Here is a 134,839-nt window from a genome sequence, read left to right as displayed (position 1 = left end):
ATGTGATTTGAATTTTTTACTACTTCATCTGCCATGAAGTAGTGTCAAAGTGTGCTTGAATCTTAATAATAACCATGTTAATGAGTTCCTTGGGTGCAAATGATGTGGGAAAATGTGTTGATTTGTCTCTGTATGTTGTTTCCTTCAAGGGTTATGGTATTTTCTATTATCTCCATCTCATGTTTTGTTTTGGCGATAGGTGTAAGAAAGGGTTAAAATGAACCCCAAGCGACATTGATTGACCACGGCAACAAGAAGAAATATTGACTAGACACCATTAAGGTTCAAAAAACATGTGGTATAAAAAGAATACACCTTAGTTTATTTGTACAAAGAGAAATATAGAGGTGTGTGTTTGAACATTTTCTGGTAGTTTTTCGCCGTTTCTGTACTGAAATAGGGTCAAGATGTGCTTGAATGTTAAACATTATGACGGAAATGAATTCCTTGTATCAAAATCATATAGAAAAATGTGTTCATTTGTCCCTGTAGGTTGTTTACTTCAAGAGTTATGGCATTTTATGTTATGTCCATTGTATGGTCCAGATTGGGGATAGATCTAAAAAGGTTAAAAATGAACCCCATGGGACATTAGTTGACCACGGCAACAAGAAGAAATCATAACTAGAAAAATATTGTTCCTTCGAAACAATTGTGGGCTCGCTTCAAGCCAGAAAACAATGGCTATAAAAGCACAAAATGTCAAGATCGCAGGCAGTGCTCTCTTTGACGTTACTGACGTCAAAGATTGGTCCATTTTGTTCCAAAAATGTGTTGTGCAAAAGTTGACCCGCTGGTGGCGCTATAACAGGCCAATGTGAGAAGGTTGGTATCTGTTCCTTGACCTATTGGGAATGTGCTTGCAAGATTTCACGCACATCCCAGGCTGTGTTCATGATTTGAGGTGTTTTTGGCTTTGGACACTTTATCGCTGCTTGCAGCTATATTTATTATTATTATTTTATTATTTTTTTGTGTGCACTTCATAGGCATGTTAGATAAAGGTCCTTAGATTGCGTGTAGAATTGCAAAAAAAATCCTAGAATAAAAACGGGTTTAAGCGTTTTACAAACTGCTCAAAATTATATAGAGCCCCCCTTTGGCCATTTGGGGTAAGATTGGTTTCAGTGATATTTGAACTAACCCTCTACACTATTTTGTCATGAAAATGTGACTTTGCATGTATGTTTTAGAGGCAGAAGAATAATTTGCATAAAAATGCAATATTGTTTGAATTATTTAAAAAAGCATGTTTCAATGTTAAAGCTATACTGTGTAAGATGCCCAACTAGTGGTCATTAGCCCTATAGCAAACCGCGGTCGCGTCCGCGTCTTTCGGCCGTTTTTCGTACCTTCAGACCCCCGCGTCTGCCTCCACCTCGCTGAGATCTATCTTTAGAGGGGTCCCTTGTTCCTGTGCGTTCAGTAATTCCAGAGATACGGACTCCTTCACCCTGCCTGGTAGGCGAAATTACCTAGAGACGGGATGGTACAAACGGGTGACAACAAATATGGCAGCCATAGCGACCCCACTTCAAGATGCGCTGTGATTGGCCGGCAGTTGTATAACCCTCGCTGTGATTGGCCGGTAGTGTGATGACGCAATTTTGGCGCGAGATCCGGTCCCCGGCAAGGATCACAGTTTACATATATAGAGAAGGCTTTACAGGCTGAAATTCACGGCGCGGATCTTCTAAAACTTTTGTGATTTAATAGTTAGGAGAATTTTAAGATTTGTTTTATAAAAAAAGTTACATAGTACAACTTTAAAGAAATCCGATCTGACAGATCTTTAGATATCGGTCCAAAGTTCACGTAAAAAAAGTTTTGTGCACGTGACGCGAAAATTCCAGAATAAAAGCGGGTTTACACGTTTTACAAACTGCTCAAAATGGCGGAAAATCGAAGGGCGGAGCTTACTTAACAACGACACAGATGTCTTCCGCTTGAGTCAAAGCACGCGTGTAACAAGTTGCATGTCTTCAAACAAAACGAGTCATGACTTATGCCCGTTTGAAGTTTGAATTATCAGACGCTTCGTATAGCGCCCCCCTTTGGCCGATTGGAATAAAATTGGTTTCAGTGATACTTTGACTAACCCTCCACATCTTTGCCAAATGCCATGAACGTGTAACTTTGCATGTATGATTTAGAGGCCGAAGAATAATTTGCATAAAACCGCAATATTTATTGAATTATTAAAAAATCATTATTTAACGTACAAACTTCTCACCACATAGCCTGTGTAGATATAGGTTCAAAGTTCATGTGAAAAAGGTTTTGTGCACTTGACGGAGATAGATTTTTACTGTTTTTCATATAATTCCGAATTGTGGGAGACCTAAAGGTCAGAGGTCAAAAGTTAGAGGGTAAAAGTTGTTCGGCATGAGGAGACGCATAAGTGTATACAGGTTTCATGGCTGTATGTATAACACAGCATGAGCTATACCTGTTCAAAGATCGCACTTTCGAAGGCTTCCTACAGCGCCACCATTTGGCCGATTGCTATAAAAATAATAGCACACTTCGCCACTGTAAACTGAACACATTGATGTTTTTATTTTCATTTTCTCACTAAGTATGTAGGAGTAGAAAGGAACCGAAGTTCCCGTCTACTGATTGCCTGCCTGCCTGCCTGATAGATAAATAATGACAATATCTAAAGTGTGCTCGCCTTATAGGCGAGCCCACAACTAGACACCATAAGCCATAAGGGTCCTAAAAACATGTGGTATAAAAAGAATACACGTTAATGTATTTGTACAAAGAGAAATATAGATGTGTTTTGAACATTTCTGGTAGTTTTTCGCTGTTTCTGTCCTGAAATAGGGTCAAGATGTGCTTTAATGTTACAAATGATGCCGGAAATGAATTCCTTGTGTCAAAATCATATAGAAAAATGTGTTTATTTGTCCCTTTAGGTTGTTTACTTCAAGAGGTATGGTATTTTCTGTTATGACCATTGTATGGTTCAGATTGGGAATAGATGTAAGAAAAGGTTAAAAATGAACCCCATGGGACATTAGTTGACCACGGCAACAAGAAGAGATCATAACTAGACATCATAAGTGAAATGTTGGTGAAATATTAACATGTACAATGGTTCAATAATAATTAGCATGGACTATTATAAACAAAAACAAAAAAAAATCTACTATTTTAGATTGATTGCGACCGTCAGGTCGCAGTTACTGTCAAAACCTCGACCAGCTGTTCGTCAGTCTGTCAGTCTGTCAGTCTGTCACACGTCACGCGTCACACTTTTGCCCTGCTCATATCTCCGCAAACGTTGCCCCGATCCATGCCAAATCTCAATTCTCACATGCCCAATCACACAAATCGGTACACAGTATGTCTAGTCTACACTCATCTCTTCAACATGGATCTGTCCCATTTAGCGCCACCTTCAGGCTGATTTTTTAAAACACATTTTTGGACACTGCTCCTACAGATTTGTCCCTAAAATCACGCAAATTGCTACACAGTATGTCTACACTCATGTCATCAACATGGATCTGTCCCATATAGCGCCACCATCAGGCAGATTTTTTAAAACACATTTTTGGACACTGCTCCTACACATTTTGCCCTAAAATCAGAAATATTGACTAGACACCATTAAGGTTCAAAAAACATGTGGTATAAAAAGAATACACCTTAGTTTATTTGTACAAAGAGAAATATAGAGGTGTGTGTTTGAACATTTTCTGGTAGTTTTTCGCCGTTTCTGTACTGAAATAGGGTCAAGATGTGCTTGAATGTTAAACATTATGACGGAAATGAATTCCTTGTATCAAAATCATATAGAAAAATGTGTTCATTTGTCCCTGTAGGTTGTTTACTTCAAGAGTTATGGCATTTTATGTTATGTCCATTGTATGGTCCAGATTGGGGATAGATCTAAAAAGGTTAAAAATGAACCCCATGGGACATTAGTTGACCACGGCAACAAGAAGAAATCATAACTAGAAAAATATTGTTCCTTCGAAACAATTGTGGGCTCGCTTCAAGCCAGAAAACAATGGCTATAAAAGCACAAAATGTCAAGATCGCAGGCAGTGCTCTCTTTGACGTTACTGACGTCAAAGATTGGTCCATTTTGTTCCAAAAATGTGTTGTGCAAAAGTTGACCCGCTGGTGGCGCTATAACAGGCCAATGTGAGAAGGTTGGTATCTGTTCCTTGACCTATTGGGAATGTGCTTGCAAGATTTCACGCACATCCCAGGCTGTGTTCATGATTTGAGGTGTTTTTGGCTTTGGACACTTTATCGCTGCTTGCAGCTATATTTATTATTATTATTTTATTATTTTTTTGTGTGCACTTCATAGGCATGTTAGATAAAGGTCCTTAGATTGCGTGTAGAATTGCAAAAAAAATCCTAGAATAAAAACGGGTTTAAGCGTTTTACAAACTGCTCAAAATTATATAGAGCCCCCCTTTGGCCATTTGGGGTAAGATTGGTTTCAGTGATATTTGAACTAACCCTCTACACTATTTTGTCATGAAAATGTGACTTTGCATGTATGTTTTAGAGGCAGAAGAATAATTTGCATAAAAATGCAATATTGTTTGAATTATTTAAAAAAGCATGTTTCAATGTTAAAGCTATACTGTGTAAGAGTATAGCTTTCTAACCCTAACCCTAACCCTAACCCTAACCCTAACCCTAACCCTAACCCTCGAAAATCGAAGGGCGGAGCTTACTTAACAACGACACAGATGTCTTCCGCTTGAGTCAAAGCACGCGTGTAACAAGTTGCATGTCTTCAAACAAAACGAGTCATGACTTATGCCCGTTTGAAGTTTGAATTATCAGACGCTTCGTATAGCGCCCCCCTTTGGCCGATTGGAATAAAATTGGTTTCAGTGATACTTTGACTAACCCTCCACATCTTTGCCAAATGCCATGAACGTGTAACTTTGCATGTATGATTTAGAGGCCGAAGAATAATTTGCATAAAACCGCAATATTTATTGAATTATTAAAAAATCATTATTTAACGTACAAACTTCTCACCACATAGCCTGTGTAGATATAGGTTCAAAGTTCATGTGAAAAAGGTTTTGTGCACTTGACGGAGATAGATTTTTACTGTTTTTCATATAATTCCGAATTGTGGGAGACCTAAAGGTCAGAGGTCAAAAGTTAGAGGGTAAAAGTTGTTCGGCATGAGGAGACGCATAAGTGTATACAGGTTTCATGGCTGTATGTATAACACAGCATGAGCTATACCTGTTCAAAGATCGCACTTTCGAAGGCTTCCTACAGCGCCACCATTTGGCCGATTGCTATAAAAATAATAGCACACTTCGCCACTGTAAACTGAACACATTGATGTTTTTATTTTCATTTTCTCACTAAGTATGTAGGAGTAGAAAGGAACCGAAGTTCCCGTCTACTGATTGCCTGCCTGCCTGCCTGATAGATAAATAATGACAATATCTAAAGTGTGCTCGCCTTATAGGCGAGCCCACAACTAGACACCATAAGCCATAAGGGTCCTAAAAACATGTGGTATAAAAAGAATACACGTTAATGTATTTGTACAAAGAGAAATATAGATGTGTTTTGAACATTTCTGGTAGTTTTTCGCTGTTTCTGTCCTGAAATAGGGTCAAGATGTGCTTTAATGTTACAAATGATGCCGGAAATGAATTCCTTGTGTCAAAATCATATAGAAAAATGTGTTTATTTGTCCCTTTAGGTTGTTTACTTCAAGAGGTATGGTATTTTCTGTTATGACCATTGTATGGTTCAGATTGGGAATAGATGTAAGAAAAGGTTAAAAATGAACCCCATGGGACATTAGTTGACCACGGCAACAAGAAGAGATCATAACTAGACATCATAAGTGAAATGTTGGTGAAATATTAACATGTACAATGGTTCAATAATAATTAGCATGGACTATTATAAACAAAAACAAAAAAAAATCTACTATTTTAGATTGATTGCGACCGTCAGGTCGCAGTTACTGTCAAAACCTCGACCAGCTGTTCGTCAGTCTGTCAGTCTGTCAGTCTGTCACACGTCACGCGTCACACTTTTGCCCTGCTCATATCTCCGCAAACGTTGCCCCGATCCATGCCAAATCTCAATTCTCACATGCCCAATCACACAAATCGGTACACAGTATGTCTAGTCTACACTCATCTCTTCAACATGGATCTGTCCCATTTAGCGCCACCTTCAGGCTGATTTTTTAAAACACATTTTTGGACACTGCTCCTACAGATTTGTCCCTAAAATCACGCAAATTGCTACACAGTATGTCTACACTCATGTCATCAACATGGATCTGTCCCATATAGCGCCACCATCAGGCAGATTTTTTAAAACACATTTTTGGACACTGCTCCTACACATTTTGCCCTAAAATCACGCTGCGACCTGACGGTCGCTTATCTCCCGATTAGGGAGTCTTACTGGTCTAATTAGGATGCAGTCATGCAAAAGCTTGACAATGCAACCGTGTAGAGCTATTTACCAACCAGAATTTTATATATCACATATAAATATTGTATTTAGTTTTCAGAGGGGCAGCTGTCCCCAGGCCAGAATGACATTGTATTGTTCTATATATATTTAGAACACTATTATTACTGTTGTTTTTTTTAATCAGTAAAACTGTATGGCCAAGAATAATGTGAAGTGTCTTCATTCAGTGGGCGTGGTTTTGACATAGGGCCGTTGAGGACCTCAAATGCCTGGGCTGTTCTTTTCCCCCAGTCCGGGGCTGTGACTAGAAAGATGGATGCAAGTCTACTCTAGCAAAGGGCAACCACACTAATTTGCCACTTACTTTTGCTAAGAGATCTTACATATAGTATTGGTGAAGGGGTCCATGGAGTGCCAACATGGTATTTTTCTTATTCCCATCAAACCAGTAATCCTAGAGGCTCCACACTTGGTTTCAGATTCAGATTCAGATTTCTTTATTAACCATTGTGTAATACACATAGGAATTTGCTTTGGCATACTACATTTTTGCATTCAAATACATTTTTTTCACATATAACATAAACAAAAACAAAAAACAGACAAACACAAAAACACCGACAGAACGCAACACGTAGTCACCACAGCAGCCATGGACGGCGCTATCTTGGAGAACCTGCGCAACAATTCAGGGCATATAACATAAACAAAAACAAAAAAACAAACAAACACAAAAGACATAAAAGAAAAGAGTTGAGGGGGTAGGGTGCCGCAGACACCCAAGGGAGGGGGGGGGGGGGGGGGGGGTGCAAGCTGTGCATGGGGTTGGGGGGGGGGGGGGGGGCGGGCTTGGGCAATAAAAAAAAACTGCTTCCATACAGCACTCCAAGTTGGGGAAGAACTGCATGGGAGAAGGAAAAAAAGGCCAAATGGGGGGGGGGGGGGGGGAGGCGGGTGTGTGTTTGTGTGTGTGCGTGCGTGTACGTCTGGGAGTCATGTTTGTGTTAGCATCAGTCTGTGTAGAGGCTTCCAGATAACAGCCTAGGTCAGAATGTCTTTTTCGCAGGTGACAGTGCGATAAACAGAATTGTCTCTCCCGCGGTGTTAGGGCTATGAGACGTCCTTGGCTCACAGTCCAGAAGACACAACAACAGGTGTTTGAGGGTGGGAGGGTGGGAAGCATGAGGGGGTGTGGGGGGGGGATAGGCTTTCTTCACAGTGTCTTCTTGGGGGAATGGGGGGGGGGGTCCAATCCGTTGAATTCAGCTTGTTTTAGAGCGAGTGAAATACAATAAAGAGTATTCACTCTAATGTCCATTTCCTGGTCCTCCGTATAGGGCAGTGAATCTCTCCATCAAAGTTTACGATCAATCTCCATGTTGTTATCTCCGTAATGCCTCAGCTCAGCGATCAGTGTTCGCATCAGTCCGGGCACTCACGGCCCTCTCGTATCAGTTCATTGATCGCCCCGTTCAGAGTACCCACAGCCCTACCAATTTCAATTAGCATGGCAGGCAGCCTGTTGGCTCCTTGGATTGCTGCCATCTTGCAAATCTTCCGATAATCCAGGGCAATGCTCGTGCCAATCAGCAGAAAACCTGTTATCATCGTTCCGAAAAGATACGTTCCGAAAAGATACTTGACTCCCCCGAGCCAGTTTTCTTGATGAGAAGTAATCAAAAGCAGGAACCAGGTAACAATATCCATTGTTAGTAGTTTGGTAATTCCGAAGACAGTGTAGAGAAAAAACTCTCCTTAAAGCAGCGGGAAGACACACGAGGGAGGGAGAGGTAGGGAGAGAAGGAAAAAAGCAACCGCCTTCCTTGAGGAGCAGATTCAGTGATTTTGGTACACGTACTGCTGTGTACTCTGGCACATTTATACACATTGACATACACATGGTATTTGTACACATACGCAATGTAAGTACTTACATTGCGGACAGTAATATAAAACACAATTATTCAGGCACATTTTAGCCAGCTCTTTTGGCTGCTATAGGAATAGGACCCCACTCACTGTGCAGCCAGGGTCAGAGGCCAGGGGTTATTCAGGTCAACGAGCCAGAACATTCCTAACACACACACACACACACACACACACACACACACACACACACACACACACACACACACACACACACACACACACACACACACACACACACACACACACACACACACACACACACACACGGTGCAGGGCCCACACAGTGGTAGATGAGCTAGATGGATGTATCCATCCATTGGAGAGGTGGGCACCTGGACAACTGGGCAATAGGGGCATGTGGGCACTTGGAGTGGGCACTAAGGACACATGGACACTTGGAGTAGTGGGCACTTGGACAACTGGGCACTAGGGATACGTGGGCACTTGGGAGAGGTGGGCACCTGGACAACTGGGCACTAGGGATACGTGGGCACTTGGAGAGGTGGGCACCTGGACAACTGGGCACTAGGGATACGTGGACACTTGGAGAGGTGGACACCTGGACAACTGGGCACTAGGGATACGTGGGCACTTGGGGAGGTGGGCACCTGGACAACTGGGCACTAGGGATACGTGGGCACTTGGACAACTGGGCACTAGGGATACGTGGGCACTTGGACAACTGGGCACTAGGGATACGTGGGCACTTGAAGAGGTGGGCACCTGGACAACTGGGCACTAGGGATACGTGGGCACTTAGAGAGGTGGGCAACTGGACAACTGGGCACTAGGGACAAGTGGCCTCTTAGAGAGGTGGGCAACTGGACAACTGGGCACTAGGGAAAAGTGGCCTCTTAGAGAGGTGGGCACCTGGACAACTGGGCACTAGGGACATGTGGGAAAGTGTGCAAGGACTGACAGGATACAGTACAGATCTCCATATATGGCCATATCAGTTGGATCACTGATACAACACAGCTGTGAGCGCCCGCAGGGGGGGCGCGATCTCTAGATGTGAGCGGCCCGAAGGGCTGCGAACTTCTAGTATGATATATATAGTTATATATTTAATTTGTAAATTACATTTTTAACTTTTCCCAAATATGGCGATGACTGACATCATAGAAGTCTGTAGGTAGTATAGCATAGGTAGTATTTCCATAACACACGCACGCACGCACGCGCACACACGCACACGCACACACACACACACACACACACACACACACACACACACACACACACACACACACACACACACACACACACACACACACACACACACACACACACACACACACACACACACACACACACTTCCTCAATCCAAACTCTGCTTATTGGGCAAGTTGGAGCCCGCGTTGCAGACACAACCACATAGCAAACACACTATTACACAAACACACACACACACACACACACACACACACACACACACACACACACACACACACACACACACACACACACACACACACACACACACACACACACACACACACACACACACACACTCACACACACACACACACACACACACACACAATGGAGGGAGAAGTTTCTTTCTGCTCTGGACTCTTGTTGTCTTCTCATTCTTAATGAAAACTCTTTAAAACGGTTTTAAACACATGAAACCTACACTGATTATTTATTCATTTCCATTTCCTGTACAAGATTCTGCACTCTTAAATGACTCAAATGACATTTGTAATATGATTCACACTATAGATAGTATCAGTGTGAATTCACAGCAGATATAAAGTAGAAACATTAAAGGAGTAGTTCACCCCCAACATGACCTTTTTCTATTGATTACTCATGCCATGGAGACTAGAGTTCAATAATATTTTTTGGTTTTTGTCACATTCCTAAGACAAAAATGTGAAAACAATAAATTTTCCCCCATTGATTCCGGATGGTGACCCGTTTCGAAACGGGTCACCATCCGGAATCAATGGGGGAAAATTTACTCTAATCAAATTTTTGTCTTAGGAATGTGACAAAAACCAAAAAATATTATTGAACTCTAGTCTCCATCACCATGGCATGAGTAATCAATAGAAAAAAGTCATGTTGGGGGTGAACTACTCCTTTAAGATCAGTGAATTCACAACAGATATAAAGTAGAAACATTAAGATCAGTGAATAAAGTAGTTATTTTACCTTCATGTGCAGAAAAGACGCTGACAGAGAAGATGTCGCCTGTTGATGTGAGCTGAGTTCGTGTGAGGAAGTGGGTTTCACTTCCTTCAACTGTAACTCAGTGTTTCTCAACCCGTGTCCCGCGGTCCTTTGTAGTGCACTTTGAGATGCTTTGGTGTCCCTTTGATATTTGACTGTGAAGTCACGATTTAAGAACTTTTAAAACCTTTTTAATTCCTCCAAGAAAGAAGGGAAAAAAGGCCATTACTGCATCAATAGTAATCAACAAACTATATAAAAACTGGTAAAACATTGGCCAAATTGTAAAATAATGTAAGAGCGAGGCAACTATTTGGAAAATAGCCACACACACCAAATATCTATAGCATACATGGGCAACTGGCACCTTCAATTAATGCGGCCCTCAGGTTAATATCAGAATACTGATATATTATTGATTTCAGCTGTTAAAATTCCAAACGTTCAAACATGACCCACTTTAATTACTTCAGTCTATATTAGTAGGCTGGTATTGTAGTATTAAAATGTATTTTTTTATGCCCAACGTATTTGTATTTAAGTTCATAAAGTTAACATGAGTATAACTAAATGCATTTGACATTAATCAAAATGTTACATTTCAGGATTCCAATAAAAAAAAAAAAAGAAATAGCCGATCTACAAGCTCATTGTAGATCTGCTATGTGTGCTTCTTTTGTATGAAATATAGTAGAATGACAAAGTATGACATAGCAATATGCATTGTGGCCCTCTGGAGTGAGTGTGGAAATATAGTGGCCCTCACCATCATCAAAGTTGCCCACCACCCCTGATCTATAGGTGTGCTCTGGGATCTTATGGCTATGAATAGTGTACTTTGTTATCTTATGGCTATACCTGGCTGCTATATACCCTGGCAGAAAAAATGGTTGAGAAACACTGCTTCTAAACTACAGCTGTGAAACAATCTGACACTCTGATGTCACTCTGGTCATCACAGTGTCAGGTTACTGTGTGTCTCTGTGTTCAAGCATAAAGACATGGAGTCTCTGGAAATGAACAACTTTAATATGAAGTTATGGTTGTAAAAGTGATGGTCCCTGCCTGCATGTCAGAGCAGAACCTCTACCAGAAAATCTTTCATCCTACATCCATGTGATGTTTTTTTGTTAGTTATTCTATTTATATTGACTCATAGGAATAGACTATATGACAACCAGGAATAGTTTGGTGACCATCAGAGAGACGGGTGACAGCTGGAATGTAGACGGCACCCGGGAGCAGGTTGGGTCAGCGCCCCAGCCTGTGTCTTCCATGAGGAAGAAGTCCAACAAACTCACGGTCAGGCCTTTAGGAGGGCCATTCAGGCCGCAAGTGGAGCCTGCAGCACCGTGGGTGTAGTTTGGGATCACTTCACTTTTCGGGGTTGTAACCGGTCTGGAGCGGAAACCACAACACGTCATGTTGTAGTCCTTAAAGGAAACCACAACACGTCATGTTGTAGTCCTTAAAGGAAACCACAACACGTCATGTTGTAGTCCTCAAAGGACTACAATTTGCCAGAAAGATCAAACCGGACCGCAACAAATAGTGTAAAAGCGATAGGCTTATAGGCTCCACTCTATGCTATGAGAGCTGCTGGGTTCTGCAGGGGAAAATGGACAACAGGGGCATTTGTGCCTAATAGACCCCATGGACAGTCTTTTTGGATCAATATAAGTAGGAAAATGAGCCTAGAAGTGATTTAGGGCGGAGTTGTCCTTTAAGGCCACAGACCCGTTGGGATACGAGTCTGGGGCGACTTTGAAAGAGGGCGACTTTTCTGGTATTCCATATATACATTAGGAGGGGGTACAGCGTTGTGTAAACATAGCTATGTCGCATTGTGACATTTTATATATATATGCAGGGTATAAAGCTTTTGGAACAAATAGCAACATTGTTTTTTCTCAAAACAAATAGTAGTAAACAGTATATATATATATATATATATATATATATATATATATAGGACAGCTGTTTCATACTGTATGTACAGTAGGTCTAGATGTCAATCCATGGCTTGTAGTCCTTAGGGTGGTTGTATTCCATTCTCTAGCCTTGTTTTATTAGTTCACAAATGTGTGCACATGGTTGTATTTCTCCCAGTAGGTATGGGAGTTTTTTGTCATTGGTCATGTTTTCAAACTCACTTTGTATTTCACCATTTGCCAAAGTAGCATTTACACCCTCAGCCACTAGGTGGTGTCATGGTACCACCTACCTATCAACTACAAAATTACATCTCTTGCAACTTCTGAAAAGGATTACTCTTAATTTGAGTTCGGAAAGCTGCACGCACGTCAGAAAGTTGAAACCTTCCGACGAAAACTATGGTCGGAGGGGACGGACCGACGGAGACTGAGAGACGTAGTATGTACAGCCCTCTATAGCTGTGCTCGTCTTGCGCTCTGTTTAAAAGAAAGAAGTCAACACAACACAACAGTACAGCAAGTAATTACACACACATCACAACGCAATAAATCTTCCTATATTGATATTATTGTCGGCTTGCCGCCCGTGGGTTACAAGCCATCTTGTAAAATACGGAGTATCGTCCAGTACTAAAGAGTAAAGACGCACGCACGCATCCCGTAACTGATACGGGAGGTTGGGAATCATTACAGGGCGATTTATTTGAGAAATGGTGGTGAAATGGGTGAAACTATAGTAGTGCTCCTAATTTTCTAGTCGCAGAGTAGAGTAGCCACACAGAGTTTGTGTGACAGAAGAAAAGCCATCAAGCCCTCGGCTCGTTGCGGCTCTCCATTGGCTAATGTAGGCCTACTCATGTACACAACCAATCAGAGCAGTGTTGCTATAGATACGGTATACGGATAGAACCCATAGCCCAGAAGGCAGCACTCTCACACACACACACTCACACACACCACACTCCATTCTAGCTAAGCGCACACACAGAGACGTCATGTGTGAAATTCACAGCGCGAAATGTTCCGAGCATGGTTCTGAGCCCGGGCCCGGCCCTAGGCCCGTTGGTGAGTTTCTAAACGAGCCCAGGCCCGGCCCGTTTTGGTGGGCCGGGCCTGGCCGTGGTCGGGTCCCGTCGGGCCTGCAGGGCTCTAACACACACAGAGAGAGAGAGAGAGACAATAATCACAACTCCATTCCCTTTGTGTTTAATTATTTTTAATACAAAACAACATAAAAAAGCAAAGTAAAAAGGTACATTTCTGCGGAGGCCTACAGTATGTCTGGTGGGTTCACAGAGTTTACTCACTGCCCAGAACCAATACTTCAATCACAGTCTATACAGTCTATATTGGAGGACATTATATTTTCCAAAACGTTTCAAATAGCAAAAATACAAGATCTACAAGCTTGCAAAACGTCTTTTTGTGAGCTTGTAGCTTGTACTCATGGGTTTCATTTGTAGTCCTACACGGCCATGTTGAGGACCAACACAGGTGTTTCTATTGTCTGATTGGAACACAACTAATGTTCTATGGCTTAAAGGAATAGTTCAGCCAAGACATGACTTCCTTTCTATCAATTACTTGTTAATTAACCCTTAAGTTCTGTTCAGATTCACTACACCTTTGTTCTGTTCGGGTCATTTTGACCCGGTGGATATTTGGTTTAAAAAAACAACACTAATATAAATTTTAACTTAACAAATCATCATGATACATTGACTTTGACTCAATACCAAACAATTCATATGATATATTTGGTAAATGTTTGCATTTCTGCTTTGCTATATCACATTAAACACTGAAAGAGCTAGGCGTTTTTACTGATTTAGCTGAAATCCATGTAAAAAAAACTACTTCATTTAATACTGGGCAATATTGCTCATGCTTATAGGAAGGCGGGGAGGGTTCGGAATGGGGCTTCGGGAGGGGGGTGTTAGAAGTGGGGGTGACTGTGTGTCTGTGTTTTGGCATAATACTGTGTATTTCTGTGCTTCCGGGTCAAAATGACCCGAACAGCACTTAAGGTTCAAAAAATATGAGGGGGGTGTAGCATGGGTGTAGTGCAAAAATATTTTTTTTACATGTTCATCTCAGAAGAATCTTTAAGGCCAGTGAGTTTCAGGTGGAAACATTTTTAACTTCTACCTTTTTTTTCCAAATGAAAATGTAAAACGGGTCAAAATGACCCGAACAGCACTTAAGGGTTAATCAATTAACTATTGAAAATAGCAGATACACAAGCTCATAGTGCGGCACCGAGTGCTGCGCTGTAAGCTTGTAGATCTGCAAGCCTTTTCATTTTTTTGACCGGATTCTATAAATGACTTCTAAATCCTTCTTCTAAATCAGCTGTTCTCAAAATGTTTTCATGTCAAGGACCCCCAAAATTACATGTATTTGGCCACGGACCCCCATCTGAAAACATGTTGTTCCAGGGACCCCCACCTGAAAACATGTTGTTCCAGGGACCCCCCATCTCAAAACATGTTGTTCCAGGGACCCCCATCTCAAAACATGTTGTTCCAGGGACCCCCATCTCAAAATATGTTGGGGACCCCATCTGAAAATATGTTGTTCCAGGGACCCCCCATCTGAAAACATGTTGTTCCAGGGACCCCCATCTGAAAACATGTTGTTCCAGGGACCCCCCATCTTAAAATATGTTGGGGACCCCCATCTCAAAATGTGCTCCCTGTTGCTATTGGCCAGATATCAGTAACGGGGTGACTGATGTCCCGTTGCTATCAGACTTTTTATTTTTTCTTCCTATCGCCAAAATAAAAGTCTGGGTTTCCGAGGCTACTATCGGACAGATCGGCCAATATGTGCTGCTTTCGGTCGATATCGGAATAATCAGTAAATTATTAAACCAAATGACATCACCAACCTTGAACTGTTATTGAATAGAAAGCAATGTTTATTTGCCATTGTGCCGTATTATTTTGAACATATTGGCATTAGAAATGGACTTCTGACGTACATTTAACCCATTTAGGCCGGAGGCTGATTCTAAGGCCTGACCTAAGTTAAAAAAAAAAAAAAAACTTCAAACATTATTCAAAAATTACCAAAACGAATATGTTTCTACATACTGTACTGTACTGTACTACACAACAATGTGTTCCCGGACGTAATAAATGCTGTATTCAGGGGAATGGGGTCTTGGCTTCAGAGATCAGTAGGGATGGGTATCGTTCACCTTTGAATCGATACGATACCTTTTTCGATACCTGGGAATCGATACGATACCCTTTTCGATACCATTTTCGATACTTTTTATTTAAGTTTAGGTGATGATGATGATGATCACACAGTGCGACGGAGCGGAGAGTATAGACGACATTGTAGGCTATTGTTGGCTATTTTCACAGTAACGAGTGTAGCCTAGTAAAGCAGTCATTAAACTCTCAGTAGCCCAACTGTTACAGATGCGACCGGCCAGGGGTGCGTTCCAGAGTATCGAAACAAGGTATCGCTCGTTTTTACGTGAACCGATACCCGATAGTATCGATGTCATGCGATCGATGGCATTAAAAGTATCGCAGACGATACCCATCCCTAGGGATCAGTAAAGGAGTTCAGCAGACAAAACAGTTTGAGAACCACTGGACTAGCTGACCTCAGGGGGTTAGGTGACCTCTAGGAGAGGGGGGGGGGGGGGGGGTCTATGAGGGGGGGATCCTCCTCCACAGACCTCTAGGAGGGGTTAGGGTACTGGGGGGGGTCTATGAGGGGGGGATCCTCCTCCACAGACCTCTAGGGGGGGTAGGGGGGGGGGGGGGGGCCTGGGGGGGTCTATGAGGGAGGGATCCTCCTCCACAGACCTCCACACAGACAGTTCTTGATCCACCTTTGTTCCCACTGCTTCATGGCGTTGGAGTTGTTTGGAGATCTGAGCATGGTGACACACCCACACCTAGAACACACACACACACACACACACACACACACACACACACACACACACACACACACACACACACACACACACACACACACACACACACACAGTGGGAATCAATGGGAGTGCCTTTGTCTCCTCCAAGTTGGATTACTGTAATGCACTTGTCATCAGGAAAAGCTCCTGCTCGTCCTAATGACATTGATCACTGCGACCTCCACTCCCTGCACTGGCTGACAGCTGGTCCACACAAAGACCAATCACATACCAATTCCACCTCCCCGGGTGGACCGCTATGCCTCCACACGGCCCCACAAGAAAACGGCAAAACACTATACAACGCCTGTCAACGCCTGTCAAAAGCCTGCTGCGTCACCGAAGCGGGTGTTGCGTCCCCCAGCTCTCATTGCAGGCTCATCAGGCTATGCATTGTCTTGTCCAAGTTTCACAATCTTCAACACTTTAACATGCACTTTAACTGCTAATTAAACATTCATTTCATATACATTCGTGAACTATTTCTAGAGCAGGGGAGGGGAGAACCGAGGCAGTAGACTAATATATATGGGCGCATGGGACTGAGTTATTAGGGCCCAAGGTGGAAGGGCCTTAATGCTTTTATACTTTAGTGCTGCGCTGTGAGATTGTATATCAGCTATTTTTGAAATCCCCCTATGAAGAACATTCATGGGGGGGCCTGCAGTGAATCCTTGTACCCAGGGCCCAGAATGTGGTGTGACGCCCCTGCTCACACAGCACTTTGTCACAACATTGATAGTAACGGTCGCAAAAATCATGACTCATACAGCAAATTAACAGACTTCTCACACAGATTAGAGGTCTTGCTGGCTTATAATGCGATGCTGCTGTGCTGCTGTCACTTCTCTTTTCATGGCCAAGAGAAGAGACAGGCACTCGTCAGATATGCTCTGTTACTTAACAAGACTAGAGATGGAGCTCGTTCATTTTTATTGATAACGAGCACATTATGGATCCTGCTTATTGAGACAGGCTTTTATCCAGACCACTATTGAGACTTTTCTTATATTTCGTGGAAAGATATGAGACGACACATTCAGAACATAACTGGTATCTTTTTCGACTGTGAGTTTGTGGCTCTATGAAGTTGTTTAGGCGTCCATCCCTAAACAAGACAGCTCTCTAATGGTAACAGGCTCCTCATAATATAGATATTCTAAGGAGGAGGAGCACAAGGTGATGTAAGCAGGCAAATAACTTCACTGTTTATGCTGTCCACATGGCAAAATAAATACACCCGGGTAACAAAAGGTTTGGAAAACATTCGCTACGTCCTCCGTTTTCATGCGGTTGCATGTGGACACCCATGGGCAACCGTAAGTGTACCTCCCCGGTGCCATAGGCTCTGAATACAAAATCACCCCCCCCCCCCCCACCTCAAGGAACTGCTGCAGCCTTGTCTAAAAGCCTCGTCTAAAAGAACGGCACACCAAGCTCCGCAACAGTGTTGATTTTGTCGACTAAAGCCTCTATCATAGTCGGTACCGCGGTGATAAGCTATCCACCGCGGTGTAGTCTTTTCAAGTCATAAAACTACAACATTGCGTCATTACTCGCGGTGAAGAGCTTTCCACCGCGAACCCCGACACATCTCTCTGTTTTTACTATCAGACAGATCGGCCCATCACCCCGTTCACTGATTGGTCGATCTAGACCAGTCAGTCACAGTGATAGGACTTCACCGTGACTGACTATGATGACCTCCACTTGTTTTATCACTTCAGGTGGATAGCTGATCACCTAAAATTTGTGGTGAATAGCTCTTCACCTTGGACTATGATAGAGGCTTAAAACTGTGACGAAAAATGTTTGTCGACAGCGTTTTTTTTCACTGACGAAAACTAAATAAAGACTAAATAAAAACTAAGCTGTGATGACTAAAACTAAGACTAGATATATTGACAATTTCGTCAACAAAATAAAAAACTAGACTAAAATGTTAGGGAGGGACTGGTGGAGAAGAGAGTCATTTTATTTTTGGTTGCTCTCAGGTGTTGCATTTTGAAAATAGTCGATCTACAAGCTCACAACACGTCGCACTGCATGTTGAATATTGTTGATCTACAAGCTCACAACGCGTCGCAGATCGACTATTTTCAGCACGCAACCAAGTGTAAAATCAGTCATTACGATGCCATCAAGGCCTGCCAAAATACATTTTAGTTGACTAAATCAACTGTAGATTTGGTCGCCTAAAATCTTATGATATTTAGTCGACTAAAATTTGATTAAAATGAATACTTTTCAGGTGACTAAATTATGACTAAAACTAAATGACATTTTCTTCAGAGACAGAGCCTGCTGTGAACTCCCAGACCATCTAAGGCTAGGGCTCCACCAAAATGACGGCGTCGTGCCGGCGTCGGACGCCGTCAAAAAATGAACCGGGGCGAATTTGAGCGTCCGACGCTGACGTTGACGTCGGCAGTGGAGCACCCTTCATTGATTAAAACGGGAGCGTTCCCAGCGTTGACGCGACGCTCTACGCACCCGGTGGAGCTGGGGGGTTAGAGCTCCACAGTCTGTTGATGTTTTTAAAAGAGGACTAAAGACTTTCCTTTTTAACAAAGCTTTTGGTTAAAGACTTTCCTTTTTAACAAAGCTTTTGGTTAAAGACTTTCCTTTTTAACAAAGCTTTTGGTTAAAGACTTTCCTTTTTAACAAAGCTTTTGGTTAGTTTTTAGGTTTTTAAAACCCTGCCCTTTTTAACTTGTTTTAACTTGTCTGTTTTATGCAAATGTCTTATCTTATGTTTTTAATATCTCTCTGTACTGTAGCACTTTGAGGTCTGCTGTCAAATGAAAAGTGCATTACAAATAAAATGTATTATTGTGGGCTCGCCTATAAGGCGAGCACACTTTAGATATTGTCATTATTTATCTATCAGGCAGGCAGTCATATCAAGTTCTCCTCAAAACTTCGGTTCCTTTCTACTCCTACATACTTAGTGAGAAAATGAAAATAAAAACATCAATGTGTTCAGTTTACAGTGGCGAAGTGTGCTATTATTTTTTATAGCAATCGGCCAAATGGTGGCGCTGTAGGAAGCCTTCGAAAGTGCGATCTTTGAACAGGTATAGCTCATGCTGTGTTATACATACAGCCATGAAACCTGTATACACTTATGCGTCTCCTCATGCCGAACAACTTTTACCCTCTAACTTTTGACCTCTGACCTTTAGGTCTCCCACAATTCGGAATTATATGAAAAACAGTAAAAATCTATCTCCTCCTGGGTTTTCTTCGTTAAGCGCACAAAACTTTTTTCACATGAACTTTGGACCAATACGGTCAAACTGTCTGGTCGGATTTCTTTTAAAGTGAAATATATTTTTTTAATAATTCAATTAATATTGCGGTTTTATGCAAATTATTCTTCGGCCTCTAAATCATACATGCAAAGTTACACGTTCATGGCATTTGGCAAAGATGTGGAGGGTTAGTCAAAGTATCACTGAAACCAATTTTATTCCAATCGGCCAAAGGGGGGCGCTATACGAAGCGTTTGAAAATTCAAACTTCAAACGGGCATAAGTCATGACTCGTTTCGTTTGAAGACATGCAACTTGTTACACGCGTGCTTTGACTCGAGCGGAAGACATCTATGTCGTTGTTAAGTAAGCTCCGCCCTTAGATTTTCCGCCATTTTGAGCAGTTTGTAAAACGCGTAAACCCGCTTATATTCTGGAATTTTCGCTCCACGTGCACAAAACCTTTTTTACGTGAACTTTGGACCGATATCTAAAGATCTGTCAGATCCGATTTCTTTAAAATTGAAACATACTTTTTTAAATAAATTCAATGAATATTGCAGTTTTATGCAAATTATTCTTCTGCCTCTAAATCATACATGCAAAGTAACATGTTCATGGCATTTGGCAAAGATGTAGAGTGTTAGTCCAAATATCACTAAAACCAATCTTACCCCAATTGGCCAAAGGGGGGCGCTATATCATTTTGAGCAGTTTGTGAAACGCTTAAACCCGTTAGGATTTTTTTTTGCAATTTGAATGAAACATTCTACACACAATCTAAGGACCTTTATCTAATATGCCTATGAAGTGCACACACACGAAAAAAATAAAATAATAATGAATATAGCTGCAAGCAGCGATAAAGTGGCCAAAGCCAAAAACACCTCAAATCATGAACACAGCCTGCAATGTGCGTGAAATCTTGCAAGCACATTCCCAATAGGTCAAGGAACAGATACCACCCTTCTTACATTGGCCTGTTATAGCGCCACCAGCGGGTCAACTTTTGCACAACACCTTTTTGGAACAAAATGGACCAATCTTTGACGTCAGTAACGTCAAAGAGAGCACTGCCTGCGATCTTGACATTTTGTACTTTTATAGCCATTGTTTTCTGGCTTGAAGCGAGCCCACAATTGTTTCGAAGGAACAATATTTTTCTAGTTATTGTTATTATTATTATTATATGGAGACAGTATAACAGGCAGACAGGGCTCTCACAATTATTACATGATGATCCTCTAATCGCAATTATTTGACATAATCGCGATTATTTTTCATAATCGTCATAATTGTTTCCATGTTGAAAAATGTTCATATATCTTTTTTAAGGTAAAAAGAATAGTGGAAATAGCCAATCTACAAGCTCACTTGTAGATCGGCTATTTCCACTATCAATGTAGTTTTTAAAGTATAACGTTGTCAAATATGTCAGTCATTTCTTTGTATATTTGGGTTATGTGTCATATCTGCCTAAAAGCCAAACAGAAATGTAATTGTCAACGACAAAAACACAATGAAATCGTTAATCGCAGTTATTTGAGTGACAATTAAAGACAGTTTAAAGACAGACAGACAGACAGACAGACAGACAGTACCTGGTACATGACTTGCTCTCCTCAGTAGGACTGACGCCCATATGGAGACACCTGAGGTTGTCCATCCTCTGAGAACCTGGACTCCTGCACACACACACACACACACACACACACACACACACACACACACACACACACACACACACACACACACACACACACACACACACACACACACACACAGTGGTCAATCTTTTCCACTAACAGACCAATAACCTCGCATCACCAGGCTTTCTCAGGGGAAAGCCTGGTGTTCGTTTACAACGGGTCGTTTGATCCGGTCCAGGCAGAAACCACAAGCAGAAGAAGCAGCGTCGCTTTGATTTGGTTCCCCCCGTTTGTTTCTCCAATCCCTATTAAAATGCTCCAGTAGTCTAGTGTAGTCTTGTTTCTCCAATCCCTATTAAAATGCTCCAGTAGTCTAGTGTAGTCTTGTTTCTCCAATCCCTATTAAAATGCTCCAGTAGTCTAGTGTAGTCTTGTTTCTCCAATCCCTATTAAAATGCTCCAGTAGTCTAGTGTAGTCTTGTTTCTCCAATCCCTATTAAAATGCTCCAGTAGTCTAGTGTAGTCTTGTTTCTCCAATCCCTATTAAAATGCTCCAGTAGTCTAGTGTAGTCTTGTTTCTCCAATCCCTATTAAAATGCTCCAGTAGTCTAGTGTAGTCTTGTTTCTCCAATCCCTATTAAAATGCTCCAGTAGTCTAGTGTAGTCTTGTTTCTCCAATCCCTATTAAAATGCTCCAGTAGTCTAGTGTAGTCTTGTTTCTCCAATCCCTATTAAAATGCTCCAGTAGTCTAGTGTAGTCTTGTTTCTCCAATCCCTATTAAAATGCTCCAGTAGTCTAGTGTAGTCTTGTTTCTCCAATCCCTATTAAAATGCTCCAGTAGTCTAGTGTAGTCTTGTTTCTCCAATCCCTATTAAAATGCTCCAGTAGTCTAGTGTAGTCTTGTTTCTCCAATCCCTATTAAAATGCTCCAGTAGTCTAGTGTAGTCTTGTTTCTCCAATCCCTATTAAAATGCTCCAGTAGTCTAGTGTAGTCTTGTTTCTCCAATCCCTATTAAAATGCTCCAGTAGCCTAGTGTAGTCTTGTTTCTCCAATCCCTATTAAAATGCTCCAGTAGCCTAGTGTAGTCTTGCCAATCGCTAACAGTTGGACTAAAAGATGCACATACCAAACACATTTTTCAAAAGCAAAACTACTCCGCATCAAGGGCTTTATTAGGTAGGCCCTAAAAGTATGTCCTTGAGTGCTGGGGAATACTTTAGGGTAAAAATTGTAGGAGCTGCGTCCAAAAATGTGTTTTGCAAGAATCGGCCTCATGGTGGCACTAGAAGAGGGTCATGTGTGAATTGATGGGTTGTGGTTTGGCAGGCAAGGAGTGTGTGTACAAAATTTGGCATGGATCGGGGCAATCTATCTAGGTCGTCCTCAGACGAGCCCTCCATCGTTGTTTCCAGTCATCTCGGTTCTCCATACATCTGGCCAGCTCATTGGTGTTCTGTGTCCCTACGTCTTCCTTGAGTATGTCCACGTATGTTTTTGTGGGACGTCCTCGCGGCCGGTGCCCGTGTGTTGGCTCCCACAGTACCAATTTGCTGGCTGGAAGCTCCTGGTGTCTTTGGCAGTGTCCTGCTAGTCTCATTCTTCTGGTGGCAATTTTCTCGCTTACCTTTGGTATTCCCTCATACAGGCTCTCGTTTGTAACATGTGCACTCCTGTTGATGTTGAGTACTGCACGCAACATTCTAGTGTAGCACCCGTCTAGAGACTTCTGCAGGGTTGGCTTCAGGGTCCAGCATTCACTGCCATAGAGGAGAACAGACTCCACCGTTGCAAAGAAGAAGCTAAGTTTGATTTGGCGGGGGAGGTTAGAGTTCCATACACTGTTCATGCCGTTCAGGGCCTTCCAAGCGAGTGCCTTCCTTACTTTAAGGTCTTTCTCAGTTGAGTCGACCCATGCGCCCAGGTACTTGAAGTCCTTGACTTCCTTCAACACAGCTCCTTCTGTTGTTGTCAGAGGTGAGTGATCAGGTAGGTTATAGGTGATAACCTCAGTTTTCTTAGCGTTTAGCCTGAGACCAACTTTGGCACACTCTATCTCCACCCTGTTCAGGAGTTCTTGTGCTTGTTCCATGCTGTCGGAGAGCAGGCTGATGTCGTCCGCATAGTCCAGGTCTGTCAGAACTACTGCGGGATGCCGTCTTGACCTCCTTGGTGTTAGCGTGAAGCCAAGCTCTTGTTCCCGTCCCCCTATGGCTTTCCTGAGCGCGTAATCTAGAACTATGATGAAGAGGTAGGGGGCTAGGGTGTCTCCTTGCATTACCCCAGCTCGGATGTCAAACACCTCACTGCTGCCATCTGGGGTCACCACTTTGGCCCTTGTTTTTGCGTACATGGTCTCGATAGCCCGGAGAATGTTGGGAGGGACATTGTAGGCCTCAAGGATCTTCACCATCTTGCTTCTGTGGATAGAATCAAAAGCCTTTTTGAAGTCAATGAAGCACAGTACAGCTGCTAGGTTGTTCTTTTTCACCTCCTCTATTAATCTCCTTAATGCCAGGATCTGTGCTACGGTTGTTCTCTCCTCTCGAAAACCATTTTGGTTCTCTCTCAGGTGAGGGTCGATGGCATGCCGTATCCTGTTCAGTATCATTCGGTTGAAGACCTTAGCAGTGATACATGTCAGGCTGATGCCTCTGTAGTTGTCTGGCTTTGAGAGGTCTCCAGCTTTAGGCACCGGGATGATATTAGACAGAGACCATATTTCAGGTTGCTTGTTGTGCTGTAGAGCATTGTTGCAAAAGTCTAGGATGAGGTTGTCTAGGTCGCAGTTCTTCAAGACCTCTGGGGGTATGCCATCCGGCCCAGCACTCTTTCCCTCTCTTAGGGTGGATTTTGCCCTGGCGAGCTCGCTGATTGTGAATGGTCCATCGTCGATGTTCAGGCCCTGGAGGACTGTCGGTATATTTTCCTCCTCTCCCTCTTCCACTGATGTTCCCAGGAGCCTCTGGAAGTGGTCGAACCATGTTGCCACCCTCTCCTCTGGACTGTGTCCCTCCACCTGGCCCTCCTTGGCCCTCTTCCGCCCTGTCATCTCATTTATTACCTTCCAGGCCTCCCCGTATTGCCTTTCACCTTGCGCTGCCTGCACTCTTCGCACACTTTCCATCACTTCTTCCCCTTTGATGGCGTCGTAGGTGCTGAAGAGAGACTGTTTGGCCTCGTTCAGTGTCTCGCGACCCTCCTCTGTTGGTTCACGCTCAAAGTTGAGTCGTGCTTCCTCCATCCTGCCTCGTGCTGCTACAACCTTCGGGTGTCTGGACCGTGGTGGTGCTCTTACTCTGTTCAGCACTGGCACGCACAGTCTGGTCGCCTCCTCATTCGCTGTGATGAATCTCCCATATTCACGGCTGGGCTCCTCTCCCCTATCCAGCTGCCGAAAGCGCTTCCTGACTTCCTCCGAGTACCTGGTTTGGAGGCCCGGATTGGTCGTGAATGCCTTCCAGTCATGCCGAATCTTGGGGCTTGGCTTGGGGACCCTGAGGCTCAGTCGTACCCTCATGGAGACCACACGGTGGTCAGAGCCTACAGAGCTGAACGTGCTGTATGGCTCAGCGTTCAGGATGGAATTCCTCCACTTTTGCCTCACTAGGATGTAGTCCAACTGGTATAGCCTAGGTAGCTCCCCAGGCCTTGAGGCTCGGTCTCTGAAAGTCCATCTCTTCCCTGTTCTCTTTCGGAACATGGTTGCGGAGATATGAGCAGGGCAAAAATGTGACGTGTGACGGAGAGACAGACTGACAGACTGACAGACAGCTGGTCGAGGTTATGATAGTAACTGCAACCTGACGGTCGCAACAATACTGTAGTGATACTGACTCTATTACAGGTGCAGTAAAGGTTGCATCATTTTCAGTGCACTCTGGGCGGGTGGACAGAAGGACATACAGACAGACAGACCAAAGGGCACTCACTGTTCAGAACCTTCTAAAAGCATCTGCTATGTGGAAGCATTCTGATCAGACATTAAACTCATAGGGTTGCAACGGGTGTAACAACGCTGTGGCTTTTCTTTCAAAAACACCCAGAGCGAAAGCTATATTATTCAGCAGAAAAAAAAGAAGGAAAAAAAACACAGAGGTGTCCACCTCTGCTGTCATGTTCTTCTCCGGTTCAACGTGTTTTCACAAGTCTTCTCTTTATGTTTCTACACTCATTCCTGAGGGAGATCAACTGGTGAGATCTACACTCATTCCTGAGGGAGATCAACTGGTGAGACGTTTATGTTCTTAGAGATCTTCTGCTTCTCAGACATGCCTACTACAGCATGCATGTCCTGAAGCAACGCATGCTGTGTGTGTCCATGTATGCTATGTATGTTCTGATGCAGTTCAGTCCTAGAGTTCTGTATTCTCCTTCACAAGGCCTCGTTCACTGAGCACATTCCTGTGTTCTGCTGTCTTCTCTCCCTTCTGGACGAAGGGAGCCTTCCTAAGAGAGATCTGCTTCCCTCTGAAAAAGGGAGTCTTTCTAAAACACACACCAGACGCGGAGACGGCGATCATCAAAACAAAACACACGCCCCCGTTATTTCTCGATGAACTAACTAACCCACACCGGTGAGTCAGACGCGGGTCTGCCGCCTCGTCTGCCACTCCGATACGCCGCTGTTCTATTTCTAGGCGCTGCCGCGCGGTGAAAATGTTTTTTTCCCCACCGGGGAGAAAAGGATGTGTCGCACCACATCCAGTTGGTGTTACCGTGCGGCACTTCACACGCGTCAATACAACGACGCTGGCGTACGTGTCCGGTGTGTGTTCCCTTAAGAGAGCTCCCCTTTCCGCGGCAGGGCCCCTTGCCTCCTGCAGGTGTTCTCCGTGGCGGCGGGGGGCTCCGTGGAAGAGGGGGTCTCGGTAGATGCGGCGGGGGGCTCGGTGGCGAGGGGGGGCTCGGTAGAAGCGGCGGGGGGCTCCGTGGCCATGGCCCCCAGCTCCCAGCGGATGTCCCGGGGCAGGCCGTCCTGCTCCAGACCGTGGAGGAGCACGGCCATCTTGCAGAGCGTCTTCAGCGTGGGGCTGAGGTCCAGGATGTACAGGTCGTCGGGGGTGTGGCGGTGCTCTCCGAACAGCACCATGCGCTCGTTGACCACGCAGCAGCACATGCGCGACATGCTGCACGGCCCTTTGCCCCGCGGCTCCACCCGCCGCCAGCGGAAGGTGTCGGGGTTGAAGGCCCACAGGTCGTTGAAGCTGCGGTCCAGGTTGGGGTTGTAGCCGCCGAAGATGTACAGCTCGCCGTTGTGGGCGAAGGCCGAGTGTCCGCGGCGGCCCTCGGGGAGGAGGGGCCTCGAGGAGGAGGAGCCGACACCAGGCGGCGGCGTGCTCAGCCAGCAGCGGCTCTCCGTGTCGAACACCCGCACCACGTTGTAGATCACCTCGTCCTGGTCGCCGCGACCACCGAACACGAACATCCTGGTGCCGATGACGGTGGCCGAGTGGCAGGAGGAGACGGGCGTCTGGTGGGGGACCCCCGGGGACCCCCCGGTGTTGACCAGGGACCACACCATGGACACGGTGTCCAGCAGGTAGATGTCGTTGGTGCGCTTGGTGAGCTCGTATCCTCCGTAGATGTACATGGTGCTGCCCAGCACGCAGGCGGAGTGGATGCAGCGGGCCTCGGGTACGGTGCCCGAGCAGCGCGGGCGGAACCAGCGCTGCGTGTCCACGCGGAAGCCGTACAGCACGATGCACTTCTCGCCGCGGATGGTGATGCCGTTGTCCGCCTCCTCGATCTCGAAGTTCATGATGCCGCCCCAGACGTAGATGGCGTCGTCCACGAGCACCGCCGTGTGGCCCACGCGCATGGAGGGCACCTCGGGCGGGTCCTCCGCCGCCGCGCCCCCCTCAGCCACCGGGGGCAGCAGCGTGGCCCAGCGCAGCGACACCGTGTTGAAGACGTGCACGTCGATGTGGCCCAGCTGGTCGGCGGCGTCCTGCCGGTACCGCAGGCCTCCGAAGGAGAACACGCGGTGCCCCACGGCCACCGCCGCGTGGAACGACGTCTTGGGCCCGCCTTTCAGGTGGGCGGTCCAACGCAGCATGATGTCACTGTCTGTCCGTCTGTCTGTCTGCAGGTGATGTCACCGAGGAGGAGGAGCTCCAGCTCGGATCGACCAGTCAGACGGCGGTTCTGTTCTGTCGGTTAATGCAGACCTCGCTGCTGTGGGCGGAGTTTTATATCGCGCCGACGGCACAAGCGGCAAAAGAAGCTCGGCCGATTGGCAAAGCCGATGGTTTGGGTTGACCAATAAGCGAGGTTTATTACTTGGGCCAGAGAGTTGCGTATCTGTCTGTGTTTACGCCACCATCAACAGCCAATGAGGGACCAGCATTCTTTGTGACATCATCACCAATAACATGAAATATATATTTACTTCTTTTCAACCTTTGCTGTTGTTTGTACTTGCAAGTTGAGATGAAACAAACAAGCCAGCAAATGTGAACTCAAATGCTGTCATCCTGTCATCCTAGGATGACAGCATTTGAGTTCACATTTGCTGGCTTGTCCCTAGGGACATAACTGAACCAATCCCATATACCTGCACGCTCTGCTGGAGCACAAGTAGGCCATACATGGCCACGACTGCACATGGTGCAAGTTGGCACCTCAGGGTTTCGGGTCTCGCAACATCAAACCCTCACAGGGTTGATAAAGTCCTGACTTTAAGTCCCAGTAGCGACCCAGCGGGGAGGCCAGCGAGCTACATGTTTTAAGGGAGTGTGTGGCCCCTATGGCCTCATAGGAATGTGTGGGTGTGTGGCCCCTATGGCCTCATAGGAATGTGTGGGTGTGTGGCCCCTATGGCCTCATAGGAATGTGTGGGTGTGTGGCCCCTATGGCCTCATAGGAATGTGTGGGTGTGTGGCCCCTATGGTCTCATAGGAATGTGTGGGTGTGTGGCCCCTATGGTCTCATAGGAATGTGTGGGTGTGTGGCCCCTATGGCCTCATAGGAATGTGTGGGTGTGTGGCCCCTATGGCCTCATAGGAATGTGTGGGTGTGTGGCCCCTATGGCCTCATAGGAATGTGTGGGTGTGTGGCCCCTATGGTCTCATAGGAATGTGTGGGTGTGTGGCCCCTATGGCCTCATAGGAATGTGTGGGTGTGTGGCCCCTATGGCCTCATAGGAATGTGTGGGTGTGTGGCCCCTATGGCCTCATAGGAATGTGTGGGTGTGTGGCCCCTATGGCCTCATAGGAATGTGTGGGTGTGTGGCCCCTATGGCCTCATAGGAATGTGTGGGTGTGTGGCCCCTATGGTCTCATAGGAATGTGTGGGTGTGTGGCCCCTATGGCCTCATAGGAATGTGTGGGTGTGTGGCCCCTATGGCCTCATAGGAATGTGTGGGTGTGTGGCCCCTATGGCCTCATAGGAATGTGTGGGTGTGTGGCCCCTATGGTCTCATAGGAATGTCTGGGTGTGTGGAATGTGTGGAGGAATGTGTGGGTGTGTGCCTAACAATCCTGTTGCAGTGCTGGTTGGAGGGCGGAGCTGGAGATGATCAGGAGAAGAGGAACACCTTGGCTGTGTCCGAAATGCGGAACACGTTCCCTACTCCCTAACCCTAAATGAGGGATCCAGATGTAGTGTACTACAGTAGTGAACAAATCAGCGCATTTCGGACACTACCCCGTCGCCATCTGGTTGCGTCATCGCTGTCGCACAGTTAAAACACTCTAGCGCTGGCTTTTGGAGCAATAAATAATGCGTGATTCCTAAACCCACCTAATAGCCGATCTACAAGCTCTCAACAGGGGGCGAAGCGACACGTTGTGAGCTTGTACATCAACTCCCCAATGTGGATTGGAAATAACATACCAACATGTTGCGTTATTATGAGAAATAGGCCAAATATAATTATGTTTTTATTCATCACAATTCAATAAAATAATGTTAAAAAATGTATAGTCCTATATATATTTTTTAAATTGTATTCATTCATTGGTGAATCAATGAATGAATAATGTTTATGCCACATTCATTTGTCTCACATGCAGACATACACCCATGTTTGTGATAAAATAGGTTATTCTTGCTAATTTAAATAACATTATTTTATCATGATTATTATCAGCTGTGGAAGGTTGGGAAGAAAAGATCGAAAAACAAAAGCCTCCAGCGTCTATTCTCGTATGTTCTCTTCATAAACAACTTTAGAGCTGTTTTCATCATTAAATGATGAAAAGCAAATTGTGTTCTCTGGTGACAATGCTGTGGACAGTTGTTTTCTTTAGCCGGTGGTTCTGCTACGAGCGGTTCTGTTGCGTTTGCTCAGCAACAGGTGGCTACGCCTCCTGCCATGCAGAGACGCAGAGACGAACCTGCAGTGTGCGTGTGCGCGTGCACACCGCATGTGCGTGCTCAAAGCGCGAGACAGCGGCCGTAGCGCAGTGCATTGTGGGGCGGCAGGGCTTGAATAGCGCTTGAGTAGTGACCATCGAATCCTCACTACAAATCCAAATGCATTGTGGGATACTTCAGTGCACTATATTAGGGTACAAAAATGCTCACTATACATTCGGACACTAGTTCAAAATGGCGGAGCCCCATTTTAGTACACTACATTAGTGAATAGGGTGGATTTCGGACACAGCCCTGGCCAGTGTCTCCTCACACTATTCACGTTATTCCTGGCCCCGCCCCCGGCTTCCTGTTCATATCCTGAAAGAGGCGGAGGCTGAAAACGCTGGCCTGAAAAACATCATTTGTGACCCAGCATAGCAGAGGGGCAGTCATTTCGGAAAGCACAGCTTTAGACCAGCCCTGAAATTACTTTTTTTTTTTTTAAATGTGATAAAGCCACAAAAGCATTTCATAAATATCAGGCGACATTTCACTTAAACGCCAGAGCTTAACTCTGCATGTAAATACTTTTTTAAATGAATGTGAAGAGAAACCTCACATTTTGCAGGTTACATTTCATCTAAAAGGCTGAATTTCTCAGATCTAGTATTTCTGCATGGCATAACTCTATAAGCCATATCTACAAAACTGTTGGGTCAATCTTCACAACCAATATATAATTTTGTAGCTATGATTCCCAGCTTTCAAATGAAATGAGAAAATGAAAATGAAAAAAAATTCAATGACTAGCCCTCAGCTCTGTTCGGACACATTTGGTTTCCTGTTGTCCTTGCATTAAAGTGTCAGTAGTTGGCGTTCTGGGCTCTGAATGTACCTGGGTTGCCATGTCTGCTTATAATAAGCAATTTGTGTCTCTAAAAAAATAGTTGCTTATTGGGCTTACTTTCTAATATGTTTTAAACCAGTGGTTCCCAAATCTTTTCATATCAAGGACCCCAGATTACATTTTGTCCACAGTCGCAGACCCTCATCTGAAAATATGTGGTGCCAGGGACCTCCACACAGATTTGTTGTTAACTCATATGCTGCCATTTAACAATACCTTCGTATTCTTTAACTGCCATTCGTCTCCATAGACTTCCATGTAATTCATAGTGCACGGATCATGCACACCCATGCCTAGATAATGCACCACGTGTGTCCACATTGCTCACAGCTTTCAAACAAAAAAATCCGAATGGAAATCCGTTCAGGCATTCATGAGATAGCAGCCATTATGTTTTACACTGTTGTGATCTTGGAGGTCTGCTACCTGAGTTGTATGGGGGTTGTATGGGGGTTAAACAAGCAATTTCGCGATCGCTATCATGCCTACTAACGTTTTTGGGGTCCCAAAACATTTTTTGAAAAAAAAAAATTTTTGATTTTTTTTTTTTTTTTCTTTTTCAAAATGGCGGAAATTCTCGGGTTCCTCGGGCGTGGCAGGGAGGGACATCGCGAAATTCTCGGGTTCCTCGGGTTTGGCAGGGTATGAGTTAACTCATTCTGTGCCAGATGCCAAAATGGCTCCAAGGTAGCTGTGCCGAGATTTTGTATGTTTTTCTTTACTATGCAATGAAAAAAAAAAAAATTTTTTTATAATTTTTTTCCCCACAGAAACAGACACAGTTGTTGTGATTCAGTGGCAAAAATAATTTTGGCAATCGGACAAATGGTTCCAGAGATAGAGCTGTTTGAATGAAAAAAAGTGTCCATCCACTAGAATGGACACACATGAACACACATTTTCTCAATCAGCTAAACGAGGGAGCGAACACACAAACAGAGAAAAGCATCTCTCTGATCTCAGGTCATTTTGACATCTTTAGAACAAAAAAAAAAAAAATGATTTTTTCTTTTTTTTTTTTCTATGTAAAAAACACAAAAACCGTCATAAGCCGTCATTGGCACACAGGGCTATTGGAAAAAAACCGTCATAAGCAGTCATTGGCACAGAATGAGTTAAAATGTTTCAAAAATATTCAAATTTCTTTTTTATCCCCTCAATATTTTTTAAATAGCAAATATACAAGCTAACAATGTGTCGCAATGTGACACATTGTGAGCTTGCTGATCTGCTATTTTCAATTGTAAATGTATAGTAGTAAAGCCTAGTTGCTTCTGTTGGGCTTATTTCTTTGGCAAAATCTGGCAACAGACAAATCCGTGTCACTTCCTTACTTGGGAGGAAGTGAAAAGATGTTTTTGAAGCAGCAGACAGAGACAAACTCTCTAGCGCCCTCTGTAAAAGAAAATGGCAGCCTCCATAGAGAGGGCCAGGAATATGGTGAATAAAAGCCCTGCCTAACAATGTTCTTTCTCCTCAGTCCTCTCCAGGCCACCCCAGAAGAGCTCTTCAGTTTAGTTAAATGTTGATTTAGTTGGGTTCAGTTAAACGATGGGCAGTTAGTTTCCCTGCATGTTTATGTTGGAAACAGTTTTTGACTTAATTTCTTAACTTTTTGCATTTAACCCTTTTTGTTGTGCTCCTGGAGCCAGTCCATGACAGGAGGTAGTCAAAGAGTTCCACACTGGGTGTCAGTGTTGTAGAAGGAGAATTTACCCATATTTGCCTTAAGGGTTTGTGTTATCAGATCATTGTGTTGCTCCCTCTGGTGTTGTGGCTGTGTGTGGCGCTAACCTTTTGGAGATGTTTGGTCAGATATGCTGGTACTGAGGGGATGGAGGGCAGATTTACATCGACTATTTTGAAAGTCAATCCCATTTTTAGTTGTTTGACCCTGTCTTCAACGCTGAGCCAACTTAGGCTGGTAAAATGAGCGATGGTAGGACTGCAGTGTAACAACTAGCTCTGGTCCATCTCTGACAGACCCGTCGGCAAACGAATAGACCGCGATTTCTCAGCCCCTACCAGCGCTCAACTTGGGTCAAAATAAACTAAACTACTTCACTTCTCACCAAACCAAAGGTAGTTTTGCATTATTGAAAGTCTATTCTCCGCGGTGGTGAGCCCCTCAGCACCCCACCCAATCTGCAAAATACACTATTTTTGTCATGAAATAAAGTGCATCCAACTCGACCGCCGCTTATTTCCGGGTTGTGAACCATTGTGTCTGCGGTGGCCGCTGGGTGGCTCGAGGTGGGTGTGTTTTATTTCATGACAAAAATAGTGTATTTTACAGAGTGGGTGGGGTGCTGAGGGGTTCATCACCGCGGAGAACAGACTTTCAACAACGCAAAACTACCTTTGGTTTGGTGAGCAGTGAAGTAGTTTAGTTAATTTTGACTCAAGTTGAGCGCTCGTAGGGGCGATCTGTTCATTGCAGGTGACGCCATGGACCAGAGCTGTGCAACAACATGACGGTGGAGGAAGAAGAAATGAGTGATCGTGGGCAGGGACGTGCTGGGCCCCTGATTCACCCAGGAAAAAGAGTTGGAGAGGCCCTCATTGCGCGCTATAGAGAGATCTCTCTCTATAGCGCTGCTGCTGCTACTCAAAGATGCGTGACAAAGTGACAAGCCAGTGGGCCAATTACATGAGTTATATTTTGTCGTTGTCGGGTGGAAACCTTGTATGTCCAAAACCGTTTGTTTTGTATTTATCATTTTAAAAATGATTTAAACTAGTGAAAACAGCCGATCTACAAGCACACAACGCCTCGCATCGCGAGGCGTTGTGTGCTTGTAGATCTGCTGTTTTCACTACTTTTGTGCAACGGCCTTGTATGATGAAGCAGGGCTTTGCTTTGCGAAAAAATTAACAAATTCGGAACTTGGAGATACGAGGTTTCTGCCCGACAGTGACGATTTACTTTGTTGGCCGCCCGGCCCCCAAAATGGAACGAAGGCCGACACTTTATTTTAAATGTTTTCCTAATGGCCGGCCTGGACCGGCCGGGAATGAACCGGCCTTCGGGAGTTGTCCCGCTTTTCCCATTGGCCAGCACGTCCCTGATCGTAGGACTGCAGTGTAACAACATGAACGGTGGAGGGAGAAGCGTGTACCTTGAGAACACCTCCACCTGCTGGCTGTTGGCGGTACCACCGGGCAGGGAGTGTGCCTTTCCAAACTGCAGGCGTAGGGGGCAGTGTTTCCCCTGCAGCTTGACGATCACCCCATCGTTGACAGGCAGCCAATCCAGACTGGGGACCAGCAGCAGGCTGGGTAGCAGGCAGCACTCATCTATCAGAGACTCATCTGGTTCCTGAGGATGGCCCTCGTCACGAGCTGCACACACACACACACACACACACACACACACACACACGCACGCACGCACGCGCGCACGCGCGCGCGCACGCGCACGCGCACACGCACACACACACACACACGCGCACACGCACGCGCACACACACACGCACACACACACGCACGTACAGTAGATATATTACAATATGTATGTATCCACGGGTTTCCAGCGTCCCATAGTGCATTGCGCAGACGCTGTACCGAGCTTCTGGCGCCGCAGCCGAGTGTGATTTACAAGCTCACAACGGGCTGCATCTGCGACGCGACGTGAGCTTGTATGTCTGCTGTTAAACCGGAAGTGTGGTCCAAATAATCTCCAGTAAACTCCCGCGGAAAGAGGTGGATATATGTATATATACTTACAACAGATCCATAGTTTAGTCAGCAGTCTAAACAACAGACTCATGCTATCCTGACTATCAGAGGTAGCAGTGTACAGTAGATATATTACAGTATGTATGCATATATATATATATATATATATATATATATATATATATTATACTTACAGCAGATCCATAGTTTAGTCAGCAGTCTGAACAACAGACTCATGCTATCCTGACTATCAGACGTAGCAGTGTACAGTAGTATATATATATATATATATATATATATATATATATATATTATACTTACAACAGATCCATAGTTTGGTCAGTAGTCTAAACAACAGACTCATGCTATCCTGACTATCAGACGTAGCAGTGTACAGTAGTATATATATATATATATATATATATATATATATATATATATTATACTTACAACAGATCCATAGTTTGGTCAGTAGTCTAAACAACAGACTCATGCTATCCTGACTATCAGACGTAGCAGTGTACAGTAGTATATATATATATATATATATATATATATATATATATATATTATACTTACAACAGATCCATAGTTTGGTCAGTAGTCTAAACAACAGACTCATGCTATCCTGACTATCAGACGTAGCCGTATACAGCGGCAGGCAGCCAGGCTTCAGCAGACCCCAGATCCTGATCATCACCATCATCTCTCTGAGCATGCCCAGTGAGGAGCCGTCTCGCAGGAACCCGAAACCTGGACGCACGATGGAGCCCTACGCACACACATGCACACACACGCAGGCGCGCACGCACCCACGCGGGTGCGCGCACGCACACACACATGCACGGGTGCACACGCACGCGCGCACACACATGCACGGGTGCACACGCACGCGCACGCACACACACACACACACACACACACAAGCGCACACACACACACACACACACACACACACACACACACACACACACACACACACACACACACACACACATCTTTATTATCGTTCAGGTTTAACATTATTGAACACAAACAATGGCAGACGCACAGACTTTGTGGTCTAATGTGACACTTCTATACTGCCATCATCAACATCTGGTATTGGCTGTGACATCACACACACTCATTGTTGGCTCGCCTGAAAGGCGAGAACACAACGTTATCCTCATTATTTATAGAGTGAGTTCCGCCACAGACACTACGAAGGCAGGGCCCTTAGCCAATGAGGTGCAATTGGTGGAAAAACAAATGTGGGAGTGGTGTTAGCTGGAGTATTGGTTGAGCTTCACATGACAGTTAGCACGCTGCAGAGTATAGTCATGTTGGCAAACATAAGAAATGAAGGAAAAACTACTATTTATTTAATAATAATAATAATAATGCATTGTATAAATTTGATTAAGAGTTTGTATTTTTGTTATTTTTTAAATGTATTTCTTTACGAGCGTACCCACACTGTTTCTGTAGGACCAGTACTTCTAGTTCTGTGTATTGTTCTAGGAGGTTGAGAACGTTTATGCCAGATAAAGTGAAACAGTTTTTTTGTTCATCTTTGAACTGAAGTTATCAGGGTGGTAAGACTGGATATGTTGACAATATGACGTCCAATCAGACAGGACTGGTCATGCTTCATGACATCATAATATCTAATATTAATGATGAGACGTAATTCATTTCACAGCAGATTCCTCACGACTCGCGTCAGTGCAACCACACTTGCAATCTCCAAGAACTGAACCTGTTGGTAAAATTCTGCCATCAAAGTGAACCTGTTTTTTGTGAGCTTTAACCCATTTAGGCCTGAACACATTATGACACAATATTTTGTGCTTTAAATATAAAAAAACAGCAGATATACAAGCTCACAGCGCGGCACCGAGTGCCGCGCTGCAAGCTTGTAGATCTGCTATTTTTGAAAAATCGTGAAAATTTGAATATTTTGACCCGATTCTATAAGTTTCTTTTGAATCCTTCTAAGACTTTTGGAAAAAACCCTATGTTTCTATGTCAGCAATCTGGCCAGCCATCGTCAAAGAAAAGGTCCTTTTCACTTAACTGGAGCTCAGTTAGTCTGTTCTTGAGAGACTACTATGTCAGTGGTTCTCAAACCTTTTCATGTGAAGGACCCCCAAAATGATATTTATTTGGCCACGGACCAAATAATCTAGTTCCATGGACCACCCAGAAGCAAAATTTGAGTTACAAACGTTCGCTTTGAAAATACATATATTCAAAGATTTGCACACATTTTCACGACTTTTTCAAAAATAGCAGATCTACAAGCTCGCAGCACGGCACTCGGTGCCGCGCTGCGAGCTTGTATATCTGCTATTTTTCACTGGTTAAAGCGTTCAATAATTGTTCACAAGGTGCACAAGGTATTGCTGTTAATGTACTGACCTATTATCTTGTTTATTATTGCGATGTTGTATCTGCTTATTGTAAGTCGCTTTGGATTAAAAGCGTCTGCTAAATGCCTAAACTGTAAACTGTAAACTGAATACTGGTCTCTCATTGGCTGTTAATGATGATGTCAACAGAGACGCTGGTCCATGATTGGGCTACAGGCTTAAACAAGAGAGGACAGCGACATACACACCCAGCCAATCACAGTACTACTAATAATGAGCAAGTAATACAGTATTCAATCAAACAAACAGAGAAAGGGCAGACATGATTGGCTGTCAGACAGAGAGCGCTCACCCGATTGGCTAACGACAGATAGAGGACTCACCTGATTGGGCAGGTTGGCCAGCAGGTAGAGGACAAAGTCTCCCACCCATTGGATGAGCTGCTGGAGGGACTGCAGAGGTGGACCGTCCAATACGAACTCCTCTGTCTTCAGATTGATCATCACCTTATCAATATCTGAATAAATGATATCACCTTATCAATATCTGTTAAATGATATTACATTATCAATATATGATTAAATGATATCACCTTATCAATATCTGTTAAATGATATGACCTTATCAATAACTGTTAAATGATATCACCTTATCAATATCTGATGAAATGATATTACATTATCAATATCTGATTAAATAATGACATTATCAATATCTGATTAAATTATATGACCTTATCAATATCTGAATAAATGATATGACATTATCAATATCTGCAAAATGATATGACATTATCAATATCTGATGAAATAATGACATTATCAATATCTGATTAAATTATATCACCTTATCAATATCTGATTAAATAATATGACATTATCAATATCTGATTAAATAATATGACATTATCAATATCTGAATAAATTATATCACCTTATCAATATCTGATTAAATAATATGACATTATCAATATCTGTATAAACTAGACCAGGTCAACCTGGTTGTGCCAGACCCCCTGTCTGTCATCATCATTTATGACATCATGCCTTTTGTAGGCATGTCATCATCATGTCATCATCATATATACCCTTTATATAGAAAACCCGGACAGACCGACATTTGCTTATGTAGGCCTACCCATTTCATGGGTCTGGCAATAATATGACATTATCAATATCTGAATAAATGATATCACCTTATCAATATCTGTATAAATAATATGACATTATCAATATCTGATTAAATAATATGACATTATCAATATCTGATTAAATTATATGACATTATCAATATCACCTTATATATATATATATATATATATATATATATATATATATGTCACCGGATATAAGAGAACCAGCACATTCGAGACGCGGAGCACTCGTGATGCGGCACGGGGCGGAGCAAGCGGTCGCCACAACAACGTATTCCAGGCGGTGCGCCGCTCTATTGTCCACGACACTGCGAGCGGCTACCGAAGCCCCCCTGTATCCACGAAGCCCAAACGAGTTACGAGGCCCCCCTGGGTCCACGAAGCCCCAAGCGGCGCGAAGGCCAGCGGACCTTGGTCCTGCTCTTCGCCCCCGAGCGCCGCAGGCGCGAGTGGCCGCGAAGAGCGGGCCAGGGCCGCGCGGCCGCGGAGCGCCGCGCGAGTTACGAAGCCGTGGTGAATGCAATCGTTATATTTATGCCCAGGCCGTAAGGCCTGGGCAAGCGCACGTTAAACGCCCTGTCCAAGTGACTACAATGGAGCTAATGGCTAGGCTAGGCTAGGCTAGGCTAGGCTAGGCTAGGCTAGGCTAGGCTAGGCTAGTAAATAAAGAGTAAACACTTCCGGTCTGCGGCGAGTTCAAAGCGTGACGTAACTCTCTTATCCAGTGGCTGACGTCGCCATCTGGTGGTGATTAGTGTGTGGTGAACGTCAAAACGAGTGCTCCTTGACAACTTTTACTGGTTTCTTGAACATACTGTAACATATATATATATATATATATATATATATATATTAGGGTTGTACAGTAACCTGTATCAGAGTTCTTGGCACAGATCTCACTCAGCCGGTCTCCAGGGCTCTTGTCGGGGGTGTTGAGGACGTGGGGGCGGAGCAGAGACTTGAGGGTGGAGCTTATGGCGATGAGGAGGAGCTTAGCGTGGAAGTCACAGGCCCTGGCCGCCGTGGCGGGAGAGAGCTTACAGAGAGACGCCTTCACCGCTACGATGCGCGTAGAGAGGACCTGGTACACACACACACACACACACACACACACACACACACACACACACACACACACACACACACACACACACACACACACACACACACACACACACACACACACACACACACACACACACACACACACACACACACACCTTTAAAACATTGTTCCTTCCATCTTCAAACGCTTATCCGGAATCGGGTAGCGGGGGTAACAGTTCCAACTGAGACCTCCAGATTTCCTTATCCTGAGCAACTTCCTCCACTCCCTCAGGGAGTATACCGAGGCGTTCCCAGGCCAGTTTGGAGATTGATTGATTGATTGATTGAAGGCTTTATTAGAAGTTTGCATAGGAAAATGTACAGATTCATGACGGTACAGTTCACTGGTACAAGGTCTACTAAAAGGAGATCCATGAAAAGACTAAGCTTATTTCAACAGGAAACCATTTAAGTATCTCATATAACATTGAATGACAGACAAATAGAACACAGTACTATGCAGTAGATATGTAAAGAAAAAGGGGAAAAAAAAAGAAAAGAAAACAGTAAATCTAAACAAACAGTAAGTATATACAAGGAATATACAGTAAATCTAAACAAACAGTCAGTATATACAAGGAATATACAAGTATACAAGTATATACAAGGAAGGGGCAGGGAGGGTAGGGTTGGGCTAGGTTTTTTACCAGTTGCGAACGGCTGCTGCCTGCAAGTGGTTTTTCAGGGCATTTTTAAAGGATGCTAGTGATCCACACTCCTTTATGGCCTTCGGTAAGGCATTCCACATTTTTGTGGTATAGCAGAAGAACGAGTTCGACCCTTTCTTTGAGTTGACTCTGGGTTGAACGTGATCTGTGGCACTGCCTCTGGTGTTGTAATTATGGACATCCTTAACGTTTATAAAGTATTTTGACAGGTACTTGGGTATCATAGTGGTGTGGTGTATCTTGTACACCAGGCCCATTGCAAGTTGCTGTACTCTGTCATCTACTCTGAGCCACCCCACTCTTAACTGGTGAGTAGCGGTGAGGTGAGTCTGATAGGGAAGGTTAAGCAGGACCCTAATTAGTTTATTTTGGGCTGTTTGGAGTTTAGTTTTAAGGGCTTGTGGGGCGTCACGATACCATACGTGGACTCCGTAGTCAAAGAGGGGCTGGATTATTGCACCAGCTATGGTCTTCAGTGTGCTGAAGTTGACCATTGGGGCGATCCTCTGTAGGAAACGAGTTCGTTGGTTGATTTTTTTTATTACTTTTGAAGTCATCTTTTCGCTGGAAAGATTAGCTTCAAGGATACATCCTAAGTAAGAGATTTCGTTTTTTCGTGTTATGACCTTGTCACCCACTTTGATTGTGAAGTCATCTACCTTTTTGAGGTTATGATTTGATCCAAAGAGGATGGACTCTGTTTTTCCCAGGTGAATTGATAATTTGTTGTCGTTAAGCCATGTGCAGATCTTACTCAGTTCAGAGTTAAGTGTCTTTTCAACCTGCAAGTGGTCCTTGCCCGAGACTAGGAGAGCCGAGTCATCCGCGAACAGGAACAGGTTGCAGTCGCAAGCAGATGCCATGTCGTTCACGTATATTAGGAACAACAGAGGTCCCAGTATGCTACCTTGAGGAACACCACAGCTTACTGGGAGGGGGGGGGACAGGGTTCCGTTAATCTCCACCACCTGTTCCCTCCCCACCAGGTAAGATTGCATCCAGCTATAATCCTTCCATCTGGTCTTTGGTCTGCCACGGGGTCTCCTCCCAGTGGGACGTGCATCGAGGACCTTCCTAGGAAGGCGCTCGGGGGGCATCCGTACTAGATGCCCCAACCACCTAAGCTGACTCCTTTCCAAGTGTAGGAGCAGCGGTTCTACTCCAAGTCTCTCTCGGGTGACTGAACCTTATTGTGCATTATTATTTTATGCTTTAGCTATTGAAAAATAGCACATATATAAAGCTCACAGCGTGTCACCGAGTGCTGCGCTTGCGAGCTTGTAGATCTGCTATTTTTAAAAGAATCTTGAAAATGTTAATCTTTTTTACCCAATTCTATAAGTGTCTTCTAAATCCTTCTAAGGTTTTTAGAAACAAAAATATATGTTTCTATGTCAGTGGTGCTCAAACGTTTTCATCTGAAGGACCCCCAAAATGATATGTATTTGGCCACAGACACCCATCTCAACATATGTTGTTCCAGGGACCCCCCAGAAGCAACATTTGAGTTAGAAATGTTCACTTTAAAAAAACATATATTCAAAGATTTGAACACATTTTCATGACTTTTCAAAAATAGCAGATCTACAAGATCTATGGACCATGGCAGCATGTATAGAAGGTTCTATATGTGGATCTAGAAGGTTCTAGAAGGTATAGAAGGTCTATAGAAGGTTCTAGAAGGTATAGAAGGTCTATAGAAGGTTCTAGAAGGTTCTAGAAGGTATAATAACCTGTTGTAGAGCTTGGTTCTGTCTCATATACTCTTCATGGAGTTTCTCCACCAGGTTGTGGACCATGGCAGGGTCTATAGAAGGTTCTAGAAGGTATAGAAGGTCTATAGAAGGTATATAAGGTATAATAACCTGTTGTAGAGCCTGGTTCTGTCTCATATACTCTTCATGGAGTTTCTCCACCAGGTTGTGGACCATGGCAGGGTCTATAGAAGGTTCTAGAAGGTATAGAAGGTCTATAGAAGGTATATAAGGTATAATAACCTGTTGTAGAGCCTGGTTCTGTCTCATGTACTCTTCATGGAGCTTCTCTACCAGGTTGTGCACCATGGCAGGGTCTATAGAAGGTTCTAGAAGGTTCTAGAAGGTATAGATGGTCTATAGAAGGTCTATAGAAGGTATAGAAGGTCTATAGAAGGTATAGAAGGTATATTAACCTGTTGTAGAGCTTGGTTCTGTCTCATATACTCCTCATGGAGCTTCTCTACCAGGTTGTGCACCATGGCAGGGTCTATAGAAGGTTCTAGAAGGTTCTAGAAGGTATAGATGGTCTATAGAAGGTTCTAGAAGGTATAGAAGGTCTATAGAAGGTATATAAGGTATAATAACCTGTTGTAGAGCCTGGTTCTGTCTCATATACTCTTCATGGAGTTTCTCCACCAGGTTGTGGACCATGGCAGGGTCTATAGAAGGTTCTAGAAGGTATAGAAGGTCTATAGAAGGTATATAAGGTATAATAACCTGTTGTAGAGCCTGGTTCTGTCTCATGTACTCTTCATGGAGTTTCTCCACCAGGTTGTGCACCATGGCAGGGTCTATAGAAGGTTCTAGAAGGTATAGAAGGTATAATAACCTGTTGTAGAGCCTGGTTCTGTCTCATATACTCTTCATGGAGCTTCTCCACCAGGTTATGGACCATGGCAGGGTCTATAGAAGGTTCTAGAAGGTATAGAAGGTCTATAGAAGGTATAGAAGGTATAATAACCTGTTGTAGAGCCTGGTTCTGTCTCATATACTCTTCATGGAGTTTCTCCACCAGGTTGTGCACCATGGCAGGGTCTATAGAAGGTTCTAGAAGGTATAGAAGGTTCTAGAAGGTATAGAAGGTCTATAGAAGGTATATAAGGTATAATAACCTGTTGTAGAGCCTGGTTCTGTCTCATGTACTCTTCATGGAGTTTCTCCACCAGGTTATGGACCATGGCAGGGTCTATAGAAGGTTCTAGAAGGTATAGAAGGTCTATAGAAGGTCTATAGAAGGTTCTAGAAGGTTCTAGAAGGTATAATAACCTGTTGTAAGGCCTGGTTCTGTCTCATGTACTCTTCATGGAGTTTCTCCACCAGGTTATGGACCATGGCAGGCTGGACGTGCAGCAGGACATCCCACCAGTCGTAGCCGGTCACCATGCAGTACTCCAGCAGGAACAGCAGGTGGCGCAGCGTGGTGTTCATGTCCAGCATCTGACCCATGGAGGGAGACACACGGACCATGTGCAGCTGTGGAGGAGACAGGGAGAGGGCGCTAGTGAGTCATGTCCTCTACAGCATAGCTCAGGGGTAGAGAAACCGTTATTAGAGCACGAAGGGTTCCCAGTTCTAATCCGGGCTCCCCCTGAGTTAAAAGAGTCCTGGGGCAAGACTCTGAACCCCACATTGCTCCTGGTGAGCAGGTTGGTGCCTTGCATGGTTTCCTCCGCCATCGGTGTATGAATGTGTGTGTGAATGGGTGAATGTAATGCACAATCTATGTAAAGCGCCTTGGATAAAAGCGCTTTATAAATGCACCATTTACCATTTACCAGTGTTTTTGTCGCTGAACACAGGAGCATATGAATAAAAAATCAAATTCTATTTGGCTTTGAAGTTGCACAAGACGATAGATATGACAAAAGACATAACTATACAAAGGAATGACTGGCATATTTAATAACTTTATTCTTTCTACATTTATAGTGGAAAGTAGCCAATCTACAAGCTCACAACGCATTGCGAGTGTAGACATACTGTGTTGCGATTTGCGTGATTTTAGGGCAAAATCTGTAGGAGCAGTGTCCAAAAATGTGTTTAAAAAAATCGGCCTGAAGGTGGTGCTATATGGGACAGATCCATGTTGATGAGATGAGTGTAGACATACTGTGTACCGATTTGCGTGATTTTAGGGCAAAAATTGTAGGAGCAGTGTCCAAAAATGTGTTTTGCAAGAATCGGCCTCATGGTGGCGCTAGAAGAGGGCCATGTGAGGCAAGGAGTGTGTGTGCAAAATTTGGCATGGATCGGGGCAACGGTTGCGGAGATATGAGCAGTGCAAAAGTGTGACGTGTGACTGACAGACTGACTGACTGACTGACTGACTGACTGACTGACGGACTGACAGCCGGTGGAGGTTTGGATAGTATAGGAGTGCAAGTAACTGCGACCTGACGGTCGCAACAATTACAATTTACAATTTAGGCATTTAGCAGACGCTTTTAATCCAAAGCGACTTACAATAATGGTTTCTAAAACCCCAAAAAGCTATCTTCATGTACAGTATGAGGGAAGGGGAGTGTTACAGTAGTGCTATGGGTTGGTACAGTATGAGGGAAGGGGAGTGTTACAGTAGTGCTATGGGTACAGTATGAGGGAAGGGGAGTGTTACAGTAGTGCTATGGGTACAGTATGAGGGAAGGGGAGTGTTACAGTAGTGCTATGGGTACAGTATGAGGGAAGGGGAGTGTTGTAGTGCTATGGGTACAGTATGAGGGAAGGGGAGTGTTACAGTAGTGCTATGGGTACAGTATGAGGGAAGGGGAGTGTTACAGTAGTGCTATGGGTACAGTATGAGGGAAGGGGAGTGTTACAGTAGTGCTATGGGTACAGTATGAGGGAAGGGGAGTGTTACAGTAGTGCTATGGGTACAGTATGAGGGAAGGGGAGTGTTACAGTAGTGCTATGGGTACAGTATGAGGGAAGGGGAGTGTTACAGTAGTGCTATGGGTACAGTATGAGGGAAGGGGAGTGTTACAGTAGTGCTATGGGTACAGTATGAGGGAAGGGGAGTGTTACAGTAGTGCTATGGGTACAGTATGAGGGAAGGGGAGTGTTACAGTAGTGCTATGGGTACAGTATGAGGGAAGGGGAGTGTTACAGTAGTGCTATGGGTACAGTATGAGGGAAGGGGAGTGTTACAGTAGTGCTATGGGTACAGTATGAGGGAAGGGGAGTGTTACAGTAGTGCTATGGGTTGCTCATGAGTAGAGCTACTGTCATTAGAACAAAGAGGGTTCCCCAAGGGATCTGACCTATAGTATAGTGTGTATATATATATGTATATATTAGGGAGGTACCTTCACATGGCTGTCCACTCCAGCCAGGGCCAGTGAGGTCCAGCTGAACTGCAGTAGTATAGTGTATATATATATATATATATATTAGGGAGGTCCAGCTGAACTGCAGTAGTATAGTGTATATATATGTATATATTAGGGTGGTACAGACCTTCCCATGGCTGTCCACCCCAGCCAGGGCCAGTGACGTCCAGCTGTATAGTATGTATATGTATACAGTAGGTATATATGTATATATTAGGGAGGTTACCTTCCCGTGGCTGTCCACCCCAGCCAGAGCCAGTGAGGTCCAGCTGAACTGCAGTAGTATAGTGTATATATGTATATATTAGGGAGGTACCTTGCCGTGACTGTCCACTCCAGCCAGGGCCAGTGACGTCCAGCTGTATAGTATGTATATGTATACAGTAGGTATATATGTATATATTAGGGAGGTTACCTTCCCATGGCTGTCCACCCCAGCCAGGGCCAGGGACGTCCAGCTGAACTGCAGGGCTTTGAAGTGGACGGAGGGAGCGGACGTCCTCTGGCGTTTGATTGACGGCTCCTCCCCCGGGCGCTGGGCCCCGCCCACAGAGGAGGCGGAGCCGTAGAACACGCCCATGGTGTGGAGAGAGAGACGATGCAAGATCTGTATGCTGCCGTCATGGAACGCTAGGGCCAGACCTGAGAGAAGGACAGTTTGTAGATCTGATATTTACTAGAGCCAAACCTGAGAGACACACAGTTTGTAGATCTGTTATTTACTAGAGCCAGACCTGAGACAGACAGTTTGTAGATCTGTTATTTACTAGAGCCAGACCTGAGACAGACAGTTTGTAGATCTGTTATTTACTAGAGCCAGACCTGAGACAGACAGTTTGTAGATCTGTTATTTACTAGAGCCAGACCTGAGACAGACAGTTTGTAGATCTGTTATTTACTAGAGCCAGACCTGAGACAGACAGTTTGTAGATCTGTTATTTACTAGAGCCAGACCTGAGACAGACAGTTTGTAGATCTGTTATTTACTACAGCCAGGCCTGAGAGACAGGGAGCTTGTAGATCTGTTATTTTGAACAGCCAATATTTTCCAGGTCAAAGACATGGAATAATTTTATACTTTGGCTATTGAAAAATAGCAGATATACAAGCTCACAGCGCAACACGGAGCACATTGGACATGCAGCTCGTTTTGTGTTAGTAATGACAGCAGTGGCAGCTTGTAAAACTAACTTTTTAGGGCTCTCTAGCTCGGACACAGAACGGAGAGACATGTCCGTCCATGCAGTGATCTTGAGTAACAACTGAACTAGGAAATCTGACACCTCATTATCAAAACTAGCACAGGACACAGGAGCAGCCAATGACAGTGTGACATTAACTCACCCACCGCTATTTTTAAGACCCTTCTGAGGGTCCACACCGCCAGGATTTTGCCTACCTTTAACGTGGGCGCGCGCGCGAATCCATTGCGCGATGGTTCACCGATTGCATTCACAATACGATCCAGGCACGGTAAGCAACAAAGCACTACAGCCTTCCATCGCTCAAAGCGAAACCGACGGAGCGCCACGCTGGTGTTGCACAACATTAAACCGGATGACATTTCGGCAGACAGGATACAGGCGTCGTTGTCCCGCCCCCCCATTTCCGTTCTGGAACATCCAGATCCGTTTTTTGTGAATAGGGCGGGTCCACAGAGCGCTATGGACGGCGAATCGGCGATCATACTTTTTTGTTTTATAGTTATTAAAGCTAATTGATAGCTCGTCATATTCGTCATAAGCAGAGTGGACCCATAACTATAGCTCGTCAAACTCGTCCAATGTAGTGGATGAGTTAAAGGCCCACTTCACCTCTGGGACAACCAGATCTTATTTTATTATTGTTTGGGACACGATCAACGAGGGGTGGGCAATATGGAAAAATACAATATCATGATATTTTCCCAAGCTGTATCACGATACACGATTTTATCACGATTCTTTTTTCACGTTGGTTTTTATGGTTATTTTTCAAGTTACTTGACAAAACTAGACTCTCTTGGTTCCTTTTGGGAGGTCTAAATTGAACTTTAAAAGTATGTAACTCTGACAGTATAGAAATGGAATGGTTTCATTTGTATACTGTCAGAGTTAAGTGGAGCCCTTGACATTTTAAAGTTTGAGAACTGATGATTTAGACCAAAATGCAGGTTTAAACTCAATTCTGCAATGAATCTCTGTGTTAACGATTGAACAGGATTTTTTATAAGGCTCCCTCAATTGTATCACGATACATAGGATATATCTGAAAAGGCATATCGTATCACCATATCACCAACCCCTACGATCAACACAATCCTTTCTTTCTTTTTTGTGTTCAATCCGTGTTTTGAGATATTTTGGTATTTCAGCATTACTAGTGATGCATTTTGCATCACTAGTCATAGATTCCAAGGAATCGATCCTCAACGATTCTCAACATGAAACGGTTCTCGATTCCTCTCCCTACTACCTGATAACACTACCTCTACTGTTAATAATCATGCTAATCGATTATTCAGTCAATCAATCAATAAATCATCCTCTCCTCACCCAGGCCAGGGCAGAACTTGGTGTCTGACGCCACCTTCAGGTCAGTGTTGGAAATGGAGATGGGCAGTTTGGGCAGCGCCACGGCACTGACCCTCTCAAGGTCGTTAGTGGCTGACAGGATCCTCCACTTCAGGATGGTAGGCTGCTTTTCTCCTACTGGAGAGAGAGAGAGAGAGAGAGAGAGAGAGAGAGAGAGAGAGAGAGAGAGAGAGAGAGAGAGAGAGAGAGAGAGAGAGAGAAACACTTTAAATGTATATTCAGTGATTGTATTTCATTCAAATACAAATATAATTGGTACATTTTCCATTCATTCTCCTCACTAGAATGTGTGCTGACCATATAAGGACTTCCACCATGGCCCGTGTTACGAGCATAGCTAGATTCGGTTTTCAGAGGTGGCCAGCCAGTCCTCGACCAATCAGGGTAGAGTATGGCCATAGTTATGTTATGATGTTTAGTTATGATGGTCAAAATAAAAGTTTTGAGAACCACAGTTGCTCTGAATTAAGAACTTCTGCTAAATGCCTAGATTGTAAACTACTGAACTCATAAAATGCCACAGTCTGGTAGTAAATCAGTATCATACATATCCTGAAGCTGGAGACGTAGGACTAGCGATATTCAGTGATTGGGTCTAATGATCAAAACCAGAACATTATAATGGTGTAAAAAATCTATAAAAAACGAAACATTTCCATGCTGCCGTTTTGTACGTTTTTTTATAAAGGAAAAAAATCTGCTTTAAGTGGGATGTGAGGGGTCTAACTAAGGGTTTTTAATTATTCTGAATCAATTGCAACCATTTGTTTTGTATGAAAAACATTCCTTGGGCTAAAAACGGACCCCAAAAGACTGTGAAAACTGATGACTCATCAGTAAACCATAGTTTTTTTGGCCGTTTTGTTGTATCATGACATGATTCTTACCAACAGGGTATAGGTATATTAGGGCGTTAACGACTTGTGATTTTTGCAAGTCGACTCGACTCAGTAAAAAGTTGAGTTGAAGTCGACTTTATCGTTTGATGACGTCATCACATCGCACACGACCCCCCCAATTATTTGGGGGGTCCCCAGATGATTAACTTAATGTGCTACATTGTTTTCTCACTCAACAGTAAACAAACCAACATAAAGTTTAAGTGTATAGAGGGTATCTGCATATTTATAAAGTGACAATTTAAGGACTTTTTAACACCTCTAAAATGACAAATTAAACATTGCCCAAATTGTCAAATATTAGAGGCAGAAATTGTGAAAATAGCAGATCTACATGCTCACAACACCTCGTAACAATCTATTTTCACAATAGATTTTTTTCTTTTCTTTTTTCTTTTTTACTTCTCTGGTGGCAGTCGACTTGTGTAATGAAGTCGACTGAGTCGACTTTTTCGTTAATGCCCTGATAGGTATACAGTGGGTTAGGGGTAGGAGGGTTATAATGTGATTGACATGTGTTCTTACCAACAGGAGAGGTTATGGGTAGGGGGTCTGGGTATTGGTTATGGGGGTTAGGGGTAGGAGGGTTAGGGGTAGGGGGGTAGGAGGGTTATAATGTGATTGACAGGTGTTCTTACCAACAGGAGAGCGGTGTTGGAAGATGTTGTTAACAGGAAGTCCCTCCTTCCTCAGTGACCAGCATTCTACTATACTTCCTGTCTGACTGGAGGCGCACAGCAACACCTGGACAACAACACACACATATTAACACAACACATTAACACAGCAACACCTGGACAACAACACACACATATTAACACAACACATTAACACAGCAACACCTGGACAACAACACACACATATTAACACAACACATTAACACAGCAACACCTGGACAACAACACACACATATTAACACAACACATTAACACAGCAACACCTGGACAACAACACACACATATTAACACAACACATTAACACAGCAACACCTGGACAACAACACACACATATTAACACAACACATTAACACAGCAACACCTGGACAACAACACACACATATTAACACAACACATTAACACAGCAACACCTGGACAACAACACACACATATTAACACAACACAACACAGCAACACCTGGACAACAACAACACATACATGATCATGTGTTAATATTGATTGTAACTTTATAGATCAGGGGTTGACACTAAGGTCTCAGAGGGCAAGTACAGGTCATGTTCTACTTGCCCAAAGGTCATGCCCACTTGCCCGAAAAGTAAATCGAATCATCCATTATAAAATGATAGGTAAAATGTATTTTACCAATTTAATACTTATTTTGTTTTACTTTCTGGGGCTGTGCGATAAAATTAATTTTGAATCCAAATTCCTACATAGCTAGGATTAATTAATATGACTATGGGTTCACACCTATTTTATATATTTAAAGGGATATTCCACTTTCAACAGGGAGCAGTGGAAGGGCCTCTCTCCACATACAAACCCATTGTAACTTCAAACTTCATTTTAACCATGATAGATTCATTAAAAACACACATTATTTTTTCTGTTGACTCATACTACCCTCCTAATACGTGAGCAGGCCGTGTTTTTTAGATAACTTTTTTCATTCATTTTTTATATTATTTGGAAAAATGGAAAAAATGAAATACAACAAAATAATTATTAAAAATAAATGAAAAAGGTTATCGAAAAGACAGCCTGCTCACATATTAGGAGGGTAGTATGAGTCAACAGAAAAAATAATGGGTGTTTTTAATTAATCTATCATGGTTAAAATAAAGTTTGAAGTTACAATGGGTGTGTGTGGGGAGAGGCCCTGGGCCTGGAGGGCCTGGTAACATTTACATCAAATATCTAAATATTGAATCAAGCAACTTAAAAACTGTTCAGGGTGTTCATAAAAGCCTGATTAGACAATAAAATTACCAAAAGCACCCCTGGACTGCCGTGACGGCAGTCCAGGGGTGCCTCGAGATCATTTGATAATATTTGGAATTTATTTGGACACTTAAAAAATATTTAGTATCATTTTAAACTTGAAGTACAAAGTTATTTTCAGTCAGTTCTAACCAAAATGGCTGTTATCTCAACGTTTTCCTCGCAACATAATCACTAGAATATTGTCACTGTCGGGCAGAAACCTCGTATCTCCAAGTTTCAAATGTGTACGTCTTTTGGTAAAGCAAAGCCCTGCTTCATCATACAAGACTGTCGCACAAAACTAGTGAAAACAGCCGAGCTTGTAGATCTGCTGTTTTCACTAGTTTAGTACATTTTATAGATGATAAATACAAAAGGAACGGTTTTGGACATACAAGGTTTCCACCCGACAACGACGATATGCTATAAATATAAGGTGCTGGGAGTGAATATTATAATGTAGGGGTGCCTCGGATTTAAAAAAATATATATTTATGGGGTGACCTGAGATAAAAAAGGCTTGTGAACCCCTGCTATAGGTGTAGTGTTAGGATAGGGTTATAGATTAGGGGGTAACAGCAAATACCTGGTTAAGAAGTGTAGGTGTGTAACAGCATGGTACTTGTCTCTCCTCAGAGGGTCAGTGGTATAGGGGTAGTGTTAGGGTAGGGGTATAGATTAGGGGTAGGGTTAGGGTAGAGGTAGGTAGGGTAGTTACCTGTTCACTGTTCTCTCTGGTTAAGAAGTGTAGGTGTGTAACAGCATGGTACTTGTCTCTCCTCAGAGGATCAGGGTTATGTTAGGTTAGGTTAGGGGGTAGGGTAGAGGTAGGTATAGGGTAGTTACCTGCTCAGAGTTCTCTCTGGTTAAGAAGTGTAACAGCATGGTACTTGTCTCGTCTCAGAGGATCAGGGGTACAGGGTTAGTGTTAGGGTAGGGGTATAGATTAGAGGTTAGGGTTAACAGTACCTGTTCAGAGTTCTCTCTGGTCAGAAAGTGTAGATGGGTAACAGCATGGTACTTGTCTCTCCTCAGAGGATCAGTGGTACATCTCATGAACAGAGAGGGGAGGAGCTCTGTGTCGATGCGACACTTCTCATTCACCACACTGACGATCACCTACACACACACAGAGACACGCACACACACACACACACACACACACACACACACACACACACACACACACACACACACACACACACACACACACACACAGAGTGTAGTATTAGTGTCAAACATGTCTGATAACAACACACTAAAGATTAAAACGAGAACATATTTAAACATGGCTTAAACCTAAAATAGCAGATCTACAAGCTCACAGGTAGATCTGCTGTCTTTGAAAAATCATGGAAATGTGATGTACTGTGTACATCTGTGAATGCATACAGTATGTTAACTTAAGCCAACATTTGTAACGTAAATCTCTCTTTCTCTTGGTCCCTGCAACATGTTCTGAGATGGGGGTCCCTGCAACAACATGTTCTGAGATGGGGGTCCCTACAACAACATGTTCTGAGATGGGGGTCCCTGCAACATGTTCTGAGATGGGGGTCCCTACAACAACATGTTCTGAGATGGGGGTCCCTACAACAACATGTTCTGAGATGGGGGTCCCTGCAACAACATGTTCTGAGATGGGGGTCCCTACAACAACATGTTCTGAGATGGGGGTCCCTACAACATGTTCTGAGATGGGGGTCCCTACAACAACATGTTCTGAGATGGGGGTCCCTACAACAACATGTTCTGAGATGGGGGTCCCTACAACATGTTCTGAGATGGGGGTCCCTACAACAACATGTTCTGAGATGGGGGTCCCTACAACAACATGTTCTGAGATGGGGGTCCCTACAACAACATGTTCTGAGATGGGGGTCCCTACAACAACATGTTCTGAGATGGGGGTCCCTACAACAACATGTTCTGAGATGGGGGTCCCTACAACAACATGTTCTGAGATGGGGGTCCCTGCAACAACATGTTCTGAGATGGGGGTCCCTACAACAACATGTTCTGAGATGGGGGTCCCTGCAACAACATGTTCTGAGATGGGGGTCCCTGCAACAACATGTTCTGAGATGGGGGTCCCTACAACAACATGTTCTGAGATGGGGGTCCCTGCAACAACATGTTCTGAGATGGGGGTCCCTACAACAACATGTTCTGAGATGGGGGTCCCTACAACAACATGTTCTGAGATGGGGGTCCCTGCAACAACATGTTCTGAGATGGGGGTCCCTACAACAACATGTTCTGAGATGGGGGTCCCTGCAACACCATGTTCTGAGATGGGGGTCCCTACAACAACATGTTCTGAGATGGGGGTCCCTGCAACAACATGTTCTGAGATGGGGGTCCCTACAACAACATGTTCTGAGATGGGGGTCCCTACAACAACATGTTCTGAGATGGGGGTCCCTACAACAACATGTTCTGAGATGGGGGTCCCTACAACAACATGTTCTGAGATGGGGGTCCCTACAACAACATGTTCTGAGATGGGGGTCCCTGCAACAACATGTTCTGAGATGGGGGTCCCTGCAACAACATGTTCTGAGATGGGGGTCCCTACAACAACATGTTCTGAGATGGGGGTCCCTGCAACAACATGTTCTGAGATGGGGGTCCCTACAACAACATGTTCTGAGATGGGGGTCCCTACAACAACATGTTCTGAGATGGGGGTCCCTGCAACAACATGTTCTGAGATGGGGGTCCCTGCAACAACATGTTCTGAGATGGGGGTCCCTGCAACACCATGTTCTGAGATGGGGGTCCCTACAACAACATGTTCTGAGATGGGGGTCCCTGCAACAACATGTTCTGAGATGGGGGTCCCTACAACAACATGTTCTGAGATGGGGGTCCCTACAACAACATGTTCTGAGATGGGGGTCCCTACAACAACATGTTCTGAGATGGGGGTCCCTACAACAACATGTTCTGAGATGGGGGTCCCTACAACAACATGTTCTGAGATGGGGGTCCCTGCAACAACATGTTCTGAGATGGGGGTCCCTGCAACAACATGTTCTGAGATGGGGGTCCCTACAACAACATGTTCTGAGATGGGGGTCCCTGCAACAACATGTTCTGAGATGGGGGTCCCTACAACAACATGTTCTGAGATGGGGGTCCCTACAACAACATGTTCTGAGATGGGGGTCCCTGCAACAACATGTTCTGAGATGGGGGTCCCTGCAACAACATGTTCTGAGATGGGGGTCCCTGCAACACCATGTTCTGAGATGGGGGTCCCTACAACAACATGTTCTGAGATGGGGGTCCCTGCAACAACATGTTCTGAGATGGGGGTCCCTACAACAACATGTTCTGAGATGGGGGTCCCTGCAACAACATGTTCTGAGATGGGGGTCCCTGCAACACCATGTTCTGAGATGGGGGTCCCTACAACAACATGTTCTGAGATGGGGGTCCCTACAACAACATGTTCTGAGATGGGGGTCCCTGCAACAACATGTTCTGAGATGGGGGTCCCTGCAACAACATGTTCTGAGATGGGGGTCCCTGCAACACCATGTTCTGAGATGGGGGTCCCTACAACAACATGTTCTGAGATGGGGGTCCCTGCAACAACATGTTCTGAGATGGGGGTCCCTACAACAACATGTTCTGAGATGGGGGTCCCTACAACAACATGTTCTGAGATGGGGGTCCCTGCAACAACATGTTCTGAGATGGGGGTCCCTACAACAACATGTTCTGAGATGGGGGTCCCTACAACAACATGTTCTGAGATGGGGGTCCCTGCAACATGTTCTGAGATGGGGGTCCCTGCAACAACATGTTCTGAGATGGGGGTCCCTACAACAACATGTTCTGAGATGGGGGTCCCTGCAACATGTTCTGAGATGGGGGTCCCTGCAACATGTTCTGAGATGGGGGTCCCTACAACAACATGTTCTGAGATGGGGGTCCCTACAACATGTTCTGAGATGGGGGTCCCTACAACAACATGTTCTGAGATGGGGGTCCCTGCAACAACATGTTCTGAGATGGGGGTCCCTACAACAACATGTTCTGAGATGGGGGTCCCTGCAACATGTTCTGAGATGGGGGTCCCTACAACAACATGTTCTGAGATGGGGGTCCCTGCAACATGTTCTGAGATGGGGGTCCCTGCAACATGTTCTGAGATGGGGGTCCCTACAACAACATGTTCTGAGATGGGGGTCCCTACAACAACATGTTCTGAGATGGGGGTCCCTACAACATGTTCTGAGATGGGGGTCCCTGCAACATGTTCTGAGATGGGGGTCCCTGCAACATGTTCTGAGATGGGGGTCCCTGCAACAACATGTTCTGAGATGGGGGTCCCTACAACAACATGTTCTGAGATGGGGGTCCCTACAACATGTTCTGAGATGGGGGTCCCTACAACAACATGTTCTGAGATGGGGGTCCCTACAACAACATGTTCTGAGATGGGGGTCCCTACAACAACATGTTCTGAGATGGGGGTCCCTGCAACAACATGTTCTGAGATGGGGGTCCCTGGTCACATACATATGATTCTAGGGGGTCCGTGGTCACATACATATGATTCTAGGAGGGGTCCCTGGTCACATACATATGATTCTAGGGGGTCCGTGGTCACATACATATGATTCTGGGGGTCCCTGGTCACATACATATGATTCTAGGGGGTCAGTGGTCACATACATATGATTCTAGGGGGTCCATGGTCACATACATATGATTCTAGGAGGGGTCCCTGGTCACATACATATGATTCTGGGGGTCCTTGACATGAACAGATTAGAGAACCGCTGATGAGAGAAACCTAATGTTTTAAATGTATAGAATGGTGTCAGGTCTAACTGGGTTAATGAACTGAACTATTATAGTACAGTAATATTCATATAGAGGTCTAACTGGGTTAATGAACTGAACTATTATAGTACAGTAATATTCATATAGAGGTCTAACTGGGTTAATGAACTGAACTATTATAGTACAGTAATATTCATATAGAGGTCTAACTGGGTTAATGAACTGAACTATTATAGTACAGTAATATTCATATAGAGGTCTAACTGGGTTAATGAACTGAACTATTATAGTACAGTAATATTCATATAGAGGTCTAACTGGGTTAATGAACTGAACTATTATAGTACAGTAATATTCATATAGAGGTCTAACTGGGTTAATGAACTGAACTATTATAGTACAGTAATATTCATATAGAGGTCTAACTGGGTTAAAGGGATATTTCACTTTCAAAAAAACTATTGGTAATTTTATCATCTAATTTTATGAACACCCTGAACAGTTTTTAATTTGCTTGATTCAACTTTGATGATGGAGAGCGCCGCTATATTTTCACATGCAATCCAGAGGGCCACAATGAATATAATGTCAAAAATAGCTAAAATCTCAGATCTACAAGCTGTGCCGCGTGTCGCAGTGCGACACGTTTTGAGCTTGTAGATCTGCCATTTTTGCTATTTTTAAATTGAAATCCTTACTTGTATTTTTTTAGCTATTGGAAATGGCTGAAGTGGCTCTACATCATACATGGTTAACAGGGGGCCCGGGGGCCACTTAATGGTTAATATCAGAATACTGATATATTATTGATTTCAGCTGTTACATTTCCAAACATGCAAACATAACCCACTTTAATTACTTCAGTCTATATTAATAGCTTAATGACTGGTACTAGTCTTTTTTATGTCTAATGTATTTGTTTTGAAGTTCATAAGATCTTAAAAATGTTTCATTATTGATTTCAGCTGAAGATCTTATCTTAAAATATAAGTAAAGCTAGCCTTACACCTAACAACTTTGGTAAGATTGTGGACAGATTTGGAAAAGATTTCTTAAAGACTACCCCTCACACTATAAGATTTGAAAAAGACTCCCCAAAGACTGTAGGATGATTTTTCAAAGATTTCAGTTGTTAGATGTGTATGCCTCTAAAGATTCCCTTTTAATTGCTGAAATATGCCTATTATATGTTCCTAAATAAATTATAATATTATTATAAAGCATTAGGCTAACCATACATGAAAATAGCCGATCTACAAGCTCAGTCACAGCGCGTCGCATCACAGTATTGCAGCATTGATACTTTTACTTGATTACTTTTTACATCACTGCACAGTGCACACACACACACCGAGCTCCGCCTTCCTCCCCCAGCCCTCTCCTCTCTAGTTTTCTCCTCTCAGCCGGCGCAGATCAATCCTATCAACTTATTATCAACGTTGAATGTTTGGAATAATGGAAACGCGGAGAAATAAAGGGCTGTCGTAGTAGCCGCACCAACAACGACCAGGCTGGCAGCTCAGGCAGCGTCTTTTGGGGAATGAATGGCTTGGCTTTTGGCTTGTTCTGTTTTGGTTGTAGGCTAGGCTACGTCATTGTATTCATTCAGACTCAGCCCCGATTTGTGAAAATATTAAACCAGTTTGATATTCTCGTAACAGAATCTGGCTCTCAAGTTGGGGTAAAAATCGAGTCGGACCACTACCTCACATTTAACGACTGAGTCACGGGAGTGCGCCGCAAATAGCCCCGATTTTATTACGACTGAGAAATCTTTTCAAAGTTGTTAGATGTAAGAGGGCCTTAAGGATTTCAATTTAAAAATAGCAAAAATAGCAGATCTGACACCATTCAGAGGTGTCAGATCTAACTGGGTTAATGAAATCCTTTATTATTTTTTAGCTATTGGAATCCTGAAAAGAAACATTTTTGTTTAATTTCAAATGCATTTATATGTTCTTATGTTCATAAACTTCATAAACTTCAATACAAATACATTAGGCATAAAAAAGACTAGTACCAGCCATTAAGCTATTAATATAGACTGAAGTAATTAAAGTGGGACATGTTTGCATGTTTGAAAATGTAACAGCTGAAATCAATAATATATCAGTATTCTGATATTAACCTGTGGGCCGCATTAAGTGAAGGTGGGGGCCACATGTGGTCCCCGGGCCGCCAGTTGACCATGTATGATATAGAGGGTATGTGCGTGACATCATCATCATACCCAGAAGCAACGCAGGAACGCCTACTGAGTGGCAAACACTACTTTCCTAGCCTGAAACCAGACCAATCCACCTGGGCACAACAACCTGCCCTTGGTGAATATGGGTCTGGGGATGCTCAATGGTGAATCCATTTCCTCTCCCCCAAAGTTTGGGTCCAAAAAAAAAAAACAATCAGGGCCCAGCATTGGTCTGGTCTAAACAATCATGTCCAGAGACATTTTTTTAACCCAACATTTTTTTAACCCAACTCTTCTCACGAGTCCAGACTAATTCCGATACGCAGTGAGGAATTAGTATGAGCAACGCCAGGCTACTACTTTCTGGTCTTGACAGCCCATACATCCACACAGAAAACTACTTTCTGGCCTTGACAGCCCATACATCCACACAGAAAACTACTTTCTGGTCTTGACAGCCCATACATCCACACAGAAAACTACTTTCTGGTCTTGACAGCCCATACATCCAAACAGAAAACTACTTTCTGGTCTTGACAGCCCAAACATCCAAACAGAAAACTACTTTCTGGTCTTGACAGCCCATACATCCACACAGAAAACTACTTTCTGGTCTTGACAGCCCATACATCCACACAGAAAACTACTTTCTGGTCTTGACAGCCCATACATCCAAACAGAAAACTACTTTCTGGCCTTGACAGCCCATACATCCAAACAGAAAACTACTTTCTGGCCTTGACAGCCCATACATCCAAACAGAAAACTACTTTCTGGTCTTGACAGCCCATACATCCAAACAGAAAACTACTTTCTGGTCTTGACAGCCCATACATCCAAACAGAAAACTACTTTCTGGTCTTGACAGCCCAAACATCCACACAGAAAACTACTTTCTGGTCTTGACAGCCCATACATCCACACAGAAAACTACTTTCTGGTCTTGACAGCCCATACATCCACACAGAAAACTACTTTCTGGTCTTGACAGCCCATACATCCAAACAGAAAACTACTTTCTGGCCTTGACAGCCCATACATCCAAACAGAAAACTACTTTCTGGCCTTGACAGCCCATACATCCAAACAGAAAACTACTTTCTGGTCTTGACAGCCCATACATCCAAACAGAAAACTACTTTCTGGTCTTGACAGCCCATACATCCAAACAGAAAACTACTTTCTGGCCTTGACAGCCCATACATCCAAACAGAAAACTACTTTCTGGTCTTGACAGCCCAAACATCCAAACAGAAAACTACTTTCTGGTCTTGACAGCCCATACATCCACACAGAAAACTACTTTCTGGTCTTGACAGCCCATACATCCACACAGAAAACTACTTTCTGGCCTTGACAGCCCATACATCCACACAGAAAACTACTTTCTGGTCTTGACAGCCCATACATCCACACAGAAAACTACTTTCTGGTCTTGACAGCCCATACATCCACACAGAAAACTACTTTCTGGTCTTGACAGCCCAAACATCCAAACAGAAAACTACTTTCTGGTCTTGACAGCCCATACATCCACACAGAAAACTACTTTCTGGTCTTGACAGCCCATACATCCACACAGAAAACTACTTTCTGGTCTTGACAGCCCATACATCCACACAGAAAACTACTTTCTGGCCTTGACAGCCCATACATCCACACAGAAAACTACTTTCTGGTCTTGACAGCCCATACATCCAAACAGAAAACTACTTTCTGGTCTTGACAGCCCAAACATCCAAACAGAAAACTACTTTCTGGTCTTGACAGCCCATACATCCACACAGAAAACTACTTTCTGGTCTTGACAGCCCATACATCCACACAGAAAACTACTTTCTGGTCTTGACAGCCCATACATCCAAACAGAAAACTACTTTCTGGCCTTGACAGCCCATACATCCAAACAGAAAACTACTTTCTGGCCTTGACAGCCCATACATCCAAACAGAAAACTACTTTCTGGTCTTGACAGCCCATACATCCAAACAGAAAACTACTTTCTGGTCTTGACAGCCCATACATCCACACAGAAAACTACTTTCTGGCCTTGACAGCCCATACATCCAAACAGAAAACTACTTTCTGGTCTTGACAGCCCATACATCCAAACAGAAAACTACTTTCTGGTCTCGACAGCCCATACATCCACACAGAAAACTACTTTCTGGCCTTGACAGCCCATACATCCAAACAGAAAACTACTTTCTGGTCTTGACAGCCCATACATCCAAACAGAAAACTACTTTCTGGTCTTGACAGCCCATACATCCAAACAGAAAACTACTTTCTGGCCTTGACAGCCCATACATCCACACAGAAAACTACTTTCTGGTCTTGACAGCCCATACATCCAAACAGAAAACTACTTTCTGGCCTTGACAGCCCATACATCCACACAGAAAACTACTTTCTGGTCTTGACAGCCCATACATCCACACAGAACTGTCCTATCTGATTGCATTAAACGATGTTAAACAATGTTAAACTAATTTTGTCACTCGATTTGCCATTCACTTTCCTATATTCTATTGTATAAATAGTGTTACCTTATAAAACTGGTCATTACAGTAATATTGATATTATTAAATAGTGTTACCTTATAGACAGTGGTGTGATATGGATTTTTGAAGTGGTGGCCCTCTAAATTCATGACGTCACATGCACTCGCACGTGCACGCATGACTGCCGCTCGGTGCTAATACTGTATAACACAACATTTTTTATATAATTATATTTCTTATTATTTATTTACATTGTTAATTTGTTGTTTTTATTTTAGTTTCAATTAATGTATTTTCCTTTAGGTTTTATATAAAATAACTTTACATAGACTTTATAGACTCACCCACACACAGTAAAGTCTGCTAGCTCCTTTCAGAACCTCTACCGAGTCCCTCTGCTATGAAACTCATGACATGAAGAGTGAGGAGCTGCATAGCGGAGGGAGAGGTTCTGAAAGGAGCTACAGAACTGGACATTACAGTAACATTGATATTGTATATTCTATTGCCTTATAGAACAGGGTTAGGTTTAGGGTTAGGTTTAGGTTTAGGGTTAAGTTTAGGTTTAGGGTTAGGTTACCTTATAGAACTGTACAGGGGTAGGGTAGGGTTAGGGCTAGGTTTAGGTTTAGGTTTAGGTTTAGTGTACCTTATAGAACTGTACAGGGGAGGAGGAGCTTCCATCGGTGGCTGCTACAACGATGTTCCCTCCGCTAGTGAAGGCGATGTCGGCCATGGCAACACGACCTCTGAGACGACACAGACTCTCACTGGCTGAGAGGAGCTGACCGTTGGGTTTCAATAAGGATACAGTAACCAGACCACTGACTGTTACCCCGACCCAACCCTCCATGGGTTTACCTGGAATATAAACATATATATTATATTAATAATATACAGTAACCAGTCCACTTACTGTAACCCCTACCCAGCCTTCCATGGGTTTACCTGGAATATAAATATATATATTATATTATAATACAGTAACCAGACCGCTTAATGTTACTCCTACCCAGCCCTCCATGGGTTTACCTGGAATATACAATATATATATATATATATTAAACTATTATACGTTGGTCCCCAGGAATTCCCTGTGAACAGCCCCGTTGGGATGGCCATTTGGTCATTTTTGCACTTTTTGGCGGGGGCGTCAGGGGGTCCCTGGAGCTCCGGGGGGGTCCTGGAGGTTGTGGTTTGGCAGGCAAGGAGTGTGTGTGCAAAGTTTGGCATGGATAGGGGCAACGATGGCAGAGATATGAGCAGGGGAAAAGTGTGACGTGACGTGACAGAGAGACAGACGGACTGACTGACAGCTGGTGGAGGTTTTGATAGTAACTATCTTTTGATAGTAAAAGTCTCAAATTTGGTAAACAAGGCATCCATCTATATAATGCTGCGCTCATAAACCCAGCAGCATTTGGGAAGCATTTGGGAAGCCTTCATTACGCGCCGCCTATTTATTCAATCATAACTATGTTGTTACAGTATGTGGTTCACTTGAAGACAAAATCCATCCTCCACAAAAACAAACAAAAAAAAACAGTCGTCTTGAAAAGGGCACTGATAATAAATCTGCAACAATATCATCACTTGGGACGTTACAGTAACTCCAGCTTCTGCTGCACAAGATTCAAGTTTCTTGTTGCTTTAGCGTAGGTGAGTGTGATTGTAAACTCCATTGTTCCAAGTCCCGGAAAAGACGTGCTGTGATTGGCCAGTAGTTGAGGCACTTTGAGTGGTGGTTGAGCCGTGGGGCTTAAAGAGTACTCTAGTCTAGACCTCTGTAAGAATACGCAAATTGACACAGCTCGAAATATGATTGGTTGATCAAACTGACAATCCACACCAAGGCTGGTATTATGTGTAACGATCAGAGAATGATAGAATACAACTGATGATAATCTGCCCAGAGACTCAGTAGGAAAAAAACAATCTGATTGGCTGTAAATCTTTCCCAGCACAAAAACACTCCCAATGCACAGGGTGGAAACGTGCAGTTTAACAGATTAGCAATACAAACAATTTTAATTCATTTAATAAATAAATAAGGTCATCACGCCCCACCCACTCCTTCTTACCTCCAAATAAGGTCAGAGACGGAGAGAATTTCACCCTGGAAAACTTCTCCCCGAAGTTGGTGGAACCAGACTGGAAAAAACAGTTTACAACAGTTTACAACAGTTAGCAACAATTTACAACAGTTTACAGCAGTTAATCTAAATAACTGATATCATCCGTTAGACAACAGGTACTGACGAAGCAATCTGATTGGTGGAGGTAGCTATCGACCTGTGATGATAACAAGCATTGGTCTAATCAAATGTAAACACATTCTATTGAATATCTCAATGAAATGGAGTTTATGTGTGGTTATGTTTAAGGGTAACTTTTGTATAAATGCAATATTACACTGCAGAGGGTTGTGCTTTACAGTGATTATCGGCACGCCAGCCTATGGAAGCATAAACCTGACGTAATTAAAACGAAATGGCAAATGCGAAAATGAAATTGAAATAACAGAATTGCTTTTTAATTTTCAGGAAATGCACGCATTTTTTGAGACAAAAATGAATGTAAAATGCAATGGCGTTTACATTTTCCATGTACAGGTGCTCATTCTATGACTAAATTATAATTATAAATAAAAGATCATTTCAATTTTAATTTTAAAAAGATTACCGCTAATTTGTTGACAATATTAAAATGAAAATGCAATTTTGAAAATGAAAATGAAATAGAGAAATGCTTTTTAATCTTCAGACAATGAAAGCATTCTTTGAGACAAAAATGAATGTAAAATGCAATAGCATTTCCATTTAATAAAAGGTCATTTGATTTAACATTTTCAATAAAGGCCACGCTAAATAATTGACAATATTAAAATGAAAAAGCTACTTTGAAAATGTAATTTAAATAAGGGTAATGCTTTTTATTTTTAAGCTAATAGATGCATCTTTTGAGACACAAATGAATGTATAATTCAATAGCATTTACATTTCATATCCATGTGTGCTCATTCTATGACAGATTGTAAAAGCAAATGCAAATCCCATTTGCGATTTCATTTTCCAATTGTAGCTGCTGAAAACATGACAGAATTCAAATGGTTTGGCTAAAGTGATGGCGCAGGAAAGTGACGTCATAGGAGTAAACCTTCAACACAGTAGGTGGCAGACAGAGACAGTGTAAAAAAAAGAAAAAGGTGGCAGACAGTGTACACACGTGCAGGACTGGCCGAGCTTCACTCAAGCTCACAACGCTCCCCCCCCCCCCCCCCCCCCCCCCCCCGCGACAACGACGCCGCGACCCCCCCCCCCCCCCCCCTTAATGGGGTTAACTGCTCTGCCTCATTGGTGGAAAAAGTAGCCTACTCACATCTTGTAGCCTACTTAAGTAAAAGTATTAATACTGCAATGTAGATGTACTCCGTTATAAAAGTCTGGAATTCAATATGTACTTGAGTAAAAGTATGAAAGTATTTGATTATTTGGCATTAAAATGTACTTAAAGTAGCAAAAGTAAAAGTACAAAATGTTTTAAAAAAGCCGATCTACAAGCTCACAACGCGTCGCATCGCGACGCTTTGTGAGCTTGTAGATCATAGAATAGGGCTAAAGTGCATTTATGTAGGCTATGTTTTATGATATAATGATGTATATCTGCAAAGTAACTAACTAAAGTTTTCAAATAAATGTAGTGGAGTAAAAGTACAATATTTGGAACCGAGATGAAGTGGAGTAGAAGTAAAAGTATTGAAAACTGGAAATACTCAAGTTAAGTACAAATACCTCATAACTGTACTTAAGTACAGTACTTAAGTAAATGTACTTAGTTACTTTACACCACTGCTCTGCCAAGTTGATATTCCATAGTTGTTGAGCTGGGCAGGGATAAATTAAATCACATGATGTGGAAAAATGTTTGATTCTTACTTGCAATGTATCAGATCAGATCCTTCTACTATGACCATTGGATCTCCACTGGGTGAGTGTCTGTCTGTCAGTGAGTGAGTGCAGTCACGCGCGTCATGCGCCACCTACTGTACGGTTGGGTATGTCAAGGTTATAAGCAGGCAGCGTTGAAGGATTACTCCTGTGACGTCACTTTCCTGCGCCATCACTTTAGCCAAAGGACCATTTGAATTCTGTCAGGTTATGAGCGGCTACAATTTGAAAATGAAATAGCAATGTGGTTTGCGTTTGCTTTTACAATCTGTCATAGATTGAGCACACATGGAGATGAAATGTAAATGCTATTGAATTATACATTTGTTTGTGTCTCAAAAGATGCATCTATTAGCTTAAAAATAAAAAGCATTACCCTTATTTAAATTACATTTTCGAAACAGCCTTTTCATTTTAATATTGTCTATTATTTAGTGTGGCATTTTTTGAAAATGGTAAATCAAATGACCTTTTATATACATGTAATTCTGTCATAGAATAAGCACAACTGTACATTAATTGGAAATGCTATTGCATTATACATTCATTTTTGTCTAAAGAAATGCTTTCATTGTCTGAAGATTAAAAAGCATTTATGCATTTCATTTTCATTTTCAAAATTGCATTTTCATTTTAATATTGTCAGCAAATTAGCTGTCATTTTTTCAAAATTCAAATTCAAATGATCTTTTATTTATAATTTTAATTTAGTCATAGAATGAGCTCCTGTATATGGAAAATGTAAACACCATTGCATTTTACATTCATTTTTGTCTCCAAAAATGCGTCCATTTCCTGAACATTAAAAAGCAATTCTTTTATTTCAATTTCATTTTCGCATTTGCCATTTCATTTTAAATACGTCAGGTTTTTGCTTCCATACCAGCCTGGCTGCAGGAATGAGACAATTACAATGCAGGCATTTAGCAGACACAATAAGTAATGTAATAAATATATCAGCACAACCAGGCATCAAGGTAGGGTTTAATGGTTGTTCTAAATTCATCTAAACCACTTCTCACCATCTCCACATGCAGGGCTAGTTTAACTCTGTTGTGTAACCAGGACAGATTAACTAACTCAGTAACTAACTCAGTAACTAACTCACCATCTCCACATGTAGAGCCAGTTTAACTCTGTTGTGTAACCAGGACAGATTAACTAACTCAGTAAAGGTCTTTGCACACAGACGCGTTTTTCAACCATTGCATTTTTTCCCGTTTGCTGCATGAATAAAACACATTGGATTTGGTGTGCAATGCTGTGCGGAATCGGCGCTGCGGATCCCAAAAGGAGTCATAAAAGGAGTGATGAGTTTTTTACTGTTGGGGCGGCATGGCTCAGGGGTAGAGAAACCGTTATTAGAGCACGAAGGGTTCCCGAAGGGTTCCCAGTTCGAATCCGGGCTCTCCCTTAGTTAATATTGAAGAGTCTTTGAGCAAGACTCTGAACCCCTAGTTGCTCCTGGTGAGCAGGTTGGTGCCTTGCATGGTTTCCTCCGCCACCGGTGTATGAATGTGTGTGTGAATGGGTGAATGTAATGCACAATCTATGTAAAGCGCTTTGGATAAAAGCGCTATATAAATGCACCATTTAAAATTTACCACATGCAACAAGACGCACAAATCGAACTGGGCTCGATCGAGAAAAAAACGCACGGCCGCAGCCACTCGTCGCACGGCAAATTCGGAGCCGGTGTGCATGAGGTCATAGAGAATCATTGTTTTTTTTTTTAAAATGAAATTGTCCGTTTTATCCATGCGAACAAATGTGTGCAAAGCCCTTAACTAAGTCAGTAACTAACTCACCATCTCCACATGTAGAGCCAGTTTAACTCTGTTGTGCAGCCAGGACAGATTAACTAACTCAGTAACTAGCTCAGTAACTAACTCAGTAACTAACTCACCATCTCCACATGTAGAGCCAGTTTAACTCTGTTGTGCAGCCAGGACAGATTAACTAACTCAGTAACTAGCTCAGTAACTAACTCAGTAACTAACTCACCATCTCCACATGTAGAGCCAGTTTAACTCTGTTGTGCAGCCAGGACAGATTAACTAACTCAGTAACTAGCTCAGTAACTAACTCAGTAACTAACTCACCATCTCCACATGTAGAGCCAGTTTAACTCTGTTGTGCAGCCAGGACAGATTAACTAACTCAGTAACTAGCTCAGTAACTAACTCAGTAACTAACTCACCATCTCCACATGTAGAGCCAGTTTAACTCTGTTGTGCAGCCAGGACAGATTAACTAACTCAGTAACTAGCTCAGTAACTAACTCAGTAACTAACTCACCATCTCCACATGTAGAGCCAGTTTAACTCTGTTGTGCAGCCAGGACAGATTAACTAACTCAGTAACTAGCTCAGTAACTAACTCACCATCTCCACATGTAGAGCCAGTTTAACTCTGTTGTGCAGCCAGGACAGATTAACTAACTCAGTAACTAGCTCAGTAACTAACTCAGTAACTAACTCACCATCTCCACATGTAGAGCCAGTTTAACTCTGTTGTGCAGCCAGGACAGATTAACTAACTCAGTAACTAGCTCAGTAACTAACTCAGTAACTAACTCACCATCTCCACATGTAGAGCCAGTTTAACTCTGTTGTGCAGCCAGGACAGATTAACTAACTCAGTAACTAGCTCAGTAACTAACTCAGTAACTAACTCACCATCTCCACATGTAGAGCCAGTTTAACTCTGTTGTGCAGCCAGGACAGATTAACTAACTCAGTAACTAGCTCAGTAACTAACTCAGTAACTAACTCACCATCTCCACATGTAGAGCCAGTTTAACTCTGTTGTGCAGCCAGGACAGATTAACTAACTCAGTAACTAGCTCAGTAACTAACTCAGTAACTAACTCACCATCTCCACATGTAGAGCCAGTTTAACTCTGTTGTGCAGCCAGGACAGATTAACTAACTCAGTAACTAGCTCAGTAACTAACTCAGTAACTAACTCACCATCTCCACATGTAGAGCCAGTTTAACTCCGTTGTGCAGCCAGGACAGATTAACTAACTCAGTAACTAACTCAGTAAGGTAAGGTAACTCACCATCTCCACATGCAGAGCCAGTTTAACTCCATTGTGCAACCAGGAGAGGGCGATGATGGGGTCTCCGTCCACTGAGCTGCCCAGGTTGGACTCCCAGCTGTTCACCAGATGTTCTGACATCATCCAGCACTTGATCTGTCCGTCACCGTCTGCTGACAGCAGCCTGGAGCCTGGAGATGACAGCCATCAATCAATCAATCAATCAATACAACAGTCAATCTTTATTGAAAATAAATCTAACTTAGGCATTGCCACATGAGGCTGTTTTGAACAAGTTGAAGTGGCATTTCTTCCTCAGCCTAGTGGGAGCGTGCGTGGGGTGGGGGTGGGATGTGTTTGCACAATTTCACCAACATTGCACGCTGTGCTCATGATTTGAGGCATTTTGTTCAAAAATGACCAATCCTGAAGTGCAAACCCACTGGAAGACAATCTTAGCCAATCAGGATGGAATATGGAAATTCGGACAGATATATAGATATATAGAGATACTGTCCAAAAATGTGTTTTGCTCAAATGGACCTCATGGTGGCGCTAAAACAGGTCCATGTGAGAAATGTGGGCCACAGTTTAGCCGTAACAGACGGACGCACAGAGAAATGGATGGACAGAGGGCAAAACATAGGCTGCGTCCAAAATCCACCCTATTCCCTAATGTAGTATACTAAAAGGGGAATCCTCCATTTTGAACTAGTGTCCGAATGTATAGTGAGCATTTTTGTACCCTAATATAGTGCACTGAAGTATCCCACAATGCATTTGGATTTGTAGTGTGCATTCGATGGTCACTATTCAAGCGCTATTCAAGCCCTGCCGCCCCACAATGCACTGCGCTGCGGCCGCTGTCTCGCGCTTTGAGCACGCACATGCGGTGTGCACGCGCACACGCACACTGCAGGCTCGTCTCTCTGCGTCTCTGGGCAGGAGGAGTAGCCACCTGTTGCTGAGCAAACGCAACAGAGCCGTCCGTAGCAGAACCACCGGCTAAAGAAAACAACTCGTACAAATGTCCACACAGCATTGTCACCAGAGAACAACATTTGTTTTTCAACAGCTCTAAAGTTGAGTTGTTTATGAAGAGAAAATACGAGAATAGACGCTGGAGGCTTTTGTTTTTCGATCTTTTCTTCCCAACCTTCCACAGCTGATAATAATCATGATAAAATAATGTTATTTAAATTAGCAAGAATAACCTATTTTATCACAAACATGGGTGTAGGGCCTATATCTGCATGTGAGACAATTAAATGAATGTGGCATAAACATTATTCATTCATTGATTCACCAATGAATGAATACAATTTAAAAAAAATATATATGCCTATATATTTTTTTAACATTATTTTATTGAATTGTGATGAATAAAAACAATTATATTTGGCCTATTTCTCATAATAACACCGCAACATGTTGGTATGTTATTTACAATCCACAACACAAGCATTGGGGAGTTGATGTACAAGCTCACAACGCGTCGCTTCGCCCCCTGTTGAGAGCTTGTAGATCGGCTATTATTTATTGCTCGAAAAAGCCAGCGCTAGAGCGTTTTAACTGTGCGACAGCGATGACACAACCAGCTGGCGACGGAGTAGTGTCCGAAATGCGCTGATTTGATCACTACTGTAGTACACTACATCTGGATCCCTCATTTAGGGTTAGGGAGTAGGGAACGTGTTCCGCATTTCGGACACAGCCATAGTCTCTGCCTGCCTTTCGGCCTGGTGGAGACAATAAAACACACTGCAGGACAGGTGCCCACCAGGTAGGGTTATCAATATAACTTAACGAGCTTCATCCCTACTCAACACACAGCAACATGTTATGATGAACAACATGGAGGGTCTTGATGCCCTCTGGTGGACATATGTGGGAGGTGCAGAGACAGTAAACAACATGCAGGCTTCATGAATGGTAAATGGTAGCCTGATTTCAGACTCAGCTCACGCTTTAGTCTGAAACTGTGCTCCATTCTGAGCGATTTACGGGGGACTTTTTTGCGAGCGTGCACGCGCGTGTCCGCGCGCGAGTGATTGCGACGCACGGTGATCGAGACGCACGGTGGACGCGACGCACCGTCGGGGAGTGTGTGTGTGTGTGTGTCTCTGTCTGTGCCAGTGACTGCTTCCACACAGAACTGCGACCAGAAACTTGCAATCAACATTAAACAGCTTGGTGAAATCAGTGCGCTCGTGCGTGTGTGTGTGTGTGTGTGAACTTCGTTTGAATCGTTTCAACTGCTGCGCGGATTGGATATTCGTTAGACCCACCCCACCCCCACCCCCACCCCCACCCCGCGCGCTCATTGGACAGCCGAAAATAAAAACCGATTCATGTACTAAGCTCCAGACCAGAGAAAGAGTCCACTCTGAGAGTGGGCGGGGTCTATGGTCTGGAAGCAGGCTAGGTAAATGGTGCATTTATATAACGCTCTTATCCAAGGTGCTTTACAGAGATTATACATTACATTCTCTCTCTCACACACACACACACACACACACACACACACACACACACACACACACACACACACACACACACACACACACACACACACACACACACACACACACACACACACACACACACACACACACACACACCAACTGTGGAAGGAGCTTCTACCTCACGTTAGAGCATCTCAAACTCTGCTTGTGTTTACTTTAAAGAATGTTTGAAAACTCAAATTATTCTTATCACATTATTATCATATTATTATAATTATAATTATTATTATCTTACAGCTAAAAGCAGTCGACACGTCAACATTTAATGGAACAAAGTCCTGTTTTTTCCAGCTTGCAGCGCTGAAATCCCATATAATACTAGAAAAATATTGTTCCTTCGAAACAATTGTGGGCTCGCTTCAAGCCAGAAAACAATGGCTATAAAAGTACAAAATGTCAAGATCGCAGGCAGTGCTCTCTTTGACGTTACTGACGTCAAAGATTGGTCCATTTTGTTCCAAAAATGTGTTGTGCAAAAGTTGACCCGCTGGTGGCGCTATAACAGGCCAATGTAAGAAGGGTGGTATCTGTTCCTTGACCTATTGGGAATGTGCTTGCAAGATTTCACGCACATTGCAGGCTGTGTTCATGATTTGAGGTGTTTTTGGCTTTGGACACTTTATCGCTGCTTGCAGCTATATTCATTATTATTATTTTTTTTATGTGTGTGTGCACTTCATAGGCATATTAGATAAAGGTCCTTAGATTGTGTGTAGAATGTTTCATGCAAATTGCAAAAAAAAAAATCATAACGGGTTTAAGCGTTTCACAAACTGCTCAAAATGATATAGCGCCCCCCTTTGGCCAATTGGGGTAAGATTGGTTTTAGTGATATTTGGACTAACACTCTACATCTTTGCCAAATGCCATGAACATGTTACTTTGCATGTATGATTTAGAGGCAGAAGAATAATTTGCATAAAACTGCAATATTCATTGAATTTATTTAAAAAAGCATGTTTCAATTTTAAAGAAATCCGATCTGACAGATCTTTAGATATCGGTCCAAAGTTCACGTAAAAAAAGTTTTGTGCACGTGGAGCGAAAATTCCAGAATAAAAGCGGGTTTACGCGTTTTACAAACTGCTCAAAATGGTGGAAAATCGAAGGGCGGAGCTTACTTAACAACGACACAGATGTCTTCCGCTTGAGTCAAAGCACGCGTGTAACAAGTTGCATGTCTTCAAACGAAACGAGTCATGACTTATGCCCATTTGAAGTTTGAATTTTCAAACGCTTCGTATAGCGCCCCCCTTTGGCCGATTGGAATAAAATTGGTTTCAGTGATACTTTGACTAACCCTCCACATCTTTGCCAAATGCCATGAACGTGTAACTTTGCATGTATGAATTAGAGGCAGAAGAATAATTTGCATAAAACCGCAATATTGATTGAATTATTAAAAAAATATATTTCACTTTAAAAGAAATCCGCCGAGACTAGTTTGACCGTATTGGTCCAAAGTTCATGTGAAAAAAGTTGCATGCGCGTATCGCAAAAATCCCAAAGGTCAGAGGTCAAAAGTTAGAGGGTAAAAGTTGTTCGGCATGAGGAGACGCATAAGTGTATACAGGTTTCATGGCTGTACGTATAACACAGCATGAGCTATACCTGTTCAAAGTTCGCACTTTCGAAGGCTTCCTACAGCGCCACCATTTGGCCGATTGCTATAAAAAATAATAGCACACTTCGCCACTGTAAACTGAACACATTGATGTTTTTATTTTCATTTTCTCACTAAGTATGTAGGAGTAGAAAGGAACCGAAGTTCCCGTCTACTGACCGCCTGCCTGATAGATAAATAAACCCGTACAATATCTAAAGTGTGCTCGCCTTATAGGCGAGCCCACAATTATAACATTATTACAACAATTTCACTTCCCTTTGAACTTTTTTATTATGTTGTCACTTGACAGAAACCACTGATTTATGAAAATAGCAAATTAATCTACAAGCTCGCAACGTGGTGCGAAGTGATCTGCTATTTTCACTAGTTTGGGTCGAGGGAAAATGTCTAATCTGTGTGCGTGCGCGCGCGTGCGTGCGTGCGTGCGTGCGTGCGTGCGCGTGTGCGCGCGTGCGTGCGTGTGTGCGTGCGTGCGTAGAGGTTCAGCAGAGCTCACCTGATTGGTCCCACTCCAGACAGGAAATGACCTCAGCATGTCCAGAGTTGATGGAGTACACGTCCCAGGGGTGTTCTGTATCGATGATGTGGACCATGTGACTCACCTCTGCAGCCAATCAGAGACACAGGACACAATGACATCATCATCATCATCATCTTGGTGATGAATAAAGTAAATCATAAAAAGCATCAGTTGCAACATTCTCTAATGGCTCGGTCAGTCAAAAATCACAAAATGCATTATTAAAGTTCATTATGCTACTCTATGATCAGCACCAAGCACTGATTTCATACTCTATCACATCCGTAGAATCAGACCCTTCCTCACCCAGGAGGCCCAGCTCCTCATTCAGACATCTGTCATATCAAAACATGACTATTGTAACTCTCTCCTTACTGACCTTGCTGACCTTCTGCTGAATAGCAGATCTACATGCTCCCTTGTGAGCATGTAGATCTGCTATTTTCACAATTTCTACCTCTATATATTTGACAATTTGGTTTAGTTTCATTTGTCATTTTAGAGGTATTAAAAAGTCCTTAAATTGCCACTTTATAAATGTGCAGATACCCTCTATACACTTAAACTTTATGTTGGTTTGTTTACTGTTGAGAGAGAAAACAACGTTGCACATTAAGTTAATCATCTGGGGACCCCCCAAAATAACTGGGGGGGGGGTCGTGTGTGATGTGACTCTTATAGTAGGGCAGGAGAGAGGGGTCTACCAGCACCCCAATGACATGTTTTCGAAACCTGTTTTTTTAGGACCGTTATGATGTCTAGTTATGATTTCTGCTTGTTGCCGTGGTCAACTAATGTCCCATGGGGTTAATTTTTAACCTTTTCTCACAACTATCCCCAATCTCAACCATACAATGGACATAACATAAAATGCCATCACTCTTGAAGTAAACAACCTACAGGGAAAAAATGAACACACTTTTCTATATGATTTTGACACAAGGAATTCATTTCCGGCATAATTTTTAACATTAAAGCACATCTTGACCCTATTTCAGGACAGAAACAGCGAAAAACTACCAGAAATGTTCAAAACACATCTATATTTTCTCTTTGTACAAATACATTAACGTGTATTCTTTTTATACCACATGTTTTTTAGGACCCTTATGATGTCTAGTTATGATTTCTTCTTGTTGCCGTGGTCAACTAATGTCACATGGGGTTCATTTTTAACCTTTTCTTACATCTATCCCCAATCTGGACCATACAATGGACATAACAAAATGCCTTAACTCTTGAAGACCTACAGGGACAAATGAACACATTTTTCAACATGATTTTGACATAAGGAATTCATTTACATCATCATTTTTAACATTCAAGCACATCTTGACCCTATTTCAGGACAGAAACAGCGAGAAACTACCAGAAAATGTTCAAAAACATCTATATTTCTCTTTGTACATATAAATATTAAGGTGTATTCTTTTTATACCACTTGTTTTTTGAACCTTAATGGTGTCTAGTCAATATTTCTTCTTGTTGCCGTGGTCAATCAACGTGGCTTGGGGTTCATTTTAACCCTTTCTTACACCTATCCCCAAAACAAAACATAAGATGGCGATAATAGAAAATACCATAACTCTTGAAGTAAACAACATACAGAGACAAATCAACAAATTTTCCCACATCATTTGCACCCAAGGAACTCATTAACGTGGTTATTATTAAGATTCAAGCACATTTTGACACTACTTCATGGCAGATACTGCAAAAGATTTGCAGAAAATATTCAAATCGCATCTATATTTCTCTTTGTACAACATTTCTAAGGTCACACGTCATGTTTCTTAGTATCCTAATGGTGTCTAGTGTCAAGATTTAGTAGTGTTGCCCAACTCATGTTCCATGGGGTTTTTTCCCCAGATATGTTTTTGGGCTTTTATGCCTTTATTGACAGGACAGTAGACTGACAGGAAACGGGGAGAGAGAGTGACACGCAGCAAATCTGGACGGGCTCGGGGATCGAAACAGCGACCCGCTGCAGGCTACACAAAGCCTACTGTATGTGGGATGCGCCAAGCCCATTTTGAATCGATGTCCGTAAGTTATCAAAGAACAATTTCACTGGTCAGTGTCTTCCATCTCATCAAACTCCACCTCATCCTCTTCCTTATCATCAGAATTGGCCCACAAGACCAGACAGGCTCCAAAGTCCATCCTTCCGTCTTCTGCCACCCCTGACCTTCGTCATAGGTTTAGTCCCCCACAAGATTGGCTCAGCTGCTGGCTTGTAACAGGCCACTCACTCTATAGTTCACCCGCTGGATGTGGGGGATGCGCATATTGGCAGAGGGGCAGGCAGGCAAAATGCACTCTAGACCTGCTGCAGAGGGTCTCGTCTTCACCCACCAGTTCATTTAGCATCTTGTTCCTAGCCTGGTCGACTGATGTCTTGTGTGCTTGATTTTACATCACACACATGAAAGCTTCCAGCTGTTCCTGCACTTCCGGCTTCAACTTACACTCATTGCCCAGCTGGCTGTAGAATGATTGTTACGATTATTGCTAAATTTGGTCACTCAAAATGTTGCATTATACATAATGCAACATTTTGAGAGAAATGCTTGGCGATGAGTGTAAGTTGAAGCCGGAAGTGCAGGAGCAGCTGGAAGCCTTCGCGTGTGTGATGTAAAATCAAGCACGTGATACATCAGTGAACTATGGTAGGAGCAAGATGCTGAATAAACTGGTGGGAGAAGACAAGACCCTCTTCAGCAGGTCTAGAGTGCATTTTGCCCACCTGCCCCAATGCCAATATGCTCATCCCCCACATCCAGTGGGTGTGTTACTGCTGGCCTGTTACAAGCCAGCAGCTGAGCCAATCTTGTGGGGGCCTAAACCTATGACGAAGGTCAGGGGTGGCAGAAGACGGAAGGATGGACTTCGGAGCCTGTCTGGTCTTGTGGGCCAATTCTTCCCCAATCTCTCACTGACCTGTTGGCTGTCCTCAGTGATGATAATGATGATGATAAGGAAGAGGATGAGGTGGAGTTTGATGAGATGGAAGACACTGACCAGTGAAATTGTTCTTTGATAACTTACGGACATCGATTCAAAATGGTCTTGGCGCATCCCACATACAGTAGGCTTTGTGTAGCCTGCAGCGGGTCGCTGTTTCGATCCCCGAGCCCGTCCAGATTTGCTGCGTGTCACTCTCTCTCCCCGTTTCCTGTCAGTCTACTGTCCTGTCAATAAAGGCATAAAAGCCCAAAAACATATCTGGGGAAAAAACATGAACCCCATGGAACATGAGTTGGGCAACACTACTAAATCTTGACACTAGACACCATTAGGGTACTAAGAAACATGACGTGTGACCTTAGAAATGTTGTACAAAGAGAAATATAGATGTGATTTGAAAACAGGTTTCGAAAACATGTCATTGGGGTGCTGGTAGACCCCTCTCTCCTGCCCTACTATTAGTATGATGGTGGTGCAACATGAATTCAGAGCAAAGAGAGGGAAGCACGCACATCTCCAAAAAATGTTTCAGGTGCCAAACCAAAAGAATACACACCATAGGAAGAAGAGAAGTCTGCACACTGTTCAGCAGCTCCAGACACATTTTTATTTAAAGAGAAACAACGCTTCGACCCTTGCAGGTCTTCTTCACCTGAAGAAGACCTGTAAAGGTCGAAGCGTTGTTTTAGTTACTGGTACCTTTCTCCTGGTCCTCTGCCTTCAGGGTTAGGGTTAGGTTAGGGTTAGGGTTAGGGTGTAAATGTTACCTTTCTCCTGGTCCTCTGCCTTCAGGGTTAGGGTTAGGTTAGGGTTAGGGTTAGGGTGTAAATGTTACCTTTCACCTGGTCCTCAGCCTTCAGGTCGGTGGTGAAGGCCACCAGGTTCCTACAGCTCTGTATTTATGTTGTATTAATGTATTAATGAAGGGTTATGGTCTGGGTTAGGTAAGGGTAAGGGTTAGGGTAGTAGTGAAGGGTGTAAATGTTACCTTTCTCCTGGTCCTCAGCCTTCAGGTCCGTAGTGAAGGGTTAGGGTTAGGGTTAGGGTGTAAATGTTACCTTTCTCCTGGTCCTCTGCCTTCAGGTCTAGGGTTAGGTTAGGGTAAGGGTTAGGGTGTAAATGTTACCTTTCTCCTGGTCCTCTGCCTTCAGGTCCGTAGTGAAGGGTTAGGGTTAGGTAAGGGTAAGGGTTAGGGTAGTAGTGAAGGGTGTAAATGTTACCTTTCTCCTGGTCCTCAGCCTTCAGGTCTAGGGTTAGGGTAAGGGTTATGGTGTAAATGTTACCTTTCTCCTGGTCCTCAGCTTTCAGGTCCGTAGTGAAGGGTCTAGGGTTAGGTAAGGGTAAGGGTTATGGTGTAAATGTTACCTTTCTCCTGGTCCTCAGCCTTCAGGTCCGTAGTGAAGGGTCTAGGGTTAGGTTAGGGTAAGGGTTATGGTGTAAATGTTACCTTTCTCCTGGTCCTCAGCTTTCAGGTCCGTAGTGAAGGGTCTAGGGTTAGGTAAGGGTAATGTGGTTATGGTGTAAATGTTACCTTTCTCCTGGTCCTCAGCCTTCAGGTCTGTAGTGAAGGGTTAGGGTTAGGTAAGGGTAAGGGTTAGGGTAGTAGTGAAGGGTGTAAATGTTACCTTTCTCCTGGTCCTCTGCTTTCAGGTCCGTAGTGAAGGGTTAACGTTAGGTAAGGGTAAGGGTTAGGGTAGTAGTGAAGGGTTAGGGTAGTAGTGAAGGGTGTAAATGTTACCTTTCTCCTGGTCCTCTGCCTTCAGGTCCGTAGTGAAGGCCACCAGGTTCCTGCAGCTCCAGGAACAAACCAGAGGGATGGACGGACAGTGGAGGTTCTTAGGCCTCTTCTCCCACTCACACACATAGGTCACCTCCATCTGTGTAACACCAGAGCAATGTTATATAGGTCACCTCCATCTGTGTAACACCACAACAATGTTATTGCGACCGTCAGGGAGCAGTTTACTATGAAAACCTCCACCGGCCGTCCGTCCGTCCGTCCGTCCGTCCGTCCGTCCGTCCGTCACACGTCACACGTCACACCTTTGTTTGTGTACGGTGTGATGTCATATATCTTCAGTATGACGTCACACCACATGTGTACACAAACCTTTGTGTACGTTGCTGTGGCAACAGTCTGTTGTTGCTGGTCTGTTAGTGTACGTTAGCAACCACCTTAGCAACCATGGTTTTACCCTAGCAACCAACTGTTTACCCTAGCAACCAACTGTTTACCATAGCAACCATGTTTTTTTACCCTAGCAACCAACTGGGCATAAAAGGGATTCTGTTAGGGATCTCCATATATGGGCATAAAAGGGATTCTGTTAGGGATCTCCATATATGGGCATAAAAGGGATTCTGTTAGGGATCTCCATATATGGGCATAAAAGGGATTCTGTTAGCTGTTAGTGATCTCCATATATGGGCATAAAAGGGATGCTGTTAGGGATCTCCATATATGGGCATAAAAGGGATTCTGTTAGGGATCTCCATATATGGGCATGAAAGGGATTATGTTAGGGATCTCCATATATGGGCATAAAAGGGATTGTATCCCAGATGATGCCCTGTACTTGGGATTTGTTGATGTAAATGTTCACATAGAGTGTAATAATTGGTAAAACAAACTTTTGGCCTATTTGTGGAGATAAGCGACCAACGGTCGCTTATCTCCCGATTAGGGAGTCTTACTGGTATAGGTCACCTCCATCTGTGTAACACCAGAGCAATGTTATTGCGACCATAGGTCGCACTTACTACAGAAAGCTCCACCAGGTGTCCGTGCGTCAGTCAGTCCGTCCGTCACACGTCAGACGTCACACTTTTGCCCTGCTCATATCTCCGCAACCGTTGCCCCGATCCATGCCAGATTTTGCACACACACTCTTTACCTGCCAAACTACAACCTCCAAGGACCCCCGGAGTTCCAGGGACCCCCAGGTCCCTGGGGGACCCCCAGGTGTAAAAAAAATACCAAATGTGCAAAAATGACCAAATGACCACCCCCACGGGGCTGCTCACGGGGAATTCCCGGGGACCACCCACTCCTGGTGCTCCAGAACGGACGCTCCTAGGCCGAGTTAGGGCATTTTATGTGAGCTGCAGTGGCCTAGGAGCGTCCGGGAGAGCCGGGGCCGGTACCTATTCGTCCGCCAAGGCAACGCGGAGACCCCACCCCTCATTTCTCACATGGCCCTCTTCTAGCGAGACCTACGGTCGCTTATCTCCCGATTAGGGAGTCTTACTGGTATAGGTCACCTCCATCTGTGTAACACCAGAACAATGTTATATAGGTCACCTCCATCTGTGTAACACCAGAACAATGTTATATAGGTCACCTCCATCTGTGTAACACCAGAACAATGTTATATAGGTCACCTCCATCTGTGTAACACCAGAGCAATGTTATATAGGTCACCTCCATCTGTGTAACACCACCACAGTACTGTTCGGACTATAGAACAGTGGTTCTCAACCTTTTTAGACCACTAGCCATATTGAAACTTACTCACCCAATCGTTGCATACTGTTCTGCTCCCAGATGAGGTCCTATAAAGGTGGACCGCCCCCACATCAAGTTGGAAAACACTCCAAACTAAATGTTATCCAAAAAGTAAAGGTAGTTCTGAGCTCCCAGTAGGGGTGGGCCATATGGAAAAATACAATGTCACGATATTTTCCCAAGCTGTATCACGATACATGATTTTATCACAATTCTTTTTCACGTTGGTTTTTATGTTTATTTTTCAAGTTACTTGACAAAAACGAGGCTCTTTGGGTTCCTTTTGGGAGGTCTAAATTGAACTTTACAAGTATGTAACTCTGACAGTATACAAATGAAACCAAATGGACCCTTACGGGTCCATTTGAGTTAAGTGGAGACCTTGACATTTTAAAGTTTGAGAACTACTGATTTAGACCAAAATGCAGGTTTAAACTGAATTCTGCCATGAATCTCTGTATTAACGATTAAACAGGATTTTTTACAAGGCTCCCTCAATGTATCACGATACGATATCTCTGAAAAGGCATATCGTAGAGACATTGTATCGTCTCAAAGATAATTATCACCATATCGCCCACCCCTAGCTCCCAGACTATAGTTTTCCATCCCAGGGTACATAAAACATGCACCACAGCGTTGGGAAACGGTTTAAATCGCTTATTTAGTCTCAAGAAATTCAGAAAAGCCCCCGCCGTAGTCTCGCGTGGCCAGACTGTTGCTTAACGCGATTTGCAAATGCTCCCTGGCTACGCAAGACTTACAGTACTGGCAACAGTTCCTCCGCTTGAATGGGAAAACATTACAAAACTAACGGTTTAAGCGGTTGTTTCATGTCCTGGTTCATGTTTTATGAACCCTGGGATGGAATACCACAGTCTGGGAGCTCAGAACTACCTTTACTTTTTGGATAACATTTAATTTGGAGTGTTTTCCAACTTGATGTGGAGGCGGTCCGGGCCATCACTGCACCACCTTTACCAGAGTCAACTCAAAGAAAGGGTCAAACTCATTCTTCTGCTATACCACAAAAATGTGGAATGCCTTACCGAAGGTCTTAAAGGAGTGTGGATCACTAGCATCCTTTAAAATCGCCCTGAAAACCACTAAAGCCCGTATCATAGTCGGGTCCGCGGTGGAAGGCTTTACACCGCGGTGTAGTCTTTTCGAGTCTTTTTGAGTCATGAAACTACAACGTTACATCATTCCTCACGGTGGAGAGCTTTCCACCGTGAGTCCCAACACATCTCTCTGTTTTTACTATCAGACAGGCAGGCTCTACACCCCGTTCACTGATTGGTCGACCTGAACCGGTCTAGACGGGGTAAAGTTCTTCACCGTGGGCCGTGACTATGATGGCCTGCACTTATTTTCTGACTTGAGGTGGAAAGATTTCCACCTCAAATTTGCAGTGGATAGGTCTCCACCGTAGACTCTGATACGGGCTTTACAGGCAGCAGCCGTCCGCAATTGGGAATAAATACAAACCTAGCCCAGAACCCAGCCCTACCCTACCTTGCCCCTTCTTTGTATATACTTACAGTTTGCCTTACTGTTTCTTGTTCTTTCTTATTTTATTTTTTTCTGACTATATCTACTGCATAGTACTATGTTCTATTCGTCTGTCATTCAATGTTATATGAGATACTTAAATGGTTTCCTGTGGAAATAAGCTTAGTCTTTTCTAGGATCGCCTTTTAGTAGACCTTGTACCAGTGAACTGTACCGTCATGAAACTGTACCTTTTCCTATGCAAACTGACAATAAAGTCTTCAATCAATCAATCAATCAATCAATCAATCAATATAGGACCTCATCTGGGAGCACAACAGTATGCAGCGACGGGTGAGGTTCTATATGGGGCTACACGACCCCCAAAATAATGATATTTTAACTGGGGACCCCCCCACCCTGACGAGCACTAAGAGTTGTGGCATTACATTTTGTATAACACGGTTCTATTGTGAAAATAGCAGATCTACATGCTCACAACGCCTCGCAATGCAAGGCGTTGTGGGCATGTAGATCTGCTATTTTCACTATCTCTGCCAATATTTGACAATTTGGCCAATGTTTAATTTGCATTTTAGAGGTATTAAAAAGTCCTTAAATTGTCACTTTAGAAATGTGCAGATACCCTCTATACACTTAAACTTTATGTTGGTTTGTTTACTGTTGAGAGAGAAAACAATGTTGTACATTAATCATCTGGGGACCCCCGGAAATAATTTGGGAACCCCCTTGGGGTCCCAACCCACAGGTTGAGAACCCCTGCTATTTAGGTCACCTCCATCTGTGTAACACCACCATAATACTGTTACAACCTCTGTCAAATCAAAGTCAATTATTTATCTATTCATCATTTGATGACCCAAAACTATTACAACAATATTTTGTCATCCTTGGTTCAGATTGTGTCCACAAGTCCATGCTGTATTGATGTTGGTGTCATAGGAGAGATGCTGATCTCAATAACAATCTACATGTGTTACAGGCATGTATCTTTTAATGTATTTTATTGTATTTCTATAGTGCTATTCTGGCCATGTAATTATAGGTTAACATGTTCTCTTACCACCAACCGAAATAGGCAAACATAGTGTTTCTACAATAATAGTGGATCTACAAGCTCACAACGCATCACAAGCTTGTATTTCTGTTTTTGCTATCTGAATACATCATTATTTAGCCTATTAGTAGAGCTGGTATCTGAACCAGTGGCGTCAGTTCAGAAAAGGCTAAGGTATGGCAACATGACTGGTGTGATCTGATCTGAACTGTGATTTAACAATGACTGATAATAAACTGATAATTAACTATTCAATCAATCTATATTCCTTCTCCAGAACTGAAGCCTCCTCCATATCAATATAAAATGCACCGTGGTGTTGATCAATCATGCATTAAACCACAGCGCATTAAAGAATAAAACAAACTACTTATTATTAATATAACAACTAAACATTTCCATCAGTCTTCCTACAGATGCTACACAGTTAGCCTGTTAGCATCTTCTACTACTACAGTTAAAGCATGGAAACCACAGCCTCAGTGAAGCAGTCAGACTGACGTCACACTGATAGCCTGCAGTTTATCATAACAACACATTAATTAAACATGAATAAATGCTGTATAAAAGCAGATATTAATGTAAATAATGATCCTACCTTTCAACCAGAATCCTTCCTCTGTGGTAGAAAACTACAACTCTGCTGCCTGAAGGACCCCACAGCTGTCCGTTACGATGCCTGTAGCGTTAGATTACACTGTTTCCCAAACAGTGGCTCGGGACCCATTTGAGGGTCACAAAGACATTTTTTATGGGAGCCTTAATTTGTGGTTTCTTATATTTAGTTTTTAATTATTATTATTTCAAACATTTTCAATAAACATAACAAAAATATCAAATACTTTTTTTTTGTGTATTTCAATAAAAAAAATCTAAGAAAAGGCAAATTAATTACATCAATTAGAAAATCAATGTTTAAGAAGTAGTGAAAATAGATGATCTACAAGCTCACAATGTGGCGCGAAGCGAACGCCTTGTGAGCTTGTAGATTTGCTGTTTTCACCAGTTTGGCTCGAGCACACTACTGTATGTCACTGATGACCCACTCCACCTCAGCTGAAGTCTGTAGTAAAAATAACAAACACACTTTCTCTGCTCACCAAAACAAAGAGTGTTTTATGGAGTTTAAAAGCCTGTTTTCCTCAGTGGCAACACTCTGACCCCACCTCACCTCTAAAATACACTTTATGGACGGAAAAGATGAGATTTCACCCGAAGGTGAAAATCTGCTCAAAGGACATTTCTATTGACCAGACCTGTAGAGGGCGCTGTTTAGTAGCTGAAATGAGCGGTGAAATGTCATCTGTGTTGTGTCCATAAAGTGTATTTTAGAGGTGAGGTGGGCTCAGAGTGTTGCCACTGAGGAAAACAGGCTTTCACCTCCATAAAGCAAATCCCTAGCCTCCTTTAAAATTGGTATGAAAAGTCACCTTCAGACAGCAGCTACCCGTGACTTGTAAATAGACTAAGCCCCCATGCTCCCCCCCCCCCCCCCCCCCCCCCCTTTTTCTTTGTATTCTGCCTTTTGTATTTGATGTCATGCTTTTGAAACTGATATTATTGCGACCGTCAGGGAGCAGTTTACTATGAAAACCTCCACCGGCCGTCCGTCCGTCGGTCGGTCACACGTCACACGTCACACGTCACACCTTTGCCCTGCTCATATCTCCGCATCAGTATATAGGGCTTGTTTGTTTATTGTATGACACCAGTAAGACTCCCTAATCGGGAGATAAGCGACCGTTGGTCGCTTATCTCCACAAATATCACAACCTCCACCTCTCACGTCATACGGGTAGCCATAGTTACACCTGGAATGTTGAATCTCCATATATGGAGATAACCTACGCATCACACAAAGTCTGACCTCACCAGCCCATACTTGGGCATGGACGACTTATATCTCCATATACGGAGATGGCCATATATGGAGATACGATGACATCACAGAGTCCACAGCTGATGATGTGGCGTGATGTCATACAATAAACAAACAAGCCCTATATACTGATGCGATACGATGACATCACAGAATCCACAGCTGATGATGTGGCGTGATGTCATACAATAAACAAACAAGCCCTATATACTGATGCGGAGATATGAGCAGGGCAAAGGTGTGACGTGTGACGTGTGACCGACCGACCGACCGACCGACGGACCGACCGACGGACGGACGGCCGGTGGAGGTTTTCATAGTAAACTGCTCCCTGACGGTCGCAATCAACAAATCCCAAGTACTATGCAGAACGACCCATTTCAAGTTTTTAATGTACAACAATATTTAGAAAATAGGTCTACAAGCTGACAGTCCTCGTCCCTTATATTCCCATAGGTTATATGGAGATCTCAGTGTTTGTCAGTCCTTGTTCATTTATGCCCATATATGGACATCTCTATATCTACTGTAACAGTCCTTGTCCCTTTATGCCCATATATGGAGATCTCTTAACTGTAAGTCCTTGTCCCTTTTATGCCCATATATGGATATTCCTGATGTCATCAGTATATGAACATATATGGGCTTTCTGATATGCCCATATATGGAGATCTCTTAACTGTAAGCCCTTGTCCCTTTTATGCCCATATATGGATATCCCTGATGTCATCCGTATATGCCCATATATGGGCTTTCTAATATGCCCATATATGGAGATCTCTGTATCTCCATATATGGGTATAAAAGGATACTTCAGGTCTGACATCAGGTTTGTTTATATTGGGTTGCTAGGTTTGACATCACAAACTCTATGGGCCATCTGACCTAGAAATCTATATTTGGGCATAGATGACTCATCGTGACCTCATCACACGTCGACCGCACGTGTGACGTGCGGTCGACCGCACGTGTGACCGACGGACGGCCGGTGGAGGTTTTCATACTAAACTGCGACCTTACGGTCGCAATCACGCCACATCATCAGCTGTGGACTCTGTGATGTCATCGTATCGCATCAGTATATAGGGCTTGTTTGTTTATTGTATGACATCACGCCACATCATCAGCTGTGGACTCTGTGATGTCATCGTATCTTCATATATGGCCATCTCCGTATATGGAGATATAAGTCGTCCATGCCCAAGTATGGGCTGGTGAGGTCAGACTTTGTGTGATGCGTAGGTTATCTCCATATATGGAGATTCAACATTCCAGGCAATGCTCTCTTCCCTGGTGAGAATTGCCCCTTTATATAGGGCTTGTTTGTGTATTGTATGACATCACGCCACATCATCAGCTGTGGACTCTGTGATGTCATCGTATCTCCATATATGGCCATCTCCGTATATGGAGATATAAGTCGTCCATGCCCAAGTATGGGCTGGTGAGGTCAGACTTTGTGTGATGCGTAGGTTATCTCCATATATGGAGATTCAACATTCCAGGTGTAACTATGGCTACCCGTATGACGTGAGAGGTGGAGGTTGTGATATTTATATCAACATTCCAGGTGTAACTATGGCTACCCGTATGACGTGAGAGGTGGAGGTTGTGATATTTGTGGAGATAAGCGACCAACGGTCGCTTAGGGAGTCCCGATTAGGGAGTCTTACTGGTCCTAGATAAAGTACTATGTTCTATCCGCCTGTCTTTCAATGTTATTGCGACCGTAGGTCGCATTTACTATCAAAAGCTCCACCGGCTGTCCGTGCGTCAGTCCGTGAGTCCGTCACACTTTTGCCCTGCTCATATCTCCACAACCGTTGCCCCCATCCATGCCAGATTTTACACACACACTCCTTGACTGCCAAACTAGAACCTCCAAGGACCCCCGGAGCCCCAGGGACCCCCAGGTCCCTGGGGGACCCCCAGATGTAAAAAATGACCAAATGTGCTCACACGTCACACTTTTTCCCTGCTTATATCTCCGCACCCGTTGACCCGATCCATGCCAGATTTTACACACACACACTCCTTGCCTGCCAAACTACAACCTCCAAGGACCCCCGGAGGACCTGGGGGTAAAAGATGTAAAAAATGACCAAATGTGCAAAAATCACCAAATGACCACCCCAACGGGGCTGCTCACGGGGAATTCCCGGGGACCACCGACTCCTGGTGCTCCAGAACGGATGCAAAAGTGGTGGCGCCCCCAGTGGAGGACCCCCTGCCACTGCAGCGCACATAAAATGCCGTAACTCGGGCTAGGAGCGTCCGGGAGAGCCGGGGCCGGTACCTATTCGTCCGCCTCGGCGGCGCGGAGACCCCACCCCTCATTTCTCACATGGCCCTCTTCTAGCGCCACCATGAGGCCGATTCTTGCAAAACACATTTTTGGACACTGCTCCTACAATTTTGCCCCTAAAATCACTCAAATCGGTACACAGTATGTCTACACTCATGTCATCAACATGGATCTGTCCCATATAGCGCCACCTTCAGGCCGATTTTTGAAAGCACATTTTTGGACACTGCTCCTCCAATTTCTCCCCTATTATCACGAAACTCGCTACACAGTATGTCTACACTCATGTCATCAACATGGATCCCTCCACATTTTTTGGGGACACTACTCCCTACTCTTTGTGTATACATGTGACCTACGGTCGCTTATCTCCCGATTAGGGAGTCTTACTGGTATGAGATACTTAACGTGTGGTTCCTGTGGAAATAAGCCTCGGCTTTCTAGGATCTCCTTTTAGTTGACCTTGTACCAGTGATTTGTACTGTCATGAAACTGTACTTTTTTCTATTGCAAACTTCTAATAAATTCTTCAATCAATCAAACACTCTTTGTTTTGGTGAGCAGAGCAAGTCTGTTTGTTATTTTTACTACAGAAGAGAGCGTTTCCTGCCAACCAACAGGGCCAAAAAATAAAACAATCTGAGAAAATGGTAGCCAATCGGATTAAATTACTTCTTATTAAACAATACTGAATTTACGGGTAATTCTGCTGAAGCGTACCATATTGTGACATCCGTGAGCCTTCAGTAAGTGCTTTAGTTTAATGTTTGTGTAGAGGTACATGGCAGGTTGGGGGAACTGCTCATGTGACGGAGAGAGTCACAGCCCCAGCCTTGAAGCCTCAAAAGTCTAGTATCTCCCCCAGAGCAGAGATGTCTCTTTGGTCTAGTGGTTAAGATATTGGACTTTCGTGTGGGGGACCCGGGTTCGAAGCCGGGTGGGGAGGTTTCGGATCACCTCTGTTACACTCAACACCAGGTGAAAGTGGATCCATGACTGATAAGACAGTGTTATACATTAGGCTGCCAGTGGTGGAAACAGAAGTACCGGTATTCACATTCTTTGATTAAAGGGGAAGACCACCCATTTTCAATATTGAACTATGTCATTAATATACCTTAGAGGAGTTGTGTGGAAATAAAATAAAAAAAGTTCCCCCTCTTCTGTGTTGCCTAGAACTGGAGGATTGATTTGGGGGTTTGTATTGCAAATTACAACTTGATGACATCACACATTGTGCTTTACAATACAAACCCCAAAATCAATCCTCCAGTTCTAGGCAACACAGAAGGGGGGGAACTTTTTATTTTATTTTATTTTTTATTTTTCACACAACTCCTCTAAGGTATATTAATGACTAATGAAGTCCAAAAGTACAAGTAGAAGTCCAGGAATTCAACATTACTTGAGTAGAAAGTAGGCTACAAAGGTATTCAAATCAAAATGTACTGAAAGTATAAAATACAAGTAAAAGTAGGTCTACTCATTGTGCAGAATGTCCTATTTCACAAGTTCAAAATGTATAGGAATCTATTGGAAATAGCAGATCTACAAGTTCACAATGTGTTGCATCGCGCAGGCGTTAATATGTGAAGGGGAGGGGGAAATCTTTTGAAACATTTTAGTTCGTTTTTTTATGTAGGAAAAGAAATGGAAGTTTTACTCCAAGGCGTGACCCATAAACATTGGGTCCTCACCCACTGTTTGAGAAACACTGCCACTTTGAAAACCTTTTTTTGGATTTTGATAATTGTTATTACAAAACATACATTTAACTCTTGAACCCTAACTAAACCTCTCTATTTGCAACAGCACTCCTCACAGATATCCTCTACTGGCATGAAACCGCCCCCTACCCATTGAAATACATTGGTGGAATGGGGAATCCACTCTCATGCTGTGGTACTTTGATGTGGTTTCAGCCTTACGAGAGAATGTTGGAGAGGCAGGGTCTGTGTTATTGGAAATATGATTTATATTCATTTCTAGGCTATTGATCTATCGATTATTGAGTTAATGATAATTGACATAGTAACTAGATATTATTATTATTTAATATTCATCTTACTTGGGTTAATATTAATATATGACTGTATGCTGTATGTGTCTGAATATAATGTTGATGCCAATACTTGCGTAGGATACTTTTACTCAAGTACATTTTGAATTCTGGACTTATTGATTAATTGAAGAGTTTATTAGCAGTTTGCAATAGAAAAAAGAGTAAAGTTTAATGACAGTACAGTTCACTGGTGCAAGGTCAACTAAAAGGAGATCTTAGAAAGCCTTACAGCTTATTTACACAGGAACCACTTTATGTATCTCATATAACAACGCAAGGCGTTGTGAGCTTGTAGATCTGCTATTTTCACAACAGAACCAACCGGTGTTATACAAAATGTAATGCCTCAGTTCTTAGTGCTCTTTAGGGGGGTGGGGGTCCCCAGTTAAAATATGATTATAGTTAAAACATGATTATTGTGGGGGTTCCCAGTAAAAATATGATTATTGTGGGAGTCCCCAGTTAAAACATGATTATTGTGGGAGTCCCCAGTTAAAACATGATTATTGTGGGAGTCCCCAGTTAAAACATGATTATTGTGGGAGTCCCCAGTTAAAACATGATTATTGTGGGGGTCCCCAGTTAAAATATGATTATAGTTAAAACATGATTATTGTGGGGGTTCCCAGTAAAAACATGATTATTGTGGGAGTCCCCAGTTAAAACATGATTATTGTGGGAGTCCCCAGTTAAAACATGATTATTGTGGGGGTCCCCAGTTAAAATATGATTATAGTTAAAACATGATTATTGTGGGGGTCCCCAGTTAAAATATGATTATTGTGGGGGTCCCCAGTTAAAACATGATTATTTGGAGGGTCGCGGCCTGAAGAGGTTGAGAACCAGTGGAATAGAACACAGTACTTTATGTATCTCCTATAAACTTTATTTATAAACGTTATGTATCGTATATTTCTACACTGCAGTATGGACGACTCGACTCAGTAAAAAGTTGAGTTGAAGTCGACTTTATCGTTTGATGACGTCATCACTTCACACACGACCCCCCAACTATTTTGGGGGGTCCCCAGATGATTAACTTAATGTGAAACATTGTTTTCTCTCTCAACAGTAAACAAACCAACATAAAGTTTAAGTGTATAGAGGGTATCTGCACATTTATAAAGTGACAATTTAAGGACTTTTTAATACCTCTAAAATGACAAATTGTCAAATATTAAAGGCAGACATTGTGAAAATAGCAGATCTACATGCTCACAACACCTCAAGGCGTTGTGAGCATGTAGATCTGCTATTTTCACAATAGATTTAATATTATATATTTTTTCAACTTCGACTTTCTCTGGTGGGAGTCGAGTCAGTCGACTTGTGTAATGAAGTCGACTGAGTCGACTTGACGACTTTTTCGTTAATGCCCTAATGGATACTTTTTTTGTGAGTACTTTTCCCACCACTATCATGATACTGTACCTTTTCATATGACATGCAAGTTTAATGCAACCCAATAATAAAATCCTCCCTCAATGAAAAGCTATATGAACCAGTGCAGTAGGGGGCGCTAGCCGCCTAGCGGGGCTCCAGCTGCGCTGACTCTCCCCGGCGGAGCGGAAGTGCCCTCTTGTCCTGCTCGTCGTTGGCTTCTCCTCCATCCAGAATGTTATGATCATCAGTTAGCAGCTAGCGGCTAACTGTTAGCTTCCCTTTAACACAAACTACTGGGAAAACAAACCACAAACTACCAGGGATTTAACAGACAACATCTGAGACAAATATCTGATCTATAGAACCCATGACAAGGACGCGCGAGCGGACAGTATGGACGGACAGCTAGCCTAGTGAAGCTAACGTTAGCTGCTGTGTGTGTGTGGGGGGTAGGCTGGCTAACTAGCTAACGTTAGCTGCTGTGTGTGTGTGGGGGGTAGGCTGGCTAACTAGCTAACGTTAGCTGCTGTGTGTGTGTGGCGTTTATTGATAGATCTACAGCTAATATGAAAGCTTTACATTGTTTATTAGACAGTGTAGTCTGTGAGATCTAAGGAAAATGTGTTGATAACAGCCTGTTAGCTGTCAGTTAGCAGCTTGCTGTGTGTGTGTGTGTGTGTGTGTGTGTGTGTGTGTGTGTGTGTGTGTGTGTCTCATGGGAGCATGATAGCAGATCTATAAGCATTATAATCAGATCTACAAGCTGTCTGTGATGGACAGATCTCTGCTGCTCCACAAGCCTTCATCTTCCTCTCCCTCACACTGACGTCATCATATCATCACCATCACACAGATGTGTTTACACACAGGCTGCCCTGATGTGAGTACTTTTACTTTTACTCTGAGTACAAATACTCCGAGTAAAAGTTTACCTCCCAGCAGCTGCATTGAGTACTTTTTAAGGTTGCAGTTTACTATGAGAAAAATCACAGCGTGTCCGTCCGTCTGGATGTGTAGACTTTTTATATGATCTATGGGTTTGTCGCTCTGATGTCACTGTGATGTCAGGGGAACCACTCTAACAGAATGGGTTTGTCGCTCTGACATCACGCTCTGGCTTCACGGTGATGTCACACTAACAGAATCCCTTTTATGCCCATATATGGAGTTCCCTGATATTAATGATGAACTGTTAGAGAGATCCCTGGGGGAGCCCATCCCTTTTATGCCCATATATGGAGATATGGAGGTCCCTGTGATGACAGGGGAACACAATCCCTTTTATGCCCATATATGTGTGTCGGAGAGAGTCGCAGCCCCAGCCTGAAGCCTCAAAAGTCTAGTAGCTGCTCTCGTTCCATAGGGATGTCCCTTTGGAGTGATGGTTAAGATATTGGACTTTCACGCGGGATACCCGGGTTCGAAGCTAGGTGGGGAGGTTCGGATCACCTCCGTTACATCTCCCTGTGATGACAGGGGAACACAATCCCTTTTATGCCCATATATGGAGACATATACCTTTACTCTGAGTAGAAGTAGAAAAGTACAAATACTCTGTTTACCTCCTACGGGCTGCATTGATGTGAGTACTTCTACTGTCTCTCTGCGTTCTATGATCCTATAGTTTACTGAGACGCTACGCTGTCTCTCTGCGTTCTATGATCCTATAGTTTACTGAGACGCTACGCTGTCTCTCTGCGTTCTATGATCCTATAGTTTACTGAGACGCTACGCTGTCTCTCTGCGTTCTATGTTCCTATAGTTTACTGAGACGCTACGCTGTCTCTCTGCGTTCTATGTTCCTATAGTTTACTGAGACGCTACGCTGTCTCTGCGTTCTACGATCCTATAGTTTACTGAGACGCTACGCTGTCTCTCTGCGTTCTACGATCCTATAGTTTACTGAGACGCTACGCTGTCTCTCTGTGTTCTACGATCCTATAGTTTACTGAGACGCTACGCTGTCTCTCTGCGTTCTACGATCCTATAGTTTACTGAGACGCTACGCTGTCTCTCTGCGTTCTACGATCCTATAGTTTACTGAGATGCTACGCTGTCTCTCTGCGTTCTATGATCCTATAGTTTACTGAGACGCTACGCTGTCTCTCTGCGTTCTATGATCCTATAGTTTACTGAGACGCTACGCTGTCTCTCTGCGTTCTATGATCCTATAGTTTACTGAGACGCTACGCTGTCTCTGCGTTCTATGATCCTATAGTTTACTGAGGCATTGTCCACACTCCCAGAGTTACTAAGGATTTTAAAGTCTTTAGATTGCAGTGCAAGAGATGACATGTGATCAAAGTTGGGGTCTTTAAATAAAAGAGGGTGAGGGTCTGGGGTAGAACGTCCCAGAGTTTTGAGAGCTTTACTGAAAAGACAGAGTGTTGACACTGTGGCAAGTAAATAGAACTTTTGTGCAAGTGGAGTTTGCTTTCAGGTTGCCCTAAGGGCATCCCTATGACGGGTATGGTGTGCTTTCTGTCTTCATTATATATTGTAGGCTAAGGGTCTTCAACGGGGGGTCCTCAGAGTTACTACAGGGGGTCCTCCAAATCTCTGTGTGATAGCAACATATTTTCTCCTTTTTTATATACATTCACTTGAACCCCCATATCCTGAGAGCAACGCCTCGCGCTGCAAGGCGTTGTGAGCTTGTAGATCTGCTATTTTTTGGCAAAGAGGTTTGGTGTAGAGGGGAAAAAGAGCAGACTAAGTACAGAGTGAAAGATCAAGTTTATTAAGTATTGACGGTTCAAGTGGTTAAATATCTGAAAACACAAATTGACATGAATCCAAAATACACTGATGATTGTGCTGTCAAACAATGAAACTATATGGAATCTATGAACAGGTTGTGGGGGTCCCTGCTTCATCTCTCTCTCAACTAAGGGGTCCCTGCTTCATCTCTATCTCAGCTAAGGGGTCCCTGCTTCATCTCTCTCTCAACTAAGGGGTCCCTGCTTCATCTCTCTCTCAGCTAAGGGATCCCTGCTTCATCTCTCTCTCAACTAAGGGGTCCCTGCTTCATCTCTCTCTCAGCTAAGGGGTCCCTGCTTCATCTCTCTCTCAGCTAAGGGGTCCCTGCTTCATCTCTCTCTCAGCTAAGGGGTCCCTGCTTCATCTCTCTCTCAGCTAAGGGGTCCCTGCTTCATCTCTCTCTCAACTAAGGGGTCCCTGCCCTAGCTATGAATATGAATATGGCTTCACACTCATTTTATATGTTTAAATGTAGCAACAGTGAAAACAGCTCATCATACAGCAGGTCCACAGTGCTCTTACCTTACATTCCACAGACCAGAAGACAGAGCACACTTGTGTTGTGCTTATAGATCATACATGGGCAACTGGCGGCCCGGGGGCCACATGCGGCCCCCACCTTCACTTAATGCGTCCCGCAGGTTGATACCGGAATACTGATATATTATTGATTTCAGCTGTTACAATTCCAAACATAACCTGCTTTAATTCCGTCAGTCTATATTAGTAGCTTAATGACTAGTATAGTAGTATTAAAATGTATTTTTCTTTATGTCCAATGTATCTGCATTTAGATTCATAAAGTTAACATGAGTACATAACTAAATGCGTTTGAAATTAAATCAAAATGTTACATTTTAGGATTCCAATTCAAAATGAACTAAAAATAATTCAGGATTCCAATTCAAAAGGAGCAAACATAGCCGATCTTCTGTGATGCGTTTTGAGCTTGTAGATCTGCTATTTTTGCTTCTTTGGTATAAGATACTAGAATGGCAAAGTCGGACGTAGTAATATGCAATGTGGCCCTCTGGAATGAAGGTGGAAATATAGTGGCCCTCGCCATCATCAAAGTTGCCCACCCCTGTTATAGATGACGGTTGCGTCCCCTTCTCAAACAAGCACTTGTCCGGTCGGGCAACCAGAAAGTAAACTCCACCAGCATGAAAGTTTTATTTACCTGCCAGGGTCAACCAGGTGGGCAAGCCTTGGGGTCCATTCATACTCCACTTTTAGAGACTAATTTATTTAGGTTCAGCGCTGTCTGAACTATGATATGGCGTTAGTCGGAGCCAAATTAATGAGGTTACCTCCCCCCCCCCCCCCCCTCCCCCGATCCTCTGAATGACGCCATACATATCATAGTTTAGACAGAGCCGAACCCAAATAAATTATTCTCTAAAAGTGTGAATCAACCCTTAGTGTCAACTCCTGGACCTTAGAGTCAGGCCTGTTGACCTTCTACAGGCATTGACACTAAGGCTTGCCCACCTGCCCCCCGGCAGGTAAATAAAAGTTTCGGGCAGGTGAAGTTTGCTTTCAGGTTGCCTGGCCGGGCAAGTGCTCATTTGGGAGGTGACGCAACCGTCTATAAACACGAGATGTCTGTCTAAACACCTGAACGTGGCCAGAGGGCTGTCTTCTGGTCAGTGGAATGTAAAATAAGAGCGCCGTTTACCGATACTGTGCTGTTTTGACTGTTGCTACACTTAAAAATATAGTGTGAAACCATATACATATTCAATCATAGCTATGTAGGTATTCGGTATTTGGATTTGGAAGTATTGAGGTATGATTTATTTATTTTTTGTCGCACAGCCCCAGAAAGTAAAGAAATAAGTGTTAAATTGAGCTGTAATTAAAATTTTTACCTATCATTTTAAAATGGACAATTTACTTTTCGGGCAAGTGCCTCTGAGACCTTGGTGTCAACCCCTGTTCTAGCAGCTCCAGAAGGTCATGGTTGTGGCACAAAGCAGACCCTCCAACCTCTGAGCAGGAACTGAGCTTTGAGGAGGAGAAACCAACACATGATTTAAGATGGCGAGGAGCACAATTCCTCAACACATGGGAGAATTGGCTTATATTTAGAACTCAAAAGGACAACATCACTGACTACACATTCATGAATGGAACACAATGTGATGCTTGATAACGTTATGTAGAAGAAACCCCTGCACTGTAACTGTAAATGGTATTTCTGCAAACACAAATTTAGTTAAACAAATAAAGTCATTGATATCATGTACTCTTGTCTCTTATTGCCTTTCTTGGAGGCAAATAGACACACAGCAATGTACACTTTTCAGAAAACCATTTCATAGAACCAACCTCAGGTCTTAACTACCCAAGTCCTGTTTTATACAATATTGCAAGTACAAATCAGTACTCAGGTCAATTTGGCCTACCAAGAGATACCCTCTATACACTTAAACTTTATGTTGGTTTGTTTACTGTTGAGAGAGAAAACAATGCTGCACATTAGTTAATCATCCGGGGACCCCCCAAAATAAATTGGGGACCCCCAGTTTGGGAACCACTGATCTAGATTCTATGTATTTAATGTATAACAGTTTGTTTACAGTTTATTCATTTAGCAGACTCTTTTAATCCAAAGTGACTTACAATAAGCAGATCATACATCACTATAATAAACAAGATAACATGTCAGTACATTAACAACAGTATAACAAATGCATATGAATATCAATCTAGTAAAACAATAACATAGTATACATGGTCTGACCTTGTTAACTGTAAATCACTGTTATATGGATTAAGAGTCTGATAAATGTGTTTCTGGGTGCAGTGACAGTGGTTGACCAGCAGGTGTCTCTGTTTCCCTCCTAGCAGACCTGGGTGCAGTTCAGTGATCTCCCAGCTGTCTGACCTCTGACCTCTGACCTGACCCTGAGAGAGAAGACAACAATAACATCAACAGCAGATACAACAGGTCATTACATCATTATATCATTACATCATTACATCATGACATCATTATATCATTATAACACATCAACAGCAGATACAACAGGTCATTATATCATTACATCATTATATCATTACATCATTACATCATTATATCATTACATCATTACATCATTACATCATTATATCATTACATCATTACATCATTATATCATTATATCATTACATCATTATATCATTACATCATTACATCATTATATCATTACAACACATCAACAGGTGCTGACACAGCATGCCATCATCCTCTACCACAGGGGTTTTCAAAGTGCGGTGCCATGACAGCAGTCTAGGGGTGCCACAAGATCATCTGATAATATTTGGAATTTATTTGGACACTTGAAAATATATTTAGTATCATTTTAAAGTACAAAGTTATTTTCAGTCAGTTCTAACCAAAATGGCTGTTATCTCAACATTTTCCTTGCAACATAATCACTAAAATATCGTCACTGTCGGGCAGAAACCTCGTATCTCCAAGTTTCAAATGTGTACGTCTTTTGGTAAAGCAAAGCCCTGCTTCATCATACAAGACTGTCACACAAAACTAGTGAAAACAGCAGATCTACAAGCACACAACGCCTCACGATGCGAGGCGTTGTGTGCTTGTAGATCTGCTGTTTTCACTAGTTTAGTACACTTTATAGATGATAAATACAAAACGAACAGTTTTGGACATACAAGGTTGGTTTCCACCCGACAACGACGATATGCTATGAATATAAGGTGCTGGGAGTGAAAATTATAATGTAGGGGTGCCTCGGATTAAAACAATATTTATGGGGTGCCCTGAGATAAAAAGGTTTGGGAACCACTGTTCTAACGGTTACCACTATTATTATTGAGATAATCTCCTTTTCTCATAATCACTTCCGTTCCGTTAAAACATATATATGGTATATACATATAAATAGCTGATCTACAAGCCTACAACTCGCCACTTTGTGATATAGGACCACAATTTATAGTTAAATAATGTGACATAATCTGCAGTGTGCAGCGGTTGATGACCAAGTCTAAAATGGAAGTATTTTAGTCATTTGTTCAAATGGGTTAATTTGCATTCTATGGAACCACCGCTGAGGATGCCTTCACTATGCCTGTCCAATACTGTATCTTTTTTATATTCATTATATTTATGAATGTCACAGCCCTGTGGACTCCATTTAGCCCAGACTCCTGAGAAACAGTCGTTGGTCCAGACTGGCCCGGCCTGAGAATGCAGAGAATTTAATTTGATTTCCTTCATAAAAACACCACCACCCCTCATCATGGTGCCATGAATCTTTCATTGTTTTTACCAGACTTTCGGTGGTGGTGTAGCCTAGTTCCAGACCCTGAATCGCTAGCCACACCCCTTTAAATGTCGTGAATCAGCGTCTTGTGATCAGCGTGGGTGGGGGTTTCCCAGAACTCATGTGTGTTTCCAAGTACACCAGCGCCGCCGCCGTACCGTACCGTGCATCGCGTCGCGATAAAATGCGGTAAATTGCGGAAAAATGCGATCGTATCGATCTCGCTATGAAACACCAGTAGCAGGCATGTTATGTTGTGTTTGATTCCTAGTTCGTAGTGCTCCTATTCTGACTGTTTCTTTGGTTAGCAAGTAGCACTAGCAAGCAACAGGCTAGCCACTAGCCAGCCACACTGAACCAATCGCTGAAGACTGCCTTTTTTTTGGCAACGCCCATCCCTGCAATCGCCTTCGGTGGAAGCGAGTTCAGACTGAATAATGGAGTGAAACGAAATGATTCAGGCTGAGTGTCAGGCTAGTGGTGGTGTGCATGGCACGCTAGTGAAGGGACCATATGAACATTTCACATCACGGTTATTGTGACAAAATAATTTATGATATTATCACGATAATCAAAATCCATTATCCTGGGGCGGAACATTTGCCAAAAAATTGCAGATCGACAAGCTCACAAAATGTTGTGAGCTAGTTTTTGGCAAAGACATGATAGAGCGTGAAAAAAAGCCCATATCAAGTATGCATATTATAAGTACCGTTTACCAATTATAATAGAGGACGGAGGACGATATCACCATCAATTAAATCTCCACGATGCAAATATTGTTAGTGTTTTTTATCAAGATAATATCACTTGTTTTCCCATCCCTAGTGCCCGCGCCGCGTGCCCATTGTGCCCACGGCCTCCCCGTTGACGGGCAGCCCCTGTTAACCTGCTAACAGGTCCACAGGTCCTAGAGACTACCAGGTCCCTGGACGTGGTAACGAGGCCGTGGCGCAGCAACCGCCGTAATTCTTATCATGTTTCCTGCACTGTTGATTTCGTCGACTAAAACTATGACGAAAAATGTTTGTCGACTGCACTTTTTTCACTCACGAAAACTAATTAAAAACTAAGCTGTGATGACTAAAACTAAGAATTTTCGTCAACAAAATAAAAACTAGACTAAAACGTTAGGGAGGGACTTGTGGAGAAGAGAGTCATTTTATGTTTGGTTGCTCTCAGGTGTTGAGTGCTGAAAATAGCAGGTCTACAAGCTCACAACGTGTCGCGCTGTGACGTTGTGAGCTTGTAGATCTGCTATTTTCAGCACGCAACCAAGTGGGAAATCAGTCATTACGATGCCATCAAGGCCTGCCAAAATACATTTCAGTTGACTAAATCAACTGTAGATTTAGTCGACTAAAATCCTATGATATTTAGTCGACTAAAATTAGACTAAAACTAAAACTTTTCAGGTGACAAAATTATGACTAAAACTAAATTACATTTTATTCAAAAGACTATGACTAAAACTAAATCTAAATTTGATATCAAAAACACCACTGCGTTCCTGGACCTTTTTGGCATCGGAGGTGTAAAAATGGCAAATAGAACAGTTGTTATTAACACCCCTCCTCTGCTGCCGTGGTTTCACAGATCTCCAAACACCATGTCAGAACAGCAGGGAGGAAACAACGATGACAACAACGCCGGTGGGGGCGTGGCCGGGGGCGTGGCCGGTAACCACGGCAACAACAACAACAACAACCTGCCGCTCAACAACAACAACAACAACCTGGGGGGTCCGGGGCCCCGCCCCCTCCGGAACCCCAACCTCAACCAGAACCCTCTGATCAACGTCAGGGACCGCCTGTTCCACGCCCTGTTCTTCAAGATGGCTGTCACCTACGCTAGGCTGTTCCCTCCGTCCTTTAGGAGGATCTTTGAGTTCTCTGTCCTGCTAAAGGTAACCTACCCCTATCCTACCTATCCTACCTACCACCCTACCTACCTACTACCCTATCCTACCTAACCCTACACTAGCCTGTTCCACGCCCTGTTCTTCAAGATGGCTGTCACCTACGCTAGGCTGTTCCCTCCGTCCTTTAGGAGGATCTTTGAGTTCTCTGTCCTTCTAAAGGTAACCTACCCTATCTACCTACCCCTTACTATACCCTACCTATCCTACCTACCACCCTACCTAACCCTACACTAGCCTCTTCCACGCCCTGTTCTTCAAGATGGCTGTCACATACGCTAGGCTGTTCCCTCCGTCGTTTAGGAGGATCTTTGAGTTCTCTGTCCTTCTAAAGGTAACCTACCCCTACCTACCTACCACCCTACCTACCCTATCTAACCCTACGCTAGGCTGTTCCCTCCGTCCTTTAGGAGGATCTTTGAGTTCTCTGTCCTGCTAAAGGTAAGATACCCTAACCTACCCTAACCTACCTACTACCCTACCCTACCTAACCCTAGCCTCTTCCACGCCCTGTTCTTCAAGATGGCTGTCACCTACGCTAGGCTGTTCCCTCCGTCCTTTAGGAGGATCTTTGAGTTCTCTGTCCTTCTGAAGGTAAAATACCCTATCCTATGCTAGACCCTAGTATACCATATAGTAACGTAGCAGGAATTAGACCCTAGTATACCATATAGTAACGTAGCAGGAATTAGACCCTAGTATACCATATAGTAACGTAGCAGGAATTAGACCCTAGTATACCATATAGTAACGTAGCAGGAATTAGACCCTAGTATACCATATAGTAACGTAGCAGGAATTAGACCCTAGTATACCATATAGTAACGTAGCAGGAATTAGACCCTAGTATACCATATAGTAACGTAGCAGGAATTAGACCCTAGTATACCATATAGTAACGTAGCAGGAATTAGACCCTAGTATACCATATAGTAACGTAGCAGGAATTAGACCCTAGTATACCATATAGTAACGTAGCAGGAATTAGACCCTAGTATACCATATAGTAACGTAGCAGGAATTAGACCCTAGTATACCATATAGTAACGTAGCAGGAATTAGACCCTAGTATACCATATAGTAACGTAGCAGGAATTAGACCCTAGTATACCATATAGTAACGTAGCAGGAATTAGACCCTAGTATACCATATAGTAACGTAGCAGGAATTAGAGCCATCTTGGGTGTGTTTTTTAGTTTTTTAGTAACCCAGAGGGGGTACAAAATGAACCCGCCGGGTCCACTTGGTAAATGAAGACCTGTAAAGCCGGCATCATAGTCGCCTGGGCGGTGGAAGGCTTTACACCGCGGTGTAGTCTTTTCGAGTCTTTTTGAGTCATGGAACTACAACGTTACATCATCCTGGACTGGTATTTGAGTCAACAAACTGAGCAGGGACGTACAGAGAATGTTAGAGAGGCAGGGGCTGACATTTATAAAGGGGCCTTTTGGTGGAAATATTGGAAATAGCAGATCTCCAAGCTCACAACGCGTTACAGCGCGACGTGTTGTGATCTTGGAGGTCAGCTATTTTCGGTGCTTGATACCACACTGAACTAAGCATAACGGCATGGATTTCTACAGAGAGATTCTTTCAGTATAAGATGCTGCGTTCAAGTTCAGGAGAGTTTGGACAAGGCAATTCTCTTGAATGCTGCCTTCAGGTATGGCATGGAAAGAGGGTCATTTGCATTTCTTTCACCACAGTAAAAACTGCATTCATGGTCTGGAGAGGACACTTTTTACAGACAGATAAAAGGACAGGGTTGGGGACTTTCTACACAGTTTGTTTAGTTGGACCAGGAGCCCCAGCCAAACAACAGCTGATCTAGAAGCCCACAACGTGTCACTGCCACAGCGCGGTGTGGTCTTGTAGATCGTCTATGTTGGGTTTGTGCCGGTTGAGGCGGGCTGGGCTGGGCCAAGACGTCAGGGACCAGTTTATGACCCAGTCCTGGAAGTGTAGCCTGGTTTGTGTTTCAGGTTAATTACCTCTCCTGCCTCCTCAACAAATCTATTCACCGTCTCCAACTTGTCCAAAACGCAGCCGCACAGCTTTTAACTGCTACCAGGAAATGTGATCATATTACACCCATCTTAGCTTCTCTGCACTGGTTGGCCATTTCCTTTAGAATCGAGTTTAAAATGTCACTTATCACCTAGAAGGCCATATCTGGCCTTGCTCCGTCCTACATTTCAGACTGACCTGACCCTTGACCCTTAAGTCCCATCCTGTGAACTCAGATCCTCAGGAAAAGGACTACTGATGGTCCCAGACTGCAAGTATAAAACTAGAGGCGAACGGGCCTTTGCTTTTAGAGCCCCAAAGCTTTGGAAGGATCTGCCCGAAGAGATAAGGCTTGCTGACTCTTTGCCCTGTTTTAAATCTCTCCTGAAAACTCCCCTCTATAGAACTGCCTTCAACCCTAGGCTCCCTTGATTGTCCTGATCTTAAAGCTGTACTGTGGAAGCTGCTCAACTAGTGGTCAGTAGCGGTATTGCTTTTTTCGGTCGGTGGTCGCGGACCACCGCGGCTGCCGCGAGCACCTCCGCCTCGCCGATACGCATCCGTAGAGCCGTCTCCCGTCATTTTTAGACCAGGATTGAGGGAGTAGCAGGCAAGATTCCTTCACCAATGTAAACACAGTTGCTGAGGGAAGCTACTTCCTGAAGAGACAGCAAGACTCGCTGTGATTGGCCGGTGGTGTATGATCCGCGCTGTGATTGGCCGGTAGTGTATCATGTGGGAGATGACATCATTTTGCCGGGAAATTTTACCCCCCTCACGTCTCATAGAAAACATATAAAGAGAAGGCTTCAGAAGCTGAAAATAACAGAGCGGGGGTTCTAAAACTTTAGCAATTTAACAGTTAGGACAATTTTAAGATTTGTTTTATAAAAGAAGTTACATGGTATAACTTTAATGTATGCTATTATAGTTTTTTTCATCTATTAATATTGAATCTATGATTTGTGTTGTACTGCTTGTTTTGATGATTCTGGTTTGATTTAACTGATTCTTCTGTCAAGCACTTAGTGACTGTTCTTAAAGAGGCGGTGCCATAGTTTTGTACTTTTTCTGGTTTTCATGTGTCTAGGAGGTTGACAATACTTCATTAGACCCCCTGGTTTGGTTGTTATGAGCAATTATGTATTCCCTTTGTATTTGGGTTTTAGCTGGAGGCTCCCCCCTAATTGCCATTCACCCAACATACGTGGGTGTGGCTAACTTCAGCTGGGTCACCACCCACCATGACAACCACGCATACCAATGAACTGGTGGGTGTGGCCACATAAAAACATCATTTTAACTCTTTCTGTACACTTTTTTTGGAAAAGATCTTCCTCCTAGTATAATCATAATACCTGATAATCATGTTTTATAGGGGGGGGGGGGGGGGGGGGGAGAGATCATGGCACCCCATCTTTAAAAAGCACTATACAAATCTCTCTCTCTCTCTCTCTCTCTCTCTCTCTCTCTCTCTGTCTCTCTCTCTCTCTCTCTCTCTCTCTGTCTGTCTGTCTCTCTCTCTCTCTCTCTCTCTCTCTGTCTCTCTCTCCTCTCTCTCTCTCTCTCTCTCTCTCTGTCTGTCTCTCTCTCTCTCTCTCTCTCTCTCTCTGTCTCTCTCTCTCTCTCTCTCTCTCTCTCTCCTCTCTGTCTCTCTCTCTCTCTCTCTCTCTCTCTCTCTCTCTCTCTCTCTCTCTCTCTCTCTCAGGCCTTGTTCGTCCTCTTCATCCTAGCCTACATCCACATAGCGTTCTCTCGCTCGCCCATCAACTGTCTGGAGCATGTGAGAGAGAAGTGGCCCAGAGATGGGATCCTCCGTGTGGAGATTCAGAGGAACAGCAGCAGAGCTCCGATATTCCTACAGTTCTATGATTCTGATGGGTTCAGAGGACTGGTGAAGGAGCCCTCTGCTGGTAGGGTTCATGTATTACACATATAGATAGATAGATAGATAGATAGATAGATAGATAGATAGATAGATAGATAGATAGATAGATAGATTCAGAGGAACAGCAGCAGAGCCCCGATATTCCTACAGTTCTATGACTCTGATGGGTTCAGAGGACTGGTGAAGGAGCCCTCTGCTGGTAGGGTTCATGTATTACACATATAGATAGATAGATAGATAGATAGATAGATAGATAGATTCAGAGGAACAGCAGCAGAGCTCCGATATTCCTACAGTTCTATGATTCTGATGGTTCAGAGGACTGGTGAAGGAGCCCTCTGCTGGTAAATAACATGTATTACACACATATATATATATATAGATAGATACTGTATGTCATTGCGACGGTCGCAGTTACTATCAAAACCTCCACCGGCTGTCAGTCAGTCTGTCACACGTCAAACGTCACACTTTTCCCCTGCTCATATCTCCGCAACCGTTGCCCCGATCCATGCCAAAGTTTACACACACACTCCTTGGCTGCCAAACCACAACCTCCACCCAATTCTCACATGGCCCTCTTCTAGCGCCACCATGAGGCCGATTCTTGCAAAACACATTTTTGGACACTGTTCCTACACATTTTGCCCTAAAATCACACAAATCGGTACAACACTTGCTCTACACTCTTGTTATCAACATGGATCTGTCCAGTGTCCATAGCAGAGGTCGCGCTATGGTTTTAAACTGCCGGTCCCAACGTCAGGCATGATTAACACATTTCTTGCCAGGTATTTTTAACCCATTCAGGCCGGGGAACACATTTTAGTGTAGTATGTAACATGTGTTTCTGTAATTTTTGGGATAATGAACTGTTTAACTGCCAAGAACACCTTTTACACCTTTTGTATTTTTATATGTGGTTATAAAATGATCGTCGACTAAATCAACTGTAGATTTAGTCGCCTAAAATCTTATGATATTTAGTCAACTAAAATTTTACTAAAACTAAAACTTTTCAGGTGACTAAATTATGACTAAAACTAAAATACATTTTATTCTAAAGACTATGACTAAAACTAAATCTAAATTTGCTGTCAAAAACAACAGGACTAATTGTATGACGGTGTCCAATAGCAGCGCTCAGGCCATGACGTCATCCTGTCTCCTTATATGGTCATCCTGTGTCCCTCTTTAGGAGACATGGGAGCAGGGGACGGGGCTCAGCCTGGCTCCTCCCCTCCAGGAAGAGGAGGAAGAGGAGGAAGAGGAGGAGCTAACCATGGACATGTTTGACAACAGCTCCGTTCAGGTGAGGAGGGGAACTGCACCCATAGAATCGGGAACAGCAAAATTGTAAATGGTAAATAGTGCTGGGGCCGTGTTCCTCCTCCGCGTCATCAGCGCCCACACCCTAGGTGGGGTTGGCAAAAGGGCCTTTCTGTGTGGAGTTTGCATGTTCTCCCCGTGTCTCCTAGGGTTGATACCTTCACAAAAACATGCAGTAATCCTGGTCTCTATACTGCCTCCCCCTGGCCAGCCGGGGCGCTTGATGGAGGGGAAAGGAACTGGTTGGAATAACGTGTTCCTTCCACGCGCTACGTCCAAACCAGGGAATCCCCTCCTGTCAGGTGAAAAGAAACAACTTGGACTCCTCATGTATTGAAGGAAGCATGAGGTCAGTCCGTTGTCTCCCCAGGCGCGGCAGAGGGAGAGCAGAGCCCAGGATTACATAGGCAATTGGCACTGGGTGAAAATGGGTTGCAAAAAGAATAAATAGTGCAATTATATAGCGCTTTTATCCAAGGCGCTTTACATAGATTGTGCATTACATTCACCCATTCACACACACATTCATACAGCGATGTCAGAGGAAACCATGCTTGGCACCAACCTGCTCATCAGGAGCAGTTAGGGGTTCAGAGTCTTGATAATTAACACCAAGCTGCTCATCAGGAGCAGTTAGGGGTTCAGAGTCTTGATAATTAACACCAAGCTGCTCATCAGGAGCAGTTAGGGGTTCAGAGTCTTGATAATTAACACCAACCTGCTCATCAGGAGCAGTTAGGGGTTCAGAGTCTTGATAATTAACACCAACCTGCTCATCAGGAGCAGTTAGGGGTTCAGAGTCTTGATAATTAACACCAACCTGCTCATCAGGAGCAGTTAGGTGTTCAGAGTCTTGATAATTAACACCAACCTGCTCATCAGGAGCAGTTAGGGTTCAGAGTCTTGATAATTAACACCAACCTGCTCATCAGGAGCAGTTAGGGGTTCAGAGTCTTGATAATTAACACCAACCTGCTCATCAGGAGCAGTTAGGGGTTCAGAGTCTTGATAATTAACACCAACCTGCTCATCAGGAGCAGTTAGGGGTTCAGAGTCTTGATAATTAACACCAACCTGCTCATCAGGAGCAGTTAGGGGTTCAGAGTCTTGATAATTAACACCAACCTGCTCATCAGGAGCAGTTAGGGGTTCAGAGTCTTGATAATTAACACCAACCTGCTCATCAGGAGCAGTTAGGGGTTCAGAGTCTTGATAATTAACACCAACCTGCTCATCAGGAGCAGTTAGGGGTTCAGAGTCTTGATAATTAACACCAACCTGCTCATCAGGAGCAGTTAGGGGTTCAGAGGTCTTGATAATTAACACCAACCTGCTCATCAGGAGCAGTAAGGGGTTCAGAGTCTTGATAATTAACACCAACCTGCTCATCAGGAGCAGTTAGGAGTTCAGAGTCTTGATAATTAACACCAACCTGCTCATCAGGAGCAGTTAGGGGTTCAGAGTCTTGATAATTAACACCAACCTGCTCATCAGGAGCAGTTAGGGGTTCAGAGTCTTGATAATTAACACCAACCTGCTCATCAGGAGCAGTTAGGGGTTCAGAGTCTTGATAATTAACACCAACCTGCTCATCAGGAGCAGTTAGGGGTTCAGAGTCTTGATAATTAACACCAACCTGCTCATCAGGAGCAGTTAGGGGTTCAGAGTCTTGATAATTAACACCAACCTGCTCATCAGGAGCAGTTAGGGGTTCAGAGTCTTGATAATTAACACCAACCTGCTCATCAGGAGCAGTTAGGGGTTCAGAGTCTTGCTCAAGGACTCTTCAACACTAACTCTGGGGGAGCCCGGGATCGAACCGGGAACCCTTTGTGTTCTAATAACGGTTTCTCTACCCCTGAGCTATGCCCAGGATTAAAGCCTTCAGTCATTCTCTCTCTCTCTCTCTCTCTCTCTCTCTCTCTCTCTCTCTCTCTCTCTCTCTGTCTATGTCTCTCTACCAGTTTGAGTTGGACATCTCTCTCTCTCTCTGTGTGTCTATGTCTCTCTACCAGTTTGAGCTGGACATGGAGCCCAGGTTAAAGCCTTCTGTCAGATCAGGATCAGTCGGTGTCAACGAGAGTCAAGACCTGAGCTTCAGCCAGCCTCCCAGTAAAGGTAAAAACTACCTTATGTTACCAGTAAGACTCCCTAATCGGGAGATAAGCGACCGTAGGTCACTTATCTCCACAAATAGGGCAAAAATGTGTTTTGCTAAAATCTTCCTGATCCATGTTGATGACATGAGTGTAGACATACTGTGTAGTGATTTTCGTGATTTTAGGGCAAAATCTGTAGGAGCAGTGTCCAAAAATGTGTTTTTAAAAATCGGCCTGGAGGTGGCGCTATATGGGAGAGATTCATGTTGATGGGATGAGTGTAGACATACTGTGTACCGATTTGCGTGATTTTAGGGCAAAAATTTTAGGAGCAGTGTCCAAAAATGTGTTTTGCAAGAATCGGCCTCATGGTGGCGCTAGAAGAGGGCCATGTGAGAAATGAGGGGTGGGGTCTCCGCGCCGGCAAGGCGGACGAATAGGTACCGGCCCCGGCTGTCCCGGTCGCTCCTAGCCGGAGTTACGGCATTTTATGTGAGCTGCAGTGTAGGGGGTCCTCCACTGGGGGCGCCACCACTTTTGCATCCGTTCTGGAGCACCAGGAGTCGGTGGTCCCCGGGAATTCCCCGTGAGCAGCCCCGTTGGGGTGGTCATTTGGTCAGTTTAGCACATTTGGTCATTTTTTACATCTGGGGGTGGAGCTCCGGGGGTCCTTGGAGGTTGTAGTTTGGCAGGTAAGGAGTGTGTGTGCAAAATTTGGCATGGATCGGGGCAACGGTTGCGGAGATATGAGCAGGGCAAGAGTGTGACGTGTGAGGTGTGACAGACAGACTGACTGACTGACTGACTGACTGACTGACGGACTTACACTTTGTGCAGGGTTTGATAGTAAATGCGACCTACGGTCGCAATTAATGTTATTAGCCTCCCAGTAAAGGTAAAAACTACCTTATGTTATTAATGTTATTAGCCTCCCAGTAAAGGTAAAAACTACCTTATGTTATTAATGTTATTAGCCTCCCAGTAAAGGTAAAAACTACCTTATGTTATTAATGTTATTAGCCTCCCAGTAAAGGTAAAAACTACCTTATGTTATTAATGTTATTAACCTCCCAGTAAAGGTAAAAACTACCTTATGTTATTAATGTTATTAACCTCCCAGTAAAGGTAAAAACTACCTTATGTTACCAGTAAGACTCCCTAATCGGGAGATAAGCGACCGTAGGTCACATGTACACACAAAGAGGGCTGTAACTGCCATTGGTTCCTAGTTGTGTGGGCAATGTGTAGACATACTGTGTACCGATGTGCGTGATTTTAGGGCAAAATCTGTAGGAGCAGTGTCCAAAAATGTGTTTTGCAAGAATCGGCCACATGGTGGCGCTAGAAGAGGGCCATGTGAGAAATGAGGGGTGGGGTCTCCGCGTTGCCTTGGCGGACGAATAGGTACCGGCCCCGGCTCTCCCGGACGCTCCTAGCCCGAGTTACGGCATTTTATGTGAGCTGCAGTGGAGGGGGTCCTCCACTGGGGGCGCCACCACTTTGGCATCCGTTCTGGAGCACCAGGAGTCGGTGGTCCCCGGGAATTCCCCGTGAGCACCCATGTTGGAGTGGTCATTTGGTCATTTTTGCACATTTGGTCTTTTTTTACATCTGGGGGTCCCCCAGGGACCTGGGGGTCCCTGGAGCTCCGGGGGTCCTTGGAGGTTGTAGTTTGGCAGCCAAAGAGCGTGTGTGCAAAATTTGGCATGGATCGGGGCAACGGTTGCGGAGATATGAGCAGGGCAATAGTGTGACGTGTGAGGTGTGACAGACAGACGGACTGACGGACTGACTCACAGTTTGTGCAGGTTTTGATAGTAAGTGCGACCTACGGTCGCAATTAATGTTATTAGCCTCCCAGTAAAGGTAAAAACTACCTTATGTTATTAATGTTATTAGCCTCCCAGTAAAGGTAAAAACTACCTTATGTTATTAATGTTATTAGCCTCCCAGTAAAGGTAAAAACTACCTTATGTTATTAATGTTATTAGCCTCCCAGTAAAGGTAAAAACTACCTTATGTTATTAATGTTATATACCTCCCAGTAAAGGTAAAAACTACCTTATGTTATTAATGTTATAAACCTCCTAGTAAAGGTAAAAACTACCTTATGTTATTAATGTTATTAACCTCCCAGTAAAGGTAAAAACTACCTTATGTTATTAATGTTATTAGCCTCCCAGTAAAGGTAAAAACTACCTTATGTTATTAATGTTATTAACCTCCCAGTAAAGGTAAAAACTACCTTATGTTATGTCCCATATAGCGCCACCATCAGGCCGATTTTTTTAAACACATTTTTGGACACTGCTCCTACAGATTTTGCCCTAAAATCACACAAATCGCACAGTATCTCTACAGTCATGTAATCAAAACGCATCTGTCCCATCTAGCGCCACCATCAGGACGATTTTGGTAATACAAACTTTTGGCCTATTTGTGAAGATAAGCGCGCTTTTCTCCAGATTAAGGAGTCTTACTGGTATTAATAGTAATAATAATAATATGTAATCTATTACAGTATGGCCTCAGGAGGAGTACATTGTAGAGTATTCTCTGGAGTATGGATTCCTGCGTCTTTCTCAGAACACCAGACAACGACTCAACATCCCTGTGATGGTGGTTACACTGGGTAGGACGCACACACACACACACACACACACACACACACACACACACACACACACACACACACACACACACACACACACACACACATCCCTGTGATGGTGGTTACACTGGGTAGGACGCACACACACACACACACACACACACACACACACACACACACACACACACATCCCTGTGATGGTGGTTACACTGGTAGGACGCACACACACACACACACACACACACACACACACACACACACACACATCCCTGTGATGGTGGTTACACTGGGTAGGACGCACACACACACACACACACACACACACACACACACACACACACACACACTCACACACACACACACACATATTATTATACACATTGTAACTCCATAACCTCCAGAAATGTATTAGGCATGATCGCGATCGCGAAATTGCATGTTTAACCCCCATACCAACCCATTCCTTCAAACATGGCAGCCATGTTTGTTTACATCTGAAGAAAACATAATGGCTGATAAATCATGAATGCCTGAACGGATTTCCAAGCAGATTTTTTTGTTTGAAAGCTGTGAACAGTGTGCACACACGTGGTGCATGATTAGGCATGGGCGTGCACGATCTGTGCGCTATAAATTACATGGAAGTCTATGGAGACCATGGCATCATGAATGTGTGTATAATATAATAAGTGTATTGGACCATGTACTGTCATGTATAACATGTATATTGTTATTATAATACCTCTGAAATGACAAATTAAACATTGGCCAAATTGTCAAATATTAGAGGCAGGAATTGTGAAAATAGTAGATCTACAAGCTCACAACACGTTCCCCAGTAAAAATATGATTATTTGGGGGTTGTGGCCTGAATTACCACTGAATTACTTAATGAGTTAATTGTCTGTATTCCAGACCCAGTGAAGGACCAGTGCTTTGGAGACGGTTTCAGTCGCTTCCTGTTGGATGAGTTTCTAGGATACGATGATATTCTGATGTCCAGCGTCAAAGCTCTGGCCGAGAACGAAGAGAATAAAGGTAGGGGAGAGTGTGTGTGTGTGCAGTATACAGCATAACATTAGTGTGTGTGTGGAACGTGATTCACTTTCATTTACGCAACAATATGTTATGTCAGTTTCTTACGTGCGTGTGTGCGTGTGCGTGTGTATGACTGTGTGCGTGCGTGTGACTGTGTGTGTGTGTGTGTGTGTGTGTGTGTGTGTGTGTGTGTGTGTGCGTGTGCGTGTGTATGACTGTGTGCGTGCGTGTGACTGTGTGTGTGTGCGTGTGCGTGTGTATGACTGTGTGCGTGCGTGCGTGCGTGTGTGCGTGTGACTGTGTGTGTGTGTGTGTGTGTGTGTGTGTGTGTGTGTGTGTGCAGGGTTCTTAAGGAACGTGGTATCAGGAGAACACTACAGGTTCGTCAGCATGTGGATGGCCAGGACCTCCTACCTGGCAGCCTTCGTCATCATGGTCATCTTCGTAAGTCCTACACCCTACCCTACCCTACCCTACCCTAACTCCTACCCTACCTACACCCTACCCTACCTCCTACACCACATTCTGTACATGGTAACATCCAGGACCTCCTACCTGGCAGCCTTCGTCATCATGGTCATCTTCGTAAGTCCATCTACAACTATAACCTAGAACTTCTATGTTCTCCACCCACCCTCCCCACTAAAAGGTTCTATGTTCCCCACTCAACCAAAAAAAGGATCTACTGCATGTTCCCAACCAAAAAGAAAGAAAAAGGTATATGTTCCCAACTCAAATGCAGGAAATGGTGGGACATCTGGGCACTAAGAACATGTGGGCAATGCTAATTTAGGTGCCCAGATGTCTCCACCCCTAAGTGCCCACTCGTCTAGGTGCCCACATGTCCCTATTGCCCATTTAAAGTTCTCAGAATATGGGGGGGAAAAAAAGGTTCTATCACATAATGATTTGGAGGACCCCCTGTAGTAACTCTGAGAACCCCCTGTTGAAGACCCCTGCAATAGAGGGTTTAATGGTACCAGTTATGCAGCTCTGCAAATAAAAGGTGAATTGATCCCAGTGCATGATGGAGGACGATATCACCATAAAATAAATCTCCATAATACGATTATGTTATTGTTTTTTTATCACGATAAACGGTAATATTGCTCATCGTCCCATCCTTCACTGTAACTCATTGGAAATGATTCTTCACATGTGTTTCAAATAGTATGCTTTGATTGGCTGGTGATCTGTCACATGTGTTTCAAATGGTATCCTCTGATTGGCTGGTGATCTGTCACATGGTATTCATAAACATTATGAATTATGGATTATGGAGACATTTTAATGAGATCTTCTACATCCTGCATGATGTGATGATATGCCCATATATGGTCAGTGTGTGTAGTCATGATGTGATGATATGCCCATATATGGTCAGTGTGTGTAGACATGATGTGATGATATGCCCATATATGGTCAGTGTGTGTAGACATGATGTGATGATATGCCCATATATGGTCAGTGTGTGTAGTCATGATGTGATGATATGCCCATATATGGTCAGTGTGTGTAGTCATGATGTGATGATATGCCCATATATGGTCAGTGTGTGTAGTCATGATCAGAGCGATCTAAGGAGAGTGGCGTCACGCTTTGAACTCGCCGCAGACCGGAAGTGGCTTCGCATGGAGCCGTTCTCATTCCTAGCGAGCCTCTGCCCCGTCCGCCCCATTCTAGCCGAGGCATTTAAAATCGCTGGAAGTAGACCAAATCACGTCCTTTTCACCATTGTAACGCATTCACGGGCCTCGCTAAGGTAGAAAACATTATTAAAAGAGTGAAAAAGACGTAATTTAGTCTACTTACCAGCGAGTGACAAAATGAATGGGGGCGGACGGGGCAGAGGCTCGCTAGGAATGAGAACAGGCTCCAGTAAGCTAGGCTAAGTTAGCTTCCCACCATAGAGTAAATAGGCTTTCCACGCTTACTATGGGAGTCGACGTAAGTGACGTAACTCTCTCTCTCTAGGGGTCTGGTCATGATGTGATGATATGCCCATATATGGTCAGTGTGTGTAGTCATGATGTGATGATATGCCCATATATGGTCAGTGTGTGTAGTCATGATGTGATGATATGCCCATATATGGTCAGTGTGTGTAGACATGATGTGATGATATGCCCATATATGGTCAGTGTGTGTAGTCATGATGTGATGATATGCCCATATATGGTCAGTGTGTGTAGTCATGATGTGATGATATGCCCATATATGGTCAGTGTGTGTAGACATGATGTGATGATATGCCCATATATGGTCAGTGTGTGTTGACATGATGTGATGATATGCCCATATATGGTCAGTGTGTGTAGACATGATGTGATGATATGCCCATATATGGTCAGTGTGTGTTGACATGATGACCTTGACCTTGCAGACCCTGTCAGTGTCCATGCTGTTGAGATACTCTCACCACCAGATCTTTGTCTTCATAGGTAAGACCTGTCTATGAACTTTAACCTTTGACCTGGGGTGTTGTTGGTAAGACCTGTCTGTGAACTTTAACCTTTGACCTGTCTATGAACTTTAACCTTTGACCTGGGGTAAGACCTGTCTATGAACTTTAACCTTTGACCTGGGGTGTTGTCTGGATTATTCATGAATCTTTCCCGGAACAGAAAGATCCCATGACTGGCCACTAGTTGCGCTGTTTTCCCCCCACGAGGTACCAAAAAGAGTATTTCTCCATTGGACCCCAGTTATTTCCCCCTTTGATTTTCTAACCTTAATAAACATCGTCATAAATACTTTATGGTTCCTGTCGCTAGTGAAAAACTACCTTTCAATCACCATGATATGCGTTTTGTGAAAAATATGGTCCCATTTATGTTAAAATTGATGATAAAGTTGCGGGGGGGGCGTGACCAACTAAAGTGATAGCAGCCGGCTGTGTTCTTCTTCGTGTGCTGTATTTCGGGAGGCTCCGACCACATTCTCCCATGTATCCCTGCGGTTCCACGTGACCGTTGGCAGCCAATAGCATTCCTTATGATTCCTGGGGTACCATTCAAACAATGATGGCGACACCCATACAAGGGACAAAAAAAACTAATTTTCGCAGCATAGAAACCAATGGCTTCGCTTTGTCCATGTTTTTTTACAGGCTATGCCTTTGACCTAAATGGTAAATGGTGCATTTATATAGCGCTTTTATCCAAAGCGCTTTACAGAGATTGTGCATTACATTCACCCATTCACACACACATTCATACACCGGTGGTGGAGGAAACCATGCAAGGCACCAACCTGCTCACCGGGAGCAACTAGGGGTTCAGAGTCTTGCCCAAGGACCCTTCGACATTAACTCAGGGGAGCCCGGATTCGAACTGGGAACCCTTCATGCTCTAATAACAGTTTTTCTACCCCTGACTTCTGTCTAGTTGACCTCCTGCAGATGCTAGAGATGAACTTTAACCTTTGACCTTTCAGTTGACCTGCTCCAGATGTTAGAGATGAACATGACCATCGCCTTCCCTGCTGCTCCTCTTCTGACCGTCATCCTCGCCCTCGTTGGTACGATGTGCACGCACACACACACACACACACACACACACACACACACACACACACACACACTCTTTATTAATTTGATGTTTCTCGCGGTCCCGAAATCGGACCGCCTGTCCCGCCAAAACTTCACAATGTAGCGCGAATCAAAGACATGGGGGAAAAGAGAAGAAAAAAAAATGTTTTTTGGGGGGATTTCTTTTCACAATAATGTGAAGCATAACATTCTCTCGGTTACACACCTAAACATTGCTATTCAGAAGACTGACTTCCATTATTCTAAATAGAGGTGTCACCTAGACCTAACCTTAACCCTAACCTAAACCTAAACCTAACCAGGCATTGACACCAAGGCTTGCCCACCTGCCCCCGGCAGGTAAATAAAACGTCAGGGCAGGTGAAGTTGGCTTTCAGGTTTCCCGACCGGGCAAGTGCTCATTTGAGAGGGAACGCAACCGTCTATAAACACAACACCAGATATCTGTCTAAACACCTGAACGTGGTCAGCGCGCGCTGTTTACCTATAATGTGCTGATTTTACTGTTGCTACACTTAAAAATATAAAATAACAACCACAAATAAGTGTGAAACCATGGACATATTCAATCATAGCTATGTAGTTCTTTGGTATTTGGATTTGGAGGTATTGAGGTATGACATTTTATGGCACAGATCCAGAAAGTAAAGAAATACATTTCTTTAAATCCTTATTTTTTCTTCTTTTCTTTAATTACATTTACTGTTAATTAAAATCCTACCTGTCATCTCATAATGGACCATTTACTTTAAATCCTACCTGTCATCTCATAATGGACCATTTACTTTACTTTAAATCCTACCTGTCATCTCATAATGGACATATAATAATTTACTTTTCGGGCAACAAACTACAACAGATGTCATGTGGGTGGTGTTGTTATTTATACCAGGTTACACTTGGTGGTGATGTCACCTAGAACGCTGCTCCTCATTGGCTAAAGGCCCTGTCATTCTTTTTAGGAGAATAAACTTGACCAATGAAGGCTGGCCTTTCAGTGAGCCCACAACTAGAGGACAAAAAGTTACTTCAAACATTTTATCATTTGATCATTTTATCATTTTATCATCTACTAAGGCTTTTGTGAACTCCCCGGACTTTTTTCTTTCTTTTTTTTATAAGTTGCTCAAATCAGTATTTAGATATTTGTAGTCTGCGATCACTTCACTTTTTGAGCTTGTAACCGGTCTGGGGCAGAAACCACAACACGTCATGTTGTAGTCCTCAAAGGACTACAATTTTGCCGGAAAGATCAAACCGGATTCAGTTTTAACCCAAAATAATTCCCCTGCGCTCAAGGACATGCTTATAGGGCCTACCTAATAAACTCCTTGATGCAGAGTAGTTTTGCTTTTGAAAAATGTGTTTGGTATATGCATCTTTTAGTCCAACTGTTAGCGACTGGCAAGACTACACTAGGCTACTGGAGCATTTTAATAGGGATTGGGGAAACAAACGGGGGGAACCAAATCAAAGCGACGCCGCTTCTTCTAGTGGTTTCCTCGCTTTAGGCGGAAACCAAACGGCCTGTTGTGAACGAACACCAGGCTTTCCCCCAGAAAGCCTGGTGAGGCGAGGTTAAGATATTTGATATTCATTTTATCAGACACGCCCCCTTCCTATACAAACCCATTGTAACTTCAAACATGCATTTTAACCCTGATAGATTGATTGAAAACACCTGTTCTTGGTTCTGGTGACTCATACTTCCCTCCTAATGCATGAGAAGGCTGTGTTTGTTTTAATTACTTTTTTCATTGTTTGTTTGTTTGTGTATTTATTCTTCATTCTTTTTTTAATTTCCCCAAAAAGAATTCTTATCAAGAGTTCTTTAATGACACACACCACCACAGCCTTCTACATCAGGGGTTCCCACACCTTTTTGTCTCAGGGCACCCGTACATATTTGTTTTAATCCGAGGCACCCCTACATTATTATAATTTAACTCCCAGCACCTTATATTTATAGCATATGGTCGTTGTCGGGTGGAAACCTTGTACAGTATGTCCACAATCATTTTGTATTCATCATCTATGAAATGTACTAAACTAGTGAAAACAGCAGATCTACAAGCACACGACGCCTCGCATTGTATGATGAAGCAGGGCTTTGCTTTACCAAAAGACATACACATTTGAAACTTGGAGATACAAGGTTTCTGCCTGACAGTGATGATATTTGTAGTGATTATGTTGTGAGGAAAACGTTGAGATAACAGCCATTTTGGTTAGAACTGACTGAAAATAACTTTGTACTTCAAGTTTAAAATGATACTAAATATCAGAGAGAGATGATATAAAGTGTCCAAATATATTCCAAATATTATCAAATGATCTCGCGGCACCCCTGGACTGCCGTCACGGCACCCCAGGGTGCCCCGTCACCCCTGGACTGCCGTTAACGGCACCCCAGGGTTCCCCGTCACCCACTTTGAAGACCCCTGTTCTACATCACTAGAAGGTCGGCCGGCTACGCCGGCCTCCCCTCTAGGTCGTCGCGTTCCGTCTATAGGAGTAAATATTCGTCGAAAACAAATCCCTGTGGTACAGGGTGGCCACGATCTGATGGTTTTTTTGAGAAAAAAATGTTTTTTGAGAAAAAAAATGTTTTTTGAGAAAAAAAAATTTGAGAAAAAAAAAATTGAGAAAAAAATTTTTTTTTGAGAAAAATAGAATTTGAGAAAAAAAAATTTTTTGAGAAAAAAAAATTGTGAGAAAAAAAAATTTTTTGAGAAAAAAAAATTTTAGAGAAAAAAGGTTTTTTGAGAAAAAAAAATTGAGAAAAAAAAATTTTGAGAAAAAAAAAATTTGAGAAAAAAAGGTTTTGAGAAAAAAAAAAATTGTGAGAAAAAAAAAAATTGAGAAAAAAAAATTTTAGAGAAAAAAAGTTTTTTGAGAAAAAAAAAATTGAGAAAAAAAATTGAGAAAAAGAAAATGTTTTCTCAAAAAAAAAATTAGTTAAAAAAAAAAAATAATAATAAATAAAACGTATTGGTGATGCGATGACGTGGTGTATACGGATGTTACTGCGATTGAGGTGAAAGAGAAAAGGGGAAAGTTGTGAGCTAACTATTAGCTATTTTTGTGTGTGTGTGTGTGTGTGTGTGTGTGTGTGTGTGTGTTCTGGCTACGCCCCCCTCGGTTGAAATTGGATCCGCCGGTCCCATAGCTGGGAATACGAGCCAATGGACGGCGGTCACCATGGCAACGGGGGGCCAATGATAGAGTTATGGGCGGTTTTATTCCCTACGCTCTACCGACATCTGCTCTAGTTTCCCTACACTCTACCGACATCTGCTCTAGCTATGAGTTGAAGTGGAGGCGAAATGGGCGTGTACGGGCTTGGAAGTGGGATGCGGCTCTAAGAAAAATGTAATAGTAGATGCTCATTAATTATGTAAATGATATGTAAATGATATGTTAATGACATGTAAATGATATGTTAATACCAGGCATGGAGGCCATCATGTCGGAGTTCTTCAACGACACCACCACAGCCTTCTACATCATCCTCATCGTCTGGTTGGCTGATCAGTATGATGCAATCTGCTGCCACACCAACACCAGCAAACGCCATTGGCTGAGGTGAGGACCTCATTAGCATATTCATTGTAGACCATTGTAGTCTGACGGCTAGAGGGCGCTGTCCCCCAGGTTCCAATTCTATCAAAACCTCCACCGGCTTGTCAGTCCATCAGTCTGTCACATGTCACACGTCACACTTTTGCCCTGCTCATAGCTCCGCAACCGTTGCCTGATCCATGCCAAATTTTGCACACACACTCCTTGCCTGCCAAACCACAACCTCCACCCCTCAATTCTCACATGGCCCTCTTCTAGCGCCACCATGAGGCCGATTCTTACAAAACACATTTATGGACACTGATCCTACAGATTCTGCCCTAAAATCACACAAATCGGTACACACTTGCTCTACACTCATGTCTTCAACATGGATCTGTCCCATTTAGCGCCACCATCAGGACGATTTTTTCGAACACATTTTTGGGCACTGCTCCTACATATTTTGTTCTAAAATCACACTATGACCTGACGGTCACAACGCCTCGCGTTGCTGCGAGGCGTTGTGAGCTTGTAGATCTGCTATTTTTGGCAAAGAGGTTTGGTGTCGAGGGGAAAAAGAGCAGACTAAGTACAGAGTGAAAGGTCAAGTTTTTTAAGTATTGACGGTTCAAGTGGTTAAATATCTGAAAACACACATTGACATGAATCCAAAATACACTGATGATTGTGCTGTCAAACAATGAAACTATATGGAACATGTCATCCTTACCCAGTGTAACATTAATGAGTTGTTGTTTTTTGTTTGTCAGGTTTTTCTACCTTTATCATTTTGCCTTCTACGCCTATCATTACCGCTTCAATGGACAGTACAGCAGTCTGGCTCTGGTGACGTCCTGGCTGTTTATACAGGTACACACACACGCACGCACGCGCGCACACACACACACACACACACACACACACACACACACACACACACACTGCGCACACACGCACACGCGCACGCACGCATGCACGCACTTTAGTCAAATTGATCTACAGTTGATCTAGTCCACTAAAATGTACATTATGTTGTATATAAGTATATTTATATAAACTGTACAGTATCTTGTATGTAATAAGTATAGTTCAGCATTCTATGAACTAATAATAATAATAATAACTAGCCCTCCCCCCGTGGTGTGAAGCTGGGAGTGTGCTGCTTGTTGACGCCCATTTGTGATGTAAATCGCATCACAGGACAAAATTTGGGAAAATATTTTAAACATTTGGGGATTATGAAAAGTAGCGACACATTTGAAGGTGATAAAGTTGATGTTGGGCAAGGTACATGCGTTATTGATTTTTGTATTACGTTTTTTAGACAATTGAACAACTGCTGAATGTGGAGTTACAGATGGAAAGACAGAGGGACAAACACACTATTTTTTGGTGCGATTCTGATTAGGTTGTGGGATAAAATATGCATGACATTAATCTAATATTTGTTTTTATTTTTCAGCATTCTATGATCTACTTCTTCCACCACTATGAGCTGCCAGCCATCCTTCAACAGGTAACACCCCCCCCACCTGTCCGTCAGTCTGTCCCTCCGTCCGTCACGTCACCCCCTCCACCTGTCAGTCCGTCCCTCTGTCCGTCACGTCACACTGGTAACACCCCCTCCACCTGTCAGTCCGTCCCTCTGTCCGTCACGTCACACCCCCCCCACCTGTCCGTCAGTCTGTCCCTCTGTCCGTCACGTCACACCCCCTCCACCTGTCAGTCTGTCCCTCTGTCCGTCACGTCACACCCCCTCCACCTGTCAGTCTGTCCCTCTGTCCGTCACGTCACACCCCCTCCACCTGTCAGTCCGTCCCTCTGTCCGTCACGTCACACCCCCTCCACCTGTCAGTCAGTCCCTCTGTCCGTCACGTCACACCCCCTCCACCTGTCAGTCAGTCCCTCTGTCCGTCACGTCACACCCCCTCCACCTGTCAGTCAGTCCCTCTGTCCGTCACGTCACACCCCTCCACCTGTCAGTCCGTCAGTCCCTCTGTCCGTCACGTCACACTGGTAACACCCCCTCCACCTGTCAGTCAGTCAGTCCCTCTGTCCGTCACGTCACACTGGTAACACCCCCTCCACCTGTCAGTCCGTCCCTCTGTCCGTCACGTCACACTTTTCCCCTACTCATATCTCCGCCACCGTTGCCCCTCAATTCTCACATGGCCCTCTTCTAGCGCCACCTTTTTTGGACACTGCTCCTACAAATTTTGCCCTAAAATTACACAAATCGGTACACAGCATGTCTACACTCATATCATCATCATGGATCTGACCCCTTTAGCGCCACCATGTGGCCGATTGTTACATGCGACCTGATGGTCGCTTATCTCCCGACTAGGGAGTCTTACTGGTAATAATAGTAGTAGTAAGGTGCGGTCGCCGTCGGGGCTGCCGCTAGGATCAGCGGTGGCCGCGCCGCGGTGAGACACAAACACACTCGCTCAGTGCGTACGCATGCACAAACGAGCACGCTCGTGGTGGATTTCACGGGACCGCGTCCGCTCGCCTCGCCGCCCCAAAACTTCGCTGCACGGCTGAAAAAGCCGCCCGCCTCTCATTGAAAAAGAATTGCTAAGAGGCGGTGACCGCGCGTAGTGTGGAACCCCATTGTTAGTAGTAATATTATTAATCTTCTCCTCCAGATCAGGATTCAGGAGATGCTGCTTCAGAACCAGCAGCAGAACCAGAACCACACCCACCAGCAGCAAGCTCCTCCCACTCTGAACAACAACAACACCACGCCCCCACAGGAGGCCCCGCCCCCACAGGAAGCCACACCCCCTCAGGAGGTCCCGCCCCCAGGCGAACAGGCCCCGCCCCCCAGCGAACAGGCCCCGCCCAGCGCTGATGCCGCAGTGGCCGACCAATCGGACGCGACAGAAGGGGCGGAGGCTTCAGCCGCCGAGTCGGCCAATGGCGTGTCTCTGTCGCCAGAAGAGTCGGCCAATGGAGCGTCTCCGTCGACAGAGGAGTCGGCCAATGGAGCGCCCCCGTCGTCAGAAGAGTCAGCCAATGGCGTGTCTCCGTCGCCAGAAGGGGGAGGGGCAGGGGGCGGAGCCAGCCGCGTAGTTGAGGAGGTTCGTTCTGAGCTGGACTGGTTGGCTCAGACCGTCAGCCTATCAGCATCCTCCTCTCAGTCCTTAGCCCCTCCCACCATCACCCACAGCCTATCAGCATCCTCCTCTGAGTCCTTAGCTCCTCCCACCATCACCCAGAGCCTATCAGCATCCTCCTCTGAGTCCTTAGCTCCTCCCACCACCACTCACAGCCTATCAGAATCCTCCTCTGAGTCCTTAGCTCCTCCCATCGCCACTCACAGCCTATCAGAATCCTCCTCTGAGTCCTTAGCTCCTCCCACAGGAGGCGTGGCCTATGAGAACACTAGTGTGGCGCAGGAAGGCGTAAGCCCCTCCCCTCTTCCACACACCACAGACTCCTATTGGACGACAGGAGGAGGCCACACCCACCCCCCTGTGACAGACCACGCCCCCTCCTCGTGAGTGACAGTTGTAAGCCACGCCCCCCCACTCCGCGCGTCGACAGATTCTGCTTCTAAATATACAGAAATACACTTTATTGAATATACAAAAACACTCTTTATTAAATATACAAAAACACTCTTTATTAAATATACAAAAACATGATCAGAAAATATACAAATATTAATATATGAAACTATTGATTATCTCACACACACACACACACACACACACACACACACACTGAACTGTCCAAAATCTCTGCTTTTGACCGTTTTTGTATATTTGGAAAGGTTTAAGTTTCTATTGTTGTGTTGACTGCTTCTGCTCAACGGGACGAGCTGCACTAGAAAACAAGCGCTCCTGGTCTCAATCTCACTGCTTCTCAAAAACAATGTTTATATATATATATATATATATATCGGCACAAAAATAAATGAAACTTGATTTCGGTCCATTATATCTCCCCTTTAAGAATACCAATCTGTATTGTGTTTTATATATTTTTTTTTCCCCGTTAAGTTGTCACCTTTACAAGGAGGTACAGCTTGTAAGCATCGGGCATTCGAGGCATGAGCTACACAGCCAAACGTGTGGATAGCGCCGACCACAATTTTGCCAAAATGGCTTGCAATACTGTTCTGCTGGCATTTACTCTCGTGTTGGGCTTCCCTGACACTGAGCCTAACATTAACAAAGTGTAAAAATGGTCAATATGTGTTGTTTTTTCTTTTCCTTATTACTGTGGGAGAGTGCAGTCATTCAATGCTCCAAGCAACAAAGGTGAACACCAACAGTATTGCAGGCCTGCCAGGCCATATTGACCATTTTTGGAGGGGCGCTACCCACACGTTTGGCTGTGTTGCTCATTCAATTCAGATTCAGATCCTTACAAGCTGTACGTCGTTGTAAAGGTGACACATCAACGATAACAATGATATCAAACACAATACCATTTGGCATAATTAAAGGGGAGATTTAATGGACCGAATGTTGCCAAATGTTGGGTCGGCACTACCCACACGTTTGGTTGTGGTGCTCATTCCACGATCGCCCCGATGCGTACAAGCTGTACCTCGTTGTAAAGGTGACAAATCAACGATAATTTAATTATTATTAGAGGGGAGATATAATGGACCAAAATTAAGTTTCCTTTCTTTTTGTGCTGAGTTTATATACTGTATATAAAATCATTTAGCTCTTACCATCAGAAAGAGAGTTAATTACTGTAAACACAGACAGACAGACAGACAGACAGACAGACAGTAACCTGCAGTCTTCTCTCACCAACTTTCTCTTTTCTTTATACCCGCTGTTTGCCTCTGGGGGGCGCTGGTGCACCATTGCCATTATTTTATTGTATGTTTTCTTTGAAACGTGTTGATTGGTTTAAAAACGAACGGACCAGAAAATGTTGCATAACTTCACATCAAATCAATCAACCCCACCCCCCACGATCAATAATTTATCAGATCTGTTAAGTCTTGTAAATGTAGGCCTGTCAACATTCATTCTATTACAAATAATTGCAATTAATGATTTAATTATTATTTTCATTGAACGTTGAAAAATACGTTTTTTTTTTTTTTTTTTTGCCTTTTAGGATTTGCAAATTGTGATCACGCACAGGGCAGGTAAATTATGACAAATAAGTGAAACATCAAAGAAATGACTGGACGATGATCTAAATAAATAAACTAATGTAACATTTTTGAAAATGTGAGGATGAACATTCTTCAAGCTGTGGGCCGTTAGGGTACTGCAAGCCCTCTGGCGTTTTATTGAAGGTCCTGGGTTCGATTCCCACCGGGGGAAGCTGTGGGCGCTGGGGGCGTGTTCCTCCACCCGCGTCATCAGCACCCACACCCTAGGTGGGGTTGGTGATGGGGCCTCTCTGTGGTGAGTTTGCATGTTCTCCCCGTCTCTCCTTGGGCGTAGGCCCTCACAAAAACATGCAGTAGTCCTGGTTTCTATACTACCTCCCCCTAGCCAGCCGGGTGCTCCCCAATGTCCCCTGGCGCGGCAGGGGGAGAGCGGAAACCAGGACTACAGGTTAGGTAGTCACCGGGTGAAACCAGGACTACAGGTTAGGTAGTCACCGGGTGAAACCAGGACTACAGGTTAGGTAGTCACTGGGTGAAACCAGGACTACAGGTTAGGTAGTCACCGGGTGAAACCAGGACTACAGGTTAGGTAGTCACTGGGTGAAACCAGGACTACAGGTTAGGTAGTCACCGGGTGAAACCAGGACTACAGGTTAGGTAGTCACCGGGTGAAACCAGGACTACAGGTTAGGTAGTCACCGGGTGAAACCAGGACTACAGGTTAGGTAGTCACTGGGTGAAACCAGGACTACAGGTTAGGTAGTCACCGGGTGAAACCAGGACTACAGGTTAGGTAGTCACTGGGTGAAACCAGGACTACAGGTTAGGTAGTCACCGGGTGAAACCAGGACTACAGGTTAGGTAGTCACCGGGTGAAACCAGGACTACAGGTTAGGTAGTCACCGGGTGAAACCAGGACTACAGGTTAGGTAGTCACCGGGTGAGAAAAATGGGTTGCAAAAAACGTGGGATAAAAAATATATAAAAATAAAATTTTTGTCTTGCAACCATTAATTTATTCAGCACTTGGCAATCAATGATATCAACGCTGAATGGGACTGAGTCAGGTGTTTACAGATCTTTGAGCTCAGATATGGAGCTACAGGGTTAAAGGGATATTTCACTTTCCATTCTAGTATACTTCATTCTGTATTTAGATATTTGATGTAAATGTTACCAGGCCCTCCAGGCTCAGGGCCTCTCCCCACACACACCCATTGTAACTTCAAACTTCATTTTAACCATGATAGATTCATAAAAAGAACATTCATTATTTTTTCTGGTGACTCGTTCTACCCTTCTAATAAGTGAGCAGGCCGTGTTGAGGACGTTAACGTTTATTTATTGACCAGGACGTTGGCGCTCCGTCTCAGGGGACCTTGAGCCACGTGAGAAGAAGGAGCCCTGAACAAGGGTTGCTCCATAACCTCATAACACATTTATTGATTACCAGGTATCAATAAGCTTTGGGCCAGTGTTTATTTCGTCGACTAAAACTATGACGAAAAACGTTTGTCGAATGCGTTTTTTTCACTAACGAAAAATAAATAAAAACTAAGCTGTGATGACTAAAACTAAGACTAAATATATTGACAATTTCGTCAACAAAATAAAAACTAGACTAAAACGGGACTAGTGGAGAAGCCACTGGCGTCCCTGTTTTAGGAGTGTGATTATAGGAAAACATGTTCTCTTTTCGCCCACCAAACAAATAGACAAAACCTTGATCTACAAGCCCTCAACGCTGTGCCTGGCGATGCGTTGAGAGCTTGTAGATCCACTATTTTCTCTCTTTCAGAAATGGGATTATGGTAAGTTATCTTTCTGAAATGAGGACTCTGGGGTGAGACCGTGTCAGTGTGTTTTATTTAGAATCATTCTTAATAATCTGCATGACATCATCATCTTTTCCAGGTCCCCAGCTCTTTCCAACGGTCCGTTCATTCATTCATTCATTGGGAGGTGAAGCGGTGAACAGTCGATACCAGCGTCCTCACTTCACACATTCATACACATTCACGCTCCCTATTGTGACAGCAGCCCCACTTCAGGTAAGGAAGAACGGTGCACTGCAGCTGCCAATGCAATCCCAATGAGAGGCATCGTGAAATATCATAATTTCAGTGGTTGACTACTGAGGCCATAGCGATTCTTTTTTTGTTCTAACAAAGAGTCCCATGAGTTTAATTTGGCCTTTTTAAAGTGTCATATCTGTCATCTTGATACACAACCTACAATATACTTTAATATACTTCATCTGTGAGTCAAAAGTGCTAGCATTGGAAAATCTAAGTTTAAGTGGTCGCATGGTACACACGTCATGGACGCATCCCTTGAGGTTTTCAATTAGGCAGGGGTCTGCAACCCAACATGTCAAAATAGTCAGAGCGTTTCAGGCAAACATCGTGCACTTTATGAAAGAAGCATGATATTTGGCACACAGTTAGAACATGCCATATGGAACATGTTTGGCTATAGGGGCATCGCAGATTTGTCTTGGGAAACGTGTGGGAGCCAATCAAAGTTGCTCTCATAGACTTTACTATAGAGTAAAATAATACAAAAAATAAATATGCTTTAAGTAGCATGTGAGGGGTCAAACTAGGTGTTATTCGGGATTCTGAATCCAACGCAAGCATTTGTTTTGCACGAAAAACATTCCTTTCCGAGAAACGGCCGCCACAAAACCTTGAAAAGTGATGACTCATCACTAAACCATAGTTATATGGGGTCCGTTTTTAGCCCAAGGAATGTTTTTCCTGCAAAACAAATGTTTGCATTGGATTCAGAATCCCCCAAAACACCTAGTTTGACCACTTTAATACATGCTACTTAAAGCATATGTATTTTTGGTATTATTTTACTCTACAGTAAAGTCTATGAGAGCCCAACTTTGATTGGCTCCCACAAGTTTCCCAAGACAAATCTGCGATGCCCCTATAGCCAAAAATGTTTCATATGGCATGTTCTAACTGTGTGCCAAATGTCATGCTTCTTTCATAAAGTGCACGATTACATCCAAAATACTGCCCGAAACGCCTGGACTAAAAGAGCCATTTTGGACCAAAACATTTATACAAAAACTGTCTGGAGCCGCAAGACATATTTGACCTTATGATGAAGGCAACACAGACTATTTGTATATTAGCCAGTCAAATTAGATTCAAATACATGTAAAAGAGTATTCATCAAATATGTTTTTGTCAAAATATTCCCTGCAACAGGATCACCTTGGAGAGCATGGCACACCACTCTGCAGAGCACTATTTGCTGATTTGACTTTTATTTACATTATAATAGAATATTTAGGGCTGGGATGCGATTAAAAATGTTAATCTAATTAATTACAGGTTCTGTGATGAATTAATCGCATTTTAATCGCACACCGATATTTGACCTGAGAAGCATTTTTTTCAAGTAAAACACATTTTGTTGTACGTGTGAATCAACAAGTGAGTTTTTTAAATCTAAATTTCGCATCCACTGGGCCAAGCAAAGCGCTCTGATCGGCTACTTCTCCCTTTGCGTTTGTTTTCTCTTCTTGGTTGGTGCATCGCTATGATCGGTATGCCCGAAACTGAAGGTTCTGTGGTGCAAAAACTAAGTGCGATTAAAATGCGTAAATTGTTTTAACCTCGTTAATTTTCTGTAATGAATTAATCGCAATTAATCAATTCAAGTCCCAGCCCTGATAATATGACCAACTTTTTTGTTGTTTGATTTGACTTCTCACAACAGATCACAGCTAAACCAGCAACACATTGGCAGTGAAAGCAAACAACTCTGAACACAAACTATTATATTATTATATTATACAAACAACTCTGTCCACAAACTATTACAGACTTTTTTTTTTTTTTTGCATTGTAATCCATGGCGCAGCAAGGAATCACACAGCAGGTTGTTAATGAACGTGTCATAGACTATGATGTCATAGACTATGATGCAAATTTTGACAGGAATGTCAAAAAGGTATTTATTCGACACATCTGTGCAGTATTGGAGTACAGTTCATATTTGGCCTACTATAGCAACCATAAATTAAAAACAAACATTGTTAATTTCCATGTGTTTTGTAAAGCTCCAGGGAGCCACTATAGGGAGGGATCTATGAGCCTTTATTAGACCCCCGGTTTGGGCATTTCTCTCAAAATGTTGAGAGACCAAATGTAGCAGTAACCCTAACAATCATTCTACAGCCAGCTGGGAGATGAGTGCAGGAGCAGCTGAAGCCTTCAGTGTGTGATGTACACTCCAGTTAACCTGGCTAGGAGCCTTCAGTGTGTGATGTACACTCCATTCAACCTGGCTAGGAGCCTTCAGTGTGTGATGTACACTCCATTCAACCTGGCTAGGAGCAGCTGAAGCCTTCAGTGTGTGATGTACACTCCAGTCAACCTGGCTAGGAGCCTTCAGTGTGTGATGTACACTCCATTCAACCTGGCTAGGAGCCTTCAGTGTGTGATGTACACTCCATTCAACCTGGCTAGGAGCCTTCAGTGTGTGATGTACACTCCATTCAACCTGGCTAGGAGCCTTCAGTGTGTGATGTACACTCCATTCAACCTGGCTAGGAGCCTTCAGTGTGTGATGTACACTCCATTCAACCTGGCTAGGAGCCTTCAGTGTGTGATGTACACTCCATTCAACCTGGCTAGGAGCAGCTGAAGCCTTCAGTGTGTGATGTACACTCCATTCAACCTGGCTAGGAGCCTTCAGTGTGTGATGTACACTCCATTCAACCTGGCTAGGAGCCTTCAGTGTGTGATGTACACTCCATTCAACCTGGCTAGGAGCCTTCAGTGTGTGATGTACACTCCATTCAACCTGGCTAGGAGCCTTCAGTGTGTGATGTACACTCCATTCAACCTGGCTAGGAGCCTTCAGTGTGTGATGTACACTCCATTCAACCTGGCTAGGAGCCTTCAGTGTGTGATGTACACTCCATTCAACCTGGCTAGGAGCCTTCAGTGTGTGATGTACACTCCATTCAACCTGGCTAGGAGCCTTCAGTGTGTGATGTACACTCCATTCAACCTGGCTAGGAGCCTTCAGTGTGTGATGTACACTCCATTCAACCTGGCTAGGAGCCTTCAGTGTGTGATGTACACTCCATTCAACCTGGCTAGGAGCAGCTGAAGCCTTCAGTGTGTGATGTACACTCCAGTCAACCTGGCTAGGAGCCTTCAGTGTGTGATGTACACTCCAGTCAACCTGGCTAGGAGCCTTCAGTGTGTGATGTACACTCCATTCAACCTGGCTAGGAGCCTTCAGTGTGTGATGTACACTCCAGTCAACCTGGCTAGGAGCAGCTGGAGCCTTCAGTGTGTGATGTACACTCCATTCAACCTGGCTAGGAGCAGCTGGAGCCTTCAGTGTGTGATGTACACTCCAGTCAACCTGGCTAGGAGCCTTCAGTGTGTGATGTACACTCCAGTCAACCTGGCTAGGAGCCTTCAGTGTGTGATGTACACTCCATTCAACCTGGCTAGGAGCCTTCAGTGTGTGATGTACACTCCAGTCAACCTGGCTAGGAGCCTTCAGTGTGTGATGTACACTCCATTCAACCTGGCTAGGAGCCTTCAGTGTGTGATGTACACTCCAGTCAACCTGGCTAGGAGCAAAGATGCTGAAGAACACGTGGGAGAAGACCAGACCCCCACAGCAGGTCTAGAGTGGATGTTGTCTGCCTGCCCCCCTGCCAAGACGCTCCTCCCTCACATCAGAGCAGGGGTCTTCTTTATATGAACAACTTGAACCCTAGCGTCCATGTTCTGAGAACTTTAGCCAACAATAGCAGATCTACAAGCTCACAAAGGTTTGGTGTAGAGGGGAAAACGATCAGACTAAGTACAGATTAAAAGGTCAAGTTTATTAGGCAATGACGGTTCAAGTAGTTAAATATCTGAAAACACAAATTGACATGAATCCAAATTACACTGATGATTGTGCTGTCAAACAATGAAACTATATGGAATCTATGAACAGGTTGTGGGGGTCCCTGCTTCATCTCTCTCTCTCAGCTAAGGGGTCCCTGCTTCATCTCTCTCTCGGCTAAGGGGTCCCTGCTTCATCTCTCTCTCAACTAAGGGGTCCCTGCTTCATCTCTCTCAACTAAGGGGTCCCTGCTTCATCTTTCTCTCAACTAAGGGGTCCCTGCTTTATCTCTCTCTCAACTAAGGGGTCCTTGGCCTGATGCTATAGAGTGGCATGTTACAAGCCAGCAGCTGAGACCATCTTTTGGAGGCCTAAACCTCTAACCCTATGGAAGGTCAAGGGTGGGCCAATTGTTCCCAATCTCTCATTGGCCTGTTGGCTGATGGTGTCCTCAGTGATGATGATGATGATGAGAAGGAATTGAGATGGAAGACACTGTCCAGTGAAATTGTTCTTTGATAACTTATGGACATCAAAATTCCACATAGGTTTTGTGTAGCTTGCAGCGTGTCGCTGGTTCGATCCCCGAGCCCGTCCACATTTACTGCGTGTCGACACTCCCCATCTCTCTCCCCGTTTCCTGTCAGTCTACTGTCCTGTCAATAAAGACCTGTCAGTCTACTGTCCTGTCAATAAAGACCTGTCAGTCTACTGTCCTGTCAATAAAGACATAAAAACCCCAAAACATATCTGGGGAGAAAAGAGTTGCCACCTGAACCCAGTTGACCTGGGCAACAAGATTAAATCCTGACACTAGACACCATTAGTGTACTAAAAACATGTGGTGTGACCTTAGAATTATTGTACAAAGAGAATTATATACAGTAGATGTGATTTGAATATTTTCTGCAATTCTGTTGCAGTTTCTGCCCTGAAGTATAGTGTCAAAATGTGCTTGAACCTTAATAATAATCACTTGAGTGGGTGCAAATTATGTGGGGAAAATGTGTTGATTTGCCTCAACTCAAGGACCAGTATGCCCCATGAGTAGATCTGGAATGAGCAGATTTGGCTTGGGCACTGATCAACTCAGTGATTAAAAAAACATGTTTTTCATGAATATCTCGAAAAGTAAAGGTTTTAGGGCATATGTTTGTTTAGAACACTAATATAAATGTGGTGTTTCCGCATCTTTTGAGTCCTAAGTTGACTCTGTGCGACCTCTAGGACCCGAGATACACAATTCCCAGGCTTAAAAGTGGGCGTGGCCGTTTCAGGCATTTCGCCTAGGTATTTTTTGGGGCTCCTTCCATTTTTTAGTTTTTCAGGCCCTAAACGAACAGAAAAACATTGGCTCAAATGTTCATCATGATTTGTAGCCTTGACCCCATATCTGCCCCAAACTGACCAGACTAGTGTGCTTGTAGTGTAGGAGCCTTTATAGTCCAGTCATTTTAGGCCAAAGTTAGGCTAAACAAATTGCAATAGTAGCAAACTCAACTGATTTTGTATCCTCAATATGTCCTTAGTGAGAGAAAAAAAGTCCCAAGGAATCCCACCAGGGCAAAGTTTTGAAAACGACCTACCTACCTTCACTTACTATATACACTACAATATAAAGGAAAAAACGACTGAAAGAAAATCTGCTTTAAGTGGGATATGAGGGGTCAAACTAGGGGTTTTTAATTATTCTGAATCCATTGCAATCATTTGTTTTGCACGAAAAACATTCCTTGGGCAAGAAATGGCCACTCAAAACGATGGTTTAGTGATGAGTCATCAATTTTCACAGTCTTTTGGGGTCCGTTTTTAGCCCAAGGAATGTTTTTCATGCAAAACAAATGCTTGCAATGGATTCAGAATAATTAAAAACCCCTAGTTTGACCCCTCACATCCCACTTAAAGCAGATTTTTTTTTTTTCAGTCATTTTTTCCCTTTAAGGTAGGTAGGTCGTTTTCAAAACTTTGCCCCGATGGGATTCCTTGGGACTTTTTTTTCCCTCACTAAGGACATAATGAGGATACAGAATCAGTTGAGTTTGCTACTATTGCAATTTGTTTGAGGTTTTTTCATATAATGACTGGACTATTATGGGCTTGCAGGTTGTAGAGCATCGCAGCGGAAGTGGATTCCTGGGGTCACTTAATATTCCCCATTCATTTTCGCCATAGACTTTTACAAAAATATTTATAACAATTATGTTAAGCCTCGAACCAAGCCATCCAGGATGGAGGTGAATCATGATCATATAGCCTTTGATCCTATGTGAAAACATATTTGAATTAAGGCTGGGACTTTAACTGATTAATTGCGATTAATTAATTACAGAAAATTAACGCGATTAAAAAAATTAACGCATTTTAATCGCACTTAGTTTTTGCACCACATAACCTTCAGTTTCGGGCATACCGATCACGATCATAGTGATGCACCAACCAAGAAGAGAAAACAAACGCAAAGCGAGAAGTAGCCGATCAGAGCGCTTTGCTTGGCCCAGTGGATGCGAAATTTAGATTTAAAAAACTCACTTGTTGATTCACTCGTACAACAAAATGTGTTTTACTTGAAAAACAAATGCTTCTCAGGTCAAATATTGATGTGCGATTAAAATGCGATTAATTGCGATTAATTAATCACAGAGTCTGTAATTAATTAGATTAAAAGTTTTAATCGCATCCCAGCCCTAATTTTAATATTACATTATTTGATATACTACATTTAATAACTACCCTTTGTTTAGCGATTTTCAAAATATTCTTTTCATAGAAAAAAAAGGTTATATGATTCACCTCCATCCTGGATGGCTTGGTTCGAGGCTTAACATAATTGTTATAAATATATTTGTAAAAGTCTATGGCGAATATGAATGGGGAATATTAAGTGACCCCAGGAATCCACTTCCGCTGCGATGCTCTGTTGGAAGAACCTTTATTTGTCACGGAGACATTCCTGACACAACACATTCTGATCAGATCGTCTCGACCCAAACCAAAACACGGCTACTTTACTTCCCCCCCGCATTTCATCTGTGAAATAGAATTTCATTTGCGACATCTTTTTCTTCTCTGTTCTCTCCCCGGCAGACAGACAGGATGGATGGATGGAATCCGCGGCTCCACTCAGACCAACACACAACCCGTGGTGCCAATGGGACTGAATGGGACTGGCATGGCTGTGTGGCTGCTTCGCACACACACACACACACACACACACACACACACACACACACACACACACACACACACGCACCTAGAAAAGCAGCAGCTCTGAACGCTAGCAGCAGTGATTGTGGATGCTCATCTACTTCATGTACGTTATTAAACCAATATCAACATCGTAATAGACTATTTACCTACAGTAGGCCTACCTCCCCTTTCTACTGTTCTCTTTATTTAATACTATTATTAATCGTTATTATTATTAAACGTGATCTGATCGGGACAGGAATGAAAATCACCAGGAGGGGGAATCATTCCAGACCAGTTCATCAAACCACAGAAATAAACAGTGATACTTTTACTTTATTAGCAGTTTGGGAGGAAAAAAACACAGGAAAGTGAGGTCTTCGAACTGCGAACATTATAAAATTATTGATTGATTGATTGATTGAAGACTTTATTAGAAGAAGTTTGCATAGGAAAAGGTACAGTTTCATGACGGTACAGTTCACTGGTACAAGGTCTACTAAAAGGAGATCCATGAAAAGACTAAGCTTATTTCCACTGGAAACCATTGAAGTATCTCATATAACATAGATATATTATATAGATATATTATACATTATATAATAATAAACATGATATCAAATATAATATCAAAATGGAAAAAACTTATTTTTTCGGGAGCGGGAGGTGAACGGGAGTGATTTTGACCAGGAGCGGGACAGGACGGGATTTATTTTATTTTATTACTCTGGTCCAGGATTTGGACGGGACAGGATTTGTTCTGTGGGAGTGGGACGTGACACCTTGTCATCCTCTAAATCAAACCACCACAGTGGAAATAACTCCTGATCTCTGAAGTCTGTTCATGCTGCAGTTTGACAGTGAAAAGCTGAACCGCCCTCATCCTCTGCTTCACCCGGAACGGGAGGCTCTCTCCATTCCGACATGCCGCCACTCCTACAGTGACTTCTTATTGTGTGAGTGGCGACACTCCCATGGGCCTAAGGTTTAGGGTTAGGAGAGATGCACCCGTCCTGAACTGAATACATGACCGTCATGTTTCCTCCTCAACCTCCCGTCCAGTGAGGTTTTCATAGTGCAACGGTTTGAGCTACAAACGTCAGATTTCAATAATAAAGTGCTTCCCCAAGTCTCCTTTTACTCACAAATGACGCCGTTCAACGATAATTACACGGTGCTCCCGGATTGTTTAATACAAAGCATTTTTATCCTTGTATTTCCTGAATTTCCCCCTCTAGTGGAGAGTAGCGTCATCGCATCATCTCCGCAAGACCGATGGCTTTTAGTTTCTCAATCAGAATAGAATGATTTACGGTGTCAAATGCCTTCTGGAGGTCCATCATGACCATGCCGCTATATTTGCCGTCATCCGCTTCGCGTTTGATTTGGTCAGTCAAATAGAGAAGGCATGTGTCAGTGGAATGAGATTTTCTGAATCCAGATTGGAACTCGTAAATCAGATTATTCTCATCGAGATATCTTGCTATCTGTTCGTAGACTATTTTCTCCATGACTTTGGATATGGAGCTAAGAATGGAAACGGGACGGTAGTTTCCAGGGTCTAGTTTGCTACACAGCACTATACAAACCGAACCTCATCTTCTGCTTCGCCAGGTCGGGAAGAGAAGAGATCTCACCTTGTGCTTGTGGTGTAGTTCATCAACATATGATATAAATATGATATAAATATGATATAAATATGTTGGTAGTTCATCAACATATGATATAAATATGATATAAATATGTTGGTAGTTCATCAACATATGATATAAATATGATATAAATATGTTGGTAGTTCATCAACATATGATATAAATATGATATAAATATGATATAAATATGTTGGTAGTTCATCAACATATGATATAAATATGATATAAATATGATACAAATATGATATAAATATGTTGGTAGTTCATCAACATATGATATAAATATGATATAAATATGTTGGTAGTTCATCAACATATGATATAAATATGATATAAATATGTTGGTAGTTCATCAACATATGATATAAATATGATATAAATATGTTGGTAGTTCATCAACATGTATGATATAAAATGGTCTCCCTGCATCAATTCGCTTTGACACAACAGCTGATTATGTTGACAGCAAGAACATTCACTTTTACCTGCAAAAAAACGTTTTTGTGGGAAAAAAAGCATGTTTTCCACAGCACTTAGGCCATGGCTACACGGAGCTGGATATTTCATATATCCCGGTTTTTCAGATATCCACATAGAAAAATATCTAGGTCCACACGACAAAGATATCTAGGTCTAACAGGCACATACACAGTAAAGTCTTCAGAGATATCCGGGTTCCCTGCACAGATCCAGTGAATCGGATATTTTTCAATCTCTCCACTAATTTATCTGGTTTAAAAAATATCCAGCTTCGCGGCCGAAATATCCAGCTTCATGTGGCTGCAAGCCCCAACAGCACAAAAAAATGTCTAGATTCGTAAATATCCAGTTCCGTGTAGCCATGGCCTTAAAGGAGTAGTTCACTCCCAAAATTACTTTTTTCCTATTGATTACTCACACCATGGAGACTTGAGTAACATAATAGTTTTAGTTTTTTTGTCACATTCCTAAGAAAAAAAAATAGATTATTGTAAATTTACCCCCATTGATTCCGGATGGGGACCCGAATGCATTTGGGTCCCCATGCATCCGAAATCAATGGGGGTAAATGTACTATAATCGCTTTTTTTGTCTTTAATAGGAATGCAAAAAATACAAAACAATATTATTGAACTCAAGTCTCATATAGCATGAGTAATCAATAAAAAAAAATTAAAAAAAAACATTTTGGGGGTGAACTACTCCTTTAAGGGGAAATTATAATGGTCACATGACCACAAATGTGTTCCATTCCCTAGATACAGTTCTCAGTTTACCCCACTATATTATATGGTATTTCTATATTACAGTATTGATACTTTTACTTAAGTAAAGGGGCACTCTGATAAATAGGATGTCTTGTTTAAACATGTAATATTTAGTTTAATATCAAGGCAATCTTAAAATGTATAATGAACTCAAATGTCTAATCTTCATATAGCCTGATCACGTCACAGCATCACCCTCTGTGTTTCCTGAGGTTGCATTTACACAGCTGGTAGGCTAGCTGTCACTGCTTCGGCTATGAGGTGTTCTTTAGGCCATAAAGATTGTCTGATTGGATCAGACCTGTTGATGAGTAGCCTATTCTTCCTGTCCTTTGATGCTTTGATTGATCAATGTGTATTGTGTTGTGGCATGGGCAGCTGTTGTCTGTCAAGGTGTCACATATACTGTAGGGTACTGTAGGCCTATATAACTCACTGTATATTGACATGAAGACACAGTATTCTGCGGTTCCACCGCTGAGGTGAGGTCAGGCCTGTGTGCTCTGACTTGCCATTCCTGGACTATGCTGTTGCCTGCCTGAATAAAGCTGCTGGAAACATACTACCTCATCATCTCTGGATTCCATGTTCTTTTATATTTTAGTAAAGGTTCTATCTTTCTTTAATTTGTATTTAGTCTGAATTTCTTATTCATCACACTCCACCACTTTTCAACCTATCTTCATATAATAGGTCCTCACTAATGTTCATGATAAAATATCACAATTTTTTTCTACTCAGTTTGGGTCTCATAGGAGAGCTGTGGGTGGGTCAAATCCTTCTACCGGTGACATCATCAATGGGAAATGCAAGCTAATAGAAACTGCAGGCTTTCTACTCCTGAAAAAGTTGCAATGTTAAAGTGGAAGCCATTGTTCTCGTGATAATAAAAATCCATTTTTTATTTTTTCAAAAATATTGTTATTGAGACCCAGACTGAATAGAATTTTTTTTTTTGCTATTTTATTATGAACATTAGTGAGGACCTATTATATGAAGACAGGTTGAAAAGTGGTGAACTACTCCTTTAAGTCCTCCCCTGCCCCTTCTTTGTATATACTTACTTACTTACTGTTTAGACTCTTTTTTTTGTTCTCTCATTTTTATTTTCTTTACTTATCTACTGCATAGTACACACATGCCATTTCTCAGCATTTTTACAGCCATCCCACAGACCTCACCCGAAAGTTGCGGGGGTTTTCTCACTCGGTAAAAGTCGCACGGAGAATTCTAAGCGCAGTGAATGCAGCTGCTCTGCTCCTCCACTCTCTCTCCCCTCTACACATACACACATGCACACATACACACATACACACTCTCTCTCCCCTCTACACATACACACATGCAGGCGACGCAGCGAGACGGAGAGCCCTACAGACGGCTGCGATGCTTTCTCGCTTTGATCTGCGGGGCTGGGGATCGCGCCGCCCCCGCGGTGGAGAAACACACTCGCTCCGGGACAAAACGCCGGGCGATATTTCACAAAGATGAGCACAATCCAGCTCTTTCCTCCCGCGAGCGCATGCACGAAAGAGCCCACGCGCAATAATTTCATGGGTTACTACACGTAGACTATATCCACTTGTCTTGAACCCTAATATCCCCATATTCTGAGGAGGACTTTAGAAGAGATAGGGCGGTTTGCACTAACACTACCAACACTACTCTACTAGAGGGAAGAATACCAGTAGCCCAGTGGTTCTCAACTTGTGGGTCGGGACCCCCAGGGGGGTCCCCAAATTATTTTGTGGGGGTCGCCATGATTAACTTAATGTGCAACATTGTTTTCTCACTCAACAGTAAACAAACCAACATAAAGTTTAAGTGTATAGAGGGTATCTGCACATTTATAAAGTGACAATTTAAGGACTTTTTAATAGCTCTAAAATGACAAATTAAACATTGGCCAAATTGTCAAGTAGGCCTATTAGAGGCAGACATTGTGAAAATAGCAGATCTACATGCTCTAATGTATCTGCTATTTTCACAGTAGAACCGTGTTATAGCCTACAAATGTTGCCTGAACTCTTATCCCCAGTTAAAATATGATTATTTTGGGCGCAGTCTGAAAAGGTTGAGAACCACTTAAGTAGCCTACTGATGAGAGTTTTAAATGTTTGACAAATACAAAGTGCTGTCAAACAAGTCTATGGAGCTATCTATGACATCTATTAAGATTTCATTTGCAACAGAATTTTGATACAATATGTAGTGGGGGTCCTGCTTCATCTCCCTTTAGCTAAGGGGTCCTTGACTTGAAAACATCTTCTTGCCTGCAGTGCCTGCCTGGCAAACAGCCAGTAGCCACAAATCACAATATAAAAATAGAAATGATTGCCCAGGATATTTTATCAGCTGCTATAGTAACAACAACAACAACAATAATTATTATAATAATTATAATTAATTAAGAATATGTTTAAAATGGGACGTTGGTTTGTCTGGAGCCCTGCATAGCAGCAGTGTTCACTGTTCAGCCTGTAGGTTAGCTGCACTTCATCAACCATTCCAGCCCAAGGACCGCAGGTAAAAAAATAAATAAATAAACCATAGAAACCCGGGAAAAACAAAGAAAAACCCGAAAAAACCCGATTTTTTCGCCCACGCGGGCTTTGCCCGCGTGGGCATGAGGGTACCCCCGAGCCCCCCCCCAAATGTCTCACTCCTAACTTTTTCTGAAACTTGGCAGCCCTGGTACTGTGTTCTATTCGTCTGTCATTCAATGTTATATGAGATACTTAAATGGTTTCCTGTGGAAATAAACTTAGTCTTTTCATGGATCTCCTTTTAGTAGACCTTGTACCAGTGAACTGTACCGTCATGAAACTGTACCTTTTCCTATGCAAACTGACAATAAAGTCTTCAATCAATCAATCAATCAAAGTAAAACATTAGAGTACTTTAGTCCTGCCTGTCAGATCATCTC

The 134,839-nt window shown here is 43.3% G+C and overlaps 2 protein-coding genes across 7 annotated transcripts in view; one reads left to right on the top strand and one right to left on the bottom strand.

The window, feature by feature from the left end:
* Positions 1 to 13,702: 13,702 nt before the first annotated feature.
* Positions 13,703 to 80,838, bottom strand: med16 (mediator complex subunit 16). The gene is made up of 17 exons (XM_080734382.1): positions 80,784 to 80,838; positions 75,850 to 75,988; positions 71,121 to 71,228; positions 66,494 to 66,663; positions 61,564 to 61,633; positions 60,132 to 60,343; positions 50,960 to 51,109; positions 48,689 to 48,794; positions 47,113 to 47,268; positions 44,994 to 45,220; positions 42,519 to 42,725; positions 38,591 to 38,801; positions 36,951 to 37,084; positions 34,793 to 34,985; positions 33,655 to 33,877; positions 21,281 to 21,364; positions 13,703 to 16,404 (listed from the first exon to the last, which is right to left on the bottom strand). The coding sequence occupies exons 2-17, from the start codon at positions 75,986 to 75,988 to the stop codon at positions 16,284 to 16,286; spliced, it is 2,511 nt and encodes an 836-aa protein (XP_080590508.1). The 5' UTR covers positions 80,784 to 80,838; the 3' UTR covers positions 13,703 to 16,283.
* A 7,222-nt stretch (positions 80,839 to 88,060) lies between these two features.
* The window catches only part of tmem259 (transmembrane protein 259), a 354,282-nt gene continuing 307,503 nt past the window's right edge, over positions 88,061 to 134,839 (top strand). The window contains exons 1-15 of one of the 6 annotated variants that reach the window (XR_013962312.1): positions 88,061 to 88,694; positions 93,428 to 93,527; positions 96,451 to 96,760; positions 100,489 to 100,704; positions 101,879 to 101,980; positions 104,013 to 104,115; positions 106,618 to 106,728; positions 107,623 to 107,745; positions 108,089 to 108,189; positions 110,129 to 110,186; positions 111,181 to 111,264; positions 114,748 to 114,880; positions 115,630 to 115,729; positions 116,322 to 116,375; positions 117,511 to 119,130. Coding sequence is in view for 5 of the 6 variants with exons in the window: in XM_080733066.1 (XP_080589192.1) it covers positions 96,464 to 96,760; positions 100,489 to 100,704; positions 101,879 to 101,980; positions 104,013 to 104,115; positions 106,618 to 106,728; positions 107,623 to 107,745; positions 108,089 to 108,189; positions 110,129 to 110,186; positions 111,181 to 111,264; positions 114,748 to 114,880; positions 115,630 to 115,729; positions 116,322 to 116,375; positions 117,511 to 118,368 (2,340 nt within the window). In the remaining variant the exon portion in view is untranslated. Of the gene's footprint in view, positions 88,695 to 93,424; positions 93,528 to 96,450; positions 96,761 to 96,844; positions 96,935 to 97,274; positions 97,367 to 100,488; positions 100,705 to 100,923; positions 101,024 to 101,878; positions 101,981 to 104,012; positions 104,116 to 106,617; positions 106,729 to 107,622; positions 107,746 to 108,088; positions 108,190 to 110,128; positions 110,187 to 111,180; positions 111,265 to 114,747; positions 114,881 to 115,629; positions 115,730 to 116,321; positions 116,376 to 117,510; positions 119,977 to 134,839 lie in introns of those variants that run through there. The other 5 variants (XM_080733066.1, XM_080733067.1, XM_080733068.1 and 2 more) reach the window with 5 other exon arrangements.

Source organism: Nannobrachium achirus (genome assembly GCF_963921795.1).
Source record: "Nannobrachium achirus genome assembly, chromosome: 1".
NCBI lineage: Eukaryota > Metazoa > Chordata > Actinopteri > Myctophiformes > Myctophidae > Nannobrachium > Nannobrachium achirus.
This window is presented reverse-complemented; position numbering and strand designations above follow the sequence as displayed.

What these genes read in the sequence shown, in the direction of transcription:
- med16 (XM_080734382.1), bottom strand. Translation starts at nt 75,988, where the DNA reads ATGGAGGTGACCTATGTGTGTGAGTGGGAGAAGAGGCCTAAGAACCTC. An exon ending in CCCCTGTACAGTTCTATAAG is followed by an intron (nt 51,110 to 60,131) that starts GTACACTAAACC and finishes GTGTGTGTGTAG; the next exon opens with GTGATCGTCAGTGTGGTGAA. An exon ending in TGCCAAGAACTCTGATACAG is followed by an intron (nt 37,085 to 38,590) that starts GTTACTGTACAA and finishes TCATTTATTCAG; the next exon opens with ATATTGATAAGGTGATGATC.